This window comes from Martes martes (assembly GCF_963455335.1).
Source record: "Martes martes genome assembly, chromosome: 6".
Classification (NCBI taxonomy): domain Eukaryota; kingdom Metazoa; phylum Chordata; class Mammalia; order Carnivora; family Mustelidae; genus Martes; species Martes martes.
In genome coordinates this window covers 126,866,572-127,010,750 of record NC_137893.1, presented here as the reverse complement: position 1 = coordinate 127,010,750, position 144,179 = coordinate 126,866,572, and the positions used below count along the sequence as shown (strand labels likewise).

Below are 144,179 nucleotides of genomic sequence, written 5' to 3'. Positions count from 1 at the left end.
AATATAGGATATTGATTGTGGGTTTGTCATATATGGAGTTTATTGTGTATATTCCTTCTACAGCAAATTGTTGAGAACTTTTATGATGAAAAGGTGTTGAATTTTTATCAAATGCTTTTTCTTGTCTCTATTGAAATGATCATATGATTTTTTTTATCCTTCATTGTGTTTATATGATTATCTATCACATTTATTGATTTGTATATTTTGAACCATCATTGCATCCCTGGATAAAATCTAATTGATTATGGTGTATGGTACTTTTTTTTTTTAAAGATTTTATTTATTTATTTGACAGACAGAGATCACAAGTAGGTAGAGAGGCAGGCAGAGAGAGAGGAGAAAGCAGGCTCTCCACGGAGCAGAGAGCCTGATGTGGGGCTCGATCCCAGGACCCTGGGATCATGACCTGAGCTGAAGGCAGAGGCTTTAACCCACTGAGCCACCCAGGTGTCCCTGGTGTATGGTACTTTTAATGTGCTATTTAATTTTGTTGATATTTTTTCAAGATTTTTCATGTATGCACACAAAGAATATTGGTCTGTAATTTTCTTTTCCTATGTGGCTTTGTCTGGCTTCAGTATTTAATAATGCTGCCCTCATAAAATGATTTTGGAAGTATTCCCTTCTCTTCAACTTTTAGGAAGAATTTGAGAAGGATTAGTGATGATACTTCTTTAAAGGCAAATAATTAAATTATTTCCCACATTCCCTCTTTATTCTGTGTTTCCTACTTTTATGCATTGCCATTCTTTCTCCACCTCATTCCCATTTCCCAATCTGTCAGGGATGGCTTCTCCTCATCTCCCTCCACATGCTATCTGTATCCAAACTCCTATTATCTCGTCTGGACTCCTGCAACAGCCTTTTGGCTATTTCTTGGGGTCATGTTCTTCAATCTTCCTGACATATGACTGTCTGATTCTCGATATCTAGAATAGGTCACCTCTTTCTCTTACTCCAAAACATTCAAATGTCTCCATGTTACTCACAGAAGAAACCAATACTTCCCAGGCCAGTGCTCAACTTTCTATTAAGTGATCCTAGACTCTTCCCCTCTATAAACACTGTTGAGTTTCAAGGATGTGCCAGACTCTATTCTAGATGTTTGGGGTCCACCATGGAACAAAATAGATACACACGCGCGCGCGCACACACACACACATACACACACACTGTGGATCTTCCATTCTACTTTTCCACTGTTTTGAGAATTCTCTTTACATACCCTTCATTCCAGGCAAACTTATTGACCTGCTGTCTGTCCCAGGCTTCGCCTTTGCTCACTTTTTTTTTTTTTTTTTTTACTCTCTCTGGAATATTCTTTTGCCTATTCTTTTATAGCTGTGGTTCTCAACCAGGTGACTTTTTTTTTTCCTGTAGGGGACATTTGGCAATGTCTGGAGATATTTTTTTGTTTGTTGTAACAGGTTGGGGACCTATTAGTACCTCATGAGTAGAAGCCTGCAGTGCTGCTAAAAAATCTTACAATGTACAGGACAGACCCCTGAGAATTAGAAGAGAGAATATTCTAGAAAATATGGAGAGTTACCTGATCCAAAATGTCAGTAGTGTTGAAGTTGAGAAACACTGGTATAGATAGAGCCAAGTTACACCCATCCTTCAATCCCGGCTCATATTTCTCCTTCACAAAATACTCACAATTCCTTCTTCCATTCCTGTTTGCTCAAAGCTATCTGCTGGCCCAACTGAATCCCCATTTCCCCCATGTGTAGCTCATTAGTGGCACTCATCATTTTTCATGGGTTATAAGAGTCTACAAGTGTGGATTTACACCTGATTCTTCTGAGTTCTCAGAGGCCAGCCTGGAGCTTGGCCCACAGAGGAGGGTACCCACATATTTGTTATTTGCATGAGTGGGGAATACCCAACGTCTGTCTCTTCTCCCAGACTTCAGTTCCTAGGAATTAAGCAGCCTGAAAGTTCCCACTTCAGAGGGGAATCTGCCAGGCCCCTTCCAGCCATACCTGGAAGAAACCCAACTGGCATCAAGCCACAAGAAAGACTGCCTCTACCAGCCTGAAGGAAAGAGGCCAGAGGAAAAGGAAACTAAACAAACGTGGCAAGAAATATGACTCTGTGTGCAAACAGAGGTCCCCAACAAAAATAATTGAAAGGAGGAAGGACATTTGGTTGGATGGGAGCTTGACCAGCTTTATAAATGGGTTAGGATAACTAGTAACCTCAGCTGCCCTTGAAGTCACAGCCCTAACAGTGCAAAAACCAGGAGCCACATGAAGCCACAGCCAGGGATGGCTCCCAGCCAAAGAGTTCTGTGCTGTCGCTGGGCCATCGCCCGATGCAGGCCTGAGCACAGACACATTGCTGCTGTAAGGTTTGGAACTGTGTGTCGACCATCACTCATTAACTCAACTTTTCCTGTCTAAGTCCTTGAGCTGTCTGGGAGGCTGAAGTGTCTTGGCAGGCCTAGGAAACTGCTGGATCTAAAGGAACTGGCTCAGTTATCTCAGGCTTCTCCTGAATCCAAATGTGCCAGCTTCAGCCTCCTCCTTTAAGCTGCTCAGAGCAGGGAGCTCTGTCTGCTATGCACCATTTTTTATCGCCTGGCAGCTGAAATGGCAAAAAAATGTGTGGAGTCCCAGCTCTGAATCCCTGAAAGCAGGCACAAGGGAGCTTTGTGGCTTTTGCAAAAGGAGTGATTGAAGTCAGGTGGTGAAGAAGAAAATGACTCAAAGCTGCAGCCAAAGCCCAAAGACACAGAGCATTTGGTGAGCACTTTACTGCTACATCTATTCCACTTGGGAGTATCTGTCATTCAACCAACTTCATGCAGAATGAGCCTTACAATTAATAAAATGGCATAACCAAATACCTAACCCTCTGTTTCTACATGGTTGGTGGTGAGGTTGAATGTTGTGAGAGAGTGAGTCAGGAAGAGGTCCACTGACTCTTTTTCCCCTTACCCAGGATTCTGGGGGCTTGAGCAGAGAGCAGGGGGATGAGGTACTTTCCAGACAGAGAATGTTAGTATGGTGCCCCAGGCCCCAACTCTTGGCTCTAAATTGGCCTTTCAAACAGAAATACAATACCAGCCACAACCACAAGCCACATATGTCATTTTAAATTTTCTAGTAGCTACATTAAAAATGCACACAAATAAGTAAATTAATTTTAATAAAATATTTCATTAAATTCAACATATCTGAAATATTATCATTTTAACATGCAATCAACGTTAATAGTATTATCAAAAAAATAATTTGTGTTCTTTTTATCATACTATGCCTTTGAAATTCATTGTGTATTTTATACTTACAGAATAGCTCAGTTTTAACTAGCCATATTTCAAATGCTCATCTACAGGATAGATCTAGAATAATTTAGGACTTTCACAAGTCATCAAATGGTGCCCATGCACTAATGTATCACATTATTCAACAGGGGGCTAAAATAGCACTTGAAATATAATGAGATGGAGAATTTTTTTTTTTTTTAATTTACAAAACTCCCTCAAGGGGAACACATACCACATGTGGTTGAGAGAAATACTTTGAAAAGCTTACTGTGGCCAGGATGAGGGTAAGGGATAAAAGTGGGAAACCCCCATGGAGAATGTTGGGGTAATAATAGACCAACAGCTGAACTTGAACCTCTCAGGGATTTCACTGACACTTGAAACTGAGAGCAACCCTTAATTATTTTTCTAGGACCAAGACAGAGGACACACGGAGGTGTACCAATAGAGACTCATTTAATTACTGAAGAAATTGTAACAACTTCAATGTCTAATGAGAGGAAATTGTGAACCCACATGAAAGTATATTTTACTATGATGAAAACACTATTTAGAAATGTGGGGATGTACCTACTATAAATTGTTCAGTGGAAGAGAAAAGCAGAATCAAGTGTAATTGCATATTTATAGTTAATAAATGCAGAAAAAGAAATGCACCAAAATGTTGCCATTGTTTTTACTAAGAAATAACATTATGGGTTATTTTTCTGGACTTTTGAGTGCTTTTCTAATAAACACATGTTACTTTGAGAATTAGGACAAAATGATAAAGTAAAAAACAAAATCCAGAGATTCACTTGTCAGAATTCCCCCCTTTCATAACTACGAAATTACATGTGCGTGTTTGTACTGTGTATGTCTGTGTAAGTATGCAAGTGTGTGTGTACATGTGTGTATTTGAGTATATGTATATCTTCCTGAACCTTCCCAGAATAATGCTCAGTAGGTCTGAAGAAAGACAGCCTTCTTCCACTTGAACATATTTCCTTGAATTCTGTTAAATTGGCTAAAATAACCTTTCTAAAGCCATTCCAGACTCATTTCTAATCCCCACTCCCCCACTTGATTTTTGAGAGACTATATTTCTCATGAATATTTCCAGCTAAGTGTAGAATGTTTTTCTCCTTCACTTTATGTGTAAATAAGAAAATAAATCACCTCTGACCTCCAAGTTCTCAACCCAGAGGCAAAGAACTCAAGATGATTATGCAGAAAAAAAAAATTAAGCTACATCACTGTCATGACATCTAATCATATCAGGCTGACTGCACAGCTTTTTAGAGGGTCATTTTTCAATTGTAGGTTTTATATTATAGGGTTAAGAGGAAGAAAGAAAGCTGACAGTAAATTGAAAGTAGAAAATTTAACTATTCAGAAAAAAGTCCCCTAGTAATGACCAAAAAGAGTTTAATCACTAAATATTTATGGCTGTGACATATTCAGCTAAGAGATATATGCTAAAATGATAAGAGTTTGTAACAGAAAATCATATATTATGAGAAAACTCTTTTTCCAGCAGTATGGCAGATTGGATACCCTGAATAACTCACCCAAATAAAATAACTCGTATACTGGATAAGAAATCTTTTAAAGTCTTTTTTGAACATTAAGCTTGTGTAAAGTACATGCCAATCTCCAAAGTGAAGTGAAACTAGGAACTCAAAGTGCCAAAGGCAGCATCCTTCCTGGAAAATTTTGGCAAAACCTAAAATCCTTGAGCTTGAAGTTTAATGATTGCACCAGTACAGGGGACAGAAGATAAAAGTCTGGAGCACACCCCAGATAGGAACTGAAATTGAGATTCTCATTAAAAAACTGGATCCACAATGAAGTCCCACTGTGCAGAAGGACACAGCAGGGAAACTGACTCTCAGTCCTAGAGCTAGAAGGAACAAAAGTAAAGGAATCCCTTGGGAATTCATAACCACAAATTGAACTTCACATGGATTTGTGTTCCTATCACCTATGTAGTCTGAAAAACCTCAAAGGGAAGAGTTAACTTGAGGTGCTTATTGGTTGGTATTGCTCCAAGATGACTGACTGGGAAAAAAATGTAAGTCTTCAACTTCAACCCAGGACTCAAAGAATCTCCAAAGATAAATTTCTAGTAAAAATGAACAGTGCACAGTAAAAAATAACAAAACACAAGAAAATGAGGCACATTCTAATGCTCTTAAAGAGTAAGTTAATTTTATGGACAAATCCTCCCAATGAAAAAAGAGTAAAAATTCTGGCTTAAAAAACATGGGGATAATCTCTTGTCAACAACACGGAATTGGTTAGAAAGATAAATCTTCCCCACAAAAGTATTTTTCCCAAGAGAAGAGAAACAGTTTTGAGGGTATAGATGAGGTGCAATAATAAGAATATATGTTTAAGATGTTTGTGGAGCATTCAAGTGAGAATGTCCAGTGACAGCAGGAAATAAGAGATCAAAGCTCAGGGGAGAGGCTGGGACTAGAAATATGGCTGTAGAAGTTGAGGGCATAAAGAAAATATGGAACCCAGAAGGATTTAGCCAAAATATTTTTCAGGATCTGAAAGAAAAAGTAAAACCTGTGAACTCAGAATCCTATGCCTAGGGAAAATGTCCTTTAAGAATAAAGGGAAAATCAAGACATCCTCAGAAGGGAAACAAAGCAAATTTGTCACCAGCACACCTACCCTAAAGAATGGCTAAAAGAGGTTTTGTAAACAGAAAGGAAATTATAAAAGAGGGAAATTTGAGGGGCACCTGGGTGGCTCGGTGGGTTAAAGCCTCTGCCTTCAGCTCAGGTCATGATCCCAGGGTCCTGGGATCAAACCCCCGCATCGGGCTCTCTGCTCGGCAGGGAGCCTGCTTCCTCCTCCCTCTCTCTGCCAGCCTCTCTGCCTACTTGTGATCTCTGTATGTCAAATAAATAAATAAAATCTTAAAAAAAAAAAAAGAAGGAAACTTGGAATACCAGGATGCAAAAAAAAGATCATAATAAGACAAAATATGGATAAATACAAGAGGCTCTCTTCCTCTTGAGTTTTCTAAATTATGTCTGATGGTTGAAGCAAAAATTATACCATTGTCTGATGTAGTTCTAAAAAATATTTTTAAAGGCATCAAAGATTTGACAAGAAAGCAAGGTGTTATCAAGATATCTAAAATCTGTATCTTGAGACAGAGGTTAATGAACATAAAAACAATTAAAGGTCTTATCTCCTATCTATTCAGAGTTTAAGAATAAGACAATAGGGGAGTAGAAAATGTTCTACAGACAAAACCTGAGACTTTTCCAAAATTATTGAAATACACTAATGCACAGGTAGAAGCCAAAAAAATATACCCCAAATCAATATCTGACTTATGATAGTGCAATTTCAGAACACTGATAGAAAGAGATCTTACCAGGAAGTCAAGGACATCATCAACAAATAAATGACAATTAGATTGATTGCTAACCTCTCGTAGCAACAATGGAAATAAGAAGATAATGGAATATCTTCAATAAGCTGAAAGAAAAAATAATTGTCAGTATAGAATTCTATAACCAGAATATTAACTTTCAGAGAGGGAGAACAAACTATTGTAACAAATAAAAATTAAAGGTTTGTTGCCAAATTCTCAGTAAATTAAATTCTAAAGGTTGTACTTCAGGTAGAATAAGGGTGATCACAGATAGAAGGTATGAGATCCAGAAAGGAATGGTGAACAAAGATTCTGGTGAGCATGTAGGTAAATTCAAACATTGACTTTGTCAAGCAATAATTATAAGAAGTTGGAAAATAAGCTACAAGTAAAATACTGGAAAACTGTAGTGTATAAGTTGGAATGGAGGTGATTAGGGTGAATGCATTTCAAGGTCACTACATCATTGAAAGAAAGGTAAATGATGTAAAAATACAAATACTTGAAAGTCAAATACAAAAACCAATAAGTCAAAAAAACACTAACAAAAAATCTGAGTAGTTATACCAATATCACAAAATACAGACTTTAAGACAAAAGACATCACTAGCAATAAAGAATGTCACTTAAGAATGATAAAACATCTCAATTAACTACAATTCTAAATTTGTATGCAGTTACTAACACAGCCAGCCTTAAAGTATATGATGTAGAAATTGACAGATCTACAAAGAGAAACTGACAAGTCCACATTAATAGTAGGAAATTTTACTTTTTTTTTCTTTTCTTTTTTTTAATTTTATTTATTTATTTGACAGAGAGAGAGAGAGAGATCACAAGTAGGAAGAGAGGCCGGCAGAGAGAGAGGAGGAAGCAGGCTCCCCACTGAGCAGAGAGCCCGATGCGGGGCTCGATCCCAGGACCCTGGGACCATGACCTGAGCTGAAGGCAGAGGCTTTAACCCGCTGAGCCACCCAGGCGCCCCAGGAAATTTTACTTTTTTGTCAGTACTTGGTAAATTAAGGAAACAAACAAAATCAGAAAAGATATAGAATATTAGAACAGCACACTAAATAATGTCCATTGTTTTAAATGGATAGCATGTAACATTCAAACACACATTAAGCACTTATGAAAATTTATCACATGTTGGACTTAAGTGGATTTTAAAGAACTGGTATATCAGAGAGCCCAAATTTAATGATCACAGTGTACTTAAACTGTAAATGAATTATACAAACAAGATGCAATTACATGCTATTTACAAAGTTGGAAATAAAAGGATAAAAAATATATTCCATGGAAACATTAACCAAAGATAGCTGGAGAGGTCATGCTAATATTAGAAAAAGTAGTATTTAGGGCAACAAGTATTACTAGATAAAGAGGGACACTTCATAATGATAAAAGGGTAAATCCAATAGGACAACATAGAAATCACAAATTGGTATACATCTAACAGTTAGTTTCAAAATATAAGAAGCAAATAACAGAGCTAAAAAGAGAAATAGATTTTCTTTTCCAGTCATAACTGGGAATTGCTTTCATGAGTACACAATTTAATGGATTTAACACGCAATAAACACACCCAGTTCAAAAAAAGAACATTATTTGTAACATAGAAGCTCCTCTAAAAGTCCTTCCCAGTCAACTATCCCTCCCTTGACTTTTTTTAATGTATGTATTTCTTAGAGCAATTTTATTTTCATAACAAAATTGAAGGGAAGATACAGAGATTTCCAATAAACCCCCTTGTCCCACACATTCATAACACATGCCCCCCCAGAGTGATACATTTGTCACAATCAATAAACCTTAATTAATTAATGCATCATTATCCCCCCAAATCCATAATTAACCTAACCAAGGATTCACTCTTGGTTCTGCAGGTATGGACAAATGTATAATGGCATGTATCCACCATTATAGTGTCATACAGTATAGTTTCACTGTCCCTAAAATGCTCTGGGCTCTGCTGATTCATCCCTCTCTCCTCTCTAACTCCTAGAAACCACTCCTCCATGGTTTTTTACTGTCTTCATTATTTTGCCTTTCCCCCAAATGTCATATATTTGGATTTATACAGTATATACCCTTTTCAGACTGGCTTCTTTCACTTAGTAATATATATTTGTTTCCTTCATGTCTTTTTATAGCTCGATAGCTCATTTCTTTTTAGCACTGAATAATATTCCATTATCTAGATGTACCACAATTTATTTATTCATTCACCTACTGAAGGACATCTTGATTACTTCAAAGTTTTGGAAATTTTTAATAAAGCTGCTATAAACATCAATATGCAGTTGTTTGGGTAGAATGATTAGGGGTTTTAACACTCTCAGTGCCTGATAGACCAAACAAGTAAAAATATCAGCAAGAATATAGTAAATTTAAACACTATGATTAACCAAGTTGATCACATTGACTTGTGTACACAAAATCCAACAACTATAAACTGTGGATTCTTTTCAAGAGTGCACAGAACACTGCTCTGAATGGACTGCGTTCTAGGCCATAAAGCAAGTCTCAACAGCATTCAAAGGATTGAAACCACACAAAATATGGAGTTAAACTAGAAATCAAGTTTTTTTTTAAGGTCATTAGAAAATAACCCAAGATGACAAGATATCATAATATATATACTCTTGTTGGGTACTGGCTATTTTGTCCCTAAGAATGCCATGTTTTACTAACATCCCCATAACTTCCTTAGGAATTTATCCTGTATCACATCACAATGGCCATTTGACCCCAAGCCTCTGTGCTTCAAAAGGAGTATCAGAGCAAAGACTACCCTTTAGAAGAGCCCTTTTCCCACCATCTATTTCAGTCTCTGGTTGGGAGCTACCCTAAGAAAAGCATGCAGTCAGTTACCACTGATTTGCTCAGACATTGGATGGAAAGTTTCTCCAAGAATGTATGATGTTGACTTAAAGACCAGAGTAGACCCTGAGGGAGCTAACAGCTGGAAGCTGGCAGATGACTATACTTGGAGCAATTGGGCAGGTTCTTTTTGAAGGGTTATCCAATTGGCAATCTCCATGTCTGCCACAGCTTATACTAGAAAAGAAGAAAGGTTGAAAAATCAATAATCCAAGTATCCATATAAGGTACTAGAAGGACACTGGAAAATAAACACAAATAAAATAAAGGGAGGAAAGAATAAAGATAAGAGCAGGAGACCATGAAATAGAAAACACATGAACAAGAGAGAAAACCCAAGAGTCAAAAATAAGTTCTTCAGAAAGACTTAATAAAAATGATGCCCCCTAGCAAAACTTATCAAGAAAAAAGAGAGAAAAAGACAGAGGAAGAAAAGATAACTGTGAATATCAAGATTCAATATATACTAAAAAGGTAATAAAAGGATATTATGAATAATTTTATGCCAAAACATTTGACCACTTGGATGAAATGGACAGATTCCTTGAAAAGCACAACTTACCGAAACAGTCACACATACACACACACACACACACACACACACACATATAACGCAAACTGAAGTCAAAGTAATTTGTCAAAGTAATTTAATCCTGTATTTGTCAAAGTAATTTAATCCATAGTTTAAAAGCTTCCACAGAGAAAACTCTAGTCCCAGGTGGCATCACTGGTAAATTCTTCCACACATTTAAGGAAGAAATCATACCCCTCTTACACAAACCCTATAGAGAACCAGGGGGTGAAGCAACAATTTCCAACTTTTTTATGAGGCCCTAGGACCATAATCTGTCAAAGATATTACAAGGAAGTAAAATTATATGGTGATTTGTTTCTGTCAGGCTAAGACAAAAAATTCAAAACAAAACAAAAATAAATCAAATCCAGCAAGTGTGGTTTATCCCAGGAATCCAAGGTTGATGCATTCAAAACCAATCTATGCAATTCACCACATTAACAGAATAAAGGATAAATATACAATTAACTCTGTAGATTCAGAAAAAGTATTTTTAAAAATTCCATAGTGATTCATAATTTTAAAAACCCTCAGTGGACTAGAACTAGAAGGATACTTCCTTAATATGATAAAGGGCCAATCCAAAAACCTCCCACTAACAATATACATAAAGTCAGAATATCAAACACTTCCCCCTAACTTTCAGGCTGAAGCAGACAAGGATGTCTACAATTTTCACTTCTGTCAATTTTGCATTAGTGGTTAGTCTCTGTAATGTGGCCAGAAAAATAAATTAAAGGTATAAAGTTTCCATTAAAAAAATGTAAAACTCTCATTTGAAAATGTTTATATAAATAAAATATTCAAAACAATCTACAAACTTAGAATAATGGCTGAATTCAGCAAAGTTATTAGACACATGATTAATATAGAAAAATCAAATTATCTAGGAAGTACCATCAATATTCTGAAACTTGTCTTGAATTCTTCTTACCCTTGGCAATGTATCTTCTGCATTCAGGTGACCTTCTTAGTACAGATGGGAGGAAAAAATGGCTAGAAGAACTTCCACATTCTTTGGAGGAGGGTGAAGGGTGCTCTCAAAGGGAGAGCAGACTTTTGTTTAAGGGAATAAATCTTTAGAGGGTTGTTGCTTAGGAAAGGTAAGACCTAAGGTATTGGCTACAATGCGAAGATGCAATAAAAGTGAATTAAAGTTCTGGTTTTAGTAATATAAAAGGCTAGTTTCTGTGAGGTGGACTATGAACTAATTTTAAATGATTTTCAGTTCTCTATGGAAAAGGGACAAAAAAAGATAATAGAAATGACCCTGGGTAGGGAAAGTAGACTCCATAAATATGGTGGGACACAGCACCTAAAGAGAAAGTATTTCGAGTTGTTTCCAATTTTGTATCTTAATTCCTCTCCATTCTCCTCCAATGGCTTCAGCAAACCTTTAGTCAGATTTATTTTAGTATTTTCTTGGGAAATAAAGGGGGGGCTATGATCATGTTGGTGAGTCAGTTGGACCACAGAAAGAAAGAAGGCAATAAAGAGGTATGAGGAGGAGACCAGGAAGAAAACCAACCCAAGAGCCACAAGCAGTGTAGAAGAAGCCAATAACTGGGGTTTGCAGTTGACCCACACTCTCCAGGAATTCTCAGAAATATCTGGGTTTATTAGCGCCAGATAAGGGATATGGACTCAGGTTATTTTATTTATATATCCAAAAAATGGTGACCCCTTAGTTATTTGTAGAATTGAGGACATTCAGGTTATATACTTTATTACTATATTGATAATAAGTAACATTTGTGTGAAGATATAACATGACCTGGTTTGCAAAACATTTGCACTTTTTTTTTTATTATATTATGTCATAGGTAATTCATTACTGTTTCACTTTCCAAACTTATTCCCATATTTGGAAGAGATGATATATTTTTTCTTAAGTAATATATTCAATGATATTTAAAGAGGGCCTAATACCATTTTAAAGTAGAGTTATATAGTGATTTATTTACAATTATTAAATGACTCATTCTCTCTGCAATAAAGCAAACATTTCAGGTCATTTGAAGTAAATTTTTAGTTACATTGAATTTATCCCCAATATTTCAGAAATGTATTTATTAGAGAGCCTTGCTAATATGCTCTAGTGGCATAGGCCAGATGGTCTTCTGAGCCTCCTCCTCTCAGATCCAATGGTGTGCGGAAGTAGAATAGAGTGAATAAAGAGAGGCTCAGAAAGACTCCTGTGCCAAAAGAGAAATGTAGCAAATATCCCCCTTCTCCCAGCAGATGTGAACCTGTGTTCCCCATGGCAGTAATGGAGGTCATGTCTGTGATGAGCAGAGCCATCATTAAATGGCATTTGCATTATCAGTGGGTAAGCTCATCTGGTTTTTCTTCCCCTCAGCTGAAGCTAGTTGCTTAGATCTCTCTCCCTCAACAAAGTATTCATCTTCTATATTAACCACAAAAGCATGTTCAAAGTTTTGCCTGATGCAGCCCAAAGCAATGAGGGAAAGAAGTTCCATATGTGAACAGGAGGTTGGGACCCTCTAAAATTTTTTTCTGTTATAAGGCTAGTGTCAATGTAACATTTTTTTTTAAGTTTAGAAACATGATTAAAACCTAGAAATGGGAGGAAGGGCAAGATAGCAGAGGAGAAGTGGACTGAAATGACATCAGGTCACAGGAGTTCAGCTAGATAGTTATCACACCATTCCAAACACCTACAAACTCAACAGCAGATCAAAGAGAAGAAGAGCAGCAATTCTAGGAGATCAAAGAGAAGAGCAGCAATTCTAGGAACAATTCTAGGAACGACAAGTTTCTGAGAGGTAGAACTTTCAGAAGCTTTCTGAAAGGTGCGGAGAAGTGAATCCAAAGCCACAAGAAAATAGACCGCAGGGGGAGGGGCCGGATCCCAGCAAGCAGCGGAGCAGTGGAGTACAAAATCAGAACTTTTAGAAGTCTGCTCCACTGATGGACATTGCTCTAGAGGTTAAGTGGGGGTGGAACCCTCACAGGGTCAGTGTGGTCTCAGGACACACAGGGTCACAGAAAGATCAGGGATGTCTGAGTATGCAGAGTTGCCAGGTATCAGAGCAGGGAAGCCAACTACAGAGAGAGAGCTGAGGAGTGAGTTCTCAGTTTGGGGTGACCTTAAACTGTGATCCATGGCACAGTTGGGACACTGCTATTTAAGCAGCGACCCCACAAGTGGCAGATCCAGGGAGACTCACTTTCCTCCTCTGAAGGCAGGAATCTGCTGGATTTGGAGACTCCAAATGAGGCTGTGCACCAGAGACAGAAATGATCTCTCACAGGCCAGGTGAGCCCGGAGCATGGCTGGAGACCAGGGAGATGGGACTGATTGACCCTTTTTCTCTGAGGGTACACTGAGGAGTGGGGCCCTGAGCTCTTGGCTCCTCCAGGCTGGAGATTGGGAGGCTGCCATTTTCATTCCTGTCCTCCAGGACTCTACAGAAAGTGTTTAGGGAACAAAAACTCCCAAGAGCAAACTCAAGCAGATTTCTTAGCCTGACCCCTGGCAAGGGTGGTGCAATCCCGCCTAGGACAAATATTTGAGAATCACTACAACGGGCGCCTCTCCCAGAAGATCAGCAAGAACATCCAGCCAAGACCAAGCTCACCGATCAAGGAGAAGAGTGGAAAATCCAGAGCTAGGGGAAAGCAATGCATGGAATTCATTGCTTTCTCCCCATGATCCTTTAGTCTTGCAAAGTTAAATTCAATGTTTTTAATTTTTTTATTCTATTTTTTTTAACTTTTCCTCTTTCCTCTTTTAATGTTTTTAAACTAGTTTATCTTAACAATACTTTCCTTAAAAAAAATCTTTTTAAAACTTCATTATTATAGTCATATTTTATCCTTCATTTTATTTAACTAATATTTTGTATAGATATAGGGGTTTTTTTTCCTAAAATTTTTGGGATACAATTTCTTCTCATAGATCAAAATATACCCTAGATCGAGCACAGGGCTTTGTTCTAGTCTCCAGCCTGAGTACATTCTCTACTCTCTTTCTGTCTTTTTTTTTCTTCCTTCTTTTTCCAACCAACTTATCTTATCAATTCCTTTTTTAGATTTTTAAAAAAATTTTCATCTTTACACTTATATTCCATTCCTTCATTGTGTTTACACTTATTTGTGTGTGTGTGTGTGTGTGTGTGTGTGTGTATATATATATATATATATATATATATATATACATTTTTCTTTCTTAAAAATTTTGAAAGGTAGTTTCTTCTAAGAGACCAAAATACAACAAAAATCAAGTGGGTGGTTCCGTTCTATTCACCAATCTAATATATATATCTCTCCCTGGTTTGGGGTCTCTTCTGAATTGGTTAGCATACATTTTTTTGGGGTCTTTGCCACCCTTTTTGTATTTTATTCTCTCATTCATATATTCTTATCTGGGTAAAATGACAAGGTGGAAAAACTCACCACAAAAAAAGAACAAGAGGCAGTACCAATGGCTAGGGACCTAATCAATACAGACATTGGTAATATGTCAGATCTAGAGTTCAGAATGACAATTCTCAAGGTGCTAGCTGGGCTCGAAAAAGGTGTGGAAGATATTAGAGAAATGCTGTCTGGAGAAATAAAATCCCTTTCTGGAGAAATAAAAGAACTAAAATCTAACCAAGCTGAAATTAAAAAGCTATTAATGAGGTGCAATCAAGAATGGAGGCTCTTACTGCTAGGATAAATATGGCAGAAGAGAGAATTAGTGACATAGAAGACCAAATGACAGAGAATAAAGAAGCTGAGCAAAAGAGAGACAAACAACTACTGGTCTACATGGGGAGAATTCGAGAGATAAGTGATACCATAAGATGAAACATTATTAGAATAATTGGGATTCCAGAAGAAGAAGAAAGAGAGGGAGACAGAATGTATATTGGAGCAAATTATAATAGAGAATTTCCCTAATATGGCAAAGGGAACAAACACCAAAATCCAGGAGTCACAGAGAACCCCCCCTCAAAATCAATAAGAATAGGTCCACACCCCGTCATCTAATAGTAAAACTTACTAGTCTTAGTGACAAAGAGAAAATCCTGAAATCAGCTTGGGACAAATATGTAACATACAATGGTAGAAATATTAGATTGGCAGCAGACTTATCCACAGAGACCTGGCAGGCCAGAAAGAACTGGCATGATATATGCAGAGCACTAAATGAGAAAAACATGCAGCCAGGAATACTATATCCAGCTAGGCTATCACAGAAAATAGAAGGAGAGATAAAAAGCTTCCAGGACAAACAAAAACTAAAAGAGTTTCTGAACATCAAACCAGCTCTGCAGGAAATATCTCTCTAGGGAAAGAGAGAGCCTAAAAGTAGTAGACCAGAAAGGAACAGAGACAATATACAGTAACAGTCACCTTACAGGCAATACAATGGCACTAAATTCATATCCCTCAATAGTTATCCTGAATGTAAATGGGCTAAATGCCCCAATCGAAAGACACAGGGTATCAGAATGGATTAAAAAAAAAAAACCATCAATATGCTGCCTATAAGAAACTCATTTTAGACCCGAAGACACCTCTAGATTTAAAGTGAGGGGGTGGAAAACAATTTACCATGCTAATGGGCATCAAAAGAAAGCAGGGGTGGCAATCCTTATATCAGATCAATTAGATTTTAAGCCAAAGACTATAATTAGAGATGAGGAAGGACACTATATCATACTCAAAGGGTCTGTCCAACAAGGAGAACTAACAATTTCAAATATCTATGCCCCTAATATGGGAGCAGCCAACTACATAAACCAATTAATAACAAAATCAAAGAAACACATCGACAATAATACAGTAATAGTAGGGGACTTTAACATCCCCCTCACTGAAATGGACAGATCATCCAAGCAAAAGATCAACAAGGAAATAAAGGCCTTAAATGACACACTGGACCAGATGGACATCACAGATATATTCAGAACATTCCATCCCAAAGCAACAGAATATACATTCTTCTCTAGTGCACATGGAACATTCTCCAGAATAGACCACATCCTGGGTCATAAATCAGGTCTCAACCAGTACCAAAAGATTGGGATCAATCCTGGCATATTTTCAGATCACAATGCTCTGAAGCTAGAACTCAATCACAAGAGAAAAGTTGGAAAGAACTCAAATACATGGAGGATAAAGAGCATCCTACTAAAGAATGAGTGGGTCAACCAGGAAATTAAAGAAGAATTGAAAAAAATCATGGAAACAAATGATAATGAAAACACAACTGTTCAAAATCTGTGGGACACAGCAAAGGCGGTCCTGAGAGGAAAGTATATAGCCATACAAGCCTTTCTCAAGAAAAAAGAAGGTCTCAAGCACACAACCTAACCCTACACCTAAAGGAGCTGGAGAAAGAACAGCAAAGAAAGCCTAAACCCAGCAGGAGAAGAGAAATAATCAAGATCAGAGCAGAAATCAATGAAATAGAAACCAAAAGAACAGTAGAGCAAATCAACAAAACTAGGAGCTGGTTCTTTGAAAGAATTAATAAGATTGATAAACCCTGGCCAGGCTTATAAAAAAGAAAAGAGAAAGGGCCCAAAATAAATAAAATCGTGAATGATAGAGGAGAGCACAACCAACATCAAAGAAATCCAGACAATTATAAGAACATATTATGAGCAACTATATGCCAGCAAATTTGACAATATGGAAGCAATGAATGCATTCCTAGAGACATATAAACTACCACAACTGAAACAGGAAGAAATAGAAAACCTCAACAGACCCATAACCAGTAAGGAGATTGAAGCAGTCATCAAAAATCTCCCAACAGGGTGCCTGGGTGGCTCAGTGGGTTAAACCTCTGCCTTCGACTCAGGTCATGATCTCAGTCCTGGGATCGCATCCCACATCGGGCTCTCTGCTTGACAGGGAGTGTGCTTCCTCTTCTCTCTCTCTGCTTGCCTCTCTGCCTACTTGCAATCTCTGTCAAATAAATAAATAAATCTTAAAAAAAAAAAACAAAACACAAACCTCCCAACAAACAAGAGCCCAGGGCCAGGCAGCTTCCCAGGGGATTTCTACCAAACATTTAAAGAAGAATTAATACCTATTCTCCTGAAACTTTCCAAAAAAGAGAAATGGAAGGAAAACTTCCAAACTCATTTTATGAGGCCAGCATTACCTTGATCCCAAAACCAGACAAAGGCCTCATCAAAAAAGAGAATTACAGAACAATATCCTTGATGAACACAGATATGAAAATTCTCACCAACATACTAGCCAATGGGATCCAACAGTACATTAAAAGGATTATTCACCACGACCAAGTGGGATTTATTCCTGGCCTGCAAGGTTGGTTCAACTTCCCAAATCAATCAGTGTGATACAATACATTAATAAAAGAAAGAACAAGAACCATATGATACTCTCAATAGATGCTGAAAAAGCATTTGACAAAATACAGCATCCTTTCTTGATCAAAACTCTTCAAAGTGTAGGGATAGAGGGTACATTCCTCAATATCATCAAAGCCATCTATGAAAAACTCACAGCAAATATCATTCTCAATGGGGAAAAACTGAGAACTTTTCCACTAAGATCAGGAACATGGCAGGGATGTCCACTATCACCACTGCTATTCAACATAGTACTAGAAGTCCTAGCCTCAGCAATCAGACAACAAAAGAAATTAAAGGCATCCGAATCAGCAAAGAAAAAGTCAAACTCTCACTCTTTGCAGATTATATGATACTTTATGTGGAAAACCCAAAAGACTCCACTCCAAAACTGCTAGAACTTGTACAGAATTCAGTAGAATTCTATAAATTGTGTAGATTCTATAATGTAATCTAATGTAAATGGAGCTAGAATTCAGTAGTGTCAGGATATAAAATCAATGCACAGAAATCAGTTGCATTTCTATACACCAACACAAGACAAAAGAAAGAGAAATTAAGGAGTCAATCCCATTTATAATTGCACCCAAAAACCATAAGATACCTAGGAATAAACCTAACCAAAGAGGCAAAGAATCTGTACTCACAAAACTATAAAGTACTCATGAAAGAAATTGAGGAAGACACAAAGAAATGGAAAAGCATTCCTTGCTCATGGATTAGAAGAACAAATATTGTGAAAATGTCTACACCACCTAAAGCAATCTACACATTTAGTGCAATCCCTATCAAAATATCATCAATTTTTTTTCAAAGAAATGGAACAAATAATCCTAAAATTTGTGTGGAATGAGAAAAGACCCTGAATAGTCAGAGGAATTTAGAAAAAGAAAGCCAAAGTTGGTGGCATCACAGTTGCAGACTTCAAGCTCTATTACAAAGCTGTCATCAGCAAGACAGTATGGTAGTGGCACAAAAACAGACTCATAAATCAGTGGAACAGAATAGAGGGCCCAGAAATAGACCCTCGACTCTATGGTCAACTAATCTTTGACAAAGCAGGAAAGAATGTCCAGTGGGAAAAAGACAGTCTCTTCAACAAATGGTGCTGGAAAAATTGGACAGCCACATGCAGAAAGATGAAACTGGACCATTTCCTTACACCACACACAAAAATAAACTCCGAATGGTTGAAAGACCTCAATGTGAGAAAGGAATCCATCAAAATCCTTGAGGAGAACACAGGCAGCAACCTCTTTGACCTCAGCCATAGCAACTTCTTCCTAGGAACATTGCAAAGGCAAGGGAAACAAGGGCAAAAATGAACAATTAGGACTTCATCAAGATCAAAATCTTTTGCACAGAAAAGGAAACAGTCAACAAAACCAAAAGACAACTGAAAGAATGGAAGAAGATATTTGCAAATGACATATCAGATAAAGGGCTAGTATCTAAAATCTATAAAGAACTTATCAAACTCAACACCCAAAGAACAAATAATCCAATCAAGAAGTGGGCAGAGGACATAATAGACATTTCTGCAAAGAAGACATCCAGATGGCCAACAGACACATGAAAAAGTGTTCAACATCACTTGGCATCAGGGAAATACAAATCAAAACCGCAATGAGTTATCACCTCACACCAGTCAGAATTGCTAATATTAACAAGTCAGGAAACGACAGGTATTGGAGAGGATGCGAAGAAAGGGGAACCCTCCTACACTTTTGGTGGGAATGCAAGCTGGTGCAGCCACTCTGGAAAACAGCATGGAGGTTCCTCAAAAAGTTGGAAATAGAGCTACCCTACTACCCAGCAATCACACTACTGGGTATTTACCCTAAAGATACAAATGTAGTGATCCGAAGGAGCATGTGCACCTGAATGTTTATAGCAGCAATGTCTACAATAGCCCAACTATGGAAAGAACCTAGATGTCCACCAACTGATGAATGGATAAAGAAGATGTGGTATATAGATAATACAATGGAATACTATGCTGCCATCAAAAGAAATGAAATCTTGCCATTTGCAATGAAATGGATGGAACTAGAGGGTATTATGCTGAGCAGAATAAGTCAGTCAGAGAAAGACAATTATCATACGATTTCCCTGATATGAGGAAGTTGAGAGGCAACGTGGAGGGTTTGGGGGGTAGTTAAGGAAAAAATGAAACAAGATGGGATTGGGAGGGAGACAAACCATAAGAGACTCTTTTTTTTTTCTTTTTTTTTTAAATTAAATTTTTTCTTTATTTTCAGCGTAACAGTATTCATTGTTTTTTCACCACACCCAGTGCTCCATGCAATCTGTGCCCTCCCTAATACCCACCACCTGGTTCCCCCACCCTCCCACCCCGCCCATAAGAGACTCTTAATTTCACAAAACAAAGTGAGGGTTGCTTGAGGGGGGAGGGTGTATGGAGAGGGTGGTTGGGTTATGGACATTGGGGAGGGTGTGTGCTATGGTGAGTGCTGTGAAGTGTGTAAACCTGGTGATTCACAGACCTGTACCCCGGGGCTAATAATACATTATGTTAAAGAAAAAAAACTAAAAAGAAAAAAAAGAAATATGACTCCCATACAAGTAGAAAATGAACATGCTTCAAAAATTAACTCATTAATGAAGGAACTAGCAGAATGATAAATAAAGCTGGTTCAAAGAGAATTGGAGATACTAAGCAAATACAGGTATTGAAGGAAATAATTCTGTGAGAAGATTAAGTTATAAAGCTGATTATTAGGGCAATAAAACCATAATGTTTGTCACTACCTTTTCTAAAGGAGAAAAATCATGTGCATCTCTAATCACTTCCACCTTCTAAGTCTATAGGTTAACATCTGATTTCACAGAATTTGAGCCCTAACCAATACTAAACAGTAAGCAAAACAAAGGTACAACTCCCCTAAACAATACTTGAGTATGACAACAAAGACACATGGTCATCCTTTTATTTGTATCCAAGTTGGCATATTTTTTCCTCAACACTTAAAATGCATAATAGAATGAATAGAACAGGGGCACCTGGGTGGCTCAGTGGGTTAAAGCCGCTGCCTTCGGCTCAGGTCATGATCCCAGGGCCCTGGGATCAAGCCCCGCATCTGGCTCTCTGCTCAGCGGGGAGCCTGCTTCCCCTCTCTCTCTGCCTGCCTCTCTGCCTGCTTGTGATCTTTCTCTCTCTGGCAAATAAAACAAATAAAATCTTTAAAAAAAAAAAAAAAAAAAAAAAAAAAAAAAAAAGAATGAATAGAACAAACTTGAACTACATGGTTGTAAGAATTTAGCCTTTTCAACCTATTAATGGCAACAAGTTTCACTGGGATTTATGTTTTTATTGGTGTGTTTGTTTGATTGCCTATTTATTTTTGCAATAAGCAGAGATTCCAAGGCACTTGCTCTCCCCAGAGGAAACACTCTTTATGAAAATATCTGATTTTTTTTCTTTTGCTATTACTGATGTCTTTAGGGAGGAAAGATCCTGCCAGAAAGAGTACAAAGTTCAGAATATTCAGACATTTCCCTAAGCTGGAAAGCCAGATTTAAAGAACTTGATTATTATATCCTTAAAAAAAAAAAAATACAGAAACAGACCTTCCGGAAAAGAGGTTAGGCCAACTCAGAAAAGGAAAGGGAAAGGAAGGTAGGGGAAGGGGAGGGAAGGGGAAGGAAGGGGGGAAAAAAGCTTATTCTTGAAAGGAATAGTTAAAAGTTCATTTGACTTTCTGTGGGAATGTACCTATCAAAATTTACGGGAAAAGTATTATGAAAAGTCAAACAGATGCTGGGATAGCCCTGGGGACCTGGGCATGCTTCACTCATTGTCTGTTGCTACAGAAGTGAGGGGACAGTTACACAGGAAGATCCACAATGAAGTACATGGGGGATCCATCCCTTGCTCTGACTTGGGCAGAAAGGGGCTCTGGACACTGAATGCCAGGTACGCAAGGAGATCACAAGCAGGAGAGAACACACCAGGGCAGAACGCAGCACTTCAGGGAATCAGAAGAGATAAGGAGTCATAGCACTCTGCAGTTAGTCCCATTAACCCATTAAACAGGCAGCCATAATATCTCGTACAGATATTTGGAAGGAAGCTAAGGCTATCATAAAAATCAACAAATGAAAGTTAATGTTCAGTGACCACTTCATGTCCTGGCTGGTTTGGAATTTTAAATCCAATGTCACAAATCTAACACATCGGTACTGGTAGTCACATTGCCTGTGTAAGTGTCATGGGCCTTGTGGGGGCTGTGGGTAAGTACACTCCCTATTCCACTGAAGGTGGGCAGCCATTTCCCAGAGCTGTGGATTGCTGCCCTGTGAGAACAATGACCTCATGTTGCCAAGTCTTCAGAGTGTTTTTAAGCTGGAATCTCAATTTGTATGGGCAATCTCCTAGTTTTAACTTTGACTCCATTTTTTTTTTGAAATGTCCATGAAAGGCTAACAAAGCACATCTATGAGCCAACATTTTGTGACCTCTGCATTGATAGCTGCCCTTTTCTCATATCCAGTATCACTGATGCTCTATAAAAATCCTTCTTTCAGACCATCTGATCTCCTTCCCCAGATGCCTCATCCCCAGATTTTCTCTTTCTGACTTACTTCTTTGGATGGAAAACTCTCTGCCAAACTTTTGATTTAGCCTCTCCTAAGATTTGCCTTTCAAATAATTTTTCTTGGCTTAATCCATTGCAGTCTTTTAACGAGCAATGTTCTACCTCTGTTTGACCTTAGTATCCTGAGAATACACTCCAATTTGGGTCCAGCATCCCTACTACCACTTGTATGAATAGGGTTTCTGAACTAGAGCATGTCTGGGCCTCTGTGAGTGTGTGTGTGTGTGTGTGTGTGTGTGTGTGTGTGTGTGAGAGAGAGAGAGAGAGAGATGGAGAGATAACGTGTGGAGGGAAAAGAGAGAGAGAGAGACAGAGAGAGAAAAGTAATAAGAACACTGAATTGAGTTGAGAGAAAGGGATTTGTTCCAACACAAAGATGGGATATGAATAGCATGGAACATTGAGAATTCGAACTTGACAAATTAAGACTATTCCCTTAGCCACACTGGTTAATAATTACTAGCAGTGGCTCTCAACCCTGGCTTCATATTACAATTACTTAAGAAGGCTTTATAACATACAAATGATTGGGCACCACCCCCAGAGATTCTGAAGCAATTTGTCTGCATTATATGATTTGGCATCAGTACTTTTTAAAGTTCTCCAGTGATCTTAATGTGCAGCAGGGTTACAAACCACTGAGTGAGGAAAAGTCCCAGAGCATCATGTTCAGATGGTGGACTTTAAAACCAGCTTTGACATGAGCTTCAGTTCCAATTTTCTAACCCAATAGCTATGTGACCTCGGCTAATGTGCCTAGGACATCTAAGACTCACGTAGTCATGCAAAACACAGAAACAAATGCCTACTTCATGAAGCTGCTTAAATAGGACACTGTAAAGTGCTTACCAAGTGTAGGATAAATATTGGCTGTTATTATTATCAGCAGGTGTGAAGGAGACCTGCTGTTCTCCATTGATAACCATTGGTTATTTAACAATATTTTAAATACTATTGTTATAGAAAAAGAATTGTTAAACACTCATATTAAAATTCTACTGGAGAGATGTGTGTGTGTGTATATATATGTATATATATACATATATATACACTCATCTATGTAGGCATGTATATATGTACTCTCATATACACATACATATATGTGTGTGTGTGTATGTACTCATTCATATTGTTTCAACAAATCATTTTGATGATGACATAGAGATTGCAACTGAAAAAGTCCTTCAAGCATTGTAACGTGTGGACACCTGGGCAGAATAGGCTCTTCCCAGCCGTTACAATCACGTGCAGGTAGGTTATAAAAAAAGAAATACATATGGCTATTATATATATGATAACATATTGAGCCATCCTATCGATCTAAAAAATTCTAATTAAAACAATAGTGAAATGCCTTTGTGGTCTATCAGATTGGCAAAGACTTTTTTTAACAGTAGCATGAAGAAATTTTGAATTTTATGCACTGATAGGATAGTAAATTGGTGTGCAATTCTTAGAGAAAAATGTACTGACATGTATCAAAAGAGCTAAACATATAGTATCACTTGGTTCAATAATATCACTCTCAGAAACTAATCCTAAAGGAAAATAATTGCTTTATATACAATCATCATTATCACAGAGCTATTTATAATAACAGAATGGCTGAAAAAAACTTAAATGCCAACTAGAATATATATAAATTGTGGTGCATCTATATAATGGAACACCACACTCTCATTTAAAAAAAGTCATGTTTTCAAAGATTTCCAAATGACATAGAAAAACACTCACCCAAAAATGTAAGTAAAAAATCCAAAGTAATAAATCCAAACAGAAAAAAGTCTCAGGAAAATTATCATTTAAGAAATGAGGATGGGAAAGATAGCAGTGGTGGTAGCAGACTTTTAATTTCCTCAAACTCCTCCATAAAAGTAACGAAAGAAAGTGAGGACGGCAAAAACAAAGGCCCATTGACAATATCTACAGTATAACTAGGTGGACAAGATGTTCCACAGATTTCAAAATCCAAGCAGGTGCAAACAAACATTGGCAGCTACAAGGTCTACGTGGCATTAGCATCTGTACCAAAGAAAGCTGAGTGAAGCAACAGGGCATCTGTTGGACCCAGTAACTCCAAAATTACTACCAGTGGCCACTTAGAAAAGCTCAGCAGAACAAAGCAGAGAACAGCAGATGAAACTGGAAGGGGTTTGCGCAACCCAATATCATATGAGTTGGAGGGGTCTCGAGGAAGGTGTGCAGGGGCAGAAATGGTCTATGAACTCCCCTCCAAACAAAATAGCCAAACTCCCCTCCAAGTGTCCCACACTGAAAACAGAATCCATATGGAGCAGGCAAGGACAACGGACACAGAGAAAGAAGAAAGTGCGGAGAAGTGTGGGGGAGGGGAAAGGAACCAGGAAATATAAGGAAGCAAATTTCCATAGTTTTTAATACAATGTAAATCAGTAGAAGAGGGAGGTCTCTGAAGTCAGGAGAGCTCTCTGGAACACAGCTTGCTCTAAAAGTTCAGTTAAACTAATTTCACATTAATACAATCAATAAAAATGATTGAGGTGAAAGAGATAAAGAAGCAGAATAACATCCCTCAGAAAGAAAAGCAGAACAATATAACTGAACATTTCAAAATGAGCAAAAAGACATCAAAAATGGCAAAATGTACAAAAGGAAAATATATATCTGAATTAGCAATCTCAGAAAAGGATAAAACTATCCAAGAATTAGAAATATAGAAAAATCATTTTGGAAGTAGAAGCTAAATTAGAAGGAACACAAGAGTACAGAAGCACAACAGATAGGGAAATAGAACATTAAAAATTAAAATAAAAAAATGAAGAGAAAGATAAATGGGATTCGGTGACTAATGTAGAAAACAGGCAGAGAAAATGCAATAAATAAATAATAGGAGTCTCTGCAAAAGAAAATTAAGGTGAGAAAACAGAATCCTAAAAACTATAAATCAGGGAAACTTTTCTGAAATAAAAAGAGCTTTTAATCTACCTACATATTGATAGGACACTTCACATGACTGGGAAGACGGACTGAGATTCATCAATATCAAGATATATTCTAGCAAAATTATTAGACATTAAAGAAGAAGGGGGAAAATGTTAGTTATCCAGATAAAAATAAGTTACATAAAAGGGAAAGAAAACGTGTTTACTACCAGACTTTTGGATGGCAATACTTTTTTTCCAGGAAGAAAATGGAATAACATATTTAAGGTACCCAAAGGAAGGAAATGTGAACCAAGGACTTTACATCCAAGCAAAACTTATTTTCCAGTATAAAGGCAACAGACAAATTGTCACCAGCATGTGAGAACTAAGAGAATGTTGTTCTCAGGAGTCCTTCTTTAGAATTTACTAAAGAAAGAGCTTTAATCAACCAAAATGTGTTTGAGAGACATCAGCTTAAATGCTGACACTGAGCATTAAATATATATGTAAATGTACAGTGAGTACTGGATATATGTTTAAATGTACAATAAACATATATTTAAATGTACAGTTTGTTTATTTATTTAAAGAAGATTTTATTTTTGAGCAATCATAATACCCAATGTGGGGCTCAAATTTACAACTCCAAGATTAAGAGTTGCATGCTCTACCAACTGAGCCAGCCAGGCGCCCTTAAATGTACAGTTTAAATGTACAATATATTTAAATGAAACATATGAGAGCAAAAGTATAAAAGAGCTTTGAGCTCTGACAGTGTAGATTATAGTACAACTATGGAAAATGAGGCAAGCTTATGTCAAAAAATGTTTAATTTTGATCGTCTTTAATAATTGTACTGGTCAAGTGTCGGGATTGTTATTCTGAAGATGTTTGGGGAAAGCTAGTTAATGACTTTGTGATATCTAATTCTATTATCAGTGTGTCCTTGAGAACCAGGATACTTAGTTTGGGAACAAATGGATATAAATGTAAAATAGAAAAGATTAATCATCCTAGACTGTCGAATTTGAAAAAGAAGTAACATCCTAAACTCATGAGGTGTTTTTTAAAAATCTTTAAATACCCTAGTTCTGTCCATTGAAAAGTCCTGAGATGATAACCGAACCAGTAGCAATGGTTTCCAGGTTGTGGTCTTAGAGAAATGGCTGATTTCAGGCATGGTGCAGCAAATGTACAAGACAAGCCTGGAAAATCATGTCGAACAGCAAAAGAGTTACCAGAGACTATTAGGGGTTGTCAAAGAATGCAGGAACCAACTTGAAAAGACTCCTACTGACCAAAGGTAGAACAATGTGACCATCGATAAAGATAACCACTGTCATCAGTGATTATCACCAAATACTATTTGTTCCCTGGGTTTATAAAGTGTAACCATCAACCCCCTACAAAAATGCCCTTTCCCTAATCAGTTGCCTTTGGAGGATGCTACGGAATTGGCTATTTTGTAAGCCAGTAAATAAAAGGAAGATTTCAAGATATCATTTTGCCTTCCCTTTGAAAACTCTTCCACTGGGTAATCAAATTGTAAATGAGGGAAAGTTCCTCTTTTGAAAAGTATTCCAGCTAATAAATAAAGAAGAAATGATGAATAGGACCGTCCTCATTTTGCAGTATCTAAAGAAGCAAAGGGCCCAGGCATTGATTACTGGTAGCTGCTAACAGCACAGACATTAGACATTATATGCCTCCCAGTGAAGAACAAAATGTCACCTAAGGGGACACCTAGGAATTAAGACAGCCCATTTTGAAATAAAGCAAACAGGCAGAACTAAACTATAATGTAAAGTGATAGTATGTGGGTGATAAAATTATAAAGAAAAGTAAGTAAGTGGTCAAGGTAAGAGAGTGGTTACTTATAGTGAGAGGTTTGGAACTGGTCTGCCAAGGTCGCATTCCTTGCCCTGGATGGTGGTTACAATGGCTACCGCCATATAGAAGAGAGTGTGAGGCTTGAGAAAGAAGAGGGTAGGCCAAGAAAAGCTGGCAAGAGAATCAATACCTTAGGGCAAGAGTGGAAGAAGGAAAGGAAGAAGGGATAGAAAAGGAGTGAGCAAAGATCTAAATGAAAACCAGAAAAAAGTGGTCTAGAACCCAAAGGAAATGAAGGAAAGTGTGGGCCATGTGGAGACCAAGTGAAACAAGGGTGGTTCTCCTCAAGGCTGCTGATATCCTATATGACCTCACAGTGGCATCTCACAGGATTGACCACCCACAGCCTGAGAAGCTCTCTTCCCCTGACTTAGGTCATGCTCTGGTTCCCATTCTCACTCTGTGCCTGGATCTTCACTGGGATATTTTCCTGTTCAGATACCATAAATGTTGGGGGTGCCTGGGTGGCTCAGTGGGTTAAAGCCTCTGCCTTCAGCTCTGGTCATGATCTCAGGGTCCTGGGATCGAGCCCTGCATCGGGTTCTCTGCTCAGCAGGGAGCCTGCTTCCCCCCTCTCTCTCTGCCTGCCTCTCTGCCTACTTATGATCTCTGTCAAATAAATAAGTAAAATCTTTAAAAAAAAAAAAAAAAGATGAACGCAGATACCATAAATGTTGGATCATGTTCTGGCATTATTTTCTTTCCCCTTTTTTGGCATTCTGCTGTGCCGATTTCTAATGCTCCCATGACTTTACTAACAATCTAAGGTAGCAAATCTGTGTCTCTGGTTCTAAACATTCTCTTCAGCTCCAACTGCTTGTTGAACATTCCCACAAGAACACCCTGGTCCTCCAAGGCCAATATCTAGGAAACCAAATGAGTCAGCTCCCAACCGTCATCTCCTCCTGCCTCCCTGGAATCTATAGTCATGGTCACCAATGCTTTCTTTCACATGAGTTTGAGATCTTGTGGTCATCCAGGCTTTTCCTTCTCTTTCCTTTCAAAAAAGTGCCCTATCCTATAAAGTCTGCCTTCAGAATGTCTTCTGAACCAACAACCAACATCTGTCTATTTCTCCTGCTACTTCCCCAGTGTAGGTTCTCCTAATTAATGCCATCCCACCCCACTTCACCTCCCCAGCCCACTACAGTCTTATTGCAACAACTTTCTGGTCCATTCCATTCTGCCTACCACCAGGCTGCTCTTCCAGAAGAGTTATTTTGATTGTAAGGGGAAAGCAGGATTTTCTTAACATTCCTAATATCACATCAAATAAGTAATTCCTCACCAATTATAACAAACTGTCATTCAAATAAAGGGAAACCAGTACTGTGTTATGTATTGTGGCAGATGTGAAATAAACACAATATTCCTGTCTGGGCAATAGTTGACTATTAGCAGAAAATAAAATGACTTCTCCTTGTTGTCACAAACTCCATTTTTTAAAGAGATTTGGAAGGAAAATCATGGGTATAAACAGCACGCACAGAGAAGACAGCCACAGGGACAGGGCACATCAGGGACATGTGCTGTATCATAACTGACCCTGAAAAACATGGTACATCGTCCCAACCCTTGGCACAGATACATCAATCACTTCACTACCACTGGCACAGAATCAGGATCACAGCTGGCTGAAGGAAAGTATGTCAAGGGTCAGAGGCACATATGAGAGGAGCTACTCACTGTGAGTCCTTCTATTTCTTTGCAACAGTCCACCTCCAGGCCACTCCCCCCTTCATTAGTATAGGAAGCAGGTAATTGTGTGCCTGCTAACTTTGGGTATTCTGAAATCTCTGTCCCATCCCATTTAATATTTAATCCATTTTCTGCAAAACTGAAAATCACAAGAGCAAGACCAAGCCTGTGTGTGTGTGTGTGTGTGTGTGTGTGCGTGCACACACACACACACACAGCAGTATCTAGAGGAGACAGTGTTAGGAACAGGATCTTCCAGGGGGTCTACAGCTCGGCTGTATGTTAGAATCATTTGGAGAAATTTTTTAAATCCCAATGGACTGGCTCTTGCCTCCTCCTCAAACCAATTTCCACAGAATCTCCTGGCATCAGTATTTTTCTAAAAATCCCCAGGAGATTCACATATGTAGCCAACATTGTGAATCACTGTCCTCTCCCACATGTCACTGAACTCTGCCTTTCTCTTGGACCATCACCAGTACTGGAAAATCATGCCTTACTCTCCCCTACATTTTAAAACTCCTCCTTTGATCGGGGTTGAGAAACCGGGCTGCAGAACCCCTTAGGTTCACCCTGGCATGGCTTTGTTCTTCTCACTGCTTATTTTGAGAGACTGACCTTGGCTGAAAGTGGGAGTCATACCTGCCTCTTGCGTGGGTCCCTTTCTTCTGGCACTCTAATGTGCTATTGTTTGGTGTGATTATCTGCGTGCATAGAAACCACAAACTCCCAAAGGGCAGGATCACATTGACACCTGCCACTTCCCAGACCTTGGCATCATGCCTTGCACAAAATAGGTGCTCCATATCTAGCCTTCTGATTTTTCTAGGGTCTTCCACTCCCATTATATAGAAACAATGAAAACTATTTTAAAATGTAACATGCTTTTCTACTGCCCCTGACTATATTTTTGCTCACATTTACAATGTAATCCTGAGATAAACGCCTTCTCCCCTCACCTTTCTTGTGGTTTTCGCCACACCTTGCCTCTCCAGAATGTTCCTTCTGGGTTTGGTTTCCATGGAAATCTATCTCTGGGGGAGAAAAGTGTATCTGCTGAAGGAGAACCATAAAAGCCCATTGTCTCCTGATGTAATAAAGTCACCACAGGAGTAGAGAGAGAGCTGTCAAAGAGTGGGCTCCAACTCCAGTGGGAAGACAGTGTTCTTCATGTTGGGGTGGGTCCACAGGGCAGAGAATTTTCTGAAAGCTCAACTCAAGACAGAAGCAAATTAACAGTCACCTTGTCATGCAGAATCAAGAATACTCTTAAAAAACAAAATTCAACTGAATAAACTTTAAAGATCTTATTGACTTTACTTGATGATTCCCCAGCTGAGCAACATCCTATTGGGCAGATAGAAAGGAGCTCTGAGGAGCTGTACAAAATGAAAGATTTTTGTAGGCATAAAGGAGAGAGACAAGATTATTCTAGCAAAAGTGGGTCTGTCAGACAGATTACTTCACTAGATCATTCCTGATTGACTGATTCAAGATTCCATTCCAGGGAGAGAACGAAATTGTCATTCAGTATTAGGTCTCGGTTTGGTGACATGAAGCTTAGCATAAGTGATTTCATTTTGGGCCTGTAGTCTTGTTTTTAACAATATCAATTTCCCATACTCCTATTCTAGAATGCTTGCTCTTCAGAGAATGATGTGGTGAGAAGTGGAAGGGGACAGTGAGGCTTTTGGTGGAGAAGAGTGAGCAATGGCCTGCCTCAGGCAGGAAGAGTGGGGGCTAGGATTTAGAACTGAAGGCTGGGATGTAATCCCTGGCCATGCCCACAAGGTGTCACAGTGATTCTATAGAAGGTTATTCATCTTTATGAGAAAAAAAAGCAACTGCCTAATAGCCAGCTAGTAGTCTTCAAAGATGCAAGGAGAATCTCGGAAAATCGAGGAATGTAGGTACATTGAAAAGGAGGCTATGACAGCAGGGACAGAGGTCATGCAAACAGAGCCCCCCAGTCCACCTTGAATGTACTGACCATTCCGAAGGACCCAACGTTTAATATACAGCACTGAAGATGGGTTTCAAATTCATTACTAATAGGAAGAGTGACTGGTAGAAATATTGTAATAGCTGTCTTAATTTTTTTTTTTATTAATGCTATTTATGTGAGAGGAGAGAGGGAGAATGAGCTGGGGGAGGGGCTGACAGAGAGGAAAAAAGCAGACTCCTCTCTGAGCAGGGAGTCCAACACCAGGACCCCCAAAACCATGACCCGAACTAAAGGCAAATGCCCAACTGACTGAGTCACCTAGGCACCCCATACCTGTCTTAATCTTTAAATGCTTTCATTTAGGTTTTTGAATGTGTACACACTATAACTATACACATGCAATGTGAAATTAATGAGGAATGGAAGATAAATAATATTGGGGACCTCCTTCCCAGGAACTCGAGATCTGGGCATGGAGATAGTCTTAAAACCAAAGATGGTGGTGGTTGTGAGACCACTCAGCTACTGGGGCATTTTCTCTATCTGCTGGCGGGAGCCAATGCTGCAGATTTTGAGCACTAGTTAGAATTCACTCTCAAACAAGGGGCAAATGAGATGCTCTCATTTGGAGTGAGTAGTCCTAGGAGGAAAACATACTGGCCTTTAAGTGAAATGGGGATTCATAGGCTCCACTCTAACACGGGGGGGGGGGGGGGTTATGCTGTTCTGCAATAGTTGTTCCCTTTCCGGCAGTATAACGGTGGTCTGCCCAGCAAGCTGAGATGTAGGGCCAGCAGGAACCCAATCAGTTAGATCTCTCTGAGTCCCATGTACCAGTTGAGACCTGAGTACTAGAGCAAGTCAAGAGGCTAAAGTTTAGAAATCATTTCAGTTTATGGGGCATCATGGGTAGGTTCAAAATGTGTAACACTCAAACCCTAGGTCCTGATACTGGATTTTAATACAATTAACTCTGCCTCTCTTTGATCCCCTCCTCTTTCTGCCTCCTTCCACTGCCTCTTCTATCCGTCAATTCCAGTAGAAACTCTGTCTTAGTTTATTCTATCCCATCTCTCTATTCCATCTTGTCACTTGATGGTTGAGATGTTTCCATGGTGATGCTAAAGTGCACCTGCATAGAGATTTGGATACAATAAGCTCTTGGGCTCTTAGCTTGCCCATCTGAGGCTAGCTCATCCATCACTGGGATCCAGTAAGTCCAAAGAGCGGTTGAGTATCCCTCTCCTATCTCCTGCGTCTGTGTTTTATGGATGAAGAAAGTTGAATCTTCTAGAGATGGGCACTTACCAACATGGGTTAGGGGAAGCCCTCCTCTAAGATACTTGTTTCATGGTCATGAACCTTTTTGTATAACACATTCATGAGGATCTTCAAGTCCACAGCCTTGAGATTGGCATGAAGGGACATTCCCGGGAGTGACCTTGGGTGATGTTACTGAAATGTCTCCCCAAATTCATCCTGTAGGAATTCATTACAGGCTGCATCAATAAAAGAATAGATTACTTTGAGGGAACTGTTCTTGACAAAAGTTGTGACTACCTGAGATTTTCCTGGAAGAATTACACTGATTAATTTGGAGTGAAATTCTGCCCTCCACCCGATTATCACAGTGGTCATAACTGTAACAAAAAAAAAAAAAAAAGAAGAAGAAGAAGGGAGGATAGCAAAGGTAATACCAGAGCTCTTTTACTTCATCTGTTAAATCTGTTGAGGTCTTTCATCGGCCCTGGCACTGGATATGCACTGAGGGTGGGAGAACTGTCACTTGGGGCTGGTGAGGAGAAAGAGAAGCAGAAAGCCAGTGATGGTACAGCAAGAACATTTTGAAGCCTGCAGAGGTGCAACACAATCAGAACCCAGAGTCGAGGAAAGGATAAGACAGGGTTTAGAGAAGGGGCAGCTCCGCAGAGCTTGGTGCCACAATTATTCTTGAGTGTGCCCATGTGGCTGAGGGAAATTGGAGACACCTAAGTAATTACAACACAGTGTGGTGAGTGCTAATAATAGAGGCAGGAACAAGGTCGTATGGGAGCACAGAGAAGTTTCTTTCTTGTCCTCAGGGAAAAGACAGCAAGAAAGGAATGAGCTTTGCATTTGATAGTGATTGTTCCTGTGGCCTTGTGGAACCCCAGGGGGCAGGGGGCCTGACTGAATCAGGTGGGGCAGGTGCCCAGGGCAGGGGGGCACCATGGGACTGATCAAAGGCATGCAGAAATCCTTAGGTGGATCCAAACCACCTGCTTCAAACACTTAGTGAAATTGCCCTTAGTCATCCAGAAAAGAAGCCCTCACAGGCAAGGAACATAAATTTAAAGAGGAAAATGTGCAGATAAATGGGGTCTAAAAAGTACTTAGCTCATGGGTCTCTGCCACCTTCTTTCAAATATCTGCAAAGGAATCTCTTGCTCCTTAATTACAGTTTTCTGGAGTCCATGGGGCTTTGGAAATAAGCATATCACATGATTGAAAGCAGGGGCCCTTACTGATCAAAGGGTAACAAAGCAGCAGGACTAAGGAAAGGGACCTAGGACAGCCCCCTCACCTCCCATCCGGGCCATGTCTGCACCCCTCTGGCACTGGCCACTGTGCCCATGAGCACAGAAGTCTAGTCCGGTTGCCACCAGCTCCCCACAGAGGAAACTAGGGGTGAATCAGCAAAAGAGGAGGATGCTGGCCAGTTTGCTGCTTTGCTGTAAATAACACTTCAAACACTGTACAAAGAGCCTCAAAGCAGAAGTAAATGAAAGTCATTTATCTGAAAATCTGGAAACAACTTTGGGAACACAGACTAAATGGAATGGTAACTCCAGCAAAATTTATAAAAAAAGGAAAAGAAGAAACTGTCTGAAGCTAACTTTGGAAACATATACATAAAATTAGTAAAACTCCCATGGCTGTGTCATAAGAATAATGTTTATTATGGATCGACAACATGGCCACGGTTAACAGAAGAGCCTAAGACGAATTCTGTCAGATTTACCAGACGATGTGGATTCAGGGCTCATACTTTGGTAGTTTCTGTCACTTAACTAAGCTCTACTTATGGCTGAGAAGGATTACATATTAGTGGCCAGAAAGGGGAGGAAAAAAAACAACTGAAAACGGAAACTGGGCAGAGTTGATGTTCTTAAGGGATTAGCATTTTTCTGGTGCTCTTCTTGACCCTTAATTCTTCTCACTTACACTGTACTAAGCCCCTTCCCTGATACTAGTAATTTGTTTCCTATCATTGTATGGAATTTCCTTTTTTTTTTTTTTTAGATTTTACCACCTTTTTGTAGTGATATCCCCCTGCAGAAATAAAAAGCATTAAGAAGTCTATGTGAGAGCTCTTTTCCTGGATTTGCTCACCTTGGACTTTATATTTTTAAAATATGGTTGTTGAGGTAGTGTCTGCAGGATCCAGATATTTACATATAATAATTATAACAGTTTGCTTTAAAAAAAAAAAACAAATTCAAGGCCTTAAGCAGACAACTAAAGTGTTTGTTGAAAATGACTACACCCATTGCATAACAAGAATTATGTTCAAACCACAAAATATGGTTATAAAGGAGATACACTGCATTCTGAAATCGATTTCCAAGTTCCTCCAAGGAAACCACATATGATTAGACAAAGCCTTCCTCTGGGTCCCCCACATTGTTCCTAAGTGCTCTGATTTGGAGAATGTTGAGACAGATGAGAAAGTTCTAGGTCTTCCGTGAAGTACAGGAATGGAAGGCAAAAGGTACAAATAACCTTTCAAAGCCATTTTTATAGAATAATAAAAAATCCTAAGATTAACAAAGTAAAATGTTAAATCAGTGCATGATTCTACTCGTTCTTGCACAATAAAACAGTAACTTTTTCTTCCAGATACAATAAAATACCCAAGAAGAACCCCAACGGACACCATGTTGATTACTATCAATTATCTTCACCCTTCTCCTTCTCTAGTTTTGTTTTATTTTTCATGAAAGACTGTAGGATATCCACGTAAATCAAAGGCCATCGCTTGAAGGAAAGTCCAGATTTTTTTAAGTGAAACAAGTCTAAAGTCACAGCAGAGAAATGGCAGTGTGCTGAATTAATAGAGTAAGGAATCAAGTGAGGTAAATCACAGAACAAGGGCCAGGAGAACCAGAATCAATGCAGAATGCCAAGGCCAACAGATGAGTGTACACAAGAGGATAACAGGATGCCCACCTGCTGTATGACATGGAGGTGAGTTTAACAGCCTTAAGAACATGAGTGGGACAATGACAGATAAATAGATAGATGGGAAAAAACAGAGAGCCTGGAGTTTTGTCTACACATGTCAGGTTAGTTCCTATAGAAGCAAACTCTGAGACAGGAATTTGGTGTACACTATCTGTTTGGGAGACATGGGACAGTGAGATAGGGAGAGAGGCAGTCCCTACGGGGTGGCAGGGGGAGCTAAGAGAGCTAAGTCAGCCACAGCAGTGGACTGTGGAACTATTTCCTTGGGGAAACTCCAGGAAAAGGTCTAAACATGTCTCGGGATTATCTCACCTGAAGAGTGAGGGAGGGACCTGGGATAAGCCAAGTCCTTTTGGACTTTGATTGTGAACTGCTTCCCCAAGATGTCAATTCCCCAGCACTTTCAAGCTTCTGTGGTTCTGTAAAAAGTCCCAAACATATGTGTTACATTTGGTAGTTGAAAGAGGTAACCATACATGTGAGTGAAGGAAAAATGGACTATTCAATAAATGATGTTGGGACTAATGACTATCCATATGGCACAGATAAAGTTAGTTCCCTATCTCACACTCTACGCAAAAATAAAGTCCAGATGGATTAAAGACCTAGATGTTAAAAAAAGAAAAAAATATGTAAAAGATCATGGGCAAATGTCTTTGTGACATGCAGATATGGAAAGATTTGTTAAGATGTGAAAATCACAAATTAAGAATATATGTGTATTTGACTTTCTCAAAAATTAAAACATCTGTATCACAAAAGAACCACAAACAACAGGAAAAACCAATCTACATATTAAAATAAATTATTTGTAGTGAAAAAATATGATAAAAGATGAATATCTACAATATAGAAAGTTATCCTTTCAACTGACAAGGGAAAGACAGTCCAGTTGATAAATGAACAAAAGTTATAAACAGAATTTGCAGAGAGGGAAACCACTGTCCAATAATCATATGAAAAAATATTCAATCTTGATAAAACTCAGGGAAATGTAAATGAAACCAATAAGATAATGTGTCATACACATCAGATGGTTGCAAATTTCTGTCTAGTAACCCCACGTATTAGCAAGGATGTAGAGGAGCAGGAACTTCCATACGTTGCTGGTGGGAGGGAGAAAGCAATTTTGCAGTAGTGAAGGAAGGATGTGTACACTCTACAATTGAGCAATTCCATTTCTAAGGATGTACCCTAGAAAAAACCTCCGACACAGAACCCAGGACACATCCAAAAGGATGTCTGCTGCTGTGTGTAATAGCAACTAGAAAGAGGAAAGGAGAAAGAAAGGGAGGGTGGGAGGGAAGAAGGAAGGATCTAAATGTTTCTGAGTAAGAGGAATATATATATATATATATATAAACTATGTTACATTACATAGAAAATACTGTTCAGCGGTCAAAATGGCTGAGGTAAGTACATGCATATGAACATGGTTGAATCTCGAAAAGCATACTATTCAGCAGGATGGGAAGGGAATTTGCAAAGAATACTGAGATTATATCATGATACTATCTATGTAAAGTTTTTAAACAAACGAAGAACAGTGTAATTGTTTATGGATACCAAAGAGCCAAACCACGTGATGGAATGTTGGTGACCTCGGGAAACAGGTGGCCGGGGAGACCCCAAGGCCGGAGACAGCTGCTCAGGCATGTTTTAATGCTTCTTAAAAAGATCTAAGCAAATATGGCAAAATCTCAGCTTACATTTAACAACAGTGGAGGGTACGGAAAATCTCGTTACATTATTTTTATAATTTGGGAGATGTTCGGAGTATTTCCTAATTTAAAATGTTAAGGTATTACTAAGTCAGAAGAATAGCAGTCGCCCTAGAGGTCCCACCCTGGGGGTCTTTCCACACAAGGATAGTCTTTATGCTCCAGAACCTCACTATCGCCCGTGATAGTCCCTGAACTTCATCTCCCACATGTCCGCTACGGAGCATTCTTTTTCCCCAAAATTCATCAGTATGAATCAGATTGATTTGCTAAACTCAGGACAAGCCAATCTTGTGGCTTACAACATTATTTCATTAATAAATAACCAAATAAAAAGCTAATAGTACTCCCCTCAGCACATTAGGAGAAGGAAAGAAAAAGTGAATAAATTGGAGGGGGAGACAAAGCCTGAGAAACTGTAGACTCTGAGAAACAAACTGAGAGATTTGGAGGGGAGGAGGATGGGGGATGGGGTGAGCCTGGTGGTGGGTATTAAGGAGGGCGCGTACTGCATGGAGCACTGGGTGTGGTGCATAAACAATGAATCTGGGAACACTGAAAAAAATAAAATTAAGGTCACAGAGGTGTGCGTCAGTTTCAGCTGGAAGCGTCACCGGTCATCGGTGTCACTATCAGAGGGCAGCATCTTCTATAAAGCAGGTGGGGGGCCAAGGGTGCTGCACCTGACAGGGACCAGGAGCTGCCCCAACTCTCAAGTCACATTCCGAACACAGGACCTCCCTACAAGGAATGTGTAAACTGTCACTTCCTGCTCCAGTCCTCTCTCCTTTCTCCGTGTTACCCCATTTTCGTTCCCCTAACAGTAACAAGGATCCTCCACACCCTGAGACAATCCTCACCCCAAGTGGTCTGAGAGCACAGTATCAACATCGAGTCCACGTTGCGGCCGCCACAGTCGGTCCTACCGTCCTAACCCAATCCCGGAAGCTGTCTAGTGTCTGCTGGGAGACCTGCCCGGCGGCCGGGGCCAACCTCCTGCAGCCTGGGGTCCCCATCTGTTCAGAGGTCCTGCAGGACGCAGCTCCCAAGCCCAGGCTTGGGAGAGAAAACCTCCAGGTTTTATTTAATCTCAGCTCCTCTTTCTACAGACGCGCTCTGCGGCTTCCAGCGTGTTCTTTTGCTTTTCTGGGCCCAGTTTTCTCGTCGGGAATAGAGACGATAATAATAATAGCTATATGATAGATTCATCACGAGGAGCAAATAGAGGAGAGCTGAAAGGTGCCTGTTAGTGCGCTGCCTGCCGCTAAGGGGCGCACTCGGCGTAGCCGTGGCTAGCCGGGAGATATCCGCAGCGCCAGCTTGCCCTCTGTGGGGTCCTCAGACTTGTGCATAGCACCCTCCGCCCTGGGCTCCCCCCTGCCCTGTCCCGTCCACCTGGAAGGTCCCTCTATGCCCTGGGAGGCCTTTGGGATACTTCTCTGTCTCCACGCCCTTGAATTCTGTCTTCCCTTCCAGGGCCTCACCCCTTCTGCCCTCCAGGATAGCCAGACGGCAAAGACAGGACCCAGTCCTGGATTCTAGACTCCCCCGCTCACTGCGCCCTGCAGTTAGATAGACTCCCCCGCTCACTGCGCCCTGCAGTTAGACAGACATCCAAGCTGGACCTTGCTTCAACATATGATGGAAATGATAGCAGGCTGTCGGTGTTCTGTAAATAACGTTGGCTTCGAGGATGGCAAATTTGGTGAGATAAGAAGATGCAGCCAAATCTGAGCCCCCAGGTTTTAGACGCATCATGAACCTGGTCCCGTATTTGCAAAGGGTGGGGAGGGATCAGGGTTTCTCAACCTGATGCTATGGACATTTGGTCTGCTTTTATCCCTTTTGCTCAGCATTGCATTGGGGGGTCTTCCTTGCAAGAAGGTCTTGCAATAGGGCAAGAAGGTGGGGGTAGAGGGTGTAAGGTTGAAAAGGAAGAAATAAAATTATCATTATTTGCAGACAAATTTGGGTATATATAAAACCCAAAAGGAGAAATTTACTGCTTTTATTTACTACTTATACTACTATTTTAAAATTTATTATTATTTTCAAAGATTTTATTTATTTGCGAAAGAGCGTGAGAGAGCGCAAGGGGGGAGGGGCAGGGGAGAGGAAGAAGCAGACTCCCCACTGAGCAGGAAGCCTGATGCAGGGCTCCATTCCGGGGCCCTGAGATCATGACCTGAGCTGAAGACAGATGCTTAACCGACGGAGCCACCCAGGTGCCCCCTCCGCATTTTATAAAAGAGGAAACTGAGGCTCAGAAAGATTAACTAGTTTTTTCTGAGCTCCCAACAATGTGTGAAATGGCCCAGGATTCACTCTCAGTCTGCCTGACTCTGAAGTCCGTGCTCGCCTTAATCGCTTCTCTTGTGTCAACTGTCCTGGCCTGGACCTCTGGTGGAAGAAGATGGTGAGGTTCAAGTGTGGGAATCATACCGGCATTGACTGTCCATGTCTGCCGTGGACTTGGGGAGTTAGGACACATGTTCTGTGTTCGTGCTGTGTCCATTGTACCCCAATGAAAGAGCACTGAACTGGGAGTCCAGCGAGCTGGACTCTGCTCCTTCTATGGGCTGCAGACATCACTCAGCTTTCTGTGTGTCAATGGCCTCACCCATAAAACAAAAACAATGAGATCATTTCAAACTCCCCTACGTGTCCTAAAATTCTACGGTTTCTATAAAGAAAACGATTCATTTACTCTTCCTGTCTCCCGAAGAACAGTTTGTAAATGTGTAAATTTATACATATGTGCCTACGTGTACATAAAATATTAAGATTTCATAGAAAAAAGAGCACCTATTTCTGAGTAGGATTACTTAGCAAGAGTACAGGATTTCTTACCCAAAAGAGGAGGAAGTTTGTCAGAGAAATAGCTGTCCAGTTGTTAGCAAGAGCCTCTTGGATGACTAGTATTCAGAATAATGTGACTCCTGGGTGTTCCTTGGGTAGGAGCTCTCGATACCCCATCAGTATCCCACTGGCACACAGGAAGGAATTCCTCCATCATTCATCGTTCAGTTTGGGAACAGGTGACCGTAGGTGGGAGATCATTTGCATTCATCTCAACTATTCAACTGCATTCTTCATTTCTTGGGGGTGCTAGAAGAATTAATGACTGTCTGGCACTTTGACATTTGTAAGGCATTTTGCAATCCTTGAAACAGAAACACCATATACAGGTAAGATCTTCGCCAGCTGAGAGACCAACCTCATCCCACTCTCTCTTTCATAACCTGCCAATAACCTTTCTCTTTATACAAATCCTGGCATGCTGCTGCCAAAGAATTTAGAAGAAAAGGCATGGGACTTATCCCATCTTTTCCCCCTGTGATTCACCATCATTCTCCAAATAAATGTTTCTCCTATGTCTGAACTCTTCAGGCCTTGAGAGCTGGTCAGAATCTGACTCCAACTGTCCATTTGGAAATTGGCTCCTTCACCCCACAGCAGCCCAACTTTGGTCACAATTTCCCCCTGAGCAAAGGACAGGCTGCTTTTGTCCTCCTCTCGACCACAGGCTCTACTCTATACCAAGGAGAACTCCCCTAAGGCCCTCTGGGGGGCAGGAGAACAGAGGCAATCTGTCCGCAGGAAGATGGAGGCGGGGCACAGGCCGAAGGAATATGATACAGAATGTCCAGAACAACAACCCCAAAAAGGAAAAACCAAGTCAAAGGCCTAACTCTACGTGATTTCAAGACTTATTGCAAGTCTGGGATGAACAAGACCCTGCAGCTTTAGTGGGAACGTAGACAAAGTGATGACTGGAACTGAAGAGCCCAGAAACAGACCCACATGGATATGGTCATTGATTTTTGACAACAGTACTAAGACGACTCAATGGGGAAAGCATAACCTTTTGAGCAAAGGGTCCTAGAACAATTAGGTATCCATATGCAAGAGGATCAGCCTGAACCCTTACTCAACATCACATATAAAGTTAACGGAAATGGACAGAGACCTAAATGTAGGAGTTGAAACTAATCACTTTTCCAGGAAAAGCAGAAAAGAAATTCTTACTGACTTCTGTTTTGGAAAGATTTCTTAAATACAATACAAAAAGCACAACATTTAAGAAGAAAAAGCAGATTAAATTTACATTCTCAAAATGTTCATTTTGCCTTTCGAAAGAAAAGGAATATGAAAATAAAAGGTAAGACACAAACTGCGAGAAGACATGCAAAACTTACAGGCAGCCAAAGACTCGTATCTAGATTACATAAAGAACCCTTACAACTCCACAGTAAGAATTCAAAGAGACTGGTTTAAAAAATAATACCCAAGAGATCGGAACACACAGGTTACCAGCGGAGATATGCTGACAGCAAATAGATGTTTGTCCCCAAAAGTCACTGGATAAATGCATATTAGAACTACAATAAGATACTACCACACTCCCACTAGAATGAATAAAATTTGAAAGACTGACCATACCATGGGCTGGGATACCACATGGTGCCACTGGAACACGGTGGGTGAGAACATGCAAAGGTACAGCCACTTTGGAAACCAGCTTTCTCTTAGAACGCCAGACGTTCACGTACCATACGATTCAGCCATTCCACTCCTACATATTTGTCCAAAAGAAACAAGAGTACACACACATTACAAATGTATGTGCACAGATGTGGTTGAATGTCCCTAGAAGCTTTATCTGTAATAACAGCCCAAACTGAAAATAACCCAAATGTTCATCAACAGGTGAGTGGAACATTCATACAACAAATGATACCCACCAATAAAAAGGACCAAACTTTTTATTGACACATGCAAAAAAATATGGCTGAATCTCAAAATCATGTTGCTGAGTAAAAGACATCAGATAAGAGAAGGTACACACTATATGACTCCAAATTTGTAATATTCTAGAAAATGCAAATTTAACTATAGTGACAAAAGGATCAATGGTTGCCTGGGGAGAAAAGACCCCCAAAGGTCACAAGAAAACCTTTGCAGGGGACGGATGTGTTCACTCTCTTGATTGTGGCAATGTCTTTCTCTTCATTTGCATCTGGTCTCCCCATACTTCACTCAAGGTAATACCGTTCACAGTCCATTTTACTCCAATAAAGGTGTTTAAAAACACAAAGAGAAAGAATATAAAGATATTTAAAACCACCCCCATCATTTTACAGAAGAGAAAGGAAAGGAAAGGAGGAAGCCATCTTTGCCCCCAGGTGTGGGGGAGGCAGGGTGTGGAGGCTGAGATGCCCCAAGCCAACTCAAGGGCTGGCTGTGTAAAGGCGACAAGGTTTAACTTGGAAGTCTCTGAGCTTCGTTTAATGGGAAGAGGAGTGAGTAGGAAAAGGTAGGCATCTCAGCAGTGAAAAGCATACCTTTGCAAAGAAAGGACAGCACAAACCCCAGGGCAAATCGAATGGCCCTGGTACAGCCCTGGAGGGTGCATGAGTACACAGGATGCTGAAGCTGAGCACAGGCAGCTGATGAACGCAGGCAGCATCTCAGAGCCTGGGACACCTGACAGGCCTGCCTGACCCAAAGGAGCCTCGTCCCTTGGGGAGGTTTGGACAGCCAGATTGTCTGGGGTAATGATGGTCTTGGCAAGCGGAGGACAGCTGGCGCATGGAAATGAGCAAGCTACACCCACACAGCCTGCCCAGCGGTAAAGACACGGAATGTTCTGTCTGATCCCTCCCACCCACAATAGCAGTCCAAAGCAGTCCTTTCCTTTCTTCTGGTTCCCAGCCCCTTCACTTGGTGTCATTTCCCAGACACACTTCTCTTCTCCTGCGGCACACAGTTCTGGCGTGGAGGGCACAGGGGCCTCGGGGAAATCCCGCCCCACCTGCAAAAAACCTATCCCTTTTAAGCTCCAACTCAACCTAGAAGTTGAGCTATTTAAACTTTCTGACCTAACTGTGTCTACCGGACTGTGAGACAGGCCCTGGAGGGTTCTCGTTCATTTCTCCAAAAATCAATTCTTCAAAAACTAATTCACCAAATGACTAAATTCGCTGAAGGGCTGATTCACCAAAAGCCAATGTGCTGAGTTGTAGATTGAGGCTCACGAATTATTGATGGGGCCCCAAAGATCCGGGCCCGGGGGCTTTACCCCAGGGCGGGGGGCCAGAGCTGTGGAGTCATGAACAGATTTTGGTTGGTGTCTCTTCATCTTCCCTGCACAGTTGTCCCCAAAGCCTGGAGATGCCACTGGCTGTGAGTCCAAGGATTTGGGGATGCTACGTTCCCACTATTGCTCTCTCAGGCTCTTGTCCTGGAGAAGTGACTCCTGATGAGGGTTCCCCATTGCCAGATATCTAATCCCCATATCACTACCCCCCCCTTTACCCTCCATTCCTTTACAATCTCAACATCACAAGAGATAAATCTGTATATAATTTATCTGGGGGAGGGTGTTTTAAAAACCTTTTTATAGGGGCACCTGGGTGGCTCTGTGGGTTGGGCCTCTGCCTTCGGCTCAGGTCATGGTCTCAGGATCCTGGGATCGAGCCCCGCATCGGGCTCTCTGCTCAGCAGGGAGCCTGCTTCCCTTCCTCTCTCTCTGCCTGCCTCTCTGCTTACTTGTGATCTCTGTCTGTCAAATGAATTAAAAAAATCTTAAAAAAAAAAACAAACACCTTTTAATAAAGTCATTTTTAAACAAAAGTTTGCAAAAAGAGAAAATGTTACAGAAAAATAATTAAAATAGAGGGGACAATGCCAACATGCTCAACAATAAAGGGTTCTTTTTCTTATGCTTTTTAAAAATTTATTTGAGAGAGGGAGAAGCAGGCTCCCCACTGAGTGCAGAACACAACTCCACTCAACTCAGGGCTGGATCCCAGGACCCTGAGATCATGACCTGAGCTGAAGTCAGACAATTAACCCACTGAGCTACCCAGGTGCTCCTTTCTTATTTTTCTTTTTTTTAATACAGAGTACAAGCAAAGGAGGCACATACTCAGAGCAGAGCTCAGGAGCAAACACGGAGTCCTGGGGACCCTTCAATAAAAGAGAGCAGGAGTTTGTTTTTCTTCGTCTGCAGATAAATACAGAGACTGGGATATGTACAAATCAAGAAGCACAAAAGATGCGCAATGCATCTGTAACTGACAAACATGGTCAATGAAATCATATTCTCCTCAACCTCATTTCATTTAAATTAAAAAAAGAAAAAAGTCCTGTAAATACAGTGGTTATAGTCAAACTTTAACTTTCCTAGTAGGGAGCAGCAGACCTCAGTACACCGAAGGTATAACAAGAATGCCCAACCCTCTGGTGTCTGATCCTGTATCTAGCAATATTGTAGTCGAAAGAGAGGGCTGCCCCCTTCTCAGCCCATGGGCTAATTCAATACATTGAAACAGGCTCCTCTCTGTAATCCTTCCCGCTCAGAACATGAAAGATTAAGAATTTAAAATCCAGGAAGATGGGGAGTTTTAGAGCTGGTGCAACAGTGGGAAGGAGGAATCAAGGCAATTACTGAGAAGTTGGCTGCTTGCTTCACCTGGCAAGTCTTAGTCTTTCCTTAAATACCTGTGTATAATTTAAATAATAATTTTGAAATCCGCCTTTGCTTGCGTGGGAAATAGAGTTGCAGATTTTCTCATGGCCTGCTTCGCATGCTGCCTCTCTTCCTCCGAACTGAGAAGCCATCGGTCGGTGGGAGCCACAGAGCCAGACTTGACAAAGGAGCAACTAGCGGGCTTCCTGAGGTCTGAGCTGCATGGAGGCCCATGTCACGTGACACAGGGGGGCGGGCGTGAGCCCCTGGGGGAGGGCAGCTCGCACTGCTCTGGCCATCCTCTCTGAGCCTCCGAGGAGACTTTTAGAACCTGTTCTCTTGACTTCTTTCATGGCAGGTCCTTGCTCATCACTCAGCATTTTACTTGAACAATGTTATCTAACGCCAATGTCCTACAGCAGGAAGAGAATGAAGTTGGCAGGGTACTGGTCAGGTGGGAGCACCCACAGCCCGAAGGTGTTAAGGAAGACGGAGGGCACGTTGTGGGGTCCGTCTCTGTCATTCCTCACTTTCTCCACTAAGGTGCCTTTCTGGAACACCTTTCCAAGCGTCAAGAAAACTCTTTCTATATTAGGACGAGAGCCCAAACGCACATCCACAGTGGCTGTGTTTCCGTCTAGGTGAATGTGACCATTGAAAACCTGTTCAACCTGCCGCTTTGAGATGTACCTATCTCACAAGACCTGCTGTTTTCCTGACCCTCTAAGTGCCTCAGGGAGGTTTGGAGTGGGAGAGCAAAGTTCAAGGACAAACAGGATCGATATTGATATTGAAAAATCAGACTGATCTTTGTTCCCATCTACAAAGATTGGAGTCAATGTCTTTGTCAAACTTTCTTGTTGACAGCTAAGACTCAGGGCTGAGCTCCTGAATTTGGGAGTAAGTGCTCCTCTACAGATGCCTGGAAAAGTCTCAAAATAAGGACTAATAGAGGTCTAATTGTCTGACCCATGCAGGTCTGGGAACAATCAAGGACTTGGATAACAGTCCCACGAAGGTTTGGCCCCAGTTGCTAGCCTCATTCCCCCGGATATTCTTCCCACCCTCTGCTTGTAGACCCCAGATGTTTCTCCTTGTTACTGTTTTTGCTTTTCACTTCTCAGAGGTTTCTTTATAATCCCCTGTGCTCTGTTCTTCCTCAACTTCAAGGACTGCCTTAAATTATTATGCATCTTCTGGCCAATGAGCATGTGGCTGGCCTCTGAGCAGACAGTGCCGAGACTGGGCCCCTTTCTGGTTCAAAACTCCCTTTAAGTCTTTAGTGTGGACATAAAAAGCCAATACTAAGAACAGACTCAGAGATGGCCATAAGCTAAAATGAACAAACCAACCAACCAGAAAACAGGAAGTACACCATCAAAGGCCATGCCCTAAGGAAATAGGCTGATGTCAAGGACAGAGTTAATAGCAGACACCTCTAATCCAGAGGACGTGATCATCTAAGGCTAAAAGCAATCTGAGAGCTGAGGTAACGAGAGTCAAGAAGAGGGAGGGGAGGAAAGGGGGGTTTGCACCTCTATGGAAGGCATGGGTTTCTGACCTGAGCATCAGACAGTCCCTCCTTTGATGGCCTTTAAGTAATCTAGACTGGATGTGACTAAAGGCTCCAACATGGCTCTCATAAATCAGATTTATAAAACCATCTGCTTAGAAACCTCAAGCACTGTTGGAGTACAATACCCAGCATGCACATGAAACCATGCCGCCAGTTTTCTACGTAGAGGGCGTGTCTTACAGTTCTTACTGACTCGTGGACACAGAGGGCCCCACAGATTAGGACACTGAAATTGCCAGTACTTTTTTTAGTAAGCTCTTTCTTAGGAATTTAGTTATTTATCATGAATCATTTATTAAATAACTGAGAATTTTTTGGAAGTTACTAGAATGCGTCTTGGGATCCAGGGATCCATGGGATCCAGCCAGCAAGCCCTAAGCAGGCATGTGTTTGAGCCTCAGGAATAATTGGAGTCAGAGTCTGGATGTCTCCAGGACTCTTCATCTCTTCCAGTGCCTTCCTTCAGTGGCCTTCCTTCTCCCTCACTGCCAGATGGCTCTGTCCACAGGGCGAGGAACACGCAGGCCGCTCCTGCCTCCCCCATCTTGCTGCTCTTAGCTCCACAAAGACTCCGTGTTTTAGTGACAATTCAAAGCACTCCAGGGGAGGACTCTCAAAGGCTTCCTGAGTCAGTGTCCAACTGAGCAATCAATCGTAGTCAAAGGGACGTGAGGCTCCACATAGCTCAACCATCATACCAATTAACTAGAGGGAGGGGGAGATAGGGTAGAGCACTCCATGAGTATGGCAGCTCCCAGGAGAACCACAGAGATGGAGTAGAGTGGCAGCCGTTCCAGAGGAAGGGAAAGGGTTAGGTGTCCTCTAACACGGATGTCCCATGCAAGCTCAGAAAATGCTTCACCTGGATGTCTCCCATTTTCCCTCAAGGCTCACCTCGAGAAAACTTCTCTGACCACGAGTCCTGCCTGGTGTCCTGCCTATGCATTTCCCAACACCCAGCACATACCCTTACCCCTATATTGTGTTTCTGGTCAATTGCCCGGCCCTCTACCCAAGATTGCACTCTCCTTGGGAATACAATGGTGGCCATATCTCTTTGCATTTCTAATACCCAACCCAGGGCCTGGCACATAACATGCTTTTTATAAAAGATTGTTGATAGAAACAAAGAAACATTGAAAAATAAGGGCCAATACAGAGGTGACGGGAGAGAGGCTGCAGACCCACCAGCTATAAAGAAGCCCTTGGACCACTGGTGCAGAAGATAAAACCCTTCAGAAGATCCTGAGGCAACATCACAGCAACCAAGGGCATTCACAGAGTCATCAGAAAAGGGCTAGACTGTGCTCAGTTTATGTTGTTTAAAGCAGAGAATGCACATATATTTTAAGGTTTTTATTTAAAATGATGAAAAAATAAATATTCATTTCCTTGATTTCTATGACATTGTGCTGTCTGATTCTTTCTTGTTTCTTTTTAATGAAGGCACACAAGCAGCCCTTAGCATGTGCCCCTTATGGGACAAAGACCTTGCGAGGTATCAAAGTCATTCACAGCCTGCCGAGACCAGTCAGGGTCCTTGGGAGCAGAGGATGGAGTACTTCTGGTCAGGTTAGGGGATCTGGAAGCGCCCAGGAACTGTAATATAGAAAACAAGAAGGTGTTGATTTGGGTTTTTTGGTCACAAGCACAGAATTCAACTCTGGCCAACTCAGGAAAATGAGATGATAGTAGAAAGACCCTAATGAAGACAGACTCAGGAAAGGCAGGAGTCAGAGCAGACCAAGGGATCTGAGGGTGCAGCCAGCAAGGGACTGCTGGCCATCTGCCAGAGCTGGGTGAAAGAGCTCCTGGCATTTCTTGTCCTTCCTCCGGTCATATTCCCCAGTCCTGAGATGAGGATCCAGGGGCCCAGCCTAAGGCCCACACCTTGTCCTTTGCCAGGGGACGCTAAAACCTGTAACTGGAAGATCCACCATCTTGCACCTTCTGGTGGAGAGAAAATGTCCCCTAAAGAATCAGGAGGAAGAAATGTTGATCATAAAACAGGAAAGGACGATAAGTATGGCAGAAACTAGCTAAGCGAGGAGAAAGGGAGATCCTGGCAATTTCATGGAGATGCAATGGCTTCTGTTATTGGAGCCAAAGGCACTTGTCAAGACCAAGTAAGAGGACTGTGTGGGTACCAGCTGCAGAGAACTTCCTGGGCCAAGGTACAGTCTGGGCTTTCTCCCACCAGCCTGGACAACCACTGGCAGACTTGAGGCAGGGAAGGGACATGATGGGTTTGCACTTTCAAAAGAGGCCTGGTAGAGATGGAACTGACTGGAGAGAAGGGCACCTGGAAGGAGGCAGACCTGTTCGGAAGCTACTACAGGGTCGTGGTGAAGGGTGGGAAGGAGCAAAGCGGGAGGGCAGTGAAAAAGAGCAGGGGGAAGCAGGAACGACTGTTGGGATGGACTCCTAGAACCTGACAACTGGACATGGGAAACGGGGCCAGGGAATTGAGAATGACAGGACTTCAGTCTTGATGACTCAGTGCATAGTGACCAGGGTGCAAAAGCTGAGAAGTAGCTTCGGAGGAGGACAAAAAAGCATGGGGGCAGTTTGGGACATGTTGAGTCTGAGGTTCTTAGGAGTCTTACCGGGGTCTTAGAACCACAAATCTACCCCAAGTCTGAATGAACAACAGCAAGAACGGCAACATTGTTCCTTCATTCACTCATCAAACATTTACTGACCACCTGTAGCGTGCAGGTGTTAGGAGTATAGCACTTAACACAACCCCTATCTTTAAGGACCCGCCACCTGGTAGAGATAAGCTAACGAAGGAATACAGCAGCACACTGAGGTAACGAACTATTACTTAAGGATATAGTAAGAGGACTACAGCAAGTGTCCTCATTTACTATTATGATTTGGCCAAAGGCCAGACCTAAATGGAAGAAAGATCAGAAACGATTTTCAATATACTCCTGATGTTATTTTCTTGTGATCCCTAAAGTTTATATTCTCAACTCTCCAGAGGTCTTCAATTTTCACACTAAGACATGAAGTTACAAAAAAAAATTTTTTTTTCCTCCATAATTCACTTTCGCTAGTTTCCATTAAATAAGTCTATTTATTTTCACACAGGAATATATATCACATTACTGAACACCCCATAATGGAAGGAAGATTGTAGACGGCTGCAACAAACAACAAATTGATGAAAACATAACTTGATAGAAAGCCAGGCTGTGAAACGAACCCCAGTCATTCCCATGACTGCCATATGCTCTAACACCAGAGCAGCACTGGGGGTATGTCAAAAGCAGGAAATCTGGAAACACCTGTCCCTTGCTGGTCCCAGTCCCAGACCCAGAGGATAATTTATTGCATCTTCAGAGATACACAAATCCCTCTAGTCACCCATTTTCAGAAAATGGTGATGCCAAACTCATCCTGGGCAATGGACTCTGAAAATGTCTTTGAAAATATGAAATGCGTTGTGAATAGTAGAAAGCAGAGGTGAGGGGAAAGCCTTTTGAGGACTGTCCTGGACTCAGGAGTGGTACATGTTTTTCGTCAGCAGCTTGCTACCTTCTCGCTGGAGGCACACAACTGCCTCACTGATATCTCACTGGTGGTCACTAAATACATCTGCTTGATGTTTCTAACTGTATCCGTTAATTTTATGTCACCTCGGCTGGGCCATGGTGCCCAGATATTGGGTCAAATACTATTCTGGATGTTTCTGTGAATGAGGTTTAAAAAAACAAATTAAGGATTTATTTATGTATTTGAGAGAGAGAGAGAGAGAAAGTGAGCAGAGGGAGAGCGGGGGAGAATCTTCAAGCAGAATACCTGCTGAGTGTGGAACCTGACAAGGGTCTCAATCCCACAACCCATGAGATCACAATCTGAGCCGAAACCAAGAGGCAGACACTTAACTGACTGAGCCAGTCAGGTGACCCTGTGAATGAGTTTTTTGAGTGAGATTAACATGTAAATCATTAGACTTTGAGGTAAAGCAGATTACTCTTTGTAATGTGGGTGGGCCTCATCCAATCAGTTGAAGGTCTTAATAGAACTCTTCCAAAGGAATTCTTCCCACAGACCACCTCTGTATTTGGACCACAACTCTTCCCTAGGCATCCACCTTCTGGTCCACCCTGCAGCCTCCACAATCACATGAGCCCATTCCTCAAAATCCCCGTCCCTCCCTGTCTCTCTCTTTCTATTTCTTTCTTTCTCTTTTGTCTTTCTCTTTCTCACACACACACCCTGTTAGTTCTGTTTCTCCAGAGAATCCTGACTAAAACACTAGGCTTTTCTTCAGCCATGTTGTCCGGACACTGCCCCCAGGACTGACAGTCAGTGCCTAATATCCTAAATCCCAGCTGGTTTCTGGAAGCTGCCAGTTTGTGGAGCAGAAGGAAAGGTGGGAAGCGGATGGGTGACAGCAGCGATCCCCCCCCTCAGGCTTTCCATGACCTTTTCCTAACATCAGTGAGCATCTCAACTCGCCTCTGAGAATTGGGGCTTCCAACCACGCTAGGTTTCATATGAGAGTGGCAGGAAGGGACCACAGCAAAAAGTTTCAGTCCAACAGAGGCCATCTCTAAGGGACCAATGAATGCATCAGCCTCTTGCCCCTTCCACATTTATAAACATTTGTTGAGCACCTATTGTGACCTAGCTGGTGTTGGAACAAGGGACGCAAGTAGTAATGAAACACGACCTGTCCCCCAGGGGATCAGAATCTCATGTCCAGTTTCTTTTATTTTTCTTCGTAAGAGAAAACATCATCCAGACATTAGAATTTCAACTACTTTTTAAACCTTGCAGGAACCACCAAAGGAGAAGCTACAGAAGGAAAAGCCATAGATCTCCAACTGGGCACCAAATTTTGACAACCCGTAGCCTTCAGGTGACTGACTATACTCAGGAGCATAAGGGAATTTAAGTGCTGAAGAGCCAGAGGCACATATCTTCAGATAAATACAGAAGCATGTTTAGAGACTGCTGTTAAATACATCTTCTGTCTAGTCTCTGAATTGCTAGCAAAACTTTTAGGTTCTTGAAAATGAGGATTAATTCCTCCCGGTGCAGGTTTTTTTAAACATGTGTAAGACTTTTTGAAATTTAAAAAAAAAAAAAAAACCTTTTTTAGTTTTAGTCAAAACACAGCACCAGGAGGGAATGCATCCTTCATTTTGGTGAGATAACCACGGTTCAAACCTTTGTGCTCCCAGGAGGAGACGCCGTACAAATGTGTAGTTTTACCCACTATTGTCAGTAGGTGGCAGCAGAGGGACTTCTGTGAATTCTGTCCACTGACTTTTATTTGTGGATTTTATCAGTGTCTGCCTCCTTTCCTTTCCTGAAAGCTACAAAGGGCTGAGACCAGGTCTGGCTGTTCTCCCCATGATATCCCCAGGACTTTGCATACAGTAGGAGCTCAGTGCTTCAGGGAATGACCACATGAATGTCCACCCGGGGCTCATAACTTTTCCTGGTGAAAGTTATCTGCAGGCCTATTTCTTTGTGTCCAGCACTCAGTTCAGTGAGGTGGCCCCAGATTTCTGCAGCTCAGCTTAGCAACCATAGGAGAGATTGGTGTTAATTCTCTGGGGCGGCCGTGATCTCCTTGAGCAAACTTTCTACCTGCAAAGTTTACACTTTTTTTTTTTTATTTTTTTATTTTCAGCATAACAGTATTCATTGTTTTTTCACCACACCCAGTGCTCCATGCAATCCGTGCCCTCCCTAATACCCACCACCTGGTTCCCCCAACCTCCCACCCCCAGCCCCTTCAAAACCCTCAGGTTGTTTTTCAGAGTCTGTAGTCTCTCATGGTAGACCTGACAAAACAAAAGGCTTCTCTTGGGTCTGTTCCATCACACTGTGACATCAGTGCCTCAGGCTGCCACCTACATTCAGGAGGGAAATCTTTATGTCTGCAACCGACACAAAGCTCACCATCTTTTATCAAAACCCACCACACCACTGCCATTCTGGTAATGTTTCCAAATTCCTGCAATGGGTACTTTTCCCTGAGGAAAAGGGGACAGCAGGATAGAAACTATTTACTAGGAGACAGAACAGTAAGGAGGGGAGGGTGCCAGCCCAGAGTTATGGCATGACTTAATTTAACCTTCAACCGATTCTTCGCTTGTTGGGTTTATTTTATTTTTATTTTCCTCTTCAGTAAAAAAAGAAGGTTTGAACAGATAGTATCTCTACCCCACCTATGAATTTCTAATTATGCCGGGGACATACGGTCTGGGAGCAATCCCATTCCAGGTGAAGTTATTTGCTGAGCCCATTTTTGGAAATACCAGTTGGAAGCCTACTTTAGTAGACATACCTCAGTCTCCAGACGTAATAGAAAATTCTAAGAGCTTTTCCCAGATTCTTAAAGTTCTCCTTAAAATGCCATGGCTGAGTCTCGTGGATATACATTGACCATGGCCTAGTTGAATTACTTCTCCAAATGGTAACAATCAAGTGGACCCTTGTCATTTCTTTGTTTACCATCTGCATTTTGAATTTCCTGAAGGATTGCCCAAGGGCTACATGATATGGAACCATGGGTAGTTTCTCTGGGGCCCCGTTTGAATAGCAGGAGTTATGAAGCAAGACACTTGGCCAGTAAGTGGGCCAGCCTGCCTCTACCTCCATAGGAAGAGGTGGTCTTGTTTTCTCTGATCCCCTAACATACTGAGTAGCCATCACAAAGTGATAAAAAGTTTGCTTCTTTGATAAACACAGCCTCAAAAGAGGCTTACAAGTTTTAGTGAATTATGGAATGGTTGTGGCTGTGGTCTCTAAAGGGAATGGACCCACTAAAAGTTCTGCTCAGGAGGGACAGCATGGTTCAGGACACTCTTGCAATGAGACTTCCAACCAGGGCCAGAGCTGCTCATGGAGGGAAGAGGAAAACTTCAGTGGTTCATTTCTGGAGTTGTGTTTTCACAGGAGAAAGTACAGTATATAACAGAGGTCAACATGCTTTTCCCATAAAGGATAAGATAGTAGATATTTTAGGCTTGGTGGCCTTTTGGTTTATTATGGGTTAAATTCCACCCCTGGCCCTTGCCACCACCAAATTCACATACTGAAGTCCTGAATCCCTGAGAATGTGACTGTATTTGGAGATAGTGTCTTAAAAGAGGCGATTAAGTTAAAAGGAGATCATCCAGATGGATCTGAATCCATTCTGACTATGACGCAGGCACACAAAAACCCAGGGGCAGCCACATAAAGACACAAGAAGAAGATAGCCATGTGCAAGCCAAGGAGAGAGGTCTCAGTGTGAACCAGCCCTACTGACATCTTGATCTTGGACTTTCAGCCTCCCGGACTCTGAGGAAATACATTTCTTCCGTTAAGCAACTCAGTCAGTGGTATTTGTTACAGCAGCCCTAGCAGGCTGATACACAGTCTCCACTGTAACCTCTCAACTCTACCGTTACAGAGTGAAAGCCATCACAGAGGATAGGAAAACAAAGGGGTGCTACTGTGCCCCAATAAAATTTTCTTTACAAAAACGGTGGGAGCCAGATTTGACCCAGGCACCATAGTTTGTTGATCCTTGATCATGGCATCCCTTGTAAGCATCATTAATTATGCAGAATGTAAAACTATAAACAAGAACAACAGGCTCACTGAGTGGATGAAAACACAAGTCAGAACAAGTTCAAGGCTTTTTGTATTATGACACCTGACCCTAGTCTGTATCCAGTTTGCTTCTGGAAAAAAACAGAGATTTTCTCTTAATTGTACCTGAGGAGATATTGTATGCTTTGCAAGGCAAATAATAATTCTAAGTTGTTTCATTTTCTAATTAGAAATGAGAACTCTTTGTGTGTAGGAGAGCAAATCAAGTATGATAGCCTACACCACAAAGTCACTGCCTACTCATCCCCTGTGCTGCAAACTGTCCCTTGGGTAGAGTTCAAGATCCTTGCTTCTGCAATCTTTGTCTGTACAACAGGTTGGCTGGGGCAAATGCTCTCCCAGAAAAACACTCTAACATTTTATGATTCTTTTTATTGAGGTCCTAGTCAACACAGCACAACAAAAGGCACCAAGGAAAATATGAAAGAAATACAAACTTGACTACTGGTAACTTGGATGAAACAATCCATGAATAATTAAAAACTGTACATCAGGGTCGCCTGGGGGGCTCAGTCATTTAAGTGACCAACTCTTAGTTTCAGGTCATGATCTCAGGGTTGTGGGATAGAGCCCTGTGTTGGGCTCTGAGCTCAGCAGCGAATATGCTTGACATTATCTCTCTCCCTGTGCCCCTCTCCCCCACTCATTTTCTCTCTCTCTCAAATAAATAAATAAAATCTTAATAAAACAAACAGTACATCATTAAGCACTATGTTTATACTCTAGTGCCTCACAACTTTGTAGATACAACGAGAATTCAGAAGATAGATTAAAAAGATCAGAGACTGGGGCACCTGGGTGGCTCAGTTGGTTAAGCATCTGACTCTTGATTTCGGCTCAGGTCATGATCTCAGGGTCCTGAGATCGAGCCTCGCACCAGGCTCTGCACTAGGCATGGAGCCTGCTTAAGATTCTTTTTCTCCCTTTCCTTCTGCCCCTCACCTCCCCTAAAAAAAAAATTGAATATTTTTTTAAAAAGAGATCAGAAAAAAAATCAGAGCCCACATCAGAGAAAACATAAGGGTTTAGTTCGTGAAAGATGGGGCTGGGGCTTTGGCAGTGGAAGGAGAGAGGCACTTTACTTTTTTGTTTGTTTGTTTGTTTGTTTCATCTGAGACTGAGATTGTGATTGTGTTTATAATGGAATATATTCTTAAATAAATCCGGTAATACAGTAGTTCCTCCTTAACTGCAGTGCTACTTTCCATGGTTTTATTTTCTTCCATTTTTTTTAATTTAAATTTTTTTATTTAACATCAATGCTATATTGGTTTCTGGAGTAGAATTCAGTGATTCATCAATTACATACAACACCCAGTGCTCATCACAACAAGCATCCTTCTTAATCCCCATCACCCATCCAGCCCTTCCCCCATCCACATCCTCCCATCAACCTTCAGTTTGTTCTCTGTCGTTAAGAGTCTCTTATGACTTAGGGCACCTGTGTGGCTCAGTGGGTTAAGCTGCTGCCTTTGGCTCAGGTCGTGATCTCAGGGTCTTGGGATCGAGTCCTGCATCAGGCTCTCTGCTCAACAGGGACCCTGCTTCCCCCTCTCTCTCTGCCTGCTGCTCTGCCTACTTGTGACCTCTCTCTCTCTCTGTGTCAAATAAATAAATAAAGTCTTTTTTTAAAAAAAAGTCTCTTATGACTTGTTTCGCTCTCTCTTTTTTTCCTTTCCCTCTTCCCACATGTTCATTGGTTTTCTTTCTTAAATTCCACATATGGACGAGATCACATGGTATTTGTCTTTCTCTGCCTGACTTATTTCACTTAGTATAATACACTCTAGTTCCATCCACATCATTGAAAATGGCAATATTTCATTCTTTTTGATGGCCGAGTAATATTCCACTGTATATGCACAACCTCTTCTTCATCCATTCATCAGTGGATGGACATTTGGACTCTAATCTTCCATAATTTGGCTGTTGCAAATAATGCTGCTATAAACATCGGGGTGCATGTAGCCTTCAAATCTGTATTTTTGTATCCTTTGGGTAAATACTTAGTAGTGCAATTGCTGTACCATAGGGCAGTTCTATTTTTAACTTTTTGAGGAAACTCCAAACTGTTCTTCAGAGTGGCTGCACCAGTTTGCATTCCCACCAGTAGGGCAAGAAGGTTTCCCTTTCTCCACATCCTTGCCAACACCTGTTGATCCTTGTGTTGTTAATCAGCCATTCTGACAGGTGTGAGGTGGTACCTCATTGTGTTTTTGATTTGTATTTCCCTGATGCCAAGTGATGTTGAGTATCTCTTCATGTGTGTATTAGCCATCTGCATAGCTTCCTTGGAAGTGTCTGTTCATGTCTTCTGCCCATTTCTTAACTGGATTATTTGCTTTCTGGGCGGTGTTGAGTTTGGTGAGTTCTTTATAGACTTTGAATACCAATGCTTTATCATATTTTTCATTTTCAAATATCTTCTCCCATTCAATAGGCTGTCTTTTAGTTTTGCTGATTGTTTCCTTCACTGTGAAGAAGTTTTTTAACTTGATGAAGTCCCAATAGTTCATTTTTGCTTTTGTTTCCCTTGCCTCTGGTGATGTGTCTGATAAGAAGTTGCTATGGCCAAGGTCAAGGAGGTTGCTACTTGTGTTCTCCTCTAGGATTTTGATGGGTTCCTTTCTTGCATTTAGGTCTTTCATCCATTTTGAAATTATTTTTGTGTAACAAAGTGGTCTGGTTTCACTGTTCTGCATGTGGCTGTCCAATTTTCCCAACATTTGTTGAAGAGCCTTTTTTCCATTCAATATTCTCTCCTGCTTTGTTGAAGATTAATTGACTGTAGCTTTGAGGGTCCATTTCTGGATTCTCTATTCTGTTCCATTGGATTATGTGTTGGTTTTTGTGCTCAAAATCTGGAATCGTGTTACCTCCAGTTTTGTTCTTCTTTTCCATGATTGCTTTGGCTATTCGGGGTCTTCTGTGGTTCCATACAAATTTTAGGATTGTTTGTTCTAGCTGTGAAAAAAATGCTCATGGTATTTTGATAAGGGATTACATTACTGTGTAGATTGCTTTGGATAGTATATACACTTTAACAATGCTTGTTCTTCCAATCCATGAGCATGGAATGCTTTTTCATTTCTTTGTGTGGTCTTTCAATTTCTTTCACAAGTGTTGTATAGTTTTCAGAGTACAGATATTTTACTTCTTTTGTTAGATTTATTCCTAAGTATAGGAATAAATTCAAATGGGATTGATTCCTTGATTTCTTTTTCTGCTGCTTTGTTAATTGGTATATAGAAATGCAACAGATTTCTGCACATTGATTTTATATCCTGTGACTTTGCTGAATTCATGTATGAGTTCTAGCAATTTTTTGGTGGAGTCTTTCCGGTTTCCATAGACTATCATGTCTTCTGCAAATAGTGAAAGTTTGACTTCTTCCTTGTGGGTTTGGATGCTGAGAAAAGCATTTTAGCTGTGAGATACTATGTGAATACAAGAATGAAGGCCTGTAGAGGTAGGTAACAGTTTGAGTAGCAGAAGCTGTATCCAGAAAGTCATGGAAACTAAAACAGTGGTTCTCAATGGTAAGTGGGAGAAGAGGACTGTCAGTAAAATGAACTGGGAAGTTTTCTAAAATACAGATGCTACCTCTTCCAACCAGAGCACAACATAAGGAAATGGGTATATGATTTGATAAACCTTCCCTGGTGATTCTAATATCCCCATCTCCATTCTTATGGGTGAAAGGTCAGTGGTTTTCAAAGTGTGGCCCCCATGCTTCAGCATCACCTGGTAACTTACTGGAAATACAAATGTGCACTGGCCATGTCCAGTGAACTGAGACAGAAACTCAGCAATCTGTGTTTAACAAGACATCCGAGTGCCTCTGATGCATGGTAAATTCTGAGAACTCTGGGCAGGGGGCCAGTACTTTTTCACCCTGGATGCACAGTAGAGTCACTTGGGGAGATTTTGACAATTGTCCTGGTGAGGATTCTCAGCAGTATTTTTTTTTAAAGATTTTATTTATTTATTTGACAGACAGAGATCACAAGTAGGCAGAGAGGCAGGCAGAGACAGAGGGGGAAGCAGGATCCCTGCCGAGCAGAGAGCCCGATGTGGGGCCCGATCCCAGGACCCTGGGATCATGACCTGAGCTGAAGGCAGAGGCTTAACCCACTGAGCCACCCAGGCGCCCCAGTCAGCACGTATTTTTTTTAAAAAGATTGTGTTTATTTATTTTGGAGAAAGAGAGAAAGCACAAGTGCATGCAAGTGGAGGAGGGGACAGAAGGAAAGAGAGAATCTAAAACAGGCCCCATGCCCAGCACAGAGTCTGACCTGGGGCTCAATGTCACAATTGTGAGATCATGACCCGAGCTGGAATCAAGAATTGGATTGCTTAACTCACTAAGCTGCTCAGATGCCTCACTGCAAGTATTTTTTAAAAAAGTTTCCCATATCGTATGCACACAGGATTGGAACTCCTGAGCAAAATAGTTGAGCCAAATCTACAGTATGGGAAATAATCAAGACGAATATAATGCCCCCATGTGAACTAAAAATAGGGACTAATTCTCAAACAAATACTTGTACATGAATGTACATAGAAGCACTATTCATAATAACCAAAAGGTAGAAACAACTCAAATGTCTATCAGGTGAGTGGATAAACAAACTGTGATATATACACATAATGGAATGTTATTTGGCCTTAAAAGGAAGGAAATATTGATACCTGCTGCAATGTGGATGAACCTTGAAAACATATGCTAAGTGAAGGAAGTCACTCACAAAAGACCATATAATGTATGTCCACATTTGTAAGAAATACTCAGAATATGTAAATCCATAGAGATCAAAAGCAGATTGGTAGCGGTGTAATGGTGTTTTCTTCCAAGGTGATGAAATATTTCAGAACTAAATAGTGGTTTCAGTTACACAACACTGTGAATGCTCTAAATGCTGTACTCTTTAAAATGGTTAATTTTAGGGAGTGCCTGTCTCAGTTGGAAGAGCATGTGACTCTTGACCTCAGGGTTGTGATTTTGAGCACCACATTGGGTATAGAGCTTACTAAATAAATAAATAAAAACTTAATTTTTAAAAAATTTTTAAAAGATTTTATTTATTTATTTCTCAGAGACAGAAAGAGAGAGAGAGAGAGAGCATGAGCAGTGGGAGCAGCAAAGGGAGAGGGAGACACAGGCTCCCTGCTGAGCAAGGAGCCTAGCTCAGGACATGATCCCAGAGTCCTGGGTTCTGAAGGCAGATGCTTAACAGACTGAGCAACCCAGGTATCCCTAAATTCTTTTTAAAAAATAAAATGCTTAATGTATTTTGCAAATTTCACCTTCATAAAAAATAGGAATTAAAAAATATATAAAAGTCCTAAATTTTAAAAAAAAGTCCAAAATAAGAGTAAGAAAGAGCTTACATGATTTTATTGTATGATTTTACTGCCAACATTGCACTGTGGTCCTGGGCTGTTGGTTTTCTCCACATGAACCTGCTCCCACTCCCCCATGTCAAGCAGAGAGACTGGCTTTGCCTCTCTTACATCAGATTTAAGTTTGTGGCTTAAAGTCAAAGTTCTCTGTAAAAGTTCAAGGACTTTGCAATAGTCATTTCATGGGTTGATGAAGAGAGAATGTATTGAAGAGAAAGTTTGAGGGTGGCTGGAAGCAGGCAATAGATATTTTCTCCCAGGCTAAGTGGATACAAGGGACTTTGGATCCAAGGGGACAGCCAGACCATATTCCCTGGCAGCCTCTGTGGAAAGATGGCAGACCTCCAAGGCACTGAAAGGTAGTCCTACCTCTGCAATAACTACCAAGGACCTTGAACATCATGTAGGCTTGATCAATACAGCTGCCATCAGAAACCATGTTACCCTGTGGATCAAAGGATCCACCTCCCATCTCCTCACTATCGCATAAGCTTGTGACCCTGGAGATGGAAGTAGTGTTGAAATTTTGCATTAGACAGGATGGGAGCTTTGAATGGAACTTAGGTTGAATTTAAGTTGATATTTAAATTAAGAAACGTGACTCTTCTTAGAGCACACCCATGTAGACTCCATTAATAGAAGCACCCTACAGGGAACAAGGTAGTGGAGCTAATAGTTCATCTTTATTTTGAGCTGTAGGACCACATCTGGAGTGTCATGGGTAGGGACATTGACAAAGATAGCTAAAAATAGCCCTTGTAATGATTATTATTTGCCATGCACTAGGCACCCTGTTAAGCACTTATGCCATTATCTTCCATTGCCTTACTTTACATTACATTATCCTGAATGCCATCTTACAAATTTAGAGACCCATTTAATCAACATGGTAAGCGACAGAGCTAAGGGCTTAAGCCTTCTGTCTGATTGCAGAGGCAAAACTTGAGAGCAGCCCAAATGTGATGATACTCAGAAACTCCCAGTTGAGGAAGTGACTGGAAAAGAAAGTTTTAGACAAAAGAAGCCATCATCAAATCCTAGGAGGACCACTTGCCATATGAGTCAAAATCGAACCAATGACTAAAATTGGTAAGGAGGCAGATTTTGACTCTGGAAAATTGAATTCTCTACTATCTTCACTAGATGAGAGTCCTTGGGCTGGCGGTGAGCAGTAGCACTTGGGACTGCCTAAAAGGCAATCTGCTGTTTTGTCACCAGTTCAGTGTTGAGCGCTGTAAACTTTACACATGGTATCTCTGTTACAGGGCATAGTACTGCCACCTAAACCCCAAAAGAAGGTCAGTAACACCCTTTTTCCACTCTCCCAAAGCCAACACCAGAGCCTCAGGTGTCTACAGGTTTTGAAAAAGGAGATTTTTGGTTTGTGGGGGAGTTTGGGTTGTGTTTCTCAGTTTTATTTCTGCCAAACATGTGTTTGTTTTTTTTTTTTTAAGGATAAATTGTGTGTGTGTGTGTGTGTGTGTGTGTTTACCCTTTAAATGTATATTTTCAATGTAGGCATTAATGTGTTTCCACAGTGAACATCTAATTCAGGCCTCATTCTCTCCCTACTTTCATCCTCCTCTTTTCATACTCTTGTACTGGTCCTAATAAATGGTTGCTTTAAAAAAAAAAAAAAAGTCTAAAAAAGCTTTCTAACATTCATATTGGTACTGGTCAGACATGGAAGAAGTAATCCTGCAGAAGCAGAGTGGGACCCTACTATAATGGCCCTTGGGGGCCAGGCTGAGGCAGAGAAGAGGTAACACTTAACAATGAACTGAGCCCTGTGGGGAGACAATTGATGCCTGTATGTAACCAAAATCCCCTTGATGTCAGTGCTGAGGAAGGGAATGCTGTTCCAGTCATCAGTGGGTGCCATCTTGGTCCTCTTCTTATCCACCAGTTCCCCAGGGCAGGAGGAGGAGAGAAAAAGGAAATACAAGAAAAGAAAAAAGAGGGAGAGGAGGAAGATCAGAAGGAAAAAGGGGAAGGAAGATATTTGGTACCTAATAGACACTATTCCTACATTTCCAAGAGCAAAAAGCAATAATCATAAATTTTCAGTTCCAGGAATACACACACACACACACAAACATGGATACACATGCGTAGAAACACATATTATAGATATGTATATCTATACATATAACCAACTAGGTGATGAAGGAAAAGAAAAGTCAAGGAGTAGTGAGCATTCCATTATTATATTAAAGTAATACCTGGCTCACCCTTATAGATCATAAACTCATCAGGGTGGGCAATATGTCTACTTTACTGACCATGGAATTTGCAGGTCTACTCTAGTGCACGCACAGAGTAAACTCTCAGGAATAAGTTGTTGAATTGTTTTTTAAAGAAAAATAGTAGCTCCAAGCCAGAGCCGAGCATTTTTTGGCATTCTAAGGAATCACTGTTCCAGTAGGAAGACTGCAGAGAGCTTCTGTTTGCCCCACGGCCCTTGATCTCTGTCTCAGGAGGAGAAAGAGGTGATGGGCTCCTTTTTGTGTTGCAGAACTTGATTTACCTGTAGTCACTCTGAGGTCAGATGTTCTTTCTGGAATTTCATGCTCTGGTGTATTCATGTACTGACATTGATCACAGAGATACCAAGTGAAGCTTCCTTTCTCTGTTGTTTAATTTGCCTATCTTTGTCTGTGTTTCTAATCTGAAAGCCTACTGCCTTAATCCACACAGTCTGCTGTAACAAAAATACCTTAGAGTGGGAGACTTCAACATTTATTTCTCACAGCCCTGTAGGCTGGGACATCTAAGATCAAGGTGCTGGCAGATTCAGTGTCTAGTGAGAAGCTTCTTGCTGATTCGTAGGTAGCCATCTTCTCCCTGTGCCCTCACATGGGAGTGAGAAAAGACTAAAGGAGCTCTCTGGAGTCTCTTCCATAAGGATACTAATCCCACTCATGAAGATGCTACTCTCATGAACTATCACATCTTATAGGCCCCACCTTCAAATACCAACACATTAGGGATTATATGAATTATTATGTGAAAATATGTGAAACATGAATTTGGAGAGGACACCATCAGTCTATAGCACCTACTGAGACGTTAAGAGCTAGACACATTATTTTCTCTTCAGAACCCAGATCACATATTTTCATCCAAATATGTACCAAAGATGACATAGAAGAATCAAGAGAATAGATGATTTTGAGGAAGACTTGACATCCAAAAGTTACATGCGAGCAACATGTAAGTCAGCTCCAAGTCTCTGGAGCCCAACCTGACAGCACATGATGACTGACCGAGATGTCAACCAGTGACCCAGTGTGTAGCCATGTCCAAGCTGACTCTAAGCCAACGGAGGGTGATGACCCAGCAAGACCCAAGAAACAACCCAAAGCCAGAAATCAAGACATGGGCTTGTTGGGGGAACTTATATATAGGGAGTCCAGGAGCAACAGACTAGACAAAGCACCCACTGCTGGAATATGCATGCAGTAAGTTTGTATAGTATAGCAACTAGCACAGCAGCTATCTGTAGCTTTGCCCTTCCTTGGGTGGCCACATTCCAAAGAGATCAAAGCTTTGACCTCCTGCTCTACTAAGGAGATGGCCCAGGTTGGCCACCTCTAGAACCTCTGACCTGGAAAGCTGAACATTTCTGCAAAACTTGCTTGTGGGAAATGACAGGCAGAAGACAGGATCTATATACTCTCAAGATAACAATTATTAGGGGCATTTGGGGCAAATCAGCCTTCTGGCCCTTACCATACAGTCAGTCTTCCATACCTAGAAATATAGTGTAGGGAAACAAACTATGCAAGTCACAAATATGTGGTTGTTTATAAAAATGAAAACTAAATCTCACCCCAAATGTTAAATAATAGTTTCCTTATTAAATGACTGGTGATAGCACATCAATACAATAAAATATTATTTAGTAATTACAAATAAACAACAAAGGTCTCTTAAATAAATTACAGTTCAGTCATCCAATTAAAAAATGATTTGTGGGAAGATTTAGAAGTCTTCTACTTTCAGGCAAGATGGAGTAAAGGAGACCAGATTTACTCTTTCATCTGAAGTGACTAGAAAAAATGAACAAAATACATGCAACGATGGTTTTCAGACAACGGTTTTCAATAGCACAAGCTAGTCATCCCAGAGAGAAGAGAAACAAATAAAGTGATGCCTACAGTTACCTTCAACTTACTGCCTGGAGAAATATTCCGGACTATGGCACAGAAAGGAAGACCACTGATCTCGCTGAGTTAAGGAGACAGGCAGGTGAATCCAGGGAGGTCAAAACAGCTAAAGTTCACAGAACTGAGTATTAAAGGAGAGAGCTGAACAATGAGACAACTCCAGAGACATGAAGATGGTCCTCCCCAGGGACATGATCATGAGAAAATTACCCAAGAGCAAGGAGTAAACTACCCAAAAGTGTGAGAAGAAACAATCACCAGTGATACACTGGGTCAGGAACAGTGTGCAACACGGTCAGGAACACTGTGTGCTCCCACTAGTCAGAGTGGAGAACATTATAATTCACAGAAAATAGGTATGATACTCAGAAGGGTTTTGCCTTAATAATGGGGAAAATCAATGCTAGACTAAACCCTTTTCTGATCAACCCCAACAAAGCCTGGAAACAACACCCAAAAGAAGCAAACTATTTCTTTGATAATTTAACCATATTTGAGAATAAAACTAGAATATTTATGGAATATAAAAATATCTAGCACCCATAAAGATAAAATTCACAATGTCTAGCAACCAATTAATAATTACCAGGCATGCAAAGAAGCAAGAAAACATAACTCATTATGAAGAAGAAAAGCAACCCACCCAAAATGATCCAGAAAAGACACATACAATGAATTTAGTAACAAAGATACTAAAACAGTAATTATTACTGTATTCCATATGCTCATGGGACTAGAGAAAAGACTGAACATGGTAAGACCCAAATCAAACTTCTACAGATAAAAATACATGTCTGAGATGAAAGATTCACTGGGTGGAACTAACAGCAATTTAGATACTGTAGAAGAAAAGATAAGTGAAATTGAAGGAAAAAATAATATAAACTAACAAAAATAAAACACATAGCGAGGAAAGAGCCAGAAGAAACTCTACAAGGTACCAGTGGGTTATGGGACAACTTCAGGAGATTAAAGTATATGAAATTGTGGTCTCCAAAGGAGAAAAGAGAGGGTCACAGGGAAAAAAATTCAAATACTTGAAGGTTTAAAAAAACATATGTTGAAAACTATAAATCCATATATCCAAGAAGCTCAATAAACTTGAGCATAAGAAATATGAAGAAAATTATACCACAGTACATCGTAGTCAGATTGCCTAATACTAAGGTCAATATGTTAAAAGTAGCTGGAAAGAAAGACACATTGTATACAGAAGAACAAAGAGGAGGATGTTGGCAGACTTCTCTCCAGAAACAATGTAAGCTAGAAGAGAGTGAAATGATACCTTTAGGCTGCTGAAAGAAAAAAATGCTACCAATCCATAACTTTTTTCTTTTCTTTTCTTTTCTTTTTTTTTAGAGAGAGAGAAAGTGCACCCAAGCAAGGGAGTGGGGGAGAGGGAGACAGAAGGAGAGAGAATTCTAAGCAGCCTCCATGCCCAATACGGAGCCCAACTTAGGACTCAATCTCGCGACCCTAAGATCGTGACCTGAGCTGAAATCAAGAGTCAGAGGCTCAAACAACTGAGCCACCCACGTGCACCTCTATAATTCCTTTTTTTAAAAAATAATTTATTTATTTGATGGAGTCAGAGAAGGAGAGAGAGCACAAGCAGTGGGAGCAGCAGAGGGAGAGGAGGAAGCAGGCTCTCCGCTCAGCAGGGAGCCTGATGCGGGACTCAATTCCAGGACCCTGAGATCATGACCTGAGCCAAAGGCAGAGGCTTAACCCACTGAGCCACCCAGGCACCCCACCCCCTCTATAATTCTTTACCCAACAAAAATATTTTTCAAAAATAGTGACCTGAAATATAAAATAAGTATACACAAGTCCATACTAATTGTGTCTCTTTCCCACTGGCGTTTTAACAATTATCATATATTTAGCTGTTAAAATGACAGAAATTCATGATCTTAAAGTTCTGGATGTTGGTAGTCTTTTTTTTTAAATATTTTATTTATTTATTTGACAGAAAGATATCACACGTAGGCAGAGAGAGAGAGGAAGGGAAGCAGGCTCCCTGCTGAGCAGAGAGCCCCATGCAGGGCTCAACCCCAGGACCCTGGGAGCATGACCTAAGGCAGAGGCTTTAACCCACTGAGCCACCCAGGCACCCCATGTTGGTAGTCTTTAAAACCACTCTCACTGGGCTTAAATCAAGGTGTTGGTAGTGCTGTGTTCCCTCTGGAGAATAGGGGAAAGTCCTTGCCTTTGTCAGCTTCTAGAAGCTGTCTGTACTACTCTAGTCATAGCTTTCATCATCTCTTTTTCTGACTCTAACCCTTCTGCCTCTCTCTTAAAGGGATGCTTATGATGACATTGGGCCCACCCAGATAATCCGGGATAATCTTTCATTTCAAGGTCCCCAAGTCACATCTGCAAAATCCCTTTTGCCATATAAGGTAACCTAGTTACAGGATTTAGAGGTTAGGATGTGGACATCTTTGGGAGGCTGCTTTCAGCCTACACACTGATATGAATAAATAATGCATAAATTTTTAAGTTGGGGAGAATAGACAAATATTCCTTACTGAAGAATTCCAAGCAATTTAAGTAGATACTCCTTCTCCAGGATATGGACCACAACCTCCTATTTTCTTTCTTTCTTTTTTCCTTTCAGATTTTATTTATTTATTTGAGAGAGAGAGAGAGAGAGAGCAAGCACACGAGCTGGGGGGTGGGGTATGTGCAGAGGGAGAGGGAGAAACAGACTCCCTACTGAGCAGGAAATCTGACACCGGGCTTGATCCTATGACCCTGAGATCATGACCTGAGCCAAGGGCAGACATGCTTGAATTACTGAGCCACCCAGGTGCCAAGATAATGTTCTGCTTTCTTGAGTGTGGGCTGGACTTAGAGACTTGCTTCAAAGGATATAGTATGAAAAGTGAAAAATAATAACTTTACAGTCCTGAAACCTGGCAATAAGGACTAATTCGATAGTAACCAACATTAACATCCCCAGTGAGAATTCATGACAGTAGAATGTACCCCTGATATGGTGTTAAGAAGGGCACTTCCGCTGTGGTATTCTTGGTCTTGTCATGAAGGGGAAAAAAAAAAAAATCAGGCAATTTCAAACTGTCACTGACCAGGAATGACTAAGGATACACGAGGACTAAGTTCTACATAGTATCCAGGATGGGGTCCTGGAATAGGAAAAAACTGTTAGTGGGGAAAAAAAATAAAATCTGGATAAAATCTCAAGTTTAGTTATTAGTAAGGCATGGACGTTGGTTCCTTTGTTTGCCAAGCATACCATGACAATGTTAGATAGGAACATCAGGGGAAACTGTAAGGGGTGTAAAGGAGCTCTCTCTACTATTTTTACAACCTCTGTAAATCTAAAATTTAAAAATTCAAGTGAAATGAAGACTTTTCAAACATACAAAAGCTGAGAATACATTGCCAGCAGATCTGCACTACAAGAAGTGTTAAAGGAAGTCTTTCAGCAAGGAGCAGCTTGATACCACAGGGACACCTGGGGCTACACAGAGGAACTAAAGCACCAGAAATGGTAAGTATATAAGTAAATATCACGACTCTCTTCCTATTATTTGTATCTCTTTAAGGGGTAATTAACAATAACAATGTATTGTTGAGTTTGTAACACATGTAGAAATAAAAGAGAGAACAACATTAGCACAAAAGTCAGAAAGGGGAAGAGAAATGGAAGGATACAGTTGCAAGGTTCTTTTTTTTTTTTTTGAGATTTTATTTATTTAACAGAGAGAGAGAGAGAGAGAGCACACACAAGCAGGGGGAGCAGCAGGCAGAAGGAGAGGGAGAAGCAGGCTCCCTGCAGCAGGGAGCCCAATATGGGGCTCTATCCCAGGACCTTGGGATCATGACTTGAGTTAAAGGCAGATGCTTACCTATCTGAGCCACCCAGACACTGCCCTTTTAAAAAAAATATTCATTCATTCATTCATTCATTCATTCATTCATTTATGTATTTTATTTTATTTTTTTTATTTTAATAAACATATAATGTATTTTTATCCCCAGGGGTACAGGTCTGTGAATCACCAGGTTTACACATTTCACAGCACTCATCATAGCACATACCCTCCCCAATGTCCATTTCCCCACCACCCTCTCCCGTCCCCCCTCCCCCCAGCAACCCTCAGTCTGTTTTTGGAGATTGAGTCTTTTATGGTTTGTCTCCCTCCCAATCCCATCTTTTCATTTTTCCTTTTCCTACCTCCCCCCAACACCCCCACATTGCATCTCCACTTCCTCATATCAAAGAGATCATATGATAGTTGTCTTTCTCCAATTGACTTATTTCACTAAGCATGATACCCTCTAGTTCCATCTACGTCGTCGCAAATGGCAAGATTTCATGTCTTTTGATGGCTGCATAGTATTCCATTATGTATATATACCACATCGTCTTTATCCATTCATCTGCTGATGGACATGTAGGCTCTTTCCACAGTTTGGCTATTGTGGACATTGCTGCTATAAACATTCGGGTGCACATGCCCCTTCGGAGCACCACGTTTGTATCTTTAGGATATATACACAGTAGTGCAATCGCTGGGTCATAGGGTAGCTCTATTTTCAGTTTTTTGAGGAACCTCCACACTGTTTTCCAGAGTGGTTGCACCAGCTTGCATTCTCACCAGCAGTGTAGGAGGGTTCCCCTCTCTCTGCATCGTCGCCAGCATCTGTCATTTCTTGACTTGTTCATTTTAGCCATTCTGACTGGTGTGAGGTGATATCTCATTGTGGTTTTGATTTGTATTTCCCTGATGCTGAGTGATGTGGAGCATTTTTTCATGTGTCTGTTGGCCATCTGGATGTCTTCTTTGCAGAAATGTCTGTTCATGTCCTCTACCCATTTCTTGACTGGATTATTTGTTCTTTGGGTATTGAGTTTGATAAGCTCTTTATAGATTTTGGATACTAGCCCTTTATCTGATATGTCGTTTGCAAATATCTTTTCCCATTCTGTCAGTTGTCTTTTGGTTTTGTTAACTGCTTCCATTGCTGTTCAAAAGCTTTTTATCTTGATGAAATCCCAATAGTTCATTTTTGCCCTTGCTTCTGTTGCCTTTGGCGATATTCCTAGGAAGAAGTTGCTGCAGTTGAGGTCAAAGAGGTTGCTGCCTGCATTCTCCTCAAGGGTTTTGATAGATTCCTTTCTCACATTGAGGTCCTTCATCCATTTTGAGTCTATTTTCGTGTGTGGTATAAGGAAAGAGTCCAATTTCACTTTTCTGCATGTGGCTGTCCAATTTTCCCAGCACCATTTGTTGAAGAGGCTGTCTTTTTTCCATTGGATATTCTTTCCTGCTTTGTCGAAGATTAGTTGACCATAGAGTTGAGGGTCTATTTCTGGGCTCTCTATTCTGTTCCATGGATCTATATGTCTGTTTTTGTGCCAGTAACATACTGTCTTGATGATGACAGCTTTGTAATAGAGCTTGAAGTCTGGAATTGTGATGCCACCGCCCTTGGCTTTCTTTTTCAATATTCCTTTGGCTATTCGAGGTCTTTTCTGGTTCCATATAAATTTTAGGATTATTTGTTCTATTTCTGTGAAAAAAATGGATGGGATTTTGATAGGGATTGCATTAAATGTGTAGATTACTTTAGGTAGAATAGACATTTTCACAATATTTGTTCTTCCAATCCATGAGCATGGAATATTTTTCCATTTCTTTGTGTCTTCCTCAATTTCTTTCATGAGTACTTTATAGTTTTCTGAGTATACATTCTTTGCCTCTTTGGTTAGATTTATTCCTAGGTATCTTGTGTTTTGGGGTGTGATTATAAATGGGACTGACTCCTCAATTTCTCTTTCTTTTGTCTTGTTGTTAGTGTAAAGAAATGCGACTGATTTCTGTGCATTGACTTTATATCCTGACACTTTACTGAATTCCTGTATAAGTTCTAGCAGTTTTGGAGTGGAGCCTTTTGGGTTTTCCACATAGAGTATCATATCATCTGCAAACAGTGATAGCTTGACTTCTTCTTTGCCAATTTGGATGCCTTTAATTTCTTTTTGTTGTCTGATTGCTGAGGCTAGGACTTCTAGTACTTTGTTGAACAGCAGTGGTGATAACGGACATCCCTGCCGTGTTCTTGACCTTAGCGGAAAAGCTTTCAGTTTTTCTCCATTGAGAATGATATTTGTGGTGGGTTTTTCATAGATGGCTTTGATAATATTGAGGTATGTGCCTTCTATCCCTATACTTTGAAGAGTTTTAATCAGAAAGGGATGCTGCACTTTGTCAAATGCTTTTTCTTCATCTATTGAGAGTATCATATGGTTCTTACTCTTTCTTTTATTAATGTATTGTATCACATTGATGGATTTGTGGATGTTGAACCACACTTGCAGGCCTGGAATAAATCCCACTTGGTCGTGGTGAATAATCCTTTTAATGTACTGTTGGATCCTATTGGCCAGTATTTTGGTGAGAATTTTCGCATCTGTGTTCATCAAGGATATGGGTCTGTAATTCTCTTTTTTGGTGGGATCCTTGTCTGGTTTTGGGATCAAGGTGATGCTGGCCTCATAGAATGAGTTTGGAAGTTTGCCTTCCATTTCTATTTTTTGGAACAGTTTCAGGAGAATAGGAATTAATTCTTCTTTAAATGTTTGGTAGAATTCCCCTGGGAAGCTGTCTGGTCCTGGACTTTTGTTTGTTTGGAAATTTTTGATGACCATTTCAATCTCCTTACTGGTTATGGGTCTGTTCAGGTTATCTATTTCTTCCTGGTTCAGTTGTGGTAGTTTATATGTCTCTAGAAATGTATCCATTTCTTCCAGATTGTCAAATTTGTTGGCATAGAGTTGCTCGTAGTATGTTCTTATAATTGTTTGTATTTCTTTGGTGTTGGTTGTGATCTCTCCTCTTTCATTCATGATTTTATTTATTTGCGTCCTTTCTCTTTTCTTTTTGATAAGTCTGGCCAGGGGTTTCTCAATCTTATTAATTCTTTCAAAGAACCAGCTCCTAGTTTTGTTGATTTTTCTATTGTTTTTTTAGTTTCTATTTCATTGATTTCTGCTCTGATCTTTATGATTTCTCTTCTCCTGCTGGGTTTAAGCTTTCTTTGTTGTTCTCTCTCCAGCTCCTTTAGGTGTAGGGTTAGGTTGTGTATTTGAGACCTTTCTTATTTCTTGAGAAAGGCTTGCACCGCTGTATATTTTCCTCTCAGGACTGCCTTTGTCGTGTCCCACAGATTTTGAACCATTGTGTTTTCATTATCACTTGTTTCCATGATTTTTTTTCAATTCTTCTTTAATTTCCTGGTTGACGCATTCATTTTTTAGAAGGATGCTGTTTAGTCTCCATGTATTTGCGTTCTTTCCAAATTTCCTCTTGTGATTGAGTTCTAGCTTCAGAGCATTGTGGTCTGAAAATATGCAGGGAATGATCTCAATCTTTTGATACCAGTTGAGACCTGATTTATGACCCAGGATGTGGTCTATTCTGGAGAATGTTCCATGTGCACTAGAGAAGAATGTATATTTTGTTGCTTTGGGATGGAATGTTCTGAATATATCTGTGATGTCCATCTGGTCCAGTGTGTCATTTAAGGCCTTTACTTCCTTGTTGATCTTTTGCTTAGATGATCTGTCCATTTCCGTGAGGGGAGTGTTAAAGTCCCCCGCTATTATTGTATTACTGTCGATGTATTTCTTTGATTTTGTTATTAATTGGTTTATATAGTTGGCTGCTCCTACGTGAGGGGCATAGATATTTAAGATTGTTAGGTCTTCTTGTTGGACAGACCCTTTGAGTATGATATAGTGTCCTTCCTCATCTCTTATTATAGTCTTTGGCCTAAAATCTAATTGATCTGATATAAGGATTGCTACCCCAGCTTTCTTCTGATGTCCATTAGCATGGTACATTGTTTTCCACCCCCTCACTTTAAATCTGGAGGTGTCTTCGGGTCTAAAATGAGTTTCTTGTCGGCAGCATATTGATGGGTTTTGTTTTTTTATCCATTCTGATACCCTGTGTCTTTTGATTGGGGCATTTAGCCTGTTAACATTCAGGGTAACTATTGAGAGATATGAATTTAGTGCCATTGTATTGCCTATAAGGTGACTGTTACTGTATATTGTCTCTGTTTCTTTCTGATCTACTATTTTTAGGGTCTCTCTTTGCTTAGAGGACCCCTTTCAATATTTCCTGTAGAGCTGGTTTGGTGTTTGCAAATTCTTTCAGCTTTTGTTTGTCCTGGAAGCTCTTTATCTCTCCTTCTATTTTCAATGATAGCCTAGCCAGATATAGTATTCTTGGCTGCATGTTTTTCTCGTTTAGTACTCTGAATATATCATGCCAGTTCTCTCTGGCCTGCCAGGTCTCTGTGGATAGGTCCACTGCCAATCTAATGTTTTTACTCTTATATGTTACAGACTTCTTTTCCCGGGCTGTTTTCAGGATTTTCTCTTTGTCACTAAGACTTGTAAATTTTACTATCAGGTGACGAGGTGTGGACCTATTTTTATTGATTTTGAGGGGTGTTCTTAGCATCTCCTGGATTTTGATGTTTGTTCCCTTTGCCATATTAGGGAAATTCTCTCCAATAATTGTCTCCAATATACCTTCTGCTCCCCTCTCTCTTTCTTCTTCTTCTGGAATCCAAATTATTCTAATGTTGTGTCGTCTTATGGTGTCACTTATCTCTCAAATTCTCTCCTCGTGGTCCAGAATTTGTTTGTCTCTCTTTTGCTCAGCTTCTTTATTCTCTGTCATTTGGTCTTCTATGTCACTAATTCTTTCTTCTGCCTCATTTATCCTAGCAGTGAGAGCTTCCATTTTTGATTGCACGTCATTAATAGCTTTTTTGATTTCAACTTGGTTAGATTTTAGTTCTTTTATTTATCCCGCATGGACTTTTATCTCTCCAGAGAGGGTTTCTCTAATATCTTCTATGCCTTTTTCGAGCCCGGCTAGAACCTTGAGAATCATCATTCTGAACTCTAGATCTGTCATGTTACCAATGTCCGTATTGATTAGCTCTCCAGCCTTCGGTACTGCCTCTTGTTCTTTTTTTTGAGGTGAGTTTTTCTGCCTTGTCATTTTGTCCAGATAAGATTTGCTTTCTCTTGCTGTGGAATTCCGCTGTTCTTGGTGAGTAAAGTTGGTTTTGGCTGGGTTTCTTGTTGATCTTCTGGGGGAGGGGTCTGTTGTGGTGATTCTCAAGTGTCTTTGCCGCAGGCGGAATTGCACTGCCCTTGCCCGGGCCGGGCTAAGTAATCCGCTTGGGTTTGCTTTCAGGAGCTTTTGTTCCCTGAGCACTTTCCGTAGAGTTCCGGAGGACGGGAATGAAGATGGCGGCCTCCCAATCTCTCGGTCCGGAGGAGCAGAGAGCTTGGGGTCCCGCTCCTCAGTGCGCCCTCAGAGAAAAGCGCCCACCGCCCCGCCTCCCTGGCCTGCGGTCGCGCCTTGAGGAAAGCAGTCAATTGCTGGAACCTGGAGAAAAGCGCCCGGTCACTTCTGTCTCGTGGCCTCCAGCCGCGCTCCGAGCCCACCCAGCCTGCGACCGGCACAAGGTAACCCCGGGCTGAGAGCTCACTCCTCGGCTTTGTCGCTGTATCCAGCTTCCCCGCTCTAATATCTGCGAGCTCTGTGGCACTCAGACACCTCCGGTCCTTCTGTGACCCCACGGGACCTGGGGTTATGCTGACCCTGCCTGGGTTTCCCCCGGTTTAGCCTCTGGAGCGATGTCTCCCAGTGGAGCCGGCTTTTAAAAGTCCCGATTTTGTGCTCCATTGCTCCGCCGCTTGCCGGGAGCCGGCCCCTCCCCCCGGGGTCTATCTTCCCGTCGCTTTGGATTCACTTCTCCGCAGGTCCTACCTTTCAGAAAGTGATCGATTTTCTGTTTCTAGAGTTGTTGCTCTTCTTCTCTTCGATTTCCCGTTGGATTTGTAGGTGTTCACAATGGTTAGATAAGCTGTCTAGCTGATCTCCTGCTACCCGATGTCGTCTCAGCCTGCTACTTCTCCGCCATCTTGACTCCCCACTATTTATGTATTTTAAAGAGAGAGAGAGTGGGGTGAGGGGCAGAAAGAGGGAGACAAGCAGACTCCCTGCTTATTGGGGAGCCCAGTGTGGGGCTTGATCCCAGGACCCTGAGATCATTATCTGAGTCAAAAACAAGAGTTGGACACTTTAACTGACTGAGCTACCCAGGCGCCCCTACAGTTGTGGGTTTCTGATGTTATATGTGATGTGGTTCAATATCAAATGAGTGTAGAGAATGATAAAAGCTAAAGATGTATACTATCAACTCTAAAGCAGGCACTAAAATAACACAACAGAGAAGTTATAGCTGATAAAAGCCAATAAGCCAATAAAAGGGACAATGTAATAAAAGGTGAGATAAAATATAGTCATAACTCCAAAAAGGAGAAAAAAAAAGAAGAAGGTACATAGATAATAACAGATGGAAAAAAAAATAGCTAGGTGAGATATTTATGCCCACACATATCAATAATCACTTTAAATGGGAGAGATTGGATTAACGATGATTAATGTCCACCTGTATTCTGCTTTCAAGGAACTCACTAAGAGACACAAATAAGTTAGGAGTAAAAGGACAGAAAAAAGATATATCATGCTAACACTAATCAAAAGAAAACTGGAGTCCCTATATTAACAACAGACGAGGTAGATTTCAGAGCAATGAATATTGTAGGAGATAAAGAGCATCATTGTGTAATAATAAAGGGATCAAGGTAATGATTAAGAGAATATAAGAATCCTGAAATTTATGCATGTGAGCAGCAGCTGATAGAACTACAAAGATAAGTAGAAAAATTCGCAGCAATGGCGAGAGATGTCAATATCCTTCTCCCAGTAAGTGCTAGAACAAATAAACCGAAAATCAGTAAGGCCAGGGAAGACCCGAACAATACTATCAGCCAAATCAACATAACTGAATTCATTTATAGAACACTTCATTCAACAATTGTAAAATACACATTTGTTTTTTCAAGTGTGCATATAACATTTGCCAGAGAGTCCACATTCTGAGCCATAAAACAAGTCTCAACACACTCTGAAGGATTTAGGTCATACGAAGTACATTCTTTGACCACAGTTAAACATCAACAACAGAAAGATCTCTGAAAAAAAAAAAAATCCTCAAATATGTGGAAACTAAATAATATACTTTTATTCCCATTTTTTAAATATAGCTGTAATGAATAACTTGTACCTTTTTTCAATCAGTATATTCCCCCAGAGTAGCCGGGAAAGCAGCCATCATCAATATTCAATATTTTATTAAACACTGGGGAGCAACTAAAATAATGTTAAAAATGCATGAAGAGTATTCCTGAAAGGAGGTTACTCACTGTGGAATGGAAAGGTTTTTTTTTTTCCTCTCAAGAGATTCTTTTCTCACCCAAACCCACATTTAGACCAATCACAAAAAGCATCCCTGTTTGCTGTGGTGCAAAGTGGGGGGGCCTTTCTTTCCCTACCAAATTGTTCCCATGTCAAAAAGATGCAGAAATATCATTATAGTATGTAGGGTGGTTCAACTGTGAACAATTTTTATATAATTACAATGACTGACTGTTGAACCAAAAATGCAGTAAAACTCCATTGGGAGAACGGAGAAAAGAGAAAAGCAAATGAAGGGAGAGGAGAGAAAAGGGTAAAAATCTTCATTTTCTGCAATACAAAATCAACTCCTAATTACTAAATGCAGATATCAAGAAATCTAAAAATAAGAGTATTATCGAGAAAGAAATTAATTAATGGCTCAAGGAATTAAAAGCAGTGCCTTTAAACACTAGCCTCAGGTATGATGAGAGATATTATCAGGGGACAGCTAGTCTGGGCTTTGCCGTACTGTTGACTTTCTCAATTTTGTGCATTACCTTCATAAAAAATATAAATATTTTAAGTAAAAGAAATAAACATTTTGAAAAAGGAAACTGCCCAGTCTTGGCTGATCACAGCATTTTGTAGACCGGAACTTGGGAAAAGGTCTTCTTCAATAATACTTTCCCGACTGGAAAGTTTTCTCAGTGCCACAGGGATCAGCAATAGCTCTGCTCCCAGGAGTCATCTGGTCCTTGTCTCCACTGCAAACTATGCAAAGTGATACAGAGAACACTAATTTTGTCCACATCATATATTATACCTGGTCGATGCCTGAGAACTCTGAAGTCACCAATAGTTGCTGAGGTTTTAGAAGTATTCTGCAAGATTTCAGCAAGATATCATAGAAGGCCATTATTTGCAGAATCACTACCTAATACATATTCATAGTAACACAAAATTACATGTCAAAAAGAAAAAAAAATTACTAAAATATTTGTTTGGCCTAGCAGTGAGGTTCACTTTCATGGCATCACTTGTCAGGTTTCAAGTCTGATCTTCCACATTCTTCTGAAGCACTTATATTTCATCACCCTCCCTCAACTCTACCTTGAGTTAGCGATGTTTGCCCATACAACTATGTAGACCACAATCCAGGATTCCCAATTAGCCGTTCTCTTTATAGGCTTCCAAACTTTGCTGTAGAATCACCTAGGGAGTTTTAAATGATCCCAATGCCCAGATTTCGCATCGTAGCAATTAAATAAGGATGTTGGAGTGTGGGAGCAAGGCATCAGTACATTTTGAAGATCCCAAGGCGATTCCAATGCATAGCAAAATTTGAGAACCATTGCAGTACCATAATGACTTCTTGGGAGTCAATTTTGCAAATGTTAAATGGTGCCAACATACACACAAGCTGCTGTTCTCATTTTCCTTTGAGTGCTTGAGTTTAAGGAAACTTTCTTTTATATGTTATATACAGCTGGTAGAAGACATTCACGACTTCTTTTGGGATAGGTTGCATCACGCATGTTCTATTATGCATGTTGCATTATGCATGGAATTGATCTATTCCATAAAGGATAGACCTTTATGGAGGCCCAACATAATGATAAAGATTTACCCAGCATAAGAGTGATGATTCATTGCGAAGTTTCAGAACACTGGGCATAGAGAGGAGACTTAACAGGCTTTCAGAGAGGTAATCAAGACAAATAAACAGGTACCATATGAAAAGGTCAGTTATCAGAATATCCTTGCTTTCTTAATAGTAACACTGGTAGCCAGAAGATAATTGAGATATATACTATCTCAAAATTTACTTTCTCTATACAGTGTTCCGAAAACCACTGGATGATATGCTTTACAAAAACAAGTAAATAAATCAAGAAAGATAATGATGCGTAACATAGGAAACAAGATTTCCAACACTAGACAGAGACAAAGGGAGTATCTACCGCAATGGTGAAGAAGAATTTGGATGACATCTGGAATCAACAGAAGGCAACAGGTCAGGTCTAAAGCAGGTAAAAAGTTTGAGACACTTCTTTTGGAAGAAAAAAATGATAAACTACTTCATGCACATGAATGTATCGAGAGGAGATTTAGACAAATGGTGAAGAATTTAGGGTTGAGTTAGTAATAAAAAAATGGAAAGCTTATCAAATAAACAACCAGAACCTCATAATCTCTAGGAAAAACAAAAAACTGTCCAGGACAGAAAAGTAATCACAGTTACTACATAGTCTGGCTCATAATAGCATAAAGAGTCAGAATAATTATATTAATCTAATTAGAATTACAGTATGACTATATCAGGATGAAGGGACAAGATAAGTTGGATGGAGGGGAAGGCAGGGGGGAGGAAGTAAGATAAATCTTCATCTTCAAGAGTGGGAAGTCAATAGGCAAACATCTAAAACTCAAAAATTAAAAAACAAAAGTAAGTATACTATTTAGAAATATGGAAGGCATACCAAAATCAGTTAAAAGAGTTGAAGTACCTGACATGGCAGGGGAGATGTGTTGAAGATTCCTCTTTGCCTTCACAAATCTTATAATTTCAGTGGGCTCTTTAAATCATATGAATGTGGGGTGCCTGGGTGGCTCAGTGGGTTAAGCCATTGCCTTCGGCTCAGGTCATGATCTCAGGGTCCTGGGATTGAGCCCTGCATCAGGCTCTCTGCTCCGCAGGGAGCCTGCTTCCCCTTCTCTCTCTCTGCCTGCCTCTCTGCCTACTTGTGATTTCTCTGTCAAATAAATAAATAAAATCTTTTAAAAAATAAATAAATCGTAGGAGTGTAAAACTTGAATAAAAGTTAGAATTTAAAAAGTTCTGAGGATTTATATTATTTGCCCACTTTATAATGTTAAGGCGAACCTCATCTACCACTCCAAAGAAATGATCAGTATATTACATTTCTCATGAATATTTTGTGGAATAGATTCCTGTGGTGGGATTCTTGCTGCGAGATTGACACCGGCAAGCTAGCAACTTCCAATGAGAGGCCAACCACGTATGGTTTGCTCTCATTTATATCTTTTATGAGGGTTCAACTTGAATACAGTTTTTACATATATTAAAATTTCAGGGTGAAGCCTCAATAATTTAGCTAGTCAATGATTTTGAGGGTCTGTGCTGATTAGCTAACTTTCTATATTGCCGTACATTGACTAATAGCCTATGTTATTAAGCCATACATAATAGAACTACAGCAATATAAAATGTCTTAATCTCACAACATTATCAGTTCTTTTATTAGATTTATTAGATATTTCCTATTACATGTTTTCTATTTAAAAACCTTGTTCAGTGGGGCACCTGGGTGGTTTAGTCAGTTAAGTGTCTGCCTTTGGTTCAGGTCATGATCCCAGGGTCCTGGGATGGAGTTCCGCTTCTGGCTCCTTGCTGGGCGGGGAGCCTGCTTCTCCCTCTCCCTCTGCTGCTCCCCCTGCTTGTGCTCTCTCTCTCCCTGTCAAATAAATAAAGTCCTTAAAAAGATAAAATAAAAGCCTTACTAAACATAAGCCATTAATACCCATTGGGGATACTCTGGTGGCCAAATTTAAAGATTCACTAACAGGAAAGGGAAGGTGGCGGGGAGAGGAAGGAAGAGGTGAAAGTCTGGACAACTTTAACAACAAGCCCAGCCCATGCAACTGGCTCATGAAAATCATCAATTTCACATGAAATACTAGCCTTTGTGCTCCTTATAATTGACATCCGCTTATCCCCACTCTTGCTGTTACATTTATAAATCCTGTCTCCATTTTCAGCCTTCTCATTTTCCCCATGTTCTGCTCAACCATAATATTAAAGTCAGTCATATTTCAGTTAAAAATTTACCTCATTCAGCCTCACTCATTCTTCAGAACATTAAATTTTTTTCTCCCTAAATTAATCTCCCTACTTATTATAATTTGCACACACACCCCTTCAAGAGGAAAAAACCATAATCGCCACTTTCCGTTGCCTGCATTGTGTACCTTTCTTTTTTACCACTTTTCTGGTTCACTGAGCATCTCTCTCTGAACGTATAGGCTTTTTTCTTCTCAACTAAAATCAGCGGGAGTATCAGCGATCTGTCCTAGCCTATGCTGCAAAGTTATTTACTGAAAGTACACTGTTAACCAGAATTTATCTAATAAGAACAATTTCACAAAGGAGGTTATATAGATATTTATTTACACACACAGACACACACACACACACGAATAAGAAATGAAGCATTCGAAATTTTCTCCCTAATTCAAGCAAAAAAAAAAAAAAAAGATGGATAAAAGTTCCAGCTAAATCCTCAAACTTCTTTTTCTGTGCTAACTTATCACAAAGGGGATCCAAGACCCTGAATTTCAGTGCGAGTGTAGTTTTACATGGCTTTAGTTATACTCCAACAGACTATGAGAAAAATGAAAAATAGGGACTCAATAAACAAAAGAGACCAAAGTCCCTATTCCTCACTGTGCTGAATGGTACCCTTAAATCCCATGAAAAGGGTAGGCCGACTGTACATGTGAATGCATACATTATCTTTGGAAGATGTATCAAAGTCAACGATTTTACTAGGTCTTCATTCCGTTACTCTACATAGATTGAGAATTACTGGCATAATATAAAAATAATTGCACTGAGCATTAAAACTAATTTAAAATGTCACATTAAGTTAAAATAGTCATCATAGAAAGGAAAGTAAATTGACCACAAAACACACAACTATTCTTAAAAAATATTTTAATAATGAAAAATTAGTAATTAGTAATAAATATTGGACAGGTTGTACTTTCCTGTAATTAGGGTGTATTTCAACCCCCCAAAAGTGCCTTTTAAAAAAACTATACATACAGACAGAAAGAGAAACCTGCATTTGCAGGCGCTGAATATGTTTTAAAAGACTAGAAGTTGAGAAAGAAAGGATTAGAGAAATAAAAGCGTGATAAATGTGTTTCTATGCATGGAGATGACTTTAAAGTGTGGTTTTATTGTTGATTTTAATAAATCAAGAGATGCATGTTTAAGTATAAATTTAACAAAGAAAAATAAACATTTTTGTTGAAACCAGCATGCAAGATGAAAAGACAAAAAACAAAATATAGTGTGCATATAAAAGAGAAGGACAGGAGGAAGGCAGGGAGGGAAGAGAGAACAAAGGAAAAGAGACAGGCCATGCTTAAGCACACACAAACACACACACACACAGGAAAACAACCACATGGAGGTTAAAAGAACTCCCCTCTTTTTTTTTAAATTTTTTATTTATTTTCAGCGTAACAGTATTCATTGTTTTCGCACCACACCCAGTGCTCCACGCAATCGGTGCCCTCCCTAATACCCACCACCTGGTTCCCCCAACCTCCCACCCCCCCCTCCCCGCCCCTTCAAAACCCTCAGGTTGTTTTTCAGATTCCACAGTCTCTCTTGAAGAACTCCCCTCTTGGGACAAAAAGGAATTTAAAATTACTATTTACAAACTATATTCAAAACATATGGAATATGATCAAAACTGTACTCAAAAGGGAAGTCTTACACTTAATTACTTTCAATTAGTTTAAAAGGAAGAAAATAAATAAAAACTCAAAAAGCCAAGAAAAACAAAAGGAAAACACCAAGAGGATCTTCGAGAAAAGTAAAAGAAAAAAACAAAACAAAACACCCAAAGGCCAAAGTTGCAGTTAATGAATGAGAAAGCAGAACGTTTGTAGAACTGACCAAAAAATCTAAGTATGTCCTAGTTATTTGTGTTGTAACAGGAAAATAAAGAAAAAGCTAAAATGAGGGGGAAAATGTGAATAAAAATGTAAGTTTTCTCTCACATATTTTTGTTTCTTTGCTTTTCTTTCCTTTCCTTTTCCCCTTCCTTCCATCCTTCCTTCCTTCTTTACTTTTCTTTTCTTTTTTTTCTTTTCTTTCCTCTCCTTCCTTCTTTCCTTAAAAAACCCTTTAAAAATGTAAAAAATCATGCTTAGCTCCAGGACACTACAAACACAGGCCCACTGGAGTGGGCCAGTAGCAGCAGTTTGCCAACCCCTGGTTTGACCTATAAATTCAAGAACAGTTGAATATTAAGAATATATTAGTTCTATACAAGGCCTTAGGAAAAAAAAGAATTCTTTCATTAATACCAAGAATATCTTCAATAAAATCCGTCATCCATTTCTGTCGAAAACTCTTCAGAACTAGACTCGGAATGATAATTCATTAATGTGAGAAAGATTCCCTCTCCTAAACCAAAAGTCAACTTCATACATAAAACCCTCAAGTACAGCCTCTACAAGCATTACCGTTTTATAATATTTGGAAATGACAGCAGATAAAAAAAGGAAGATGAAACAGAAATAAGAATTATATTAGTAGGAGGGAAAAGAAAATATGTCATGATCTGTGGACAATATAATTATTGTTCACAGACATATATAAAATGTAATTTATATATAAAATATAATTATAACATAATTTTTATTTTATAAATACAATAATTGTATATATTGTATATAAATATACAATATAAAATAAGCTAAAAGTTTATTTTAGAACTTTGTATTTATATTTTATATAATATATTTATATTTTAAATTTATATATTTATATTTTCATATTTTTATCTTTATATTTAATATATATTAAATATCATATATTAGATACCTATCTAATATATAAGATATTAATGTATTTATATATAATAATATATTAAATATAAGTATATGAAAAGATACATAAATATCTTTATATTTCTATTGAATATAAATAAATATTGTATATAAATATACAATATAAAATAAACTAAAGGTTTATTTTAGAACTCTGTAGAGTTCTCTTCATTTTTGGAAGCTTCTCCCCTTTTCTGGAAACTGACCCTGTGCCTTACCATCTTGTCCCTGTGGTCATTTAAAGAATGCCCAGGTTAGTACAATGGGACTCCACCATCTGGCAACAGCTGACTGATGGAGGGAAACCCTTACGCTGAGCTGGGCTAAGCAAACTCCTTCCCCTAATGTTTGGACTGGACCTTGCCTTTGTCTTTCTCTGAATACCTAAACTGTGGTATGTGAAACCCTGAAGTAGGTGGTAGCCATACTTGACTGAGAAGCAGGAAAGAATGGTCTGCAGAGAGAAGAACCAAGAAGACACACTGACAGAAGTGAAGACAGGGTATTCTGATCACCATCAGTCCCCAGTTCCCATGCATACCTGAGACTCCCTCCTGTTCTTGGATTCCAGGAAGCAATCTTAAATCCTTCTAACACATTTTCCTTTTGTTTACGCTAATTCGAATGCTATTTCTGTTTTTTATTGCATCAGAAAACGTTTTAATTTGTAAACTAGAAAGTTTAAGTGAATCATTTGAAAATCATTTGAAAAATATTCATTTCTTTTTTAAATTCTGAAATAATATCAAACTTACGAAAAGGCAGCAAGCACTATGCAAAAAACTTTTTTCCTAAGGCATTTGAGAATAGTCGCAGTTATAACAATCCTCACCTCTGAATACGCTGGCAAATATTTCTTATAAACAAGGACATTCCCGAACATAAAAACAATATAACTGCAAAAACCTATCCCTCCCCATTACATAGACATTGACCTTGCCCTACCAGCCTAATGGCTTTAGGATAGAATTTTTCAGCAACAGAAGAGTAAGAACTATTAAATATCTGTTAAATATCAAAAAGATATCTGGATACAAGACAAATTGGACTTTTCTATTTGAGTTTTTATGGGTAAGGACGTGTGATTTATCATTAGGGAATACAATTTTCAAGTATGAATTTCATAGAGATGGCTACCAGAAGAAAAATGATATTGCATGTCAGAAACTTTCTGCTCTGGTGTTTTTCTCACTGAAATAGTTTCGTAACATAATTTTTGATGCTTCAAATTGACAAAAATTAAACAAGCCACCCAGGTGGCTCAACTGGTTATGTGTCTGACTCTGGATTTCAGCTCAGGTCATGACCTCTGGTTCTGAGATCAAGTCCTGCATCTAGCTCTGTACTCAGTGTGGAGTCTGCTTGAGATCCTCTCCTCTCTCCCTCTCCCTTTTCCCCTCCCCTAACTTGTGCTCTCTCTTTCTCTCTCTAAATAAATAAATAAACTCTTAAAATATATATATATAAAATATATATATTTATATATTTATAAAATATTTTATATATATATATATATATATATATATATAAACAGGGGTCATTATGCATAAATATTGATGTCTTTCCTAAATACCAGAAACAATCAGAAAACAGCTCTAAGTCAAATCTGATTTTGAACTCCAACCCTATTTTTCCAACTCCCTACTTAATATACCAATTTGTATTTCCTACAATCCCTTTATACTTACTACATTCAAAATTAAACTTTTGATATATAATCCACCAAACATGTTCTCCATTCTCTCAGAATGCTCCCGACCCAGCCCTTTGTCTTCCTCAGCCCAGAAAAACTTGAAACCAGCCCTAACTCTTCCCCTTTCTTGACTTCTCCCAATAGTCCATCAGGAACATTTTACCCCCAAAATATACCCCTAAATCTGCTCTCTTTGCTCCCCTCCACTATTCTACTAGCCAGGTGCCACCATCTCCATAAACACCAAATGATGGCCACATTGGCTCTCCGCCTTGTACTTTCTCTCTCTCCAACCCATCCATACCAGAGTGATTCTTGTAAAACATGAAGTAAATCAGGGTGTTCTCACTCATTAAATAAGTGAAGAAACAGGAAACTTTATGATTTTAAAAAATTGATCAAATGCTACCTTTTTTCCTAGAGAAAATATCTAAAACTCTTGTTTGGGGTGCTTTCTAGAATATCCGAAGGAAGGATTCAGGCTATTTTTGCCACCACACTACCCCTCAGCAGACCAGAATGTCTGCATGTCGACACCAAAATGCACTGGATTCCAGTCTGCTGCAACCCAAGGGGCCTGACAGGTGCCAAGGAAAAATTTAGAGACGTGGTTTATCTGCATGCCATTTATTCGTAAGAGGGAAACACAGTCTGTAGTCTGGCCAAAAAAGGTCTTCAAAGACAAGATTTACAGGAGAGGGGGTGACGGGACAGAGGACAACTGCAGTGGACAAGGTGACTCATGCTTTATGCTCTCCAGCTACAATAATTAGTTAGAAAATAGTAGTCCGCTTAAGTCATCTGTCCTTAAGCAAGCTAACCAGGAGATTTGAAAACAAATGTTAGTTGTATCTGGGTTTTCCAAAAACTGTAGGCATTGCACTCCACAGGTTAAGTGACAGACTGCCCACGTCCTTCCTGAAGACTTCCATCTTGATTAGGTTGATCTCACCCATTCCCTCCACACAACTTCTCTGATACGATGATAATTTTAAAAGCCACTTTAATATTTTGCAAAGAGCTGATTCAAAGGCTAACAGTTTTGCCCTCAGATTATATTTGCAGTAATAATGTTTTCTTCTAATTCAACAAAGACCATACATACCATCCTGGATTACACCCTACCCTCCCTCAGCTGGAAGTTTGGTTACCCCTTGACCTCCAGCACACCTGCACCTTACCCATCTCCACCTGTGAAAGTCTGTTTAACTCTGATCTGCTCCTGGAGCTTATCAGAACCTCTCCTCAGTTCCGAGGAGATTCTCTCTTTCCCACTTTTTCCTTGACTGCACCACAATGATAGCACAAATAACTGCCTGGACCTTAGATAGAAACCCACCTGAGCTCAGAAGGAACCTTAAAACCAGAAACACTGCTGAGATACAGGTGAGGTCTGAAGCAGCTGGTTCCCTGGCAAAGCCAATGTGAGGGACTCCCTGCCACAGCCCAGTCCTGCAGCCCCTGAGACCAAAGTCAGCCACAGCTCTGTGTCTTCACGGCAGCTCTGGAAAGGAGACATTACCTCTCTGGCCCATGCCTCCAAGACACGGGGCTTTCAGGGCTATTTGCTAGTAGTTAAATCTATGACTACCAAGTTAACTCTCCAAGTGGACTTACCTAGTTGTCTGATCTCACAGCAGATGGGAAGCTGCTGAGGGTAGATGTACTGTGTTATTCTCTTTGGTCTCTCTTACCCATCCACAAATGGGTGCTCAAGAACAGTGGCTGAATCGAATTATTAATTGCAACCTAACACCTCCATTTGGAAGTCTGATATGCGTTTTTATAACAGTTGCATCACATTATATTTTTATATAATTACTACAGTATCTTAAAACACCTGGGTGGCTCAGTCATTAAGCGTCTGCCTTGGGCCCAGGTCATGATCCCAGGGTCAGCTTCTGGCTCAGTAGGGAGCCTGCTTCTCCCCTTCCTTCTGCCCCTCCCCCTACTTGTGTTCCCTCTCTCACTGTCTATCTGTCAAATAAATAAATGAAATCTTAAAAAGAAAAAAAAAGGCCATTATGTGAGACAAAACACTCTTCATTCCCACAGCACTCAACTCTTCCTGTCCTAGGCTGTAGTGTTATCTGACTTGTACCACCACAGCAAGCCAAATGTCTAGAATTTACCCACAATTCTTCTCTTTCCTTCGTCTCCCGTATCCATCCATTCATCTTAAGGCCCTCAGGCTCTCCTTCCAGAATACATGTCAGATGGAACTACTTCTCTTCACCTTTTCTGCCCCATTTGGTTCAGGTTTTTCTCTTATCCAAACTACAACATTGACCCCCTAATTACTCTTTCCCTCCTCAATCCCTTTTCCAACACTACAGCTGGACTGGTCTTTATAAAACATCTTCCTACTTAAAAGGTTTTCCAATGACTTCTCTTGAATTTTAGGATAAAATCCAAACTCTGAACATAACCCACAAGGTCCTAAATGCTCTGGGCATTTCCTGCTCTTCCTTCTTAACTTTGTCTGTTCTCCATCACTTGCCAGATTCACACCACATGAGTCTTTCCTCTGTTCCTTGAATTTCTCAAGTATCTTCCTGCCTCAGGGCCTTGTCACTTGTTTCCTCTGCTTGGAACATTCTTCCTCAGATATTCACATGTGTAGCTTCTTGCCCAGGTTTAAACTCAAACCTGACCTCCTCTGAGAAGTCTTTTTGGGCAAACTCCTTCCTAGCACCTTTAAAAATCAGTACCTTGTTTGAGGCACCTGGCTAGGTCAGTCAGTTAAACATGTGACTCTTGATCTCGGGGTTGTGAGTTTGTGCTCCGTGTTGGGCCTAGAGATTATTTAAAAAAATAAAATCAGCACCCTGTTTTATTTCCTATACAATACCCAAAATTATTTTATTTTTTTGCCTGTTATCATTTGCTTCCCTCCACTAGAATATGAACTCCATGAAAGTAAGACTCTATCTGGTTTACCACCATCTCCATGGTGCCTAGGACAGGCCTGGTACATGATAATTCTTCAATAAGCATCTCTTGAAGGCATAAAGGAATAAACTCCAATTTTCAATATCTGTGATTTATCAAAAAAAAAGTTAACCTATTTCTGTGGAAATCTTGAATAAAAAGGAATTAAAATATCCAGAATATCTGGAATATATCCAGAATATATGTTTTTAAACATGCTTGAGATCAGCAATTAGAAATTAATATGAATTTGGGACACCTGGGTGGCTCAGCCGGTTAAACATCTGCTCAGGTCACGATCCCAAGGTTCCTGAATCAAGCTCCACATTGGGTTCACTGTTCAGTGGGGAGCCTGCTTCTCCCTCTCCCTCTGCCTGCTGCTCGCCCCTGCTCATGCTCTCTCGCTCTCTAAATCAAATGAATAAATAAAATCTTTTTTTTTTTAAGTATTTAATAGGGGGTGCCTGGGTGGTTCAGTCATTAAGCATCTGCCTTCGGCTCAGGTCATGATCCCAGGGTCCTAGGATTGAGTCCCGCATCTGGCTTCCTGCTTGGCGGAAGCCTGCTTCTCCCTCTGCCTCTGCTTGTGTTCCCTCTCTCGCTGTGTCTCTCTTTGTCAAATAAATAAATAAAATCCTTTTTTAAGAAAAGTATTTAATATGAAATCAAAAAAGTATAGTAGCCAGAGACAAGTTGATCCTGGCTTCTGAAAATTCATAAAGGTGAGTACAAAATAAGAAATTATTTCCTTGAAATCCAAAATTAAACGAATTAAAAAGCTACAATTAAAAAGATTTGTGGCCTTTATCTGTCATTACTTTGAGTTAAGAAGCAATTTATTGCCATTAAATACCCAGCACCAGCAATAGAAAACAGCTATCTTAGTTACTATTTCTTTAAAAATATACCCTTTTACTGAGTGAGTCCTTATTCCTTTGAATATATCACATAATAGAATTCCCTGAAAGATGCTTAACTTTAGAAGTCTCTACCTTTATGGAGTTTTTAAAGAAGATTGTTTGTATTAAAGAAGATTGTTGTATATCTTACAACAGTGCATACTACCGATCTAAAAGCCTGCATTTGCCATGTAGTGTAGGCTCTGACTCCAACATGAAAGGAGATAAAAGTCTTCTGAAGATAGACCATTTTTCCCAGTTCCTAAGTATCCACATTCTTTCCTCATTCTGAAGGCCTTCCGTGGCCACGCCCACAGGGAGCTACTCCCACCTCCAACTCTTCTGAGTCTGCCTGTTCAAATCCTAACTGCTTACTGAGCCAAAAAACACACTGGGTAAACAAATATTTACTCAGTTTCGGGGCACCTGGGTGGCTCAGTGGGTTAAGCCTCTGCCTTCAGCTCAGGTCATGATCTCAGGGTCCTGGGATCAAGCCCCGCATCGGGCTCTCTGCTCAGCAAGGAACCTGCTTCCTCCTCTCTCTCTCTCTGACTGCCTTTCTGCCTACTTGTGATCTCTCTCTCTCTGTCAAATAAATAAATGAAATCTTTAAAAAAAAAATATTTACTCAGTTTCATGGTGTAACTGGAAAATGGGGCCACGAGAATGAGATTGGAATAAGCATGGTTGTGCAAGAACGGTTAGTGCCAGAGCAAAGAGACAAATATGGGTTTCAATTTCGCAAGCCAGAGGCTGCCTACACCACGTGTTTATGGGGCTGCATAGGTCCACCTGATTGACCCTTTCTATTTCAAATAAAAGTGTGCCATGTGGATTAATATTGACCTTGATCATCTTCTTAAGAGAAGAAAAACAAGATTCTTCAAGTCTCCTCACATCTGTAAAACAAGCAGGTCATCTCTCCTCTCAGACCAAACTTTTTTTTTTTTTTTCATTGAAAAAGAGATGGAAATCACAGGATATCCGTGGTCAGGGACTGGCCCAAAGGGTTTTTATGGTCCCCTCATTGCCCAAAAGATGCAGTGCTGGGAAAAATTCAGATATTGTCTGAACTGCTCCTTCAGTTGTCTGGATGGTGCTCCTCATTTAACTGAAGGTTGGTGACCATGGGAGCCCCATGTTTTCCAGCTGAATGTCTTTACTCTGTTGGGACATCCTCCAAAGCAGGGAGTTACTCATAGTCTTTTGACTTGCTCTGGGACATAACTTATGGGCTGGTGGTGACCATTATCCTAACTCGGTTGGTTTGACCAAACCTCTCTTAACTCAATTGGTTCAACAAAGTATAGTTGTTTTCTAGTCTTATTTTTCTGTAGGAAATGGAAAGCTGACTCATACACTTTATAAACCAAGAGCTTTTTTTTCCCAGAAAATTCACAGAAATTACCTATTCTCCTCACTTACTACAACATAGAACTTATAGGAAAGAGAGTCACAAAATATTTACAGATCCTTGGTTAAAAATAATCAACAACTGGGAATATACCCAAAAGGATTTAATGCAGAGTACACCGGTGTTCATAATAACATTATTCACAATAGCCAAAAGGTGGAAGCAACCCAGGTGTCCATCAACAGAGGAATGAATAACCAAAATGTGGTGTACATACACGATGGACTGTTACTCAGCCTAAAAAAGGAAGGAAGCTCTGACACAGGCTACAACATGGGTGAGCCTTGAAGACATTATGCTGAGTGAATTAATCCTTTTGCAAAAAGACAAGCACTATATGATTCCACTATATGAGGTCCCTAGAGTAGTCAAAGTTAGAGATGAAAAGTAGAAGAGTGGTTGCCAGGGCAGGAGGAAGAAATGGGAAGTTATTCTTAATGGGTATAGGGTTTCAGTTTTGCTGGATGAAAAGGGTTTTGGAGATTGGATACATAATTATGTAAATGTACTTAACAATATTGAACTGTACACCTAAAATGGTTAAGATAAATTTTATGTTATATATTTCACCATAACTTAAAAAACAATCAATAACAATTACAATCCATTAATTTCATGTCTCCTTTAAGAAAATAAAAATCTGTGCAGATTAGTGTCAGATGGTCTTAGACCCTTAAATGTATTTTCCCAAGAGTTTTCCTCACACCCCTCTAATCTGTAATCTCTTTCCATTCATATCAATTCATTTATTTAAATTCAATTTAACATAGATTAAATTCATTGGAATAAATAATAAGGTATTTGATCTTTTTACATAATATTTGTATTTTCTGGCTTCTTAGAAAAGTATTGCTCAGCAGAAACTCTGTATGTTTTCACAATAATCATTTTTTTGGTTCTCTGATCACTGTGGGAGTGAGCACCATGGATCAAAGTTCAAGCTTCCGGATCAGAAAGCTGCTTACAGACTCAGATTGGGGGTAAGCTAGTTAGATTCTCTGTGCTTCAAATTCTTTATCTGTAAAATAACAAGAATAATTGTACCTACCCCTAAGGTAATTTCAGATAATACCTGTGGTACATTGTGGCTTATTAACATTGTTGAACTTCAGAGTTATTGAACTCTTCTTGATGTTGTTATTGTTGTTATAGCAGATGGGCCCCTGACATTCTTCCTCCCTGGTGTGGGACTTCCTGGATTTGTTCTGCTGCAGACTCACTCTCCCTTCTCTGTATCAGCAGAGAGAGTAGAGATCCACCATTACCTAGCTTCTTCTCAACAAACTTGTCACCCCACAGGTACCCAGGACTCAACATGAAAGCCTCAAACACACTCCAAAGGCATCCTCTGCTACTGCCAGACACACAATAAATGTCTGCTAAAGGAAGGCTTGAAGAATGAGTGAATGAATGAATGAATCAGTCAACTTTTCAGCCTTGCTAAATGCTGCCAATATCTTAATGAAGCAGGTGAGCATGACAGAAGAATGGCAGGTTATGTTAACGGATGCTTGGTTTGAACTTGCTATGATTGACAGCGATACTCTAAGACATGAATTCCATCTGGCCTGGGTACCTACGAAGTCTCTGTAAAATATAGAATTAGATTTATGAGGGTTGCCTGCAATTATAATTGGGCTGAAAATGTTGAGAAGTGTGGAATGCGCACTACATTTCTGGTGCATGAAATTCCACAGATACTTGGAATGAAGAGAGTTAGTCAAGATAATAATCACATTGTAATGAAGTATTACACTGGCTGGCTTGGACCTGGATTTTCTATCAATGAATCCCCTCACTTTAATTTAAGTCAAATTGTCCAGCATGGTTGAAGACACTCTTAAGGGAAGAATTAACTGTCCTAATCTAATCATCAAAGATCTAATAGTCTAGCTGAGGGCTCAAAACATACCTTTGATGTGGCACCATCAAATGCAGGACTGCCGGATGCAGGACTGAGCCATGAGGGTGGAGTTGCCCAGCAGACAAGCAGGAGTGGCAAGATGTCAGAGAGAAAATCCAAGAGGTCAAATGCAAGAGACCAAACCCATAAGGCAGTGTGGAATAAAACCAACAGGAATCAATCATTTAAAGCAGTCACTATAACATTCCTCCATGAGGTAAATGTGAACACTTCTAAAATGAAAATAAAGATAGGTGTTGTCAGTAGAGAAAGAGAAACTAGTCAAACGAGCCAAAAAGAAATTTGAGGATGAAAAAATAGAATGTCTGGGGCACCTGGGTGGCTCAGTCAGTTGAGAGTCCAACTCTTGGTTTTGGCTCAGGGTCCTGAGATAGAGCCCTGCATGGGGTTCTGCACTCATCAGGGAGTCTACCTTCCTTCTCTCTCTCCCCCACCGCCCACTCATGCACTCTCTCTCAAATAAATAAATAAATCTTGGCGAAAAAAGGAAAAAAATAGAATGTCTGAAAGTAAAAAAAAACTTACTAGTAGGCTCAATAACAATGGAAATGACAGAGAGAAGAATCAGAAAATTTGAAAATAGATCAACAGAAATGATCCAGGGATACCTGGGTGGCTCAGTTGGTTCAATGTCTGACTCTTGGTTTTGGCTAAAGTCATGATCTCATGGGTTGTGGGATCAAGCCCCAAATTGGGCCCCATGCTCAGTAATGAGTCTGCCTGAAGATTTTCTCTCTCTGCTCCTGCCCCCACTTGTGTGTGCCATCTCTCTCTCTCTCTCTCTCTAAAATAAATAAATAAATCTTTAAAAAAAAAAAGAGAGAGATGATCTAATCTGAAGAACAGACCAAAAAAAGGATTAAAAAATAAGCAGCCACAGGGACCTATGGGATAATATCGGTATCACTGGAGTCGTTAAGAAGAGAGAGACATCATGACAGACAAAGTATCTGAAGAAACAATGACTAAAAACTCCTCAACTTTGATAAAGATATAAATTTATAAATTCAAAAAATTTAGTTAGCCCCAAACAAAATAAACTCAAAGAACAACATGCTTATACACATCAAAGCCACGCTGAAAAACAAAGATAAAGAAAAGTCTTGAAAGCAGTCATAACAAAATGATGCATTACATAAAGAGGAACAACAATTCTAACACTACACTCACTCTAGAGAATACTAAGGATTCCTCATCAGAAATTATAAAGGCAGTGGAGCAATATTCTGAAAGTGCCAGAAGAAATATCAACTCAAAATTCTATAATCCGTGAAAATGCCCTCCAGGAACGAAAGTAACATAAGGTTATTCTTGATGAAGAAAAACAGAGAATTCATTGCCAATATATCTGCTATCAGAGAAATTGCTAAAGGAATTAAGGCTGAAGGGAAATGTTCCCAGAGGGAAACTTGGAACTTCAGGAATAAAAGAAAAACAATAGAAGTGATAAATGTCTTTAAAAAGTGATATTTTTCTTTTTTAAGTTCCCTAAAGTATGTATAAAGTTTGAAAGCAAAAAATTAGCCTTGTCTGGGAAGGTGTAAATGTGATACATCTAACAGCCATAAGATAAAGGGGGGCAGACAAAGTGACCCATATGGTTATAAGTCCTATATTTTACCCAAAGCTATAAAATATGATCTCTAAGTAGACTGAAAACATAGTCATGTATATTTTAATCTGTACAGCAACCACTGGAAAAAAAAACACAAACAGATATAGCCAAAAAAACTAGCAAATAAATTCAAATGGAATACCAAAAAATATTCAAAGGAAGACAGGAAGAGGTGACAGAAGAATGATAAACACAGGAGTCAAATAGAAAAATAACAAAATGGTAGGGTCAACCGTATTAGTTATCATATTAATTATAAATGATTTTTAAAACACCATTAAAAAAAGATTGTCAGATTGGACTTAAATAAAAAAACAACCATATTCCCCCCCCCAAAAAAACACCAACAACTATGTTCTACTTACAAGAAACCTACTTTAACTATGATGATATACATATACTAAAAGGATGAAAATAAGCCACAGAGACAGCAATCAAAAGAAAGCTGTATTGTCTATACTAATATCAAATTACTTATCAGGGACAAAAAGGGACAATACATAAGGATGGTCAAATCATCAAGGAGACATACAGTCATCAATTTGTATGCAACTAACAACAAAACATGAAGCAAAAACTGATAGGACTAAGTGGACAAATAGACAAGTTCACAAATATACTTTGTTATATCAACATTCCTTTCTTAGTAATCTACAGAACAAGTAGACAGAAAATCAGTGTCCTTTAAAGAATATCTACCAGAAAACAATAGAATACACACTTTTTTCTAAGACATGTGAAACATTCACCAAGATAGACCATATGTGGGGCCTTAAGACAAATTTATTTAAAATGAATTTAGAAGAATTGAATTCATACAAAGCATGAACTTGGACCATAATGGAATTAAACTCCATGGTATGTGTTCTTCATTGGCTCTCAGAGTGCCTGGGTTGAGTTTCAGCTGCCCACAGAAGTCATTTGCTTTATTAACTCACCCTTTATTGGTTGCTTTTGCTTTTCTGTCTCACTTCCCTAAGCCCATACCAACGTTTCCTGGGATCATTTTCAAATTCACTCCTTTCTGGAGATCTGCTCCTAGAAGCCCAAGCTAACACAGCTGCATATACTGTCAACTCTCATTATTTGTGGAAGTGAGCATTTCTAAATTTACTGCAAACAATGAATTAGTGAATAGTGAGCCACATTGCTCCAAGGGAAAATACAGTTAGATTCCTGTGAGCCTCTGGTCATGACATTTTCATTAACTAATCAATATATAACCTTGTTTTATGCATGTTTCTGCTTAAAGACAACTTTTTTTTTTTAAAGATAAGAACTCTTTTTTTTTTTTTTTAAGATTTTGTTTATTTATTTGACAGGCAGAGATCACAAGTAGGCAGAGAGGCAGGCAGAGAGAGAGAGGAGGAAGCAGGCTCCCTGCGGAGCAGAGAGCCCAATGTGGGGCTCGATCTCAGGACTCTGGGATCATGACCTGAGCCAAAGAGAGAGGCTTTAATCCACTGAACCACCCAGGTGCCCTCAAGACAACTTATGTAATATACACTGAAAATTTCTTCAAGATGGAATTCAAGTCAGCAGCACTATTACTCATGTTTCAATGAAGCTTATCTAGCACCAATTTCCCCAAAAGACATATCACAGCCTTCTTGCACTTAGATATGCTAGACAGCCCTTCAACACACTACACTTGGAGGCCATTTTAAATGGCAAATCAACATCACCACCACCAATAATAAACACACACACACACACACACACACACACAAATGTGGAAAACATGACACTAAATAGACCATGAAAAGGACACTTGTTTATAGACACTTGTTTAGAGTATGAGAGCTGGAAGAAAAGGCAGAGCATCACCTTATTCCCCCTCAGCTGGGAACATGCATGTAGGGCAACTCCAATATTTTGAGGTTCTGCACATATCTGTGAATAACTTGAAAGGCCCAGGAGTATTGATTTTGAGGTTACAAATAAATTTTAGCAAGTGAATTCTCAAGTAGAGAGTCTGAGAATAATAAGGATTGACTGTGTTTTCTTAAAGCCTCAATTTGGTGGTTTATGGATAGAACTTTTAATTTCCTCCTTTATTACACAGAATAGAGAGGCCAGATCAACATCTGCTAGTCTATAAGGATGTCACCCTTTTCCCCAACCAGGGATGCCTTTCTCTGACCTCTTTCTGAGCCCTGGAATCAACATAAATTATTTAACATTGTGCTGAAGACATCGCTGATGATTCTTTTTGTGACTCCCCTTGGTTCATTTTTTCATTATAGCCATTGTTCTTGCTCTTTTCTATGCATCTTCACAGGTTGTAAGTTAAACTTTGGTGTGCACAAGAAAAGCTGGGAGTTACTCTGGAAACAGCCATTTCCTACACGCTAATATCTATCAGTCCCAAACATTCTCAGAGCAGAATTCCTGAGGGAGATTTCTTTGCGTGAGAAAAGGGGTTGAAAGGTAATCAGCACAAGACTGGTTTAATGTTTGTGCAACATGCACACATACGATGTGGATAAAATAGATGTGGGTGAATGAACAAATTATTCAGGCATAGGGAACTTGGGCAGAGGTGTTATAGTAAGTCAAATGTTTACTTCTGAAATGTCTTTCTTCTCTAAATTGTAATAATTGAAAAAGACAAATAATGCACAAAAGCATTGAAGATCCCAGAATGCTATTTTTTTTAAAGATTTTTATTTATTTGACAGACAGATCACAAGTAGTCAGAGAGGCAGGCAGAGAGAGAGAGGAGGAAGCAGGCTCCCCGCTGAGCAGAGAGCCCGATGCGGGGCTCGATCCCAGGACCCTGAGACCATGACCTGAGCCGAAGGCAGAGGCTTTAACCCACTGAGCCACCCAGGTGCCCCCCAGAATACTATTTTTAACATCATTTGTATCATATGTTTTAATAACATAGAAGACTATATAAGAGGATGATACAAAGCCTACACAGAAAAAAGGAGGATTAATTTGGTAAAGAAAACATAATAGAGGTTTAATGGATCGCAAGCAATGTCACAGAACTCAAGCAAGAAATAGTTATGATATGGAGCACAGAACGTGGACTAATGATCTTTAATGACTAATTGAAGAAAATGTATTTCTGTGCCTCCCCCCCAACAGAAATTTAGAGATTTAAATCATACCATAGTTTCCTTGATCCCATATTTTCTAGTTTGTTTTAATGCAGGAACCTGGCAATAGTCAAATTTCTTCTCCTTGAGCTACCACTCACTGAAATAGTTCAAAGCACAAAAGCATTGATATTAATTCCTTCTGACAACTTAATAAAAACACTGAAATTTAACTCACAACTTATTATCAAAGGTGGAAAACCATGGCCTAGAGAGACATTTTCAATAACTCATCCATCATTCAACACACAATTTACAGACTATGTTGTATCAAGCAGCATGTCAGAAAACAGGATCTGGGGTTTCATGTATGTGGAATTCTTCTTCGTGTGAGCCACTGGGTGACTAATGAGACAAATTACTAACCAGACACACAGGTGCTATGAGAAAGAGAAGTAGGGGCGTTATAGGCGCTCACAAGAAGAGGGTCAGAGGCAACTTCCTGGATAGGATGGTGATATGAAGGTTCAGAGAAACAGGGCATTCCAAGTTCATCTGCCATGGAAGTTTCAAGTGTGGGGTCGGTGGGAGATAAACTAGACTGGGAGGCAAGGTCCAAATCTTGAGGGCCTTTAGATCAGGCAAAGAAGTCTGAATTTTTTCAGAAGACCAAGGTGACCCACCCCAAGATACGCAATCATGAGGGGAGGTTGGGGAGAATTACGAGTGTAGTGTCAGGTTTCTCATTTAGGGAGACCAGAGAGGGTGCAGATTGGCAATGGGCTGCCGATGTGGTGCTGAAGTCAGCAAAACTGGTAAGTGGCTGTGATGGTAACTTTAGCAATGATAATCCAAATAATGGCAATTCAAACACGTGAGGACCCGAGATAAGACACAGATAGAGGTGAAAGGAAAGAAATGAAGAAATATTGAAGTCACAGTCACTGGGGCTTGGCAACTGGAGAGGTGAGGTGTCAGTGGGACAGAGGGATTCTGGGATGTTTCCAGGTCCCTAACGTGCAGTTAATGGGATGATGGTACCAAAAATCATTTCTCATGACTGAATGTGACAGCCGTGTTGTATGTCATCATAGTACCTGATGTCCTCAAAATCAGAAATAAAAATAATAATTATGACTGACAGAAGATTCACGAACAGTAGATTGCACTCTGTGATCTCAAAAAAAACAAACATGTTTAAGATAAAAATGCCCCACCACTGAGCACAACACTGGGCAATGGACATCCTGGCTCTTAAACTTCACTGTAGAAGAACATAGGTGTCCTCCTGGGCACCTGCGACCTCCAGGGGAGCTGGGGTTCTCTGTACACAGAACAGCACCAAATTGCCTTCCAGGCAGACTCCCTCCCCTGCAATCAATGTTCTAAAATCAGATCTGATCAGATAGGATATTCCCCTTCCAAGGCCTTCTTCATAAGCACTAGGAGAACCTGATCATATAACACAGTGGAAATTAGAACTTTGGATGAGGTCTTGACTGGGTTTCTGCATTTCTTACTCCTATCTAGAAACATTACACCCTGAGCCTAGAGTGGGAATATATGATTGTACTAAGAACTAGATAAACACACATACCAGTTATAACTTCAATGGCTTGCTCCTGTTCGCAACACAAAATCCAGACAACTTAGTGTGTATACAGTGATCTTCACGCTCAGATGGGGCATCTAACCAAAGGTTCCATTTAGCTGAGAACTGTTCTCTTTACCCACAGGGCCATCGTCATCATGTTTAGATGACATGGACAGAACTTCTGGTAACAACTTAATAGACCAAAGGTGCCAAGATGAACTCTCTGTCAGGAAAGTCTGCCTCCTCAATCATCTCCCCTCACTCATTCACTGGCATTTAATGGTCTTTAGTAAATACAACCAGCAGAGATGCCAATAATTTGTCCAATAGAAAAAAAAATCACCCTAGAGTTTATGGTTTTATTGCTCTATAGACATTAACAAATTTTGTATATAACCTTGCAATCTATTTCAGCATTCTTTTCTCATACAGACTATATAAACCAGCTTTTCAAATTTTTTTTGAAATTTGAACTGTTGGTTTTTTGAAATTTGAACTGTTGGTTCCCTAATTAATGAGTTAAGTGAATCTTAGACAAATATTCCTTCTACTTTGCTTAAGTTACACTTTGGCAAAGATAGCTAATTTCCCAACTCCACTTTTCTGTGTGAAATATAGTAGACATAAGCATGAGAAGAGTTCACCTGTATTATGAAATGTTTCCCAACCCAAATATGCTCAGCATTAAGGGACTTCTTAAAAATATTAATATTTCTTTGAGAGGTGTTTCATCTTCTGGAGTCCAGAGAATTGCCCAGTATTTCTGCAATTTCTGACTAGTGTATTTCCATCACCTTTGAGGGTCACCTAATTCAGCCCAGGACAGGACGCAGGTCTTTGAGAGACAGCTCAGCCTACCAGTCACTACCTTGTACTACCTGAAGTTTTAGAATAATTCCAAATTGTTCTACCCTGGCCTTCCGTATTGCCCCCACCTGCACTATTACCCAGATCTGCCTGATGAGGCACAAATAGTAATAGGCCATCAGCATGAAATAATAAAATTACTAAGGACTTCAGCTCTGAGCTCTGCGTTGTAACAGGGTTCTGACCACTTCCAAGTCTCTGGTCTTTGTGCAAGCCACCTAATTCATCTTTCTTGACCTCTGTTTCCACAATAACAAAATGGGGCAACACCATTTTCCCTACAGGATTATAGAAAGAATTACAGTTAGCCTGGCCCATAAGTAATCCAGTGTCAGTTTCAAAATCTGACTGGCCCCAGGCCTACTTGGATATTGCACCCTGAGCACTGTAGATCACAAAAATTTAAACTGAGTAAATTTGAAGAGCTAACTGACTTTATTAAATGACCCATGAATCAGATAGCAAGCCATCTAACATATAGAAAAGAGCTCTGTTGGGTTGCAGAAAAGGAAATGTTTTTAAAGGCAGAAGCAGGAGGGGGAAATTATTAGCAAAGAACGCATTGGTTTTTGGCAAGGTCACCCTTCTAAGAGAACAGAAGGGGTTTATCCATAAATTTCCTGTTGACTTGTTAAAGGTTTACATGGGTGGGGTGGATGGATATGAAACCGAAATTTGTTCAGGTATTAAGTCTTAGTTTGCTAACCCTGCGGCCTAACATAAGTGACTCTATTTTGCACCTGTGGTTTTCTTTTCAGCCCAGTTTAAAGCAGTGATTTTTATTGTTCTTGAACTGGGGGAGGTGACAGCCAAAGACCCTTCCAACTGTTAAGGACTCTTTCCCAAAGAAAATACTTTCTTGAATGCTTTGTCCGAACTCGAAAATATCCACAGTTACTGACATGAAAAGACGGGTTTAAAACTATTCCGCAGACCATTTCTGATCCCCTACCGGCTCTATAAACCTTTCATCTTCGGCAGCGGTAAATTAGGTGGGGTGTGTGCGTGTGTGTGTGTGTGTGTGTGTGTGTGTGTGTGTGTGTTTTAAACACACCCTTACTGTTTTCCCCCCTTAACGCACAGCCCCTTCCTGGTGGCTGGGGGCTGAGGGGACGTCGAGGTGCGTAGGGAATCGACCGCCCCAGAGCTGGCAGTTCCCGTGTCCCCATGACACACCTTCGCTCTTCCGGACGCACCCGAGGAGCTCCGACTGCCCGCGCCTCCAAGCTCTGTTTTTCCGGTTCCCGCCCCGCAGGGGGCGCGCGTCCACACAGCCCGTCTTAATCCCCGCGGCGCGACCCGCTCCGTCTCCTGCTCCTCCTTCCCCTTCCTCTTCCCCTCCCCCTCCCTATTCCACCCTCTCCGGGTCCTGGCGTCACCCCTGTCCCTGGAACCGCCCCCTCCCCGCCCCGCCCCCTATCCTGACCTATCGGGTCCCTCTCCACTCCCCCCCCTTTGCCTCTGGACCATCCAGGTTCTAGATACCACCCCAGAATTCCGCCTAAGCCCCACCTTTCGGGGTAGCCATGGCGGGGCTAACCGGTCGACTGCTTCGGTGCTGGTGTCGGAGAGCGGTCGGGAGGTAAGTGCTGGGCCAGGGATCCAGGGTCGCCCGTGGGATCCGGCGCGCAGAGGCGGTCGCCGCGCGCGGGAGCTGCCCTGTCTCTTATCTTGTCCGGGTAGCCGCAGGGCTATGCTTTTATGGTTTTCCAGGGAGGGAGTGATGGCAGGTGTCCTTAAACGCGCGCCCTCCTCTTCGGCTGGGCCCGAGATGGTCCCGGTGGACGCGCGGGGAGGCCTGAGCTGCCACTCTTCTCCCCAGGCGTTCGCGCTCGGCCCTCCCCTCGGGCCACACGCCCGGCGGGTTGTGCGTGCCACACAGCCCTCTGCCCACGCGCTGCCCCCCTGGCTGCTGCTAGGTTGCCAACCTAATTCGCTAAAACGGGGTAGAACATCTCAGCACGCTTGGCTTTTCTGCTGAATGCTGTAGAAACGCAGGCCTTTCTCCTCCGTGTGGGGTCAGACTGCTTCCTGGGGAACACTTCTCTAGTGTTAACCCGCGGGGGACACAAACTATGTAAAAATTGAGGTGGTGGGATTATAAATGATTTTCTCGATTTTATATATTAAACGGTAGTGCTTTGTAATTTTTTAAAGCTCACTTTACTTTCAAATGAGTTTGTGCGTATTTTGTGAGAGCTCGCACATTTAGGCTTTGTGATAGACATTTTGTTCTTTCGTTTTCTATTTGGAGCTTAACATACATTAGGTAGGATGCAGTTTTTCCCTTTTTTGGAAAGAAACTAATTCAGTTATTTAATGTAAAAATTATTGAAGACTTTACTGAATTACTAATTTCAGTTAGTAATTAGAAATTGCAAAATTACTAACTTGCTGAATTACTAGTATTTCAGAGTTTGAACCTAGGGGTTCTTTATGCTCTGAAAGTCATATTATTGCAGAGGAAGTAATACATTGGGTGTGGGCATTATTAAAACTGTATTGTTTTAATCATCCTGGATCCCACTGACTTTAACTTTATATGCCAGGGTCTTCATTGAGAACATCAATTTTTTACTTGTGGCGTCAATACTGTGCACCGAAATTTTCTCTTCCTCTGCCTACTAAACACTCTGCCCGGTTGTGCTCACTGTTTCTGCTCTGCTCCTAGCTCTCTGGTTAACCTTCTCAGGGTGAGTAGTTACGTCTTATCAGCACAGCTGATAGACTAGCTTCCACAGCAGTTAGATTTCCCCTAGATAGGTCCCCCACCTACTAAGAAGTGGCTCTTTGTCTGGAATGCCAACAACAGCTCTCCGTCTTTTTGAACCCTTCTTGTATCTTAACCCAGTCTCTCCTCCTTCTGATGTGGGAAACAAAAGCAAAAGAAAAATTAAATTTCCTTACTACTTAACAACCCATTTTCGAGTCCTTGAAACAGGCAAAGTGATATTCCTCTGGGAACTCAGTTGCCTTAGTGTTAATACTTTGCTATCTTAGCCCAGCCCCCAGGCTCCTGTAAGTCCACATTAACATATAAAAATTCCTTTGGAAATGTCCTTTATCTCTACCCCTCAAGATACATCTTGACAATCATCCCCCAAGCTTATGACCCACAGATACACATCTGAAGGGTCTCATGACTAAGGTCTCATTAGACAGTAATAAAGGACCTTTTCCTAACAATAGTTGGTCCCTTTGAGGTCCTGGAAACCTTGCTTCCAAAATTCGCTGGAGACTTAGGTTATCCCTAACCCCTTTCCAACTTGAAAGTGTGTGATGGGCCACTCCTCATGACCCTGGTGCAGCTCTTTCTGCCCACTGGTCCTGTCCCTGTGCTTTAATAAAATCACCTTTTTTGCACCAAAGACGTCTCAAGAATTCTTTCTCGGCCGTCAGCTCTGAACCCCAGCATCTTTCCAATATCACTTCCACCTGTAGGTTGGGACACACATTTTGCTGAACAGAAAGAATTGACCTGTTAATAGTTTATACTTTGTTAATCAGTGAGGGTGATGGGTCCGTAATCTAAGGAGCGACAAGGGCAGATAGGATTTCAGGCCGTTAGGACACAAAAGACCAAATTCTGTGCACTTGCCCTCTTCAGTCTCAGTCTCCTGCTCACTTCCATCTTACAGTGCCTTTCATTTACTTTCTTGCCTGTGGCAGAACTTACATGGCCATTCACAATCTCCTGGCTTTTATCAGTATCTAATTAGAATTGCTCTAATTGCTGTGCTGGATTGTAGCTTCCTTTTCCTTTATTTTAAGATTGCTACAGTTAGCTTCTGTATCTCTTTTTTTAGGGATCATTTTGAAAACCACTGTTGGGAAGGAAGAAATTTATTCTTCCCTTTAAGGTCCTTCTAGCTGGATTAGGAATCAAATTGACAGAGACAGATTAATGGGAGAAAATCAAATTTAGTTTCATACCCACATGGAATCCACATAGACATGAAATTCCAAAGATGGGCTGCGTGAGGCTTACATGACTTATATTTTGAAGCTTATATTCTGAGTTAAGGAGAAGGGTTAGGAGTCTGAGGATACAAAACAGAGGAAGACCATTAGCAGGAAGGTGAGAGGAGATCTTGAGAAAACAAAGACTGTCCCATTACACAGATAAGTTTCTTAGGTAAAGAGGAATCTCTGTTCATGGGTCTCTTCCTGGTACAGGCTCTTCTTTTCAATGTAAACTTGGGCAGTAGGTGGGGAATCAGAGAGCTTTTCCTGCTTCTGCTGGGCTTTGCTTGCTTTTAACTCAAAATATTGCTCATGCCCAAGGGGCCCATCTTGGGACCGCCTGCCTGTGGCCCTTATACCACTAACCGTGGCCCTTACACCACTAACTGTTTGCAGCCATCTTGTTGTATAGGGTCAGGTACAGGGAACATATTTCAGGAGAAACAGTGCATTTTGGTATGTACGGATCGGCAGCCATTAGAAATCAGTCTGCCTGTCTGCAGCTCCCTGAAGGTCCCAGCACTTCAGCTGCACGTGAGCAAAACAGCAATGGGAGCCAGTCAGAAGGATTTTGAGAATGCGATGAATCAGGTGAAACTGTTGAAGGAGGACCCAGGAAATGAAGTGAAGCTCAAACTCTATGCACTCTATAAGCAGGTAAATGCCTAATGTCTGACATAACCTAGAGACATTTTGAGCCGACGGCTATTCAGATAGATCTGCCGTGTGTTTTACTGAAATGCAGCTTTCATATTATGAAGGTTTGTATTGCTTCCTTTCCTCTGAAGAGTGTCTACATGGGAGTTTTTCTATACTCGTCTTTGCAGTACTGTTACAGCAAAAAGGAACCCACCAGGATCACTGTGGAGTCAGAGAGATTTAAAAGAGATAACCACTGAAAGTGTAGACCTTATTTGGCTTCTGACTAGAAAAAAATCAACTGAAAAACTGTTTTGAGACCACTGGGGAAATTTGTGGACTGAGTATTAGGTGATACCTAGGAGTTATTGTTAAAGGCAGCATGGTTATATAAGAAAATGTTGGTGTTCTTGAGGAATGCACACTAACTATGTAGGGCTGAAATAGAATGGCACTTTGAGAGTCATTAAAATGAGAGAAAGAAAGAAAAAAGGAAAAAGAAGGAAGGAAGGAAAGAAAGAAAGGAAAGGAAAGGAAAAGAAAGAAAAGGAAGAAGGAAGGAAGGATGGACAAAGCAAGTAAGGCCAGAAATTGATGGTTATTGAGTTAGGTTGAGTATTTGGAATTCGTTATAATATTCTACTCTTCTATATGTTTGAAAATTTGTATGACAAAAATTTCAAACTAAAATTTTTAAGTTGTGATGTCTAAGGACAACCTTGGGAAGTCAGCTGGTTTTGGGCTCCTGTGTGTGATCTGTGTTCTTCTTCCCATGATTGGAATGAGCCTCTCTTAGAGTCCTACGGATATGTGTACTGAAGAATTTGACTTTGCTCAGAAAGAGGCCAGGACTTTGCTCTTAAATTCTGGGAAGTAATCCCTAAGCGGGGAAAGGTCAGGCCTGCTAATGAGTGTCTCTGTCAGCCTGAGTCTAACACTGTGATTTAGAGTGAGGGCTCCTGGCTACATATTCAGTCATGCCTAGGCCGTGGAGCCTCAAATGAAAACTCTGAACACAGCTTAAGTGAGCTTCCCTGGTGGGCAGTACTCCCTGTGTGTTACCACACATCTGTTCTGGGGGAAGTACTGTTTCCTGACTCCAGACTGAGTGCGGGGAGGGGTGCTTGCATACCATGTTGCCTCTGGCTCTCCAGATAGCTCCCTCTTGCAGGGTGACCCTTGCCTCTTTGTCTTTGGAAAATCTATGCCTCCTCCACTGCCTTTGTTTCTCAAAGCCTCTTTCTTCTTTCCTCTTTCAGCTAATGGTGGAATTTAAAGTTTTTACAGGTGGCTACGTAAGCGCATGGGATATTCATCTCAAAACATTCAGTCCACCTATTCTCAAACAAGTAAAATTTAGTTGTTTTCTGTGGTTCCTCTTTGCATAGCCTTCATTTAAGTTTCTATAGGGCCAGTGGCTCTCACACTCTCCCATCCCTGCTACCCCAGGTTCAACTCTGTTCAGTTGGCAGAAATCCACCACTGAATTCGTGGAATTTTTTTGTGCCTTTGAGTGGGTTTTCAGAATATGTGGTAGGTTTGTTCCAAATGTTTGTTGGCTGGTTACGTTTGAAAATAGTTTGCTTGAATATTTTGACTGTGTGTGAAAAATGGGATCTTTGATACATTTTTATGTAACTATTAGGAGTTTTTAAACTCCTAACAAACTATTAGGAGTTTTTAAAGAGTACTTTGCCAAAACCCTTGTCTGACTTTGTTTTCATATTCAGGCATTTATAACTTATTTTAGGGACCAATAGCTGATGGCACATTTTGTCTCTCTGGTCTTTTTTCTGTTGTGTATTTTTAGCAGCAGCATCAAAGACAGTGCAAGGGGAAAGTTAAGATGAATTTATGTATCTTCTAAAAGTGTTTGAGAGGGGAAGGCGCATTTATGCTAGTTGTACATTTTAAATCTTAAATATCTGACACTCTAATTTGCATGGACACGTAACTGATAATTGCCCCTCTCCTTTTCCCAGGCCACTGAAGGACCTTGTAATACACCTAAACCAGGTGTGTTTGACTTGATCAATAAGGCCAAATGGGAGGCATGGAATGCTCTTGGCAGTCTGCCCAAGGTACATTTACTTGCTACTTTGCTTTTATTTTACTTGCTATATTCCTGAAGGAACTTGGGTTCTTCTCATTATTAAACCATTGTAGGTAGAACCTGCAAGATCTGTTTGGATTCTGTTGAATCAGACTTCTCTTCTTTCTTCATTGCAAGGTGCTGTTTCTTAGCATGGTAAGTTTCTCACAGTGTTTACTTACTGACCGTGGAGTTAGGTTATTTGTCATCTTTTCCTCAGGAAACTGCTAGGCAGAACTATGTGGATTTGGTGTCTGGTTTGAGTTCTTCATCTGACTCCTCTAGCCAAGCGAAGCCTGAAGCAGACAGGAAACAGGCTGGATACGAAACAGTGGTGATGACCTCTGAAGACGGCATAACAAAGATCATATTGAACCGGCCTGCCAAAAAGAATGCATTGACCGAACAGGTAACATGACTTGCCCTGGGAGTTTGTCCTGCTTTTCTTTCCTCCCTCTGTCTGTTTCACTCAACAACTAGAATGTTTCAGCATCATTGCTATTTTTGTGATCTCTTGTTCGATTTGTGTAGGAAGAGTAGTAATGGTGGCTACTTCTTCATACAACCGAGTTGGGCATTTGTTATTTAGAATTTGTTGGCTTTGAGTAGGTTCTGTGTGTCCAAAAAAGCACTGCAACTCTCCTAATGATAGAAGCACAAATAAATTAAATTAATAGAAATGAAACATACATTGATAGAGTAGGTGTAGGGGTTCTCTAAGGTTGACACAGACTGTCCCCAGACTTTGCTCCTTTCATTTAGACTTGAGAGTGACTGCTGTTCAAGTTGCATGGGCCTTTATTTATACAAGCAGAGGGAGAAAGGAAAGAAGACCTTCATTTTAAATATAGCATAACCCAACTCTGCTTCAGATGAGCTGCTCACAAGAGCTCCTTTGATCTTTGAGTCTTTCATCAAACTACAATGATAATAAAAATAACCACTTCTACCCCTTCCCCTTGAAAAATATGTAGGGAATTAATTGGATGCTTGGTGCTGAACTGCAAGTAAAATTTATGTGGCTATAAGCCTTTTCTTTGGGTTTGTCGTCTATATTGTAGCAGAAAGAGCCTGCTCACTTAAAATAGCGTTAAATAAGAATTCCTTGAAGTTGGATATGTGCCATTGACTTGGTAAAACATTTGATCCTCAAAACTTCATTGCCATTGCCTCATTTCTGTGTGATCATGATGATGATGGCGATGATGGTGGTGATGATGGTGTTGATGGTGATAATGATGATGGTATTGATGGTGATGTTGATGGTGAATAATGGGGATGATGGGGATGATGGTAGTGATGGTGGTGATGATGATGGTGATGGTGGTGATGATAGTGATGATGGTGAATGATGGTGGTGGTGATAATGGTGATGGTCATGATCATGGTGGTGGTGATGGTGATGATGATGGTGATGATAGTGATGATGGTGGTGATGGTGATGATAGTGATGATGGTGGTGGTAATAATAGCAGCTGCTCTTTGCAGAGTGCCTAGTGTGTGTCAGCACTTTCCACACAGAGATTTCTTTAATTCCCACAAGGAGCCTACTTCTTCTTTTTTTTTTTTTTTTTTTTAAGATTTTATTTCTTTATTTGACAGAGGGAGAGATCACAAGTAGGCAGAGAGGCAGGCAGAGAGGGGGGAAGCAGGCTCCCTCTTGAGCAGAGAGCCCAATGTGGGACTCGATCCCAGGACCCTGGGATCATGACCTGAGCTGAAGGCAGAGGCTTTAACCCCCTGAGCCACCCAGGCGCCCCAAGGAGCCTACTTCTAATACTATTTAACAATAAAATAAGTAGGAATGTGCTCAAATTCCCATAACTAATAAGCTGGAAAACCTAAATTAAAACCCTAATATATCCATGTCATAATCCCAGCTCTGGCCAGTTACCCAGTCATGCTGTGTCATCATAACCATAATAATAATAATGGAGTTATTTCCTCATTTCCTCCCTCAGTGAATACAACTTCATCTTTACTTGTCTATTATGTCAAGTCCATATTTTTTTTTCAGTGTCTGTATATCCATAAATACCAACCCTCTTCATCATTCTCTCCCACACCGATGTCTTATCTGAGGTAGAAATGACACCAGTGCATTAAAAACTGTAACAACAGCACCTCCAAGATTTTCACAGACGTTGCTAATTTAAAATATTGGACCTGTTGTCTTTGGCTACCATTACATGTCTTGAAATCCCAGCCTTTAACATTTTCCAGACTGCCTGGGACACACATGCTCTTTTTTGAGGTCCCAGCTGACAAACTGCTTCATGGAAATCTTCCCCTGGCTGCCTCCCATCCCACCCATGCTAGACATCAGTGCTTCCTCCAAGCTGTCTGCCATGATGTACTTTCCACCCAGTTTAGAGCTCCCCATCTCTATTAATTCCAAAAGCTCAAGGACTAGGTCTTATTTGTTCACTTTTGGGGAAAGGTAGATATATCCCCCAGTGTCCACAAGAGCACATGGTACGTAACACACACCAAGTAATTGTAAAAGGATTGAAAATCCTTTCAACTGTATTGGGCCGCCTTTTTAGTTACGTAAGTACAACCAGCATCACAGTTGGCGCTTTGCAGAGGACAGGCTTACAGCCTGACTTTTAGTGAATCCCACACAATCGCTGTCATTTTCAGAGTTCCTTTCTTTTTCTTGTCTCCCCCTTTCACATAGATGTATCAAGAAATCATACTTGCACTTGAAGCCGCAAGCAAGGATGACTCTACCATAACTGTTTTAACAGGTAAGGCATTTTCTTAATAATTAAATTTACTTTGGAGGATTTCCAACCAGATAGGAAATTGAGCAAATAGCTCTGAGGTCTTTTCCAGTACTGAGATTTTTTTTTTTTTAAGATTTTATTTATTGGGGTGCCTGGGTGGCTCAGCGGGTTAAAGCCTCTGCCTTCGGCTCAGGTCATGATCCCAGGGTCCTGGGATCGAGCCTGGCATCAGGCTCTCTGTTCGGCAGGGAGCCTGCTTCCTCTTCTCTCTCTGCCTGCCTCTCTGCCTACTTGTGATCTCTGTCTGTCAAATAAATAAATAAAATCTTAAAAAAAAAAAAAGATTTTATTTATTTATTTGACACAGGGAAAGAGATCACATGTAGGCAGAGAGGCAGGCAGAGAGAGAGAGGGGGAAGCAGGCTTCCTGCCGAGCAGAGAGCCTGATGCCGGGCTCCATCCCAGGACCCTGAGATCATGACCTGAGCCGAAGGCAGAGGCTTAACCCACTGAGCCACCCAGGCACCCCGAGATACTCTATTCTTTTTAAAGTTGGTTTGTTTGTTTTTAGTTTTTAATTTCTTCTAAGCATTTTTGCAACAAACCCAATGAAGTTAGGTCCTATGATTACTTATTTTATAGGTGAGAACACTGGAAACTTAAGTTTTGATAAATAGTGCTTTTATTATAGTTATTTTCTATATATTCTCCACTTTTGGTTTCTATTTCCTCTTTGATCCAAGCATTACATAATTATGTTAATTTCTTAGAGTTCCAGAAAGGCTTTTTTGTTGTTGTTTATTTTGTTGGTTGGTTTTTGGTTTTCCATTTCTGTTATTGATTCCTGGTTTCACTTAATTATAATCAGATGATCAGTTTTACGAGATTTACTATTTATTTATTTCTTTTGGAATGGAGGGGTAGGCAGGGGAGGAGGGAAAGACCGAATCTTAAACAGGTTCCATACACAGTACAGAGCTTGACACAGGGCTCGATCTCATGACCCTGAGACCTGAGCTGAAATCAAGAGTTGGACGCTTAACTGACTGAGCCACCCAGGTGCCCCACTAGATTTACTTTTTAAAAATCTATTAAGCTTGGGGCGCCTGGGTGGCTCAGTGGGTTAAAGCCTCTGCCTTCTGCTCAGGTCATGATCTCAGGGTCCTGGGATCGAGCCCCGCATCAGGGTCTCTGCTCAGCAGGGAGCCTGCTTCCCCCTCTCTCTCTGCCTGCCTCTCTGCCTACTTGTGATCTCTGTCTGTCAAATAAATAAATAAAATCCTTTAAAAAAATTTATTAAACTTTGTGTATATAGCTCCATATTGAGCTCTCTACCTTGAAGATAAAGAACTGGAAAATGGCCAACTTTTTATATCATCCAGGAACTATTCAAAAATAAGTTCACTCTTTGAAGATACAGAGTTAAAAATCTATCAGTTAGACTGACCTTTCTAATTTATGTTAGATTCTCCCATTTCTGGTTTTGTCTTCTGATTAATCTTAGACTAAAAAAAGTGAAGGCATTTATTGCTATTATGTTTCTTTCACTTTCTCCTTCATGTCAAAAAAATTGCTTTAAAACAAGTTTTTATCTTATTGACACTAAAAGACTTGTGAATATTTATCCTTTATTATAAAACGGTCATCTTTTGTCTCACTTAAGGCTTTCTGCCTTGGTATCAACCTTGTCAAATATTAATGCCTTAACACCTGCCTTGATACTATTTGCACTTGCCTGGCAAACCTTTACCCATCCTTTTAGCTTTCTGTCTTTCTGAATTACTTTTTACAGTCTGCGTCTCATAGAACACATTGTTAGATTTTTTCCCTCTTTGATCCAGTCTGAATTTAATTTTTTTTTTTTTTTTTTTTTGGTAAAGGCCCCTTTACCTGTTTTGATTTATGTATATGACAGATCTGTTACTTTTTAGTTCTGCATCTTACATATACTTATTACTTACGTTTCCTTTGACTGTTATTTTTTACTTCGTGATCTGGTTTGGACTTGGTGTGTGCTTTACTTCTCATGGTTTGAAAGGGTTTTTTCCTGCTTTTAGTAATTGCTGTTACAGCGTTGCATGGTACCCATCAATATCTCTAGCTCGTCTGACTCCCCTTGGGCAGTGTCTCTTGGTTGCCCCTATGAGAGGCGAGGAAGGGAGCACGCATTTCCCAGTGCTGCCCAGACCTCTCTTCTGAGTATATGCTCTGTTAAGTAGTGTTCCATTATCTTCTCGCATAGAATGTTGCCCTGGAGAAGTTTGAGGCTACCATTAATTTTGTTTTTATAAGATCTTTTCATTCCCCCTAGAAGACCAGGGGGGTACTTTCCCATTCTTTATCACTTTTTCATAGAACATATGTATCCTGTTAAAACTCATTAGTAAGGCCTTTTTTTAAAGGATTCTTTGATAGTATCTCTGAATGTTTTTGTTTCAGTTGATCTGTTCTTTTTGAAAGAAATTCTAGTTATAGAAGAAATGTCTGGTCTGCTGGGACTCTTATCTTTTATTGTCTCTGAATTCTTAACTCTTGTCTTCTGTTGTTTTGCTCACTATTCTCAATCCTGTACTCTGATTGCATCTTTAGCGATGCCTGTCCTTTTTACGGCCTCTAATGCCATCATTCTTTAGTGGTTGTGATTTTCTTTCTTCCCGAATTCTCCCAGGCATTTTTCTTTTTCTTTGTCTCGTCCGTCACTTCTGTTTTGAGTCCACAGAAAAGTTCAGCTGTTAATTTTTTATATATACATTGGATATATATATATATATATTGGAGATACATATATATACACACACACATATTGGAGATATATATATATGATACATATAACAATGTGTTTGGAAAAGAAGCTTTATTACTCATAAAATTATTGAAAATATTATTTATGACACCATTTGCTCCTGATAGTAATGTAAGAAAAAGACTAAAGAACAAATTTATTACGTAAAATACTGCCGATAACAAATATAGCTCTTTGTTTCTCAGTTCCCCAGATATAACTGAAGCCCTACTACAAAACAAATATGTCTTCTGAATTTTTCTTTTGAAACTTGCCCTTGAGCCCATTCTAGTGTGGTCTCTACCTTTTGCTTAGATTCCTCTGACCTTTGTATCATTAAATCCAGGGACATTTTTCAGCCTTCATCTGTCTTCTGCCCCTTCTTAAACCTCTGTCTTCCCTAGGCTTCCCTAGGTCTGCCCTCCAATCTGCTATCTCCGATCTCCTTTGCAGGTTCCTCCTCTGTGTGGTCATCAGAAGGGAGGGTTCCTGAAAGCTTAGCTCTAGGCACTGTTCTCTTCTCACTTCTTGCTCTCCCTGGACCCTGCATCCACGCCCTCTCTCCAACAAAAGTCCATATGCTGGTGCTTCCCCCCTTGGTATCTCTTGGTTCAAGACACTCCCTAGGGCTCCCGTCCAGTATATCCACCTGGCATTTCTTCATAGGTGTCACCCCCCACGTCTTTCTCTCTGGAGCTTTCTCAGTGTTCCAAATCACAGTGGGTGACTCCACATTTGCCCTGTTACATAGACCAGAATCCTAACATTCATGATTGACCTTGTCCCTCTCTCACCTCCTACGTCCAATCTAATCCCATTTCCTTTCATCAGTACCCCATTGCCCTCTGTCCTCTGCACTAGTCCAAGCTACCATGGATTCTTGTCTGAACTGAAACAGTCCCTATCTCATCTTTATGATTCCCTTTTGTCCTCCTCTCTCCCTTGCCTTGTCCAGACTCACATATCCAATAGAATCTTTTTCCAAATAAAAATCTTATTCCTCCCCCAGTTAAAACTTCAGTGGTACCAAGACAATTCAGTGGAAAGAGAAAAATCTTTTGACAAATGATGCCAGAGCAACTAAATACCCATATGGGGGAATATGAACTTCAACCCCATCTTACACCCTATACAAAATCTAATTTAAAAGTTATGTAAGCATAAAACCCAGAAACATAAAGCTTCTAGAAGAAAACAATCTCTTTGTGACCCTGAGGTAGGCAGAGATTTCTTGGACATAAAAGCATTAGCCATAAAAGAAACTACAACTTGGGCTTCATCAGAATTTAAAATATCTGCTTATCAAAGACAATAGTAAGAAAATGAATATACAGGTACTACAGGCTGGGGTAGGGGACTATTTGCTCTACATAAATTGGATTAAGGATTATTACCCAGAATATATAAAGAACTCGTTAGAAATTAACAGTTAACAACCAGATTTAAAAATGAGATAAAGGACTTGGACACCACATAAAAGAAGATAACACAGATTGCCAATAAATACATGAAAAGGTGCTCAATATCATTAGCCTTCAGAGAAATGGAAATTAAAATCAGATATTTCACCCAGTAGAATGACTAAAATCTAAAAGATAGACAAACATGAAATGTTGGTGATAATTCAGAGCAGCTGGGACCTCTCCACATTTCTAAGATGAGATTGCTTCAGAAAACTGGCAGCCTTTTATGGAGTAAAACCTCTACGAGCTCAGTGACATATCAGTCCACTCCTAAGCAATTAGTTCAGCTAAATTGAGCAGGTATCCACTGAATGATTTGTAATCTAGTTCACAGGAGCCAAAAGCAACTCATGTCCACCAACAGATGGATGAACAAAGTGTTGACTGGACATACAGTGGACTACTACCCAGCAATATAAAGGAATGGAGAACTGATTCGAGAACATAGGTGAATCTTTAAGACACAGTTCAGCAAAGAGAACACAGACACAAGAGTACATATAGAATTCCTCTTATAAAATTTCTAAAATAGGCAAAAGTATTCTATGGTGATTGAAGTCAGAAAGTGGTTGTGTCAGGGCAGGGTGGGGTGGGATGGCTGGAAAGGAGCTTAAGGGAACTTTCTGGGATGGTAGAAAGGTCTTACATCTTGTTTCAGATGATGATCGCGCAGGTATTTGCCGTCATCAAAAATCATTGAACTGCATGTTTAAAATTGGTGTTCTTGTCTGTAAATTATGCTTTAACACAAAACACGTTCAGTGGCTTTTAGAATAAAAGTCAAAAATTCTTAATGGATCAGCAAAGCCCCGAATGGTCCATACTGCCTGTCCTCCTCCTACACCAACTTCCCCTCTGGCTTTTTCCGCTCTGGCACAGTGGCCAGAATTAGCCCTTTTCACAGGACCTTTGCCCATGCTGTTCCCTCTGCATGAATTCTTCCTACCCTTCTTCTTCTAGCTAACCTTGCCTGTCCTTCAGATCTCAGTTCAGTTTTTCCTTCTTTAGAAACATCCCTCCTTAAACCTTCAGGTTAAAACAGATCCTCTGTTAGAAACTCTCATATTATCATTGAGTACTTCTCCTTTGTATCAGAGTTGTATTATCTACATTTGTTTGTATGTATCTAGATCAATGTCCAGCTTACTCACCTGTCTGTAAATTAGGGCAAGAGCCATGGCTGGTTCACAAGTGTATTTGCAGTGCTTGCTATAGAGCCTGGCACATGGCAGATACTCAGTAATTACAGAATGAATGAATGGTGAATCTGTTGATTTCATTTACAGGAAATGGAGATTATTACTCTAGTGGAAATGACCTGACTAATTTCACTAATATTCCTCCTGATGGAATAGAGGCGAAAGCTAAAAATGGTGCCATTTTACTGAGGTAAGAGTGACATTTTTCTGATCCCAGTGGACTTGTTCATATTCATCAAAGTGGCATTTAGTCCAGCAGAAGTAAGATAAATGCTTCTTTGTGTCAGTGTCATTAATGCGACTTGGACAAGGGCACTTCTCCAGACCGCCTCTATCGGTTTGTGGGCACTTATTCTATCACTTTAACTGCTGTTTCCCATTCATCCTGCTGCTCTATGTGAGGTTCACTTAGAAAGCATAAAAGTTAATGACAGTTGTAAAAAAAAGTTCTCTCATACTGAAGCAGAGAGATTTAGCAAATTCTCATCCAGCTAGAAAAATGCATGATTTCCATGATTGCTGGTAATGGGACATGTGAAATACTCTGAGCACGGAGGGCATGAAGGCCTCTCTCTTCTTAACTCATGTATCCCTACTGGGTTCCTGATTCCCATGAGCTATAATATTGCAACATACGCTCAGCCAGCCATCCCAATCTCCAAGTCTGCAGCTGACCTACAGCCCTGAACTGGCTGAGGTTGAACCAAGGTCAAGCATAGAGGACTCAGTCTATGAGTTTCCATCAAATGCCATCTAGATGGGTGTCCAGGCTGGCCAGAGTTCATTTCAGACTCATGCTGTCTTCCTTACTGTACTTCAGTCATGCTGCGTTGGGACATTGTTTATTATTATTACTGTGTTCAACTAGCCAGCATATAGTCCTCTACTCTATTCCTTATGTTCCACATATGAGTGAAACCATATGATAATTGTCTTTCGTTGCTTGACTTATATCACTTAGCATAATCCCCTCCAGCTCATTTAACTATGCTTTTGTATTTCCATTTCTGTAGGGATTTTGTAGGCTCTTTCATAGATTTTCCTAAGCCTCTGGTTGCCGTGGTCAATGGTCCAGCTGTGGGAATCTCCGTCACCGTTCTCGGGCTATTTGATCTTGTGTACGCGACCGACAGGGTAAGCGAGCTCCCAGCAACATAGAAAGTCATGGAGTAAAAAAGAGGTCCTCTGAATTCTCTTTTATTGTTGGCTGTTAGTAAATGTATTGTACGATTTATAGTAGAATGGACTAAATTTTGCTTTTTCCCAAAGAATTACTCTTAGTTTAATTTGAATTGTTTTATTTATCCTTCATTATTAACATTGGTTTTCCTAAACACCAGAATTGTTGTGAACACTGTTCCAACTATTTTGGTTCTGTATTCTAATCAGATTATGTAACAGTTTCTCAACTTTTGATTTTCCAATTAATTTAAAATAGGAGATCTTGAAAGCTGGCTATTGGTGGGATGGGGGGAGACAGTATTTTTGCATGTTCTGCAAGTGGATAATTTGATATCTTTTTCCTTGTAAACAAATTCTAGAGTTTAGAATTTTAGAATATTAGAATTTTTGAATAGGAAGGGGTTTTAAAGGACTATCTACCCTCACTCCCTTCTTTGTAGATAAATAAATGAAAGCTCAAGTTACTTACCTAAACTGTTTAGTGTTGTGTTCACCATTGAATTGCATTGATTTTAATTTCTGTTCTTACTATAGTATTAACGTGTATCATAGTAGAAGATAAAATTTTGAAAAATCTGGAAAAGCACAAAGGGCTAAGTTAAAAATCACTTCTTATCTTACCACTTAGACATAATCAGTCCCTGACTGCTGAACCCTAGGCTCTCTCCAATTCTGTCATTATAAACAAAGATGTGATGACCATGTATCTTAGAACTTTTACTGTAGAACTAATAACCACTTTTAGGGTTATCGATTCTTAGAGTACTTTTTGCTTATGCAGTGGTACAGTTTCCTGCTCTATAACCTTATGGGAAACATTTGGTTTTTACCAGTGAAGAGATGCCTAGTTTTGTCTGAAGGTGTTTTCTCTGATAGACATGACCATATTTTAAGATCTTTATCTCTTGAGTTCATCTTTTTTTTTTTTTACTGGTTTCAGTTTGATTGGATTGGGCATCTTGTCAGGCCTAATTGTTTTTAATAATTGTCCCATGAAAATAACAAGTGAGATTCTAGGTGCCAGGCTGCCTAAACTTCATAGGTAGAAGCTTTTGCTGAAAGGCAGAAATCAATAGACTGTGGTCACATCATGTATGTTAGAGGACTGACTGATCACCTGGTCTTGTCCAGGGGTGGGGTCAGGAGGTCCTGACCTGAACTTAAGGATCTCATTCTTCAGTATTTAGAAGGCAGATACATCAACCTATTTGAATATTCTCCAGATTCCCCCTCAGAATTTAAAATGACTATCACAATCCATCATCTTTTCAAGATTTCTAGGACTTCGGTCCTATGATACAGAATGGAACTGAAATAGAAAGAAAACGTATGTAGATACTTTCAGTGCTGAAACATTTGGCCCAGAGTAAAATATTTGACAAATAGTGACCACTGCTGACCAATTGAATTAAAAGAAGGTTCAATTTAAAATCAGAGACACAGAAGAAAGAACCTGTAGAGAGGAATGCATTTTATAGGATTTACCATTATTGGCTTCTTAAACAAATACCATATTAAATGTGGTTTTAACACTCTTACAACCAGATTATTCTTTATTATGGGCAAGAGGCAAGAGTTAACAATGCCCATTAGCTTCTTTGTTGGTAATAAAAGGGTAGAAATCATAAAAATAGTATTTGAGTGCCCACCACGTCCTGGACCCTCTGTTGATGCACATGATGCATACTCACTTACGCACACAGCACCCTATGAGATAGGTGCTTCGTCTCCATTTTACAAAGGAGTCTACCGTGGCACGAAGAGGCTAAGAAGCTTCTAGAGTCACTAAGCAGTCAGATGCCAGAGCCCGACCCTTAATTACATTTACTGCTCTATTTTTGAAAAGAAGTTAAATGCTGCTTACTGTCAGTTTTGTACATACCTGTTTGTGGCCCTTTAGCTACGGTTGACATATTCTTTCACTTTCCTCTTATACTCCTTAGGCTGTGACTTCTCAGTACATCTTCTTGAATAAGCTTGCTTTTGGGGGGAGGGAATGATAAGTGACATTAGTAACTTTTTATTTGATATTTTCATTTTTACTTATATGCTGCGTATATTATATATTTATGTCTTCTAACAATATTCATTAAGAAAGAGTGCCATATCTGATTATGGGATGTGAAGTCGAAATGTTCTGCATACATATTGTCAATTACAAATTAATTTCCTTTCATAAGGACTTCTCATTCATCAAGAAATACACAAAAATATTTCTTAAATCAAAAAAAAAAAGGGGTGGGAGGCATCTAAGTGGTGCAGTCGGTTGAGCTTCTGACTCTTGGTTTCAGCTTAGGTTATGATCTCGGGGTCATGAGATCCATCCCTGGTCAGGCTCTGCGCTCACAGGGAGTCTGCTTGAGAGTCTCTCTCCCTCTACTCCTCCGCACCCCCCCCCCAAATAGGTGAATAAATCTTAAAAAAAAAAAAAACAACAACAAGGGGTGCCTAGGTAGCTCAGTCAGCTAATTATCCAACTCTTGATCTCAGCTTAGGTCTTAATCTCAGGGTTACGAGTTCAGGCCCTGCACTGGGCTCCATGCTGGGCTTGCAGTCTACTTTAAAACAAAAACAAAAACTAAAGATGACTCTATGGTCTAAATAACCAGTATTGAAATAGATTCTCGTATTTAAAGCAATTAAATAGATTCTTGTGTTTAAAGCAACTCAGTAAAACCTCTCTGAGGTAAAATCAAGACAGATGACAGACTGAGGAAACAGTTTTCCAGGTGATATTATCAAGGCTAATCTCTCTAATATATTTTTAAAAATACATTTTATAAAGTGATACATCAACAACTTGATGTAAAAATGGGCAATGAAGAGGGATACATAGCTCACAAAAAATAAAGTATAAATGGCTCCTTAAAACATAGGGAAAAGACCCTATTAAGACCCTATTACAATCAGAATATGTAAAGAACCACAAGTCGCTAATAGAAAGATAACTTGCTAACTTAAAAATAGTGGGCAAAGTATTATAAGGGTTACTTCACCAAAGAAGATATAAAAAGAGCTAATAAGCACATGAAAAGATGCTCACCATCATTAGTCATTACAGAAATGTAGTTTAAACCCACAAGCCACTATTACACACCTACCAGGACAGATCAGGTGAAGACAACTGACAATAACAAGGGTTAGCAAGCATGTGGGGCAACTGGAATCATTCACTGCTGGGGGGAGTGGTACATCATACACCATGCTGGAAATTCTTTTGTTGGTCTTAGACCTCAGTTTACCACACATCCCAGCAGTTCTACCCCTACGTATTTACCCAAGAGAACTGAAAACACGTTCATGCAGAGACCTGTGTACAAGTTTTCATTAACAGTCTTATTCATCATAGCCAAAATACTAGAAGTAACACCAGTGGCTTCAACTGGTGCGTGGATACAGGAACTGCGGTGTCCATACGATGGAATTCTACTCAGAAATGACAAGGAATGAGCCACCAGTACAGTAGCGTGGTGACTCTCAACAAGTCTTATGCTAAAGACCAACGGCTACAGAATGCATGATTCCATTTATATTACATTCTAGAGAAGGCAAAACAAGGGACAGAAAACAGATGCAGTGGTGGTTTGAGGGTGTCAGGAATGGATTGACTCCAGAGGACACAAGAGGCCCTTTGGGGTGATGGAGATAATTCTACATCTTGACACGGTGGTGGCTACGTCACCATGTACCTTCCTTAAAACTCACCAAGCTGCATATCTAAGAGTGAACTTTGTGTTCGATAATACCACAGCAATCCTAATTTAAACAAAACAAAACAAAACTTCCTCAATTTAGTATTGTGAGGATATATACAAATAGTGATTTTTAAAAATCACATACAAAAAATAATTGTCTTTCTTTTCTTTTTTCTCCAAATAGGCAACATTTCACACTCCTTTTAGTCACCTTGGCCAAACTCCAGAAGGTTGTTCCTCTTACACTTTTCCGAAGATAATGGGCCCAGCCAAGGTAACTCTTGGAAAGCTTCAAAATAAGTTGTGATAAGTAACCTCTGAGGGCACCTGGGTGGTTCAGTTGGTTAAGCATCTGACTCTTGATTTCGGCTCAGGTCATGATCTCAGGGTCCTGGGATCGAGTACCGTGTCAGGCTCCGCACTCAGCGGGCATCTGCTTGAGGATTCTCTCTCTCCCTCTGCCCCACTCCCACTTACACTCTCTCTCTCTCAAATAAATAAATAAATCTTAAAAAAAAAAAAAAAAGGTAACCTCTGTTCAAAAAGTAATTCTATACTCTTTTCTTTCCCTTGATAATATAGACAGAAGAAAAGTGAGTTATTTGCTCCTCAACTCTAAAAGTTGCAAATATAGAAGAGCTAGGCTATGGGAAATGTCTGATATGAGGGAAAATTAGAAACTCTCCCTGACTCCCAGGATTAGGATCTGCTTTTGCCACTGGGTGCCCGGTGCCTCGTCCTCCATTGCTGTGTGGCATCAGTCGTTAGAAGACCAGGGCTGTGCCAGCTTGGGGTCACACTTAATATCTGTGTAGATGAGCAGCGTCCCCTGGAAGCCGTCCTCATGGGGGTTTACGCCTTCTAGAGCTGCTCCCAGTCATAGCAGCCTCCATGTCAATAGGTTTAGCTATGTGTTCAGGCTCCCAGAAGGGTTCCGTGGCTGTGCAGGTCTGTCCCCGTGTCTCTGGAAGCCCAGGTGCCAGACTCTGTGCATGATGAGACCCAGCAGCAAAGAGCCAAGGATAGGGAAGGCTTAGCCAATTCTTGGAGCTCTGAATGGGGTGGGGTTGGAATGGAGCCTGTTTTCATTGACTGCCAGGTTTTCACTGCAAATATATAGTTTTTTAAAGCTCATTATTCCATTGAATGTCCTGAATCTTTATGACAGATTTTAACTTTGAAAAGTTGGGCAGAGCCAACTCCAAGGCTTAGGGCATTTGACTATGAAATAATATTTTTCCGAAAACACTACTGGAAATACAGAGGATATCCGCATGGTGACCTCTGTTTTGTTAGAAACTGAGTATTAGTCCTTCTTCCCTTTTCTTTGGTCAGGTGAACTAATTAGTAGTACCTCTGCAGGTAAAGAAAAGTGTCAGAGCTGGACCACTGTGTAGAGATTCCAAGGAAGGGAAGTTTGAAAGTTTGGGTGTCTCAAGTTTGGTTGGCATTCACTGTGACCTGGATTTTCCTTTTTTTTTTTTTTTTTAAGTTCTTTTTTCTCTTATAATTGTTTATAGTGTATAAAATGGAAAATTCTAGCTGTGTGGGTTAAAGGATCAGCATCTACTTCAGGTCCTTTCTGCCCTGGGCTCCCTGTTCTTGCCTTCTCAGCACAGACACATACAGAAGCAAAATTACTTGCAAACCTTCCAGAGAGCCTGTTTGTCAAGGGTTAAAGGATCAGCATCTACTTCAGGTCCTTTCTGCCCTGGGCTCCCTGCTCTTGCCTTCTCAGCACAGACACATACAGAAGCAAAATTACTTGCAAACCTTCCGGAGAGCCTGTTTTGTCAAGACAGTTTGTCAAGCATTGCCTATTGAGGTCTTCAGTTTCCCCCTTAACAAGAAATACTGGCAGCCTCAAAAGACTATAAAGGAACTGCCCTCTGTCTCCTCAAAGTGGATAGTTCAGAGGTTAGTTCTGAGGTTAACTGACCTGTGTTTCATTAAGTTAATGTCTTAATCTTGCTTTCGTTTCAGGCAGCAGAGATGCTCATTTTTGGGAAAAAGTTAACTGCTGGAGAAGCCTGTGCTCAAGGACTTGTTACTGAAGTGTTTCCTGATAGCACCTTTCAGAAAGAAGTTTGGACCAGGCTGAAAGCATATTCAAAGCTCCCCCAGAATGTTAGTGTTGTCTTTTGTTTTTTTGTTTTTTCTCCTAGTAGAAACCATGGAGATAGTTTATTTGCCTTAAGTGAATAAGCATTTTAAAAAACAAGATATACCTTGGTTGGCTTTAAGCATATCTAAATTTGAGATTAGAAATAACCATAATAATGTTAGAAATGCTGATTTTTTAAAAAAAACTTCTCAAGGAGGCATTTTAGTGCAATGATATGTATGAAAGCAGAGGGACAGTAACTGGCAGTATTTGCCAAGCACTTTTATTCTTGAATCGTTGCAAAGCCAGATCAGGTTGACTTTTAGGAGATTCTTCCTGTGTAGCACTTTGGTTTTTATATGTGATAACTCATGACTGACTGCTCTTAAATTCATTCTGCTGAAAATGTGGTTCTGGAATCAGAAGCTTTAGTGGCTCTCTGAGGCTTTTTAGAAATGTGTGATCCCAGATCTTCTCCCATGTCTACCAAGACGGTTCGCACACACATTACAGTTTGAGAAGCACTGTCCTATGTTACACATACATCTGAAGGCGGGACAGGATTCCGTGAACCATGGAGAAACAAAATTCAGCACTCTAGAATAAACCCCACTCCCTCTAGAATGCCCCTTAACCTTACTGTTGGTTTTGTGTTTTCAGGCCATGCGTATTTCAAAACAGATGATCAGAAGTCAGGAGAAAGAAAAGCTGCACGCTATTAACGCCAAAGAAAGCAGCATCCTCCAGGAAAGATGGCTGTCAAGCGAATGCATGAATGCCATCATGAACTTCTTCTCCCAAAAAGCCAAGCTGTGATACCTGTTACAGCAGTGTTATGCATCTCAAAGGAAGGGGTGTGCTGTCATTTCTGATTTTCAGTACTTGAACTAATAAACTGTGCCTTTTCTCAGCGCTAACATATCATTTATGATTATCATAGTTCACTAGAGCCCTGATGAGAAACCAGTTACGTACCACAAGCTCTAAGAATTCACGTAAGATTTGGGTCATAGGGAGTCTTACATCTTTCGACATGAATCTGTGTTGCCAGGAGCACTGAAACATGGTGCCTGGGGTCCTGCTTTGAAAAGCATTCACAGCATTGCAAGCTGAAGTCATGTCTTTGAACACCACAATAGCGCTTTGCCGACCACAGAGGGTGACGGACGTAATTGGCCCAAACACCAGCAGCCTCTGGATCACTGACCGAAGGTCTTCCGTGGGTTGCATGTTCTTCTTCAACCACCTAACAAGGGAGCAAATGGAGCAGTAGTAGCATTAGAATAGAAACACACACAAAAAAGAAGTGACAATCTTAGTTCCATGTTTTTCCCCATAATTTAATAAAAAGGCAAGAAGGGAAGATGGGGCTATTTCACTGGAAATAAAAGCAGTGACCTGGATCAGCGATTATATAATTATGTATGACATAGTCTTCATTCTTGTCCAATGTGGCATATTATGAAAGGCATATCTGCAGACTCCCTTAACCATCCTTGTAACTTCCTGTTTCGATTAGTGCCATATCTACTGAGAAGGACGAGTGCGTAATTCCAGTGGCTGCCAAACTGGCATGAGATATTTTACTCTCTAAATACCCTCATTTCTCTACAAAAACATCAAATAAACTACAGAAGCCAAAATCTACAGCAAACCAGTGAATGTCCAACAAAGAAAATATACACTGAAAATTGTAGGACACTGTGTGGTGGTCTTACTTGCCCTTGCCCCACCCGCTTACCCTGCACGGTGTGGTTGGAAGAAATGCACCTAATTCCTGGCTCCCTGCCTTGGGATGGAAGTAACAGAGTGAACTTTGTTTGCAACCTTCTGGGCTGTGTGTGGGCTGCCTGAGGGACTGATGATGTCTTGCCTGACTCACAGTTCAGGAGGAAAAGGTTGGTGTAGTCTGGATGTGAGTCAAGAAACCACGAGAAGCAGTGGCACACAATGAAACATGAAAGGTACAAGCTGACTTCAGACCCTCCAATGCGGGGAGGGAGATCACAGAAAAGGAATCATATAGAGCACTTAAGGCCCTGACAAGAAGTGAAGACTCTAGACATTGAAAGCAGCTGCGGAAAAATTAAAAACAAACAAAACCAAAACAAACAAACATACAGGCCTAGATAGGAAGCATGCCCAGAAAATACCTGAGAAGTCCAGGGCTAATCACAGGCCCACTCATGAGAGAAGGTCTACCCATCAGTGAAAGAGGAACTTGTTTTTGCAAAAATGCCCAATTTTCAACAAAGGATTATTAGGTGTGCAAAGAAACAAAACCCACTCGAAGGAGGAAAAATTCTGGAAATACCCCCCCCAAAAACGTGATCAGATTTACTAGATAAGGACTTCAAAACAAATGTCGAATACCTCAAAAGAGCTAAAGGCAAACGTGGACAAAGAACTAAAGGACATCAGGAAAGCAGCACGTGAAGAAAACACAAGTATCAACAAAGGAGGTGCACATTATTGTTTTTTTTTTTTAAAGATTTTATTTATTTATTTGACAGACAGAGATCACAAGTAGGCAGAGAGGCAGGCAGAGAGAGAGGAGGAAGCAGGCTCTCCAGTGAGCAGAGAGCCCGATGCGGGGCTCGATCCCAGAACCCTGGGATCATGACCTGAGCCGAAGGCAGAGGCTTTTAACCCACTGAGCCACCCAGGCGCCCACATTATTGTTTTTTTAAACCAAACAAATCCTGGGCTGGAAATTATAATTTCCAGGGGGTTCAACATCAAACTCAAACAAATAGAAGAAAAATCAGCAAACTTAAAGAGAAGTCGTTTGAAATGATCAAGTTCGAGGAGCTAAAAGAAGAAAGAATGAAGAAAAGTGGATAGAGTCTAAAAGGCTTACGGGACAGACTCCACCAAGCCAACCAATGTACACACAATGGGAGTCCTAGGCAGAGAAGGAGTGAGGTGGGCGAGGAGGAGAGAAAGGGACAAGTTGGTTATTTGAAAAAAAGAATGGCTAAATTTGAGGAAAGATGTGAATATACTAATCCAAGAAGTACAATGAACTTCAAGTAGATCCACACAAAGAGACCTACAGTGAGACATGTTATAATCAGATCTGTCCAAGACAAAGAGTGGATCTTGAAAGCAGCAAGAGAAAAGTAACTCATCACATAAAGTGATCTCCAGTAAGATTATTAGATTTCTCACCAGAAACCTTACGGTTCAGAAGGCAGTTAGGATGACATATTTAAAATGGTGAGATAACCTACATCTGGCAAACTGTACATCTTCAAAGATAAGGAAGAAATTTAAGACATTCCTGCACGAAAACTGGGGATGTTCATTACCACTAAATCTGCCCCCACCAGAAATACTAAATGACGTCCAAGTTGAAATGAAAGGATAGTAACTCAAAGCCACATAAATATATAAAGTTCTCCAGTGAAGGTAAATACATGCACAAATATAAAAATAGTATTTTTATAATTTTGGTTTGCAAATCTACTTTTTCTATAGGATTTAGAAGACAAATGCTTAAGATGTACTATATTTATGTCAATGGATATGCAACGTATAAAAGTAATATGTAACAAATATAAGTGGAGGGGTGGAGCAGCAGTTGAGTTCAGTTGGTAACAATTAAAGATACATTGTTACAGATTGTTACAACTACATATAAGATACAGTTAATAATCTGTAATACAGATTGTTATAATTTTAGGATGTTATTATGTAATGCCCATGGTAGCCCCCCCACACACAAATACCCATAGAAGATACCCAGAAATGAAAAGAGAATCAAAATGTGTCAGTATAAGAAATTAACTAAACATAAGGGGAAGCAGTAATGCAGAGAATGAGGGAACTATGTAAAACATACAGAAAACAACATGGCAAAAGTAAGTGCTTCCCTATAAATAATTACTTCAAATGTAAATGGATTGAACTCTCCAAAAACCATAGAGTGATAGAATGGATAATAAAACCAGTCAGGATTCAGTTAACATACTGCATATAAGAGTCTCACTTTATTTATTTTTTTAAATTTTTTAAAAGATTTTATTTGACACAGCGATCACAAGTAGGCAAAGAGGCAGGCAGCAGGGGTTGGGGGGAGAAGAGACCATGACCTGAGCTGAAGCGGAGGCTTAACCCATTGAGCCACCCAGGTGCCCTAAGAGTCTCACTTTAGATTTAGAGACATGCATGGTTTAGAAATGAAAGGATGATAAAAATATTCCTTGCAAATAGTAAGCAAAGGAGAATAGGGATGGTTATACTAATATCAGACAAATTATAACATAATTATATATGTATATATATACACACACACACACACACACAATGTGTGGCATGGCATAAGGACAGACATATAAACAATGCACTAGAATAGAGAATCAGAATAAATCTTTGTGATCAAATGTTTTTATTTTTTATTTTTTATTTCTTTTCAAATGTTGTTTTTGATGATCAAATGATTTGACAAGGGTGCCAAGACCATTCAACAGGGAAAGGATGACATTTTCAGTAAATGGTGGGCATTTTTGTTTGGATAAAACAATGTGTTATATACAGACAATGGAATATTCAGCCTTTAGAAGGAAGGAACTTCTGACATAGGCTACAATATGGATGAACCTTGAAAACATGCAAATGAAATAAGCCAGACACAAAAGGACAAATGCTGTATGGTTTTACTTACTTGAGGGGTCTAGATTAGGCAAATCCATAGAGATAAAAAGTAAAATAATGTTTGCCAGATGCTGGAGGGATGAGAGAATAGGGAGTGAGTGTTCAGTGGGGACAGAGTTTCAGTCTGGGAAGATGAAAAATTTCTGGAAATGGACAATGATGATGGTTTACACAACAATGTGCATGTACTTAATGCCACTGAACTGTACACATTTTAAAAATGGGGAAAATAGGAAATTCTATGTTGTATACATTCTACCGTGATAATAATATTTTTAAAAACAATACAGTTCACCATATTAATAGTAAAGATAAATACTATCAACTTGATGGATAGAGAGAAAGCATTTGTATCCATTATGATAAAAACCAGCCACAATCACGAACTTCTTCAAACTGATAAAAGTAACCTGCAAAAACCAACAGCCAACAAAATACTTAATTATTTTCCCCTAATGTGAAGAACAAGTAAAGGAAGCCTGCTTTTACAAGTCCTAACTTTTTTAAGGAAAGCCAATGAATGTTCATAGAAGAAAAGGTGAATAAATATGTCAATTCTTATGTTCTAACAATCGAGCTATCTTTTCAGAAACCAAACAAACTAGGATGTAAATTAAAATATATTAGTTCATGTCAAGACATTATGGCCTGAAATTGAGGTGTATAAACTTCCCATGATTGTTAAATTGCTTTTTTCTCTTTTATAGGCCTCCAAAGTATGGTTAAATAATCTTAAGTCATCAGGAATCATCACTTAAAATAATTTATACCCTTAATCTAGATACAAATTTAGTGCCTTGTATTGTCCAAGGAGAAAATACCACTGTTCTAATTCTTTTATAACGTATCTTTGCCTTCTTTGAAGGTGGATTTTTAAGTCAAATTGTCAAGTTATGCCACTGAGGATACTGGGGTAAAAAAGTAGACAAGGAAATTATTTCCATAGAACAATGATCACAGTAGGAATGTCTACTACAGGCAAATTCATGAGCTGGATGTCTCTGCCTGGGTCTGTCACCCTCAAAGCAGAGAGAACTCTGTCTTTATAGCAAATTATATATTTCTCCTGTCAGCCTGGCAACATGTTTTGAATACCCACTAAGTACTAACTAGAAATCCTTTATTAGGTATTGTACAGCAACACGTACAGCAATACTAAAGAAACAAATATGGAGACATCATCTGTCTGGCATAATTAGGGAAGGAAGCAGACCAACAAAGATAATTTGCCAAGGAACCAAAGCTTATAACTTGCTTTTTTCTTTTTCTTTTTTCTTTTCTTTTCTTTTTTTTTTCTTTTTAGAGAGTGCGTGCATGTGCAGGAACAGGGGGAGGCAGAGGGAGAGGGAGAGGGAGAATCCCAAGCAGGCTCCACAGCCAGCACAGAGCCAGACGTGGGGCTCGATCCCAGGGCCCCGAGACTATGACCCCGGCCAAACTCAAGAGTCAGATGCTGAACGTTGGTTCAGTCACCCAGGTGCCCCCAAAGCTTATAACTTCAAGTGTCAGAATCCAGGCAGTTCCACATCCCCGCTGTTACCACCTGGTCTGATGCTCACCACCCTTTGACTGCTACCACCCTCGCTCCCCAACAGGCCAGGGAGGTTTCGGATCAGATCCCGTCACCCCTCTTCTTAAGACCCTGAAATGGCTCCCATTTCTGTCCATGTAAAATCCGGCAGAGGACAGATCAAGCCAAGCTATTAAAGCTATTGGATCCTGGGCTCTTGGTCATGCTGGGGATGAGCTGCTGCTTCCTGACTCATGCAGCATAAAAGGGCCATAGCTCACTGTTGGGTCCCTCTCCAAGAATCCCATTCCAGCCCTACTAGATCTCTGCTCACCAACCTGCAATGCAATGGCTCTTGGGGGACACACACACCCACTCCTGTGTCCCTGAGTTTTCTCTGATTGAGGACTCCTCCAGACATTTGGCTGTGTGAAAATGGGGCTTATGTGGTTTAACAGCCATATTGTTCTCAAGACTATCATGTATCTCAAAGACCACATTAAGTCATTTTTTTAGCTCAGGCATAAAGAGAGTCTGTGGTCATCCTGTATGTCTCTAAATATGTCGGCAGCAGACAAAAATTAGACACCTACCTGACAGCTATGGTTGACATTGGAGGTACCTCCAAGTTTTTATTCCACAAGTAGCATTTCTTCCACCCACGATTTGAGTTGTTGATGGATTTTCTTTTCCACAGGGGCATGCTACTTGGCTTCGGGGTCATATTAATCTCTTTTGGGAACTGGTGTCTTGCTAAGATCCTTTCTAAGCCAGAGAATTCAGAATTCTGACCTAGTAATAGAAGAAACATTTACTGTGATTCAGCATGCCTTTCCATGTTTGCATAGGAAGAGTAACATGGCACTCATTTGAGAAAGAGTATTTATGCTGCTTCATAATTACTATTGAACTGCCATGCCTTCACTGCAAAAACATTACTGAGCACCACTTAGACCCGAGCCTGGTCCATCTAATAGACTGCAGAGCAAATGAATGAATGAATGAACATACAAACCAATGTGCTGGCACCACCACGAATACTGAAGTCTATTTAAGCAATTTGTGCCTGATTCTCAAATTAATGACAATTGACTGCATAATTATTTCTATCTTCAGAGATGTTAACCACACTCTGCATTTACATCACATGCATGGCTTCACGTTGACCTCATTTGGCCCCTAACCAAATGCTCCTCTCATGGGACCAAGAGCTTTTGCCAGAATGTGACTCAATACCCTGCATTCTTCATCAAGATAGCCCTGCTACCAAAAGGAAGGGAAGGGAAAGGAGTCAGTAGAACTACACTAAGGTTTTAGTGACATAACCGACTTACACTATAGTGTAAGCTTCTTCTTTGCCAACTAGTAATATCAGAGGATCAACAGTCAGTGTTCAGGCTGCTTTGTGCGTGGCTCTGCAATCCATCTGAGTGTATGAGAAACTAAGACACTGTCATCAGGAATGCAGGAAGAGGAGTTGAGCCCCGGGGATTCAGGAAACACTGAATGCATTTTCAATGGTAAAATTGCATTTTAATTACAATAGAAATTAGATCAGAACTCGTCCAGCCTCCCTTGTCTCAGACTGAACCACTGATGGTCTCTACCGGACAGGGTGATTGGCACAGACACCAACGAACCAAGAATTGAAACAAGGAGCCATAGCTCGGCAATCTAACTAAATGATGTCATGATTAATAGATCGATCCTTAGAGGCCTGAAAATCCTTCCAAGTGAGTCAAAAACAGGGCTGGAATCTGGGGCTCCTGCCCAGTGGTCTCAGGCCTGGCCCAGACAGCTTCTCCCTACCGCTCTTAGAAGCAGTGTATTTGCTCAGGAACCCTCAGTGGGGCACCCAGAAGCTCTCCCAGGCATTGGAATCATAGGAAGAGCATATGGTCCGCATTGGTTGTCAGAATTTCAAAGCTGAAGTTAATATTAAACTGAACTAATTAACACAATTCAGGTATTTGATGCCTCAAGAAATTATTGGAGGGAGGTGGCTCAGTTAGAAGAGCACGTGACTCTTGGTCTCGGGGTCGAAAGTTTGAGCCCTGTGTTGGGTGTAGAGATCACTTTAATAAAACTTAATTAAAAAAATTATTGGAGGTATAATAATATTGAAAATCAATTTATAGATGACATTTTAGGTATCTTGGACTGTGAGCTACTTGGATGGTTTTGTATTTCTTATTTTAATGTGTGGAGAGCAATACATGTGAGATGGGCGGATGGATGGACAGAAGAATGGGTGGGAGAATTAGTAATCATAAGACAAATCAGCATAGATCAGGTACACAAGTACCTGAGCCAAGTACACAAGCCAGTGTCTGTGCGTGTGCATGTATGTGTGTGTGTTTACCAGAGGCAGCAAAAATAGGTAACTTAGAACTTCAGGCTTTAAAATGATTTGTTGCTTTCACATATCATAATTGTCTTCTCCAGTCTACACACGAAAGTCATGGATTTGGTGGCCATCGGTGGCCAGCCAGACTGAACAGCACACACACACACATACACATGCACACACTGCTTCGAGAGCTGCCCCACTGGTCTCCTTCCCCAGCCCACTGACTCTTTTGGAAACCACTCTTCCCGCCTGCCTCGTCCTTCTCTGTATCCAGTTAAGCAGCCTCCTGAAGTATCTGGGGTGGGGTGGGGGGCGGGGAGCAGTGAATTAACCAAGAGAGTCATCTTCTTAAGCATCAAAAACAACATACAAAAGCCTTCAACTTCTGCCCACTTTCTAGTTTTTGGTTTGGTGCCAGTCATTGAAACACTGGTTTGGACCATCTTTAAAAAACATCATAGAACCAATACTAGCGATCCCAGCATAGCTCCTTACGCTGCTGTGCTGGGGTGTGGGGTAGAGGAGGAAGAGGGTTGCTCACAGAGGCTTGTGATGTTTGGGGGACAGTTATCTGGGCATGGTAGATCTAAATGCATATAGTATAATGGATCCTCATTCCTCGTTTTATGTTTTTCGTATGATTTAACTTCCTATTATTTAAAATCCAGAAAAAAAAAAAAAGACCCTGTGTTTCTAACTATAAATTTTTAGTTCTCTCTTTTTATTTTTCTTTTTTTCTTCTGATGGCTTTGGGTAATAAATACAGTTTAATGTAGGCAAAGCTCCCCGGCAGGTGCAGGTGCAGATGAGGCTGGTGTGAGAAGAAATAAAACCCATTTTAAGGCCAGGTGAAATTTCAACTAGACAGAGGCTTTAGTCACATAGCAGGGAGCTATTGGTATCCATTATTGAATTCATGATCTGACGGATGAAAGTGTGAGAAATGGGGTCATCTCTTTTAGACCAAGGCAATCACTGGAAATGGCATTCTGGAAATGAAACAGCCTTTGAGTGAAGAATTCAAGGTCTCAGAGGCTAATGTCCCCTCAGTGACTGGATTCTGCCTGAGGCCCAGGTCCTTCAAGGACACAGGACTCTGAGGAAACAATTCTGCCTGAGAACGCCGTTCGTCTCAGCTACGTCACTCACTTTCAACTGACTTCCAACCACAGTGAGGAGTCCTGCAGCCTGACCCCTCTGAAACAAAGCGATCTCAGTGCTCATGAGCGGCGGTTTTACCTGGCAGGAACACTCCCAGTGGCTAAGGTGTATCAATACCTATCAGTGTCTCCATTGGCAGGCTAAGGGAATAAAACTGAAATCAACCTATAATTGAAATATCATGAGGAAGTCAAAACCTGATTCTGCAACCTCACATAAACACTGAATGCATATTCAATGGTAAAATTGCATTTTAACTGCAAAAGTACAGGATAAATTTCCATCAGAATAAATAAAGTCAGACAAATTAAAGTAGTATACATAGTTAAAGGGAAAATGTCATTCCTCTTTCTCCAGAGGTAGTCAAGGGCTGGAATGTGATACTCCAGAGGTAGTCAAGGGCTGGAATGTGATACGACTCCTTCCAGAACTCTTCCCTCTGCATGTACACACGTTTGTATGTACAGGTATACAATCTTCTTTTGGTATAAATAAAATCAGTGTTTCTTATTTTGCAGCTTATTTATTAATATTCTACAGTGTGTTTTGTAAATATTTAAACATCAGCTTCCTTTTAAATAGTATTCCTCAATACGGGTGCATCCATTTTTTTATATTGAAAAAGTTTATTTTTTTATTTTAATAAACATATAATGTATTTTTATCCCCAGGGGTACAGGTCTGTGAATTGCTAGGTTTACACATTTCACAGCACTCATCATAGCACATACCCTCCCCAATGTCCATATCCCCACAACCCTCTCCCGTCCCCCCTCCCCCCAGCAACCCTCAGTCTGTTTTTGGAGATTGAGTCTTTTATGGTTTGTCTCCCTCCCAATCCCATCTTTTCATTTTTCCTTTTCCTACCTCCCCCCAACACCCCCACATTGCATCTCCACTTCCTCATATCAAAGAGATCATATGATAGTTGTCTTTCTCCAATTGACTTATTTCACTAAGCATAATACCCTCTAGTTCCATCCACGTCGTCGCAAATGGCAAGATTTCATGTCTTTTGATGGCTGCATAGTATTCCATTGTGTATATATAACACATCTTCTTTATCCATTCATCTGCTGATGGACATGTAGGTTCTTTCCATGGTTTGGCTATTGTGGACATTGCTGCTATAAACATTCGGGTGCACGTGCCCCTTCGGAGCACCACGTTTGTATCTTTAGGATATATACCCAGTAGTGCAATCGCTGGGTCATAGGGTAGCTCTATTTTCAGTTTTTTGAGGAACCTCCACACTGTTTTCCAGAGTGGTTGCACCAGCTTGCATTCCCACCAGCAGTGTAGGAGGGTTCCCCTCTCTCCGCATCCTTGCCAGCATCTGTCATTTCTTGACTTGTTCATTTTAGCCATTCTGACTGGTGTGAGGTGGTATCTCACTGTGGTTTTGATTTGTATTTCCCTGATGCCGAGTGATGTGGAACACTTTTTCATGTGTCTGTTGGCCATCTGGATGTCTTCTTTGCAGAAATGTCTGTTCATGTCCTCTGCCCATTTCTTGACTGGATTATTTGTTCTTGACTGGATTATGAGTTTGATAAGCTCTTTATAGATTTTGGATACGAGACCTTTATCTGATATGTCATTTGCAAATATATTCTCCCATTCTGTCAGTTGTCTTTTGGTTTTGTTAACTCTTTCCTTTGCTGTGCAAAAGCTTTTGATCTTGATGAAATCCCCATAGTTCATTTTTGCCCTTGCTTCTGTTGCCTTTGGCGATGTTCCTAGGAAGAAGTTGCTGCGGTTGAGGTCAAAGGGTTGCTGCCTGCATTCTCCTCAAGGATTTTGATGGATTCCTTTCTCACATTGAGGTCCTTCATCCATTTTGAGTCTATTTTCATGTGTGGTGTAAGGAAATAGTCCAATTTCATTTTTTTGCATGTGGCTGTCCAATTTTCCCAGCACCATTTGTTGAAGAGGCTGTCTTTTTTCCACTGGATATTCTTTCCTGCTTTGTTGAAGATTAGTTGACCATAGAGTTGAGGGTCTATTTCTGGGCTCTCCATTCTGTTCCATGGATCTATATGTCTGTTTTTGTGCCAGTACCAAACTGTCTTGATGATGACAGCTTTGTAATAGAGCTTGAAGTCTGGAATTGTGATGCCACCGCCCTTGGCTTTCTTTTTCAATATTCCTTTGGCTATTCGAGGTCTTTTCTGGTTCCATATAAATTTTAGGATTATTTGTTCTATTTCTTTAAAAAAAAAGGATGGGATTTTGATAGGGATTGCATTAAATGTGTAGATTGCTTTAGGTAGAATAGACATTTTCACAATATTTGTTCTTCCAATCCATGAGCATGGAATATTTTTCCATTTCTTTGTGTCTTCCTCAATTTCTTTCATGAGTACTTTATAGTTTTCTGAGTATACATTCTTTGCCTCTTTGGTTAGATTTATTCCTAGGTATCTTGTGTTTTGGGGTGTGATTGTAAATGGGACTGACTCCTCAATTTCTCTTCTTTTGTCTTGTTGTTAGTGTAAAGAAATGCGACTGATTTCTGTGCATTGACTTTATATCCTGACACTTTACTGAATTCCTGTATAAGTTCTAGCAGTTTTGGAGTGGAGCCTTTTGGGTTTTCCACATAGAGTATCATATCATCTGCAAAGAGTGATAGCTTGACTTCTTCTTTGCCAATTTGGATGCCTTTTATTTCTTTTTGTTGTCTGATTGCTGAGGCTAGGACTTCTAGTACTTTATTGAACAGCAGTGGTGATAATGGACATCCCTGCCGTGTTCCTGACCTTAGCGGAAAAGCTTTCAGTTTTTCTCCATTGAGAATGATATTTGTGGTGGGTTTTTCATAGATGGCTTTGATAATATTGAGGTATGTGCCTTCTATCCCTATACTTTGAAGAGTTTTAATCAGGAAGGGATGCTGCACTTTGTCAAATGCTTTTTCAGCATCTATTGAGAGTATCATATGGTTCTTACTCTTTCTTTTATTAATGTATTGTATCACATTGATGGATTTGTGGATGTTGAACCACACTTGCAGCCCTGGAATAAATCCCACTTGGTCGTGGTGAATAATCCTTTTAATGTACTGTTGGATCCTATTGGCCAGTATTTTGGTGAGAATTTTCGCATCTGTGTTCATCAAGGATATGGGTCTGTAATTCTCTTTTTTGGTGGGATCCTTGTCTGGTTTTGGGATCAAGGTGATGTTGGCCTCATAGAATGAGTTTGGAAGTTTGCCTTCCATTTCTATTTTTTGGAACAGTTTCAGGAGAATAGGAATTAATTCTTCTTTAAATGTTTGGTAGAATTCCCCTGGGAAACCGTCTGGTCCTGGACTTTTGTTTGTTTGGAGATTTTTGATGACTGCTTCAATCTTCTTACTGGTTATGGGTCTGTTCAGGTTATCTATTTCTTCCTGGTTCAGTTGTGGTAGTTTATATGTCTCTAGAAATGTACCCATTTCTTACAGGTTGTCAAATTTGTTGGCGTAGAGTTGCTCGTAGTATGTTCTTATAATTGTTTGTATTTCTTTGGTGTTGGTTGTGATCTCTCCTCTTTCATTCATGATTTTATTTATTTGCGTCCTTTCTCTTTTCTTTTTGATAAGTCTGGCCAGGGGTTTCTCAATCTTATTAATTCTTTCAAAGAACCAGCTCCTAGTTTTGTTGATTTGTTCTATTGTTTTTTTTTAGTTTCTATTTCATTGATTTCTGCTCTGATCTTTATGATTTCTCTTCTCCTGCTGGGTTTAGGCTTTCTTTGTTGTTCTTTCTCCAGCTCCTTTAGGTGTAGGGTTAGGTTGTGTATTTGAGACCTTTCTTGTTTCTTGAGAAAGGCTTGTACCGCTATATATTTTCCTCTCAGGACTGCCTTTGTCGTGTCCCACAGATTTTGAACAGTTGTGTTTTCATTATCATTTGTTTCCATGAATTTTTTCAATTCTTCTTTAATTTCCTGGTTGACGCATTCATTTTTTAGAAGGATGCTCTTTAGTCTCCATGTATTTGCGTTCTTTCCAAATTTCCTCTTGTGATTGAGTTCTAGCTTCAGAGCATTGTGGTCTGAAAATATGCAGGGAATGATCCCAATCTTTTGATACTGGTTGAGACCTGATTTATGACCCAGGATGTGGTCTATTCTGGAGAATGTTCCATGTGCACTAGAGAAGAACATATATTCTGTTGCTTTGGGGTGGAATGTTCTGAATATATCTGTGATGTCCATCTGGTCCAGTGTGTCATTTAAGGCCTTTATTTCCTTGTTGATCTTTTGCTTAGATGATCTGTCCATTTCCGTGAGGGGAGTGTTAAAGTCCCCTGCTATTATTGTATTACTGTCGATGTATTTCTTTGATTTTGTTATTAATTGGTTTATAGAGTTGGCTGCTCCCACGTGAGGGGCATAGATATTTAAGATTGTTAGGTCTTCTTGTTGGACAGACCCTTTGAGTATGATATAGTGTCCTTCCTCATCTCTTATTATAGTCTTTGGCTTAAAATCTAATTGTTCTGATAGAAGGATTGCCACCCCAGCTTTCTTCTGATGTCCATTAGCATGGTACATTGTTTTCCAGCCCCTCACTTTAAATCTGGAGGTGTCTTCAGGTCTAAAATGAGTTTCTTGTAGGCAGCATATTGACGGGTTTTGTTTTTTTATCCATTCTGATACCCTGTGTCTTTTGATTGGGGCATTTAGCCCATTAACATTCAGGGTAACTATTGAGAGATATGAATTTAGCGCCATTGTATTGCCTGTAAGGTGACTGTTACTGTATATTGTCTCTGTTTCTTTCTGATCTACTATTTTTAGGGTCTCTCTTTGCTTAGAGGACCCCGTTCAATATTTCCTGTAGAGCTGGTTTGGTGTTTGCAAATTCTTTCAGCTTTTGTTTGTCCTGGAAGCTCTTTATCTCTCCTTCTATTTTCAATGATAGCCTAGCTGGATATAGTATTCTTGGCTGCATGTTTTTCTCATTTAGTGCTCTGAATATATCATGCCAGTTCTTTCTGGCCTGCAGGTCTCTGTGGATAGGTCTGCTGCCAATCTAATGTTTTTACGCTTGTATGTTACAGACTTCTTTTCCCGGGCTGCTTTCAGGATTTTCTCTTTCTTGCTAAGACTTGTAAATTTTACTATCAGGTGACGAGGTGTGGACCTATTTTTATTGATTTTGAGGGGTGTTCTTAGCATCTCCTGGATTTTGATGTTTGTTCCCTTTGCCATATTAGGGAAATTCTCTCTAATAATTGTCTCCAATATACCTTCTGCTCCCCTCTCTCTTTCTTCTTCTTCTGGAATCCAAATTATTCTAATGTTGTGTCGTCTTATGGTGTCACTTATCTCTCGAATTCTCTCCTCGTGGTCCAGAATTTGTTTGTCTCTCTTTTGCTCAGCTTCTTTATTCTCTGTCATTTGGTCTTCTATGTCACTAATTCTTTCTTCTGCCTCATTTATCCTAGCAGTAAGAGCTTCCATTTTTGATTGCACGTCATTAATAGCTTTTTTGATTTCAACTTGGTTAGATTTTAGTTCTTTTATTTCTCCAGAAAGGGCTTTTATCTCTCCGGAGAGGGTTTCTCTAATATCTTCTATGCCATTTTCGAGCCCAGCTAGAACCTTGAGAATCATCATTCTGAACTCTAGATCTGTCATGTTACCTATGTCCGTATTGATTAGCTCTCCAGCCTTTGGTACTGCCTCTTGTTCTTTTTTTTGTGGTGATTTTTTTCGACTTGTCATTTTGTCCAGATAAGATTTGCTTGCTCCTCCTCTAGAATTCTGCTGTTCTTGGTGAGTGAAGTTGATCTTGGCTGGGTTTCTTGTTGATCTTCTGGGGGAGGGGCCTGTTGTGGTGATTCTCAAGTGTCTTTGCCACAGGCGGAAATGCAGTGCCCTTGCCAGGGGCCGGGCTAAGTAATCCGCTCAGGTTTGCTTTCGGGAGCTTTTGTTCCCTGAGCACTTTCTGTAGAGTTCTGGAGGACGGGAATGAAGATAGCGGCCTCCCAATCTCTCGGCCCGGAGGAGCCGAGAGCTTGGGCTTCCGCTCCTCAGTGCACCCTCAGAGAAACCGCCCAACCGCCCCGCCTCCCTGGCCTGCAGTCACGCCGGTAGGAAAGCGGTCAGTTGCTGGCACTTGGAGAAATGTGCCCGGTCACTTCCATCTCCATGGCCTCCGGCCACACTCCGAGCCCACCCAGCCTGCGACCGGCACAAGGTAACCCTGGGCTGAGAGCTCACTCCTCGGCTTTGTCGCTGTAGCTGGCTTCCCTGCTCTAATACCTGCGAGCTCTGCAGCACTCAGATACCCCCGGTCCTTCTGTGACCCCAGGGACCTGGGGTTACGCTGACCCTGCTGGGCTTCCCCCCGGTTTAGCCTCTGGAGTGATGTCCCTCCGTGGAGCAGACTTTTAAATGTCCCAATTTTGTGCTCCATTGCTCTGCCGCTTGCCGGGAGCCGGCCCCTCCCCCCGAGGTCTATCTTCCCGTTGCTTTGGATTCACTTCTCCGCAGGTCCTACCTTTCAGAAAATGGTCGATTTTCTGTTTCTAGAATTGTTGCTCTTCTTCTCTTCGATTTCCCATTGGATTTGTAGGTGTTCACAATGGTTAGATAAGCTGTCTAGCTGATCTCCTGCTACCCGATGTCGTCTCAGCTTGCTACTTCTCCGCCATCTTGACTCCTTCCCCCACCCATGCATCCATTTTTTAATCGTTCTGCTATTGAATGAGGTGAAGCTATTTCTAATCTGTCACCATGATAAACTGCTTCAGCACACACACTCCTTCCTGCATCTGTATGCACAGGTGGAATAATTTCTCTGGACACTAACTAGAAGGGGAACTGCTAAGTCAAAGGGCATGGGTATGTAATGGGTGGTCAAAATGTGAGTTTTTCTGTTGTTTCAGTTTTGTCTTAAAGCCACACAGTCTGAGGAAAATCTGGCAGATGGGAGTTTCTTACCTATATACAGCATGCCTATTTATAAAAAAAAAAAAAAAAAGCTAAACATGGGATGCCTGGGTGGCTCAGTCAGTTAAGGTTTGCCTTCGGCTCAGATCATGATCCCAAGGTCCTAGGATTGAGCCCCACATTGGGCTCCTTGCTTAGCTAGGAGCCTGCTTCTCCCTCTGCCTGCTGCTCCCCCTGCTTGTGCTGTCTCTCTGACAAATAAATAAAATCTTTAAAAAAGGGGTGCCTGGGTGGCTCAGTGGGTTAAGCCTCTGCCTTCAGCTCAGGTCATGATCTCAGGGTCCTGGGATTGAGCCCCGCATCGGACTCTCTGCTCAGCAGGGAGCCTGCTTCCCCCCCTCTCTCTGCCTGCCTCTCTGCCTACTTGTGATCTCTCTCTCTGTCAAATAAATAAATAAAATCTTTAAAAAAAATCTTAAAAAAAAACAAGAAAAAGCTAAACATTCTTTAAGGCATGTGAGGATGTCTATAGGCTGAGTTGTTGTAATGCTGTGCACTGTATCTCCTCTCCTCCCCATGGCAGATGAAGGTACTTTAAGAGAACGACCTGCAACCCACAACTCTACAGTCAACTAATCTTTGGCAAAGCAGGAAAGAATATCCAATGGAAAAGACAGTCTCTTCAACAAATGGTGTTGGAAAAATTGGACAGCCACACGCAGAAGAATGAAAGTGGACCACCTTCTTAGCACCATACACAAAATAAATTCAAAATGGATGAAAGGCCTAACTGTGAGACAGGAACCCATCAAAATCCTAGAGGTGAAAAAGCAGCAACAACCTCTTTGACCTTGGCCATAACAACTTTTTACTAGACACATCACTGGAAGCAAGGGAAATAAAAGCAAAAATGAACTATTTGGACTTCATCAAGATAAAAGGCTTTTGCACAGTGAAGGAAACAATCAATAAAACCAAAATGCAGCCTATGGAATGGGAGAAGATACTTGCAAATGGTATGTTGGATGTAGGACTAAACCATAATCTACAAAGAGTTCATCAAAATCAGCACCCAAAAAACAAAAATCCAGTCAAGAAATGGGCAGAAGACATGAATAGACATTTCTCCAAAGTAGATACACAAATGCCCAACAGATACATGAAGAAAAGCTCCACATCACTTGGCATCAGAGAAACAGAAATCAAAAGCACCACGAGATACCCCCTTATATCAGTTAGAATGGCTAAAGTTAACAAGACAGGGAACAACAAATGTTGGCGAGGCTGTGGAGAAAAGGTTGGTGGGAATGCAAACTGGTACAGCCACTCTGGAAAACAGTATGGCAGTTCCTCAAAAAGTTACAAGTAGAACTACTCTACAAGTCAGCAATTGCACTACTAGACAGGTAATCAAAGGATACGAAAGTGCTGATTTGAAGGGGCACCTGCACCCCAATGTGTACAGCAGCACTACCAACAGTAGATAAAGAAGGTGTGGCATACATATACAATGGAAAAAGAATGAAATCTTGCCATTTGCAACAATGTGGATGGATCTAAAGGATATTATGCTAAACAAAATACATCATTCAAAGAAAGACAAAAATCATACGATTTCACGCATATGTGGAATTTAAGAAACAAAACAGATGAACATAGGGGAAGGGAAGGAAAAATAAGATAAAAACAGAGAGGAAGGGGTGCCTGGGTGGCTCAGCTAGTTGACCACTGGACTCTTGATTTTAGCTCAGGTCAGGATCTCAGGGTCTCCAGATTAAGCCTCGTGTCAAGCTCCCTACTCAGCACTGAGTCTGCTTGTCCCTGTCCCTCCCTCTTTGCCCCTCCACTCACTTGCTTATTCTCAATCTCTCTCTATAAAATAAATAAATAAATAAAATCTTAAAAAAAAAAAAAAAGAGGGGGGAGGCAAAACATAAGAGACCGTAGTTAAGAGGGTTGCTAAAGGGGAGGTGGGGGGGTGGGCTAGATGGGGGATGGGCACTAAAGACACTTGTGTTGAGCACTAGGTGTTACATGTAAATGATGATTCACTAAATTCTACTCCCAAAACCAATCTTACACTATATGTGACTTAACTTTAAATTTAAAAAAAATAAATAAATAAGCAAACAAGTAAATAAATAAGTAAGAGAACCAGTTGGGGAGCTGGGCTGTGTCCCCTAATGCCTGATGTGTTCATTTCCTAGGACCGCCATAACGAAGTGCCACAATCTGGGTTACTTAAAACCAAAAATGTATTCTCTCCCAGTTCTGGAGGCTAGAAGTCCAAAACCAAGCCCTGTTCCCTCTGAAACCTCTAAGAGAGAATTCTTCCTTGCCTCTTCCTAGGTTTTAGTATTTGCTGCAATTCCTGGTGTTATCCTGACTTGCAGAAGCATCAGTCCAGTCTTTGCTTTGTTGCCATAGGGCCATCTCCTCCCTCTGTATCTCTGTCCTCTTACAAGCAGAGTCGTGTTGGACTAGGAACCTACCCCACTCCTGTCTGATCTCATCTTAATTACATCTGCACCTCTCTCAAGACCCTATTGCCAAATAAATTCACACCCTGGGATATTGGGGGGTTAAGACTTCAACATATCATTTTGGGGGATGCAGTTCAACCCTAACACTTCAGAGTATAAGATAATTGGCTGGGAGCACAGCTGCCTGTTGCCACAGAGACAAAAGATCAGTGTTGGGAGCTGGTTGAATTTTCACCAGCCGGGTGAAGGTGTGAAGGACAGGGGGTCAAGTTTTCTACATGCTATATGCAACCCCCCTCGAAATGGGTTAGTTTTGAGTCATCTTGAATAGGCTCTCAAGAGGGCTTCTGTCAACCAGCGAGGCAATCTCCACTGAAATACGTTGGGAGCACAGCCTACAGAAGCTGGCGCAGGGGTGGGATGGGAGAGGGGAAATGTCAGCAGGAGGCTGAGTGAATGAGAGATCTCCAGCAAGGGAACCCACCAAATGCCCAGGAAAAAAGAAGCCAGCTTTGGAAAGCTACCATCCCTAGAAGTTATGAATGACTGGTGACAATTTGATATTTCACAGTCAAGGAAATCTTTTCAGTTCTTCCTACCCTCACCCTTGTTGACCCAATATCAGCCAGGGAGCAGAGAAGGAGTGATAGAGAAAAAGAAAAAAAAAAAAAAAAGCCCCATCACGTCACAGGAGTGGGAAGCAGGGAGGTGTTTGGAATTTGGTTGAGGTGTTTGGAATTTGGACACTAGAGTGGACTTTTTGTTATCTGAATGAACATGACCAGAAAAGCTGTAAGGTCTGCTTGTAATTTCACCCAAAGGTGATGAGCGAAGAGCAAGAAAATGGGCCAAAGGGGGAAGTTGTGAGAAAAATGAAAATTATTCTCTACTTACTCTTTGCCAAGTACAACTCATGTAATAAGCCAGTAACATACATTTTAAATTTTGACAAAGACTTTCAAATTATCTTCAAAAAAAGTCTGAATCAATAAGCATGCTAATCATGATTGTGAGGGTATTAATTTCCCCACATGCTCATCACAACTGATCTTTCAAGATTTGAGCTTTATGATGGCCTAAAAAATACCACCTTGATTTATTTTCTACTTCCTCCATTACCAGAGTGTTTGAACATTTTTCATGCTTATCAATAATTTGCATTTCATCTTATGAATTGCCTATCTATGACATGTATCACTTCTAGTAGCTTCCTTATATTTTCCTTGATTATTTTTATGTAATTGTTAGTGTAATCTAGATGTTGGGGTCAATTCATAAAACTGCGTTTTCAGGGACCAAGGACTAACCAGAATACAGATGGACAAATTTGCCATCAAACCTTCCTACCCATGACTTGTGTCTTAATCACTGTGGCAGCTGTTACTTTACTTTCTAAAGTTCATGGGCACAAGTGGCTACCAGCTACCCTTGCCCTTCTTTGAAACATGAACAATCCAGGAGCCAAGCTCCACTCAATTCTGCAAATCAGTCCAGTTATCAACTGTCCTGACGGAATTCCAGCAGTGGTGGGCCACTCCAAACTCCAGAAAGGGAAGGTCATTTGTAGGCCTTGTGGGGTGGGGGGAATATCCGACTTCTCTCTGGGGAGGTACAAATGGAGGAAGAAGCAGCAGGAAAGAGAGCAAAAGCCTGACCTTCAACTTGAAGTTCTCTCACTCATCTCAAAATCACATCTACACCTTAAAATTTAGTGGTTATTTCCCACTTAGTCCACTTTCCATCATTCCACAGGTAAGCTTTGCCGAGAGAAGAGTAACAGACCTATCCCTGCTCATAAAAGACCAATGAAAGAAAAGGAATGTGAAGCAGTAATGGTGAAGTCCATCGCTGGGCAGGCTACACATGGGGCCATGGGTCTCCAGGACGGACCACACCCACCATGTAGAGAGTCAGTTCTTGGGGCACCTTGGTGGCTGTCGGTTGAGCGTCCAACTTTTGATTTCAGCTCAGGTCATGATCTCAATGTCATGAGATCGAGTGCCCTGTGGGGCTTGGCGCTCTGCGGGGAGTGTGCTTGGGGTTCTCTCTCTTCCTCTGCCCTACCCCGTGCTCTGTCTCTCTCTCTCTCTCTCAAAACAAAACAATAACGAAACAGTTCTTGTGGCTAAAAGAAGCAGCAGTTTGTGCCAGTGTAAGGTGTATGCTTGTTAAAAGAGCTCACAGCACCCTCTACCCACGTACAGTTTTGTTTGTCCTCTTCACTCTTGTAGGAATAAAGTTTCTCCATCAGATGGTTAGGCAGCAGTCTGTGAAGGCTGGACAGAGTCTCGAAGGTGTGACGCAGAACCTCGGGCTGCGCGTAGTTTTTCGGAGTCTTGGGTTTGTCTAGGAGAGGAAGTTTCAGTGGGAAGTGGTGGTTCTTGGCTGTCCCCATGATGACCCACTGAGTTGGAGACAAGAACAAACAGAAAATTGAAAAGGTGGGACCCCTTGTCGTTGTTCCTTCTCCACACTTTTCTCCATCTCTGAGGAGATGCTATGGAATCCCTTTTCTGGTCTCTGATCGCTTAACGTTCTGAGAGTCACAATGGCCTGGACCTTGGCCTGGAACCCCGAGTGCTCCTCCTATCTTCAAACCAGAGGAAATCGGCCAGTCAAAAACACCTTGCCAAGTCTTACAGGGATTTCAGGCAGAAACTCCGGTTTCCTGTCTGAACATGAGCAATACCTGAGGAAAATAGCACGCTCTCCCGGAGGGATGAGGGGAGGCCAGTGTGCACGCCTCCAGTGCCGTTTCTCCAGCTGGGGCTCCGCCCGGGCCAAGCCGCCTGGGTGTGCCTAATTACGACTCCATAGATAGATGGGGCCCTGAGGGAGAGCGCTGACATCAACACAGTTCCCGAGCAGAACTGAGGAACGAGCTCCATCATCCCAAACTGAGGAAATGTCCAGATTAACACAGGTAAGGAGCCCACCTGCTGCTTATTCTCTTCTCCAAACTGAACAGAAGAAACCAAATGCTCAATTCTAGCTTGACTGGCAGAAGCCACGCTTCACTGTGGACCCCGGACAGAAGTACTAAATCATCTTAAGCTCCTACACTCGATGGCACAGGCCAGAGCAAGACAGAAGGTGCCACGGGCTCCTCCCAGATTTAGGGCAAACATGCAAATACTAAGGGTGGTTCTAGCTACTACTTGATCTCAGCATGCTCCACCCAAGGGGCCAGGTTCACTGTCATTGCTCTGTCCCATGAACTGGCTGGGAATCACAAAGTGATCAGATACGGGGAGAGCCATGGGGGCCAGGCATGCAGAGGGCAAGAGCTGGGAGAGTTGGCCAGCTTTTTACCAAATGTAAAACCCCTTGGCCAAGACTATAAAAACTCCAGGATTATATCGTAGGATATGTTAGTGCAGAGCAGAAGATACCAGAGCAGAAGATATCAACTTTCACTTCTTAACTTTCGGGTTCATTTTCCATTTGCAAACTTAAAAATTAAGACTTTTAAACACGCACAAATAGGTGTATTTTAAATATACTTAAAATATGTTATAGAATCAGAACTGCTTGAATGGAATGTGATTCTCATAATGTCACGGGTGTTTTGGGGAAGAGAAGGGAACAGGTGGAAGTGAGGAGGGGTAGAATATTTTGATAGATGGAGACTTCTTTCTTCTAAGCAGACTTGAGTGTATTACTCTAAGTATTTATAAACCGAAAAAAACAGACCATGTTTTAAGCCATTCTACAGTCCAAGGAAGTGATATGTTAAAATTGATTCTTTATACTGCGTGTAAATTTATATATATGTATTTATATATAGACTGATACATCAATATAAAGTAATTGATACACATATATAATGCTATTATATATAATGCTATATATAAATTTATATATTAATATAAATTAATCAATGAAGATATATTTATATAATGCTATTACAATACCATTGACTATATTCCCTATACTGTACCCTTCATCCCCACCATATGTTCTTAATCATGGCTCTGCATAGCAACTGATGGAGTGTTTCTAGTTATCTGGTTTAATGACTGAAATCAGAAGTAGTCCATAATTATGATATTTTATGTTTAAGTAGACTATCTGATGGATACATGTCTTTTGCAATGGATAAGACTTCTCCAAGGAATCCATCTCCTTCAGTTTTCTCTAATTGTGCTGCAGTGGAGAGAACACTGTTCAGGACCCCAGTACCCCCGTGTTGCTAACTAGTTCTGTAATCTTAACCTCAGCCAGCCAGGTCTCAGCCTACAGAAGGAATGTGCTCTGATGAAACAGACCCTTCTATTTTGTATCTTGTTTGGATCTTGGCTTATTTCCAGTGCCGTTCTTCCATGATCGATACATTTCCATTTCCATAACCACAGTGGTACCATATAATTATTTTCTCAAAGAAGAGATGAGAGAGAATCCTCCTAAGCCAGCCCCTCCCTTTCTATGGCGACCGTGAGTTGCTAGGAAGGGCCAGCCGCGCCGCTCAGGTAGAGCAGCAGTTGCGTTATTAACTAAATTGATCCCACAGCATATCACCTGCAGGACACTGGGTTGTTTTTCTAGTTAGGCTGTTCTCTTATTCATGACTTTTAGGTAAACAGCAATTCCTTTTTTTGTTCCAAAGAGGGCTGTTGTGTCTCCCGAACACCTTCCCCTTCCCCTCTGCCACAGCGGATGTGACAAGATCAGCTGGCTTCCAGAAGGCAAAGTGTTCAGTAATGTCCAAAGGGAAAAGATCATCTCCAAGTTTCTTAAAGAAAGCGTTCTAAAGAGAGTGTTCCGATCAAAGCAGATGAGGTGGGAGGGTTCCAGCCGCCAGAAGGAGGACCCAGGCTATACCTTTCCTGGCACCAGAAAGTAAGTCCTGACCCTGAAACTTAAAGCTTCCAAGTGTATCGGTGAGGTAAGGCTAAGAAAACACGACTGCAGAGCATAGACATGTCTGAAGGACAGGATGCCATAAAGCTATTCCAACTGCAGGCATCAAGTCCTGCAGAAAAATCTAAAATAGAGGTGGACATATACAATGGAGAATTTATTCGAAAGTCCTGGCTGCAACTTCTGCAGGGGTAGAATTTGCCCATGGGTCTGTTTGTCTTTTGGAAAGATATTCCTGGCAGCTCTATCACATTCATTCTAGGAATGAATAGATTTTAAACAAGATTCGTTACACTTTTGCAACAAAATGGTGGTCTCCCAGACAAGGGAGCAAAGTGTTCAAGGTGAATTTTTAAAAGAGAAAAACAACTTCTAACTAAATATATATATATATATACACATACATATATATATATATACACACACACACACACATACATATATATATGTATATATGTATGTATACACACACACACACACACACACACACACACACACACACATATATATATATATATATATATATATATTTATTTATTTATACATATTTCCTAAAAAGGAATTGTGCACACCCAAGAAAGTTAGGACATTTCAGGTAAATGCTCACAGAAATGGAGTCCTCAGTCGGGGATAAATCTGATTGTCCATGAGGGAAAGAGAAAGCAGAAGCTGGAAACAGGGGAAGCACAGGACTCCTTACCTAACCACACACGAAATACAAGTAGCCCAGCATTGAACTGCAGTGTTTCCCACTGCATAGCCTCGTATGTACCTGAGAACAAAAATGCATGTCATTAATTAGAAAATATGGTCTTGACTTCCTAAAAATATTTACATAATTACACCGAACAAGATTCCATGGCAGGAAATAGCCAGCCGTGACGCTGACAATGCAGCAGGGGCAAATCAAGGGAAGTGGAGGCAAAAGTGGAGGTTTTGAAAGAGGTGGGCTGAAGAGGAAGGATTTCCCCGCAGGATAATTAGAGGCTAAGTAGTGTCGTCACTGACATTTCTTTGCATCTCCCTGGGCTACAAAAAGGAATGCCTTATCAAGGTGCTTTCCGAAAAGAGTCTTCTGTGGGCCCAAATTGTCACCTTTCTCAGAGTAGGGGAAGCTGAGGTGAGCAGCAAAGCATGCTTACCGACCAAGGGAAGGGCCCAAGGCCCCGCTCTCAGCTGGGATACCTTCCTTCTTTCTTCCATCTTCATTATTTAAACATCATATACTATAAGCCCAGATGGAACCGTACATTATCCGTGCAAATACATAGAGCGACCTCGGTCTAACGCACTACACCCCCGAGCCGCTGGCTTTGTTGGAACCGGCGCCCGGGACCCACGCGGCGCCACGCAGAGCTCTCAGGTCAGGGTCAGGGCCAGGGCCCGAGAAGGCCTGGGAAGGCCCCGGTGGCCGTGACCTCCGCCCCTGCGCCGCCCGAGGGCGGCCCCTCCACGCGTGATGGCCGAGCGGGCCGGGCCGCCGCTGGGGAGGCGCGGAGGGGCGCAGGGGCCCGGGCTCCGGCTCGGCACCCTCCCCCGGTGCTGCCGCCCGTGCCGCGGGCCTGGCGGCCTGGTGACCCCCGAATACCGGTGGCCCCGGTGGAACGCGGAGCCGTCGGGGGCGCCCGCGCTCCATGGTAGTTGCCGGGCGACCCGGCCGCGGGGGAGGCCCGCGGAGCCGCCGCCCCGGCCGAGGCTGGCCTCGCTGGGCCCGGCCCGGGTCCCGGCGTCCCGCAGGCCGTCCAGCGCCGAGGGGGCTGTGCTCCCGGCCGGCCGCCGCC

The 144,179-nt window shown here is 40.6% G+C and overlaps 2 protein-coding genes across 4 annotated transcripts; one reads left to right on the top strand and one right to left on the bottom strand.

The window, feature by feature from the left end:
* Positions 1–71,741: 71,741 nt before the first annotated feature.
* Positions 71,742–119,407, top strand: ECI2 (enoyl-CoA delta isomerase 2). Of its 3 annotated transcripts, XM_080807286.1 has the most exons (13): positions 71,742–71,808; positions 71,956–72,230; positions 88,895–89,065; positions 98,117–98,224; positions 101,109–101,262; positions 103,227–103,325; positions 103,557–103,745; positions 106,017–106,086; positions 111,597–111,699; positions 112,523–112,643; positions 116,571–116,660; positions 118,370–118,513; positions 119,151–119,407. In XM_080807286.1, the coding sequence occupies exons 4-13, from the start codon at positions 98,169–98,171 to the stop codon at positions 119,304–119,306; spliced, it is 1,182 nt and encodes a 393-aa protein (XP_080663412.1). In that variant the 5' UTR covers positions 71,742–71,808; positions 71,956–72,230; positions 88,895–89,065; positions 98,117–98,168; the 3' UTR covers positions 119,307–119,407. The 3 variants fall into 3 exon arrangements, with proteins under 3 accessions (XP_080663412.1, XP_080663413.1, XP_080663411.1); XM_080807287.1 differs by lacking the exons at positions 71,742–71,808; positions 71,956–72,230; positions 88,895–89,065 and having other exon boundaries at positions 98,098–98,224; XM_080807285.1 differs by lacking the exons at positions 71,742–71,808; positions 71,956–72,230; positions 88,895–89,065; positions 98,117–98,224 and having other exon boundaries at positions 99,548–101,262.
* Positions 119,408–119,411: 4 nt separating this feature from the next.
* Positions 119,412–139,933, bottom strand: LOC308344408 (testis expressed protein 56-like; the record flags this gene model as incomplete). Its single annotated transcript, XM_080805959.1, has 3 exons — positions 119,412–119,736; positions 125,250–125,448; positions 139,741–139,933. 3 exons carry the CDS (start codon positions 139,931–139,933, stop codon positions 119,412–119,414), a joined length of 717 nt encoding a protein of 238 aa, XP_080662085.1.
* Positions 139,934–144,179: the final 4,246 nt, after the last annotated feature.

Bases quoted from the DNA above. Each gene is read 5' to 3' on its own strand.
- ECI2 (XM_080807285.1), top strand. From the start codon at position 100,918: ATGCCCAAGGGGCCCATCTTGGGACCGCCTGCCTGTGGCCCTTATACC. The intron at 116,661-118,369 runs GTAACTCTTGGA...CTTTCGTTTCAG, and splicing joins AGATAATGGGCCCAGCCAAG to GCAGCAGAGATGCTCATTTT. The intron at 118,514-119,150 runs GTTAGTGTTGTC...TTGTGTTTTCAG, and splicing joins ATTCAAAGCTCCCCCAGAAT to GCCATGCGTATTTCAAAACA.